The sequence below is a fragment of the Lepisma saccharinum genome, chromosome 1 (assembly GCF_977018435.1).
Source record: "Lepisma saccharinum chromosome 1, izLepSacc3.1, whole genome shotgun sequence".
Classification (NCBI taxonomy): domain Eukaryota; kingdom Metazoa; phylum Arthropoda; class Insecta; order Zygentoma; family Lepismatidae; genus Lepisma; species Lepisma saccharinum.
Window position 1 is genome coordinate 216,163,878 of NC_139229.1, and position 144,179 is coordinate 216,308,056.

A 144,179-nucleotide genomic window follows, 5' to 3' on the forward strand; every position below is an offset into this window, starting at 1 on the left:
AGGTAGTACTTTTGTTCATTGCGTTAAGAAATTACATTTTGATGTGAAAATATAAACGAACAATTTCCATGATTTGTGAAGAATGATAACACACATTGGCTGCATTGTATTGTTTTAAGGAAACTTTTACACTATTCACTATTTGCAATACGAGCGAAGTGTTCAAGTTTCCTGTTTAATTTAAACACTGCCTATTTGTATGAGTGTGTGTGATTAAATCAGAAGTGTCCGAATTATTATTGTGTTATGTTTTTTGTTTTCGAGGGGATGCCAAATCTGTTGCGGGATTAAGGAGTAACTTATGTTAAAAGGACATGTATATGTGTTCAAAGAAGTTCTCGCACTTTGTAGGGGAAATAGGCACACGTTATTATTATTAGTATTATTAACAATAACTATAACAAAACAAATGCAAAAGCTACACAGTCAATTATTCATTTCCTCACCAAAAATTCACTGCTTTATTATTGGTCTCTACTTATTGTATTTTGGAACACACACACTAATTTGTTATTTTCTTCTTCATGAAAATTCCATTAATTTTTTGGGAAGTAAAATTAAAATGTGTTGGATATATATATACGAGTATATCACGAACAGCTCGTAAGGTGCGTCATCTTGCACAAGTATTTTACTGTGATAATGAGGAAATAATAAATTTTGCAATAGTGTAAATGCTCCCACGTTGAAACTTATTGCATTACATTGAACAATTTTTTGCATTTCTTTTAGCCAATAATGATAACAATGTGCACTTTTTCTAAATCACAACTGTGTAGATACTGTAAGTTTTGCACTATTCAGATATATTACCAGCGATTTTACTGATGTCATGAGATTGCTTGCACGTGAAATTTAAGGGTTACCAACGGGAGCGGTGAGTTAAAACAAACTCCGACAGGGTTGAGAATTTAACGTTATTACCAGGAATACATGGCCATTTTTGAAGGGGTAGGGGCTGGCATATTCCATTAAAACGCAACGGGGCATATGCACTTTAGTAAGCCAGAATTGAGATAATATATTTAATCGTGGGATTCTGGCGTGGAAAAAGCACTATCTTGTGTATCTGTGTTCTTGATATTTCTCCTGCTCACGCAAATGATTAGCTCATTTCTCCTTTGGTGGTAGCAATCTCAAGGTTGATCTCAGGTGGGAGCTCCAAAGGTTCGGTGTTGATCGAACATAATATGGTCATTGGGCATTTAAAGCCAAATTAGTAGATTGCGGTTTCGAAATCTAAAAAAAAAACGTCGATGGGACTCGAGAAGCTCAACCCGCCAGCCAAACAAGAGCCGCGTAGTAAGTCATGGTGCTCAACGGGCCGTTGTATCATGGTATTATATGTATATAATATGTGTAGAACATATATATTTACATATTAATATATACATGGTATATTATAAGTAATAGCGCAAACTGACACAGTTGAAAGTACACGATAATATTAGAACCAAAAAAATGTTTCAGTAAACATGGGTCTGCCACTGACTCCATAGTTTGTAAACGTCGTCCTAATTGGTAAAATGTTAATAATGTGTGCGAATGTGTGGTTAGAAGCCGTCACTGATTGCATTTTGTAAACACCGAGTGCTTTACTCCTTGCGCGTTTCGAGTCTTGCTCTGTGTATACAAAACAAAAACATTTCTGAGAGGTGACGTTGTAATCAAACAGGATGGATACAAACAGTACACAGTCTAATAGTACTGTGGGACTCACATCAGCTGTACTGTACTGCGTAGTGAAAATGGAACCTTACAGCAACGAAGAGTACATTTTACCAACCAGGACGACGTTTTCAAACAATGAAGTCAGTGGCGGCTTTTAACCATACATTTGCAATTATCTCGAAAACGACTCGTTTGCAGACCCATGTTTACTGAGACTTTTTTTGCTTCTATTATTGTGTACTTTCAACTGTGTCAGTTTGCGCTATTACTTAAGATATACCCTGTATATTTCTGCTAAGCCTGTTAATTTCTGACAGTTTTTCATTCACCAGTTCTAATCAGATGATGACCATTGATGTTAGGAAACATGTAAATAATGCACTCCTTACTGTCTTCATATTATATTATTTTCAGCGAGCAGTAACATCAACTTTTTTTAGTGTGTAGTTTTTAAAAAAGTAAGCAATAGTCATGAACGTTTTAGTACTGTTCATATTCAGAGGTCATGCTAACTAAAATAGATTAAAAATTTGTTTGATTTCCAGATCTTGTTTCTGCTATGTGCTGTAGTGGCTTCGTCTCTGGGTATTGGTGCCATCGACTTTTATGTAAGTTTCTTTCATTGATAAGTATAATCAATTTATATATTTTTAAATTTCTCTATAGAATAAACTTACAATTTTAACTATTTAGACAGGAAGAGCAATATTTACACCTCTTAGTTTACTCGTTAATTGGAAATTAATTTTTATATTTTCCTGGTGCTTTTTACAATATGTGTGTTTCAGAAAACAATTATACATTCTTTATGTTCAGCTTTACTAAATACACCGAACAATAGAAATAATGACGCAATAAATTTGATTGATATATCTACCTGAGTTTCATATTGTTATAAATTTTACTCTTGAAATAATTTTACTATACTATCAAAACATACTACGAAATATTCTATGCGTTATTTAGAATACTTTTACGTATTCAGTTTTAGTCAATTTTTGTAAGGATATTCTTATGACTTTCATTATTACCCCGGTGCATCTTTACTTAAAAGGCATACCCTAAGTACCAGTTTGGATACGCAGTGAGCGATCACCTCACAGGAGACAACAAACAACAGACTGAAGTTCGTGATGGTCACGTTGTGAAGGGTCAGTACAGCCTTGTGGAGCCAGATGGCAGTGTCAGAGTAGTCACTTACGGAGCTGATGATGTCAATGGGTTCAACGCTGTGGTGAAGAGATTGGGACCAAACCTTCATGCTGGATATGGACTCCACGGTTATGGAGGCTATGGCTTGCTTGGTTAAATTATCTGTATAACTTATGACCACTCACATTGTACAGAAGAGAAGTATGTAAAAATGTTAATAAATCCATAACATTTTAAACTTTACCATTTCTTATTTGTGTCCCAATTCGATGATTTTTCCATGTACAGTCACAGATAGTTCTGAATTTTATCGATACAATTGAAAGTAAATGGAGTTGTTACTACATATAATTGGCCATAGCTCTACTTGTATACATGTTATATTGAATATTTACTCAATCGTTTCTTTAGCATTCTATTTGTCTATTTATGCACACAGTTTAAACGATTAACTGGTATCAAGTTTGGTACGTAACCATACCTGCTATGAGATATAGAATTAAATTGCGCCTGCATTTAATAAGACTTGATGATTCGTTCAAAAGAAATGGCCAAATTGTCCTCAATATGGCAACAAATTGTCAAGTCGTGCATGAAAATATATTATTTACTAATTCTGGCACTGATATTTAAGAATTCTAACATGTCACTTCACCTACTATTTTTACTAGAACTATTAGAATTTCAATTGACACAAATTTTATTTACATTTGAAAATTGTAATTTGTTGTTTTGAAAGGCACTAGTCATGCTAAGATATTCGCTTCTGTGAGATGACACATTAAATCTTTCCGGTTTTACACAGTAATATTTAATATCCATGAAAGGAATCTTGATTTGTATAGGAGGAAACTGGGGCACATTTGAACATGGGGTATGTGTGAACACCGTGAACTTCCCGGCAAAGCGAGGAAATTTTGCGGAGTTAACACCAGTGTCAGTAGATGACAGTAATGCAGATGTTCGCAGCCGGTAGTCGAACCATTCATCAGTTCGTAAACATTTATGGTGGGATCGTGTGTCAAACTCCTCGAAAAGTAAATTTACTCTTCAAAAGTTGTAAGAAGATAACAGCCACGTAGAAGGCCAAGAGATGTGTTTGGCTATACAATATTATTACTTATGAATAGGTTTGTGCGAAATGTATATATCTATTAGCTTTATCCCATGATGAAGGTTCGTGTATTTGTCTACCATTGCCCTATAAGTAGATTTGAACGGCACTGTTAGAGCACATTTGAAAAACACCTTTGGAGAAATTTGAACAGTGATCGAAATTTCCCCTAAATTCATCATAAAATAAAGTGAAGCATTTCACGCGACTTTAAATGGTGAAAATAATAATTCTGCAACACATCTTTACACTCCAGAGATGGTTAGAACGTACACAAAGAAACGGAACAGCAATTCGCATACGATTGCGCTCTAAAATTAGGCTGAAAATTTCCCGAAGCATAGGAAAAAAAAAAAAAAAAAAAAACCTGGCACGACGATGGCAGTGGTCAGGGATTCGAATGCCGATATGGGTATGTGGGTGTTCATTGTGATGGTTCGTGCAAGTTTGTATTTCCAGAGAAATATGTTATTAAAAATTTCGGAACAAGCAACGTAATTTTGAAATTATTACAGCCCTTTGGTGCAGGGGCTCAAGCACTAAAGCACTGAAACGCTTAGATTTCGATTCTAGCTATTTGAAAGCTAAGATTATGTATACGCATGACATGATAAACATTTCGTTTCCAATAAAACGAATAAAAACAAGACATTGTTAAAACGTGCCCAATGCATTGTGCAGATTTGAACATATTACCGATGTTTTGTTTAACGCATTTCATTTTCAAAATGACTTTTATTTTTGTGTGAAGAATATGTTTAAATGTATTAAAAAACGGTTTGTTTATTTTTCTATGCAAATGCAATATAACAATTTTGATTATGAAATAAAGTCATAAAATCGGTGCCCCAGTTTACCCTGATATTCGATCATTTCAATTGCCTTTCGTTAGTGACTTTGGAGTGAAATCTTGTGACATCCGCGAATGATTACCATCATTCCTTCAATTTGGATTAAACTTTTGAATTAATTTTGTTCATGAAAATAGACGAGATAGCGTATTTTTCGTTTCACGTGAATGACTTCCAGCAGTCAATTATTAAACTATTGGTTACAATACTGTACACTTCAGGTTCTGCAAAAATCTCACGTCCAGAGAATTTTCACACCGTTTGCAGATTTTACATCCATCGCATGCGGAGCAAATTTTGACTTTTTAAGATTCATCACATTAAACATGGCTATCAAACCGTATCATGATATTGTATTGTTAAGGAGATATGTGGTTTACCACTTGACTGGTTCACGTTTTATATGCAGTAGTAATAGTAAGATCTTGAGTTAATGAATTCTGATTTCTGAAGACTTGTCTATAATATGAGCGTTTATAAGGTACCGGATTAAACAAAATCATGTTCACGGTTGTGTCTTTATATACGATTCTTACAAACGTAGATCCTCCCAGTTAACACTATATATTGTCAACCAAAGTGCGTTCACTAGGAGAAGTGGAGGAGCCTATCCTCCTTCGAGGCGTCTGGAAGTAACCCCTAATTAACATAAGAATTATTATGGTTTTCCCTTCTCCCTTGACGTCAAAATTTGAGCGAATGTCCCTTCCCTGATGTCTAAAACCTAGCAAATTAATCCACGACAACTCGGGTAACCCCCACTGCTACACAGTCGATTAGTCATTATCCGACCCCGTGCCGGAGTGGTTATCACAGGGGTTCCGGGGTCTAATTCCTGCCTGCGCATGGGTGTTCTTTGTGAGTGGCCCTTCAATTTCATCATATCATCACTCATTCGTGTCGTCGTCACGATTAGCCAAAAGTAGCAGAAAGGCAACGTAAAATATCCTAATCCAACAATTCAATCAATCGATTGGTTATCAGAAAGTCTAAAACTATATTCAAAGAAGCAACTCACTTTACAAGTACGTTCGGTGAATTATACTTGAATCTGATGCTAATATTGCAAGAAAGAATAATAAAATCTGATAAAAGCGAGAACAAAATACAATAAAATGCGCATTCTTTTCAGACAACCCATATTTCGAGTTTGCGGTGGAGAAACAAACCAACAAAATACCATTTTTTTCCAAGAAAGGTTGACTGTGGAGCTGTTGAATGAATTTTCTGGAGCGTTTTATGTTAGGTGTTCAAAGTTTTGCCACGTTTTCTTCCTTGTTGGTGTCATGCACGTTTATTAATTGTTCAATACATAGTAACGTAATTGCAATGCACTAGTGGCCTTAGAAATTATCGTTTTAATTATTACGCCTAAACTACGAGGGATATTTTAAAAGTAAGGTCCGTTTGCCAAAAAGTTGTTATATCCACGGGCTCCCGGCATCCCTTGCACAGAAGCAGACACCATTTGCGTGATTGCAAAGTTTAAGACGATCGAGCGGCCCACTGACTGTGAAATACGGTCAGTGATTCAGTTCACATGGCAGCATCAGAAATTCAGCACCAGATTTGTGAAGTGTACGGCCCGAAAGCAATGAGCGATTGCAAATGCGGAAATGGATGAGAATGTTCAAGGACGGCCGGGAATGTGTATGATGAGCCGCGCATCTGTAATCAGCGACTATTTGGTACGTGGTGTAAACGCTAAAATCCATGAAAACAGAAGAAAGAAGTTTCTCGGTCGCAAGCGTTTCGGCAGCAACGAAGAAGTGTAAACCGGAGTTGAGGAATGGGTTTGCTTCGCAAATGGCTGAGTTTAAATAACCAGGGAAATGATGTGGAATAATAGATCAAGGCATGTAGAATCTGAAACAAAATGAATTTTTATTATCAATTTGGCAGTGCAGTCTTTTGTGGGGCCAAACGGACCTTACTTGAAAAATATCTCTCGCATATATGTATTATATAGCCTGTCCTGCTTTAGCAGAAGGACACCTAAACGGCGCTCTAGTAAATCTAGCATTGAAAGGAATTCAGCAGATGACAGAAATTGATTTCTCGCTGTCCAACTATCTGTAGCTTTGCCTTCATTCAATTGTCGAATGAAAGTGCACTACTATGGGGACACTCTAGGTGAGTTCTGAATTTGAAACCGTATTTTATGCATCAACCTCGAGGTGTGGGAGAACGAATAGCAGGCATATAAATGGATTGTGATGCACAAAATCTTCGCCATTTTTGGCATTTACAAAACTCAGAGCAGGTTACACTCTTCGAAATAATGCATCGAAACTCGTATGAGTGTTATGATATAACGTGAACTACAATGAGGCAATAAATCTTTTGGAATGTAGTGCGTAATTTAGGAGGGCTGGGAGGGAAGGGGAGCAAGGAGGGTAAAGTTATCAATTTTGTTTATCAAGAAAATTATCGTGCATTAGAATCATTTAGATAAAATACATTTCAATACTTAGGTAGTTTACACTGTTGCGTTTGAGCGAATTCAGACGAGGAAATGGTTTTCGCTGTTCCTCTACAATTATCTTCAAAATCTGTCTAGAATACATTGTCCTAGCATAAGTAACTACATAACATTATGTTTACTGCATTTATTGGACCATACCTTTGTATTAAAATTTAGCCAATGTGATACCGTGTCTAAGAGGGAAAGGCGAGTGGCTAATTCACAAATATTGTAACTATGAAATCTCATTGAAAAAAAGGTAAAACTCTTACCAGGTAGATACGTAGAAGTCTACTTTATGCACAGATAGGGTAATGGGCACTGGATCTACGGTTTAAATTGGAGTCGGAACTACTGTGTGTTGCCAACGGGGATCAAACCCGGGACGCTTAGATTAAAAGGTGACAGCATTATCACTACGAGAACGCCTTTGGTAGACAAATACGTTTGAGAATTTCCCTCCTTTTACAGCCGTTAACGCATTTCAAGATTACAGATGAAAACACGTTTTGTTTTACTCACTTTGTGGTCTAGACTATATTCTCATAGGAAAATACGAAATTGTCTCCAATTTTAGGCCTTGTTGAACTTTTAAAATAACGTTTTAAAACATACTGTTACTAAATTTACAAGGGACCGGTGTTGTCCGGTAACCAATACTGGACCACATTAACTGCACCAAATTTAAAGGTTTTTTCGAAAATTCACTAAATAACCAAGTACAGTACGTTGAATGACGGTTCTAATATCGAATTTTAGTAAAACGGAGTGATGCCAGTGTAATTGGAAACCACTTGCTAATATATCAACCATAAATTCGCAGGTTTTGAGCCAACGTCTTCATGTTATCTAGATACCTCATAGGACTGGTATCTTATTGTACCAATACGTAAAGTATTTCACTGTACACGTGAATAGATATTGTCTCATGAAACTTTAATGTTAGAACAAAGAAACAAAGACAGCGTCTAGCGTCCAGTTACTACTGTACATGCTGGACAAAATCTGGAATAAATTCACAGTACATAATGATGTAATTTTAATAAAATAAAAATACCTTAAAAATTATTCGTAAATAATTTATTGGAACGTTCTGTACATTAGAAACAGGAACCTCTTTCTTTGATCTTGGAAATATTTAACCTAGATAGCCCAAGCCAGCGCCGTAGCCCAGACCGAGACCATAGCCTCCGATCCCAGCGCCGATGCCGTAGCCTCCGTGGGCAATCACAGGGAGGCTCAGGAGAGACAGCTGGTTGTGGTTCTGGTGGCTGACGCCGGTAATTCCAATGGAAACAGCTGGAAGTAAGATTTAGAAGTTGAGGTTAGTGTAAATAGTTACATATGTTTATTAAAATTTGTAACTGTGGTAGATTTCTTTCTCATTTCGTTGTATATTTCTTTCATATAGCCTTGTTGCTAAGATTAGTACTCGTATTCATATAGGAACAAGAAGTGCTCAAAATATAAAATATGAAAACACGATTGTGGTGAATAGGACAGAGAACCAACGTTTTATTAACATATAAATCTATAAGTAGGACTTGAAGCTTTCCTGCCGACAAATGATGAACAGATGAACAGATCTATACAAATGATGAACGCACACGTAGCAGACGCGCCACTCGATTGGTCCGCCATCTTCACCGGGATCTCCCTTCCACGAAAGTATATACACCGGGTTGACGCTCAGAACTGCACGGACTCGATGAGCTTGTGACTGCACGCGCCGGGTCTGCACATGCTCCCTATCTTCAGGAAGGAACGAAATGTTTGACCGGGTGTTTTTCTCAGAATACTTGGTCCGTCCGGGTGTTCTTTTCGGAACGCCTGGCTTTTCGAGAAGCGGCTACTTGGACTTCTTCACGGGGGGAATTCCCGAGAAGGACCTTGGAATGACTCTCGAGATTCGTTCCCGAGATTCGGACTGAGGAAATTGGATGGAGCCCCGCAGCCTGCAAGGGGACGGTACGGCGTTGGAGAAGCGGAGAAACATGCAGGTGGATACCATGTGGTGTTAGATCAAGTCTGCATGCCAGCGACTAAACCCCCGCATTCCGTCTGCGCGCCATACCGGAACTCTCGGCTGAATGACCACTCCTGACTAGGGATGCTGACGAGTGGGGGAACCGTCCAAGGCTGGCCCTTGGGTTTCTGTATGACCCACTCGGAAGCTGAACACCAGGAAGATGGGGATCGGCGGGGGTGCTGGCTGTCGTTCTGGTGGAGAGCGTTGGTGGTCCTTAGAAGGGCCGCTTTTGGTCCAACTGAAAGCCACACGGAGGGAGATCGGACGAAGTCTCTGCCTAGGAGAGACGAAAGGGCGGAGGACCCGACGTTCGCGATTCCCCTGAGTCCATACTGAAGAGCCGGTTTTTGACCACGATCGGGCTGTCGTAAGTCGTGAGCACTAGGAGGTTTTCTGGGGGGTTAGCCGACTAGGTGCAATACAGCAAACAGCTCGTAAGCCATGAGAGGTTTCCAGCTCTAAGGTTGGACAATGCGGAGTAACGGACGTTGGACTTTTACTTCTCTAACTCCAACTCAGACGTCTATCTCAAATACCTACACCTATCCCAACTAATTATACCTACCAAACTCAATAATTATACCATGTGTTCTTTTACAGGTGAGTCTACAAGCATGTGGAAAACTCTCTCCACGAACACGCCCAAATTAGCTTGCGATAATTATAATCTTTCTACATAAGATACCTCAAATACCAAAACCTACCTCAACCCATCCAGACCAGAGGAAACCAGCAGTGGTAAACAATCTGGTATCAACAACCACACCCAACCTCAAAATGAACCACCATAATTAAATCCACTGTAACTGTAATTTCCAGGTTTCCCCCTCCCCCTTCTTCGGTTTTTTTTACTGGGATAAATAATCTAATAGTATACCCCGCACACGAAATTTTGCGATTAGTTAAACGTGGAGGTTTTTAATGCCAATTTATGCATGCGGCAGGTTTTTCCTCTGTCACGCTAAAAATCTTTGTATCATTCCTATCTTCTACTTTCATCTTGTTCTTCGCCTAATGGTCATACTTCCGATAAGTGCCACTTAGGCAGAAGCCGGTTGAACCACACACACTAGGTGTGCTTGTAGGTATTCCATAACAAGCATGTTATGGAGGGCCCCGAAAGGGAAGGGTACTCATACGCACTGAGAACCCCAAACCTAAGGGAGACGCTTACAAGACGAGGCGTTGCTGCAGATCTTTGCTGGGCCCCACTCATCCAGGGGGGCCGGGATTACTTAACCTTTATGATTTCTGTTTTCAGAACTGCACTTCTACCCTGAAGATGAGAGTGGTGTTACCTCTCGAAAGCTTGGAATCATTTCCACAACTCACCTGGTCGATAGCCCGAGAGAATCTGTTCATATAAATCTTTAGTTTTCAAACCATATTGAAAATTTGAAATACTTTGGCACTATATTTCAAGCTTTCATTTATAGTTAAATATTCTTTTATCTTTTATTTGATTTTATTGTTTTATTTTTCTTAGTTTGTCTGCCAGTTTTGGCTAATCTCAAGTAAGAAGATGAACGGTGATAAAATGAAATTGATGCATGGACTATCACAAACACTTATGGACAGGGTACAGCGCAAGTGTGCTGTGGTTTATACTGGCTGTGGGTCGAGGTGCCAAAACCTCGTTAATCTGCAAGAAATAATATACTGCGTAGAAGAGAGGTTGATATTTAACTGCTTTCGAAAAGCTCCTTAAACCTCCATTATCTTTAATGTTTGCGTGTTTTTTTTAAAATTTCCACTCCCATATTTTGATATCTGACAACTGAAGAGCAGAAGTTGCAAATTGTAGGTGTGAAAATATTACAGAAATTATACTCCACTGAACAGATGGTTACCTAATGTTATATTTATATTGATCCATGTAATATATATATATATATATATATATATATATATATATATACAGGGTGTCATTTTAATGGCGCCCACGGACCACAGATTCGTATAGAGGACATCAAACCAAACAACTTTTCCCAGTAACATTTTTCCCGTTGGTGCGTCGATTCGACGCTACAGCCGTTCAAAAAAGACCGTTTTGCCGCCTGGATGCTGGCAACCCAACACAACATTTGATCGTACCTGTGACGACATATCCTGTGGCGGAACAGCGCACGGCAGGGTTGCAAGGATCACACAAATTTTGTAAAAAATGACAAACTACCAACCACATTATTAGCTGTAAAACGAAGCGAGAAACGCGTCCAGCAGACCGAACACCATAGCCTACCAGCCAGAAGATCAGCAGTCATCTCAGGGGAAGGGGGAAGTGAACCAACGATATGAGAAATGGTAAAAAACTTATTCAAAATGAAATTTCAATGTCGGATTTTGTCTCAGCCTACAGCTAAAATATCAACAACAATAAATTTTATTGGACTTACAGCTTACACGTGGCTGTTTACGCCCAACTACATGTAAAATATTTGCAAATCTCGTGGCAAGGTTGATATCTACAGGTTTGTGTCCAGATGCCTTATGGTACTTTTGTGCTGATAACGGAAGTATCCGAGGTTCACGTTGTTACCATAGGCGTAGCTACGGGTTGTGCCGGCTGTGCCTAGGCACACCCTAATGGTCTGCTTTATCAAAGAGAATTAAAGACAGATATTTCAATAAGAGAGAAAATAAGCGGCAGTTTGTACAAACGTGTGCACTATCGCTGATGAAACGAGTGTGTATAGATTTTCGATTTTTTTATGTCATTGGAGAAAGATATTTACTGCATTCTACTCTGTACTGCAGCGTCTTTCTTCTATACCTGTCACAAGCTGCACGTGTGAGAGAGCTTTCTCCAAGCTTTCCCAAGTTAAAACTAAATTAAGAGCAACTCAGAAGCAGGATACATTGGAAGCCCTGCTCTTGCTATTTGTGGAACAGGAAAAAGCTTAGTCTATTGATGTAAATGAAGTTATTGATGAGTTTAAGAACATTGTACCTTTTGACAGACGTCTCTTGTTATAGATGACGTGTATTTTGATGTATTTCTTTGTGTCATTTATGAACATTTTGTGTGTGTGTGTGTGTGTGTGTGTAATTTCTATGCAATTTGATTTTTTCTACTACATATATTCAGAAATTTTCAACACTGTCATTTAGCGAATTTATATTTCTTTACAAACATCAGTGCAGTTAAAGAGCCAAGTGATTGTGTTGCAAAATATGCTATTATAAAGGTACAAGACCTCATTTTTTTTCTTTGTGCACACCCAAATATAAAGTTCTAGCTACGCCTATGGTTGTTACATTACGACTAAAACACGTACAACCACAGTAACAATCTAATGATGAATCAGTACCGAATATACTGCCCTGTTCACAGATGCAAACTATTACATGTGTATCCGGTGCATAGATAAACACATAGTCGTCTTAGAGCTTGTATTACTACTACTTATATCCCTGTATTTTCAATCATTTTTGCCACTTGGCTCATAATGCCCTGAATATACATTATATTATGTGTTGCTTACCTTTGGAATTTTGAGTTCTTTCATTTCTATTTTGTCATCTGTTAAGTGTGTTACCCCCACACCCCCTATACGCCTTCATGGTGTTGTGCTAAGCACAGGGGAGCACTTTACCTTTTTTTTTTTACCTTTTTTCATCTGTTAAGTGTGTCACAGACAACTAGTATCAGAAGGACGAAGTGGATAGACTAAATTGTAGATGCCAACTTGGTAACTAGATTTGCAAATATTTGACATGTAAGCTGAGACAAAATTCGATATGACCACTTCCACTTGAATTCTATTTTCTTTCTAGCATTTTTCGTATCGTTTGTTTACTTCCTGTTAAGTTACAGAACGTGTTTTCTTGTTTTGTGTTACGGTACATAATGTGGCTGATTGTAGCTATGTCATTTTTCACAGAGTATGTGTGTTCCTGGCAACCCTGGAACGCATCGCTTCACGATGGGATATGACGTCACAAATGCAATCGAATGTTGTGTGTGGTTGCCAGCATTCAGGCGGCAAAACGGGCTTTTTTGAACGACTGTAGCGCCGAAACGACGCACCAACGAGAAAAATGTTACTGAGAAAAGTTGTTTGTTTTGATGTCCTCTATACGTTTCCGTGGTCCGTGGGCGCCATTAAAATAAAACCCTGTATATATATTTCCTTCATTCTATGCGGTAGAACTCATTGGGTATAGACCCATCCAAGCGACTGTGATTTTGTAATAAAAAGACGATGAAGATTATAAGGATTTTTTACAATATTTAATAAAATGGATATTGAGAACTATTCAACTGACCGATGATAGGTTGGTGCTGGACTTGTACCCAATAGTGTTCAGAAAGAAAGACGATATTAGTTTCTTGAAAGAAAAATTTCGATATACTACATAACCATAGCATGAAGTATGAAGATCAAGCAAATATAAGGGTGTCGCTGGTTCGATATCCGGTGGAGGCACTTATTGGTTCGGGTCCCACTTTAAACTGTAGGTCCAATTCCGATTAGTCTATCTGTGTATAATGTGGACTTCATACAAAGCTCAAACTCAATGAAGCAAATATACAAAAACAAATAATAAATTTATTTTAAATTCATTATTTCTTGTTATTCTATGAAGGATTTCAGATTACATGAAATTTGTGCAGAAGATGTTTGTTTTCCATGTAAGGAATTTCGACAGTAATGTGTTTTCCAAAACCATTGTTAATATTAAAATATTAATAACGAGAATAATTGAAAATTGGATGTTGACCTTTCTGGCTTAGTATAATTCGACTGTTTGGTATTAAGTTTTTCTATTTGTATTGAAATGTTTAACACGTACACCGAATCCTACATGCACCCCCCAAGAAATGTATATTGTATGTATATTGTAACAAATTTACAAGAAATGCATTCTTCAAAGTTAGTCAACAATTTTTAAAAACTAAAATTTCATTCCTCTACTCACCAAAGCTGCTATGGACTGCAAGGATCACAGCCAATAAAATTATCGAAATCTGTCACAGAAAGAATGCAAAAAGATACTTAAAACTTACACCATTTGATGTGAACAATGAAAACACATAACTATAAATCTTTTCAAGCTCTTGTAAATTGATTACTGGGTAGTTACATTCCATAACTCATCGCATCATAATTTCTGATTTGAAGAAAACATCAAAATTAATTCCCTACTCTTATAAGCAATTCTGAATTTTTGAAATTGATCTCTGAGATGGCTTATACCGTCCAAATTCATACAATCATAAATATAATTAGTTTTTTATACATATTGTAATACACGTACTATTTGCACTAAATGGTTCTACTCACCATGTTGTTTTAAAAAAAATACCTTCTGCAAGTGGATGTTTGAGCAAACAGAATGCAGAAACACCTGCTTTGGCTGCCTTTATACTAACTTCACAGGATGTAAGTTTTACTTCAGCAAATTGGCAGGTATGAAGGTTTTATTTATTACAGTCACTTTTCTGCTGTTGGTTGATTTCTACGCATTTCCTGGGTAAAATTTAATAATTTGCAAGTGGAAATTGTTATCCGCAGTTTCCTACGGGAATTCTTCTCCCTCCAGAAGTCACGCAAAGAGAACATTGGATCATTACTTTCTGATGGAATAAACCATTTTCAAACCTTTAATTAGTGTTTAGTTAAATACATGATTCACAAGAGTGATAATATTTATTTTTTGGTTGCATCACTAGGTTCTTAAGTTTATTTATATTGTCTTACTTTACTCCACTTCCCTGCCACGTTTTTCTAATTGCGACTATGAGGATGTGTCTGAATTTCTATACATGATGCTACGCCCCTTGTGGGTACGTACTTACATGTTATTTACCACGGCTACAGATATCTTAATCTCAGGGGATAGGTTCTTTGTTTGAGAATTCCAAATAAGAAAGCGTTTTATAGCCAAGAGGATATAGTAAAATGCGGATCTATATTCTGGGAACTTATTTATTTATTTATTTCCCTTCAACAGAGACAAATCTCCAATTACAGAAAGGTAATATAAAATATTACATTTTCATTTACAAGTTGTATGTACACACGTACACATTCTCCCTCCTTCCTCCTTTACACACACACACACACACACATATTCACAAACATAGACAGATAATACATAATATATATATATATATATATATATATATATATAGACATCTTGGTGACAGATCAGGTTTACTGCTTAACTGTGACAACAGAAATTATCATATATTTACACATTTCATCTGAATTACACAAAAGAATACAGAGAAAATATATGTATATGTATACTCGAAAAGGCTTCTTCTTCTTTTAAAAGGCTTCTTCTTCTTTTAAAAGGCTTCTTCTTCTTCTAAAAGGCTTCTTCTTCTTTTTCTTTGAATTTCTTCTTCTTTTATTAAAGCGTAATCTTATTTATGTGCTCGCTTTCCCCCCGCTTCTTTGTCAAACAATACAAGCTATACTTGTAGAAAGAGTAGGGTCGACTAAACTGACAATAGCGCCACCTCCTATTTGACGACCAAAGGGGAATAACCAGGATCGCTAATAACGAGCGCTGCCAATTGCCCAGTGCGACTAATAAAAAGCGCAACCGAAAAGTGCTTCGGGGCGTCTAATTTGACACAGCGCCACCGGGGAACGGACAAATGCAAAAGCTGACGATGTTCTCCTCGTCAGAGAATCAAAAAGAAATCGAGATGAGATACATTTCTGAATTCATTTGCTCGCTTAATGACTTTCGTAAACGTTTCATCTGCGGCCATATTCTTAATTCTTTTAATTTACTATATACATCATTCTATTTACTTCTTTTATAGTATTTGAACTCTTCTTTTATATATTTCTCAATTTACTATAATATATATAATTCCTCTTCTCCGCTCCTAGTTTGTACAATGAGCTCTACTCTTCTTTATATGGCGTGCTGCCACCTATCGTCGCTTCCGAGAAACCATTCCTCCTTGCAACATTCATTGTGTCGTGTGAAACTGGCACGTGACACAATATCCCCTTCCTTGAGGATAAAAATTTATATATTGGAAAAAATCTTTTGGAAATAGATAAATTTTTCCACTTTCTCTACATCTCGTTTGACTTTTCTCATTGGTTCTCATTTCTACAGCTTACATTGCTTTTCACTTTCACTGTGAAATTATATCTCCTGGCATGCAGCATTTTTCCCATCTCTCGATTTATCTCTTCTTTCTATTTTCGTTTCTAGATATATTTTCACAGTTCCGGAAATATTCGTGACATCTTAAGTTATTTTTAAATACAAAATATAATTCTTCAATAGTTCATCTCCTGCAAGTCTGCTCGTCTAATTTCTCCAAGATAGTTTTTACCTGACGATGTCCTGCCAAAATAATAATTTTCGTTTCACCCTTTTCTTCTTTCAGCAATCTCTCTACAGATTATCAGTTAGCTCAGATTTTTCAGTTTCAAGAACTCTCTCTCTTTTCTAAGTTGACCATCTAAGTGTTTCTATCAGCTACAATAATTCTTCACATCAGCCTTAATTTCATATCAGCATGTATCTAGATATATTTATTTTCTGGGATTACAACCCATTCTCGGAATACAACCGATTCTTTAACTTCTGGGATTACAACCCATTCTCGGAATACCACCGAATTTTCTTTATCTTCTGGGATTACAACCCATTTCATTTGCACTTTTCTAAATACACGATGACTTTTAATCGTCTAAGCTTACAAAGAATTCATTTTACTGATACTATTCGATCTTCTTTCATATTGTTTTCTCCTTTTTCCTGAGAGTTTTCTTCATAATTAACTTCCTTCTGTGCCTAACTGTTCTCTTCTTTCTCTTCTGTTCGTACAATTGAAAAGTTTACATCCATTTTCCATATTACTTTCTTTGGCATCTTTCCTTTTACAGGTTTGATCTTTCACTATCAGTCTCATTGTTCAATGGAGTGGTGACATAAATTAGCATTCATTATTCTTTTTTAGATATAACTTGCAGAATAGATTTTCCTCCAACGATGACTATCATATCTATATATCTTCTTACAGGAACTAACATTAAAGAACTAAAATTTTCTTCCTTCAAATAGATCATCAATATTTGTCGAAACTAATAATTCCACGAATTTTTCTTCTGGTGAGCTGGAACTTTTTCAGAGAACTTTATTAATTCTAGAAACGTCTGCTTGCCAGTCTAAATAAGTCATAACATCTCCTTCCTTTGCACTATTCGGTCATATTTGTTTCTTCCGATTCTTTCAGATACTCGTTGCTTGTTATTATCTTGTTTCTTTTTTCCTTCCTCTTCTTTTCTTCTCTTTCTTCTATTTTCTTTTCTATTCTTTTCAAGATTCTTCTTCCTCCTCTTCCAACTTTCTTCCAGTAAAGAAATTACTTTCATTTCTCTCTTCTTCCAATCTGGTTTTTGCCAAGTCTTCTTCTTATGTTCTACATCTTCATCGAATGCATGCTCTCCTTGTCTTTTCCGTCTCGTCTTCTTCTTCCTTCTCTTTGGCGAAGTAGCATCAGAATCCATTTGATCTATGTCGACTCTTTTTAGCATATTCTTAACTTTCTTCAGGTTCCTTTCTATTTTAAATTTCTTTGTCTTCCTCTTCTTCCATGTCTTTACGTGAATATATCTAAATCTCATTTTACTTTTCTTTCTTCTTTGTTTACATCTTCTGCTAGGCTTATACTTATTTTCTTCTTCCTTCAGAGACTCGTCACTGGAACTTTCTTCTTTCATCTTCATTTCGACATTGATCTCTTCATCATTACATTCACAACTAAATTTTTCGTCCTTTTCTGTTCCTCTTTCTTCTTCTTCTATTTTCTTACCTTCATCTTCTTTGACCTCTTTAAGTTCCTGGGTGGTTTCTTCTCTTAACTTTATAGCTACTTCTTCTATCTTGCCGTCATGCTTGTCATTGGAACTTTCTTCTTTTATCTTCATTTTGACATGGATTTCTTCATCGTTACATTGACAACTAAATTTTTCTTCACTTTCTATTCCTCTTTCATCTTCTATTTTCTTATCTTCCTCTTCTTTGTTTACTTCGCTTAACTTTATAACTTCTTCTTCTATCTTGCTGTCATGCTCGTCATTGGAGCTTTCCTTTTTCATCTTCCAACTTCTATCTTCTATAAGGACCTTCGCTTCTTCTATCTTGTCTTCGTTTTCTGTTATTCTGGAAACATCTACTTCTGTCTTGCTGTCATCTTCTTCTGTTCTTGAAACCGATACTTCTATCTTGTTTTCGTTTTCTTCTATTCTGGAAACATCTACTTCTGTCTTGCTGTCATCTTCTCCTGTTCTTGAAACGGCTAATTCTATCTTGTTTTCATTTTGTTCTGTTCTTGAAACCGATACTTCTATCTAGTTTTCGTTTTCTTCTATTCTGGAAACATCTACTTCTGTCTTGCTGTCATTTTCTTCTGTTCTTGAAACAGCTACTTTTATCTTGTCTTCGTTTTCTTCTATTCTGGAAACATCTTCTTCTTCTATCTTGCCGTCAAGCAACTCCATCATCCTTCTATATAACTTCCGGCACGTCTCCATCACGGTCATTTCTTCTATTTTATCTTGTTTTTCCTTCACTGTATTTTCTCCGTTCTCGTCCTCGATTTTATTTTCTTCCTCCATTTTGGCTTTCTCTCTTTGCTTTCTTATTCACAAATCTGCTAGCCGCAACGTTGGTCGCCACTAATGCTACCAACTTATGTATGCCCACGTTAGGAGCGCCACTAATGCTACGCCCCTTGTGGGTACGTACTTACATGTTATTTACCACGGCTACAGATATCTTAATCTCAGGGGATAGGTTCTTTGTTTGAGAATTCCAAATAAGAAAGCGTTTCATAGCCAAGAGGATATAGTAAAATGCGGATCTATATTCTGGGAACTTGACAAAATACAGAGAAAATATATGTATATGTATACTCGAAAAGGCTTCTTCTTCTTTTAAAAGGCTTCTTCTTCTTTTAATATGGAAAAAGCTTCTTCTTTTCTTATGGAAACGGCTTCTTCTTCTTTTAAAAGGCTTCTTCTTCTTTTAAAAGGCTTCTTCTTCTTCTAAAAGGCTTCTTCTTCTTTTAATATGGAAAAAGCTTCTTCTTCTTTTTCTTTGAATTTCTTCTTTTATTAAAGCGTAATCTTATTTATGTGCTCGCTTTCCCCCCGCTTCTTTGTCAAACAATACAAGCTATACTTGTAGAAAGAGTAGGGTCGACTAAACTGACAATAGCGCCACCTCCTATTTGACGACCAAAGGGGAATAACCAGGATCGCTAATAACGAGCGCTGCCAATGGCCCAGTGCGACTAATAAAAAGCGCAACCGAAAAGTGCTTCGGGGCGTCTAATTTGACACAGCGCCACCGGGGAACGGACAAATGCAAAAGCTGACGATGTTCTCCTCGTCAGAGAATCAAAAAGAAATTGAGATGAGATACATTTCTGAATTCATTTGCTCGCTTAATGACTTTCGTAAACGTTTCATCTGCGGCCATATTCTTAATTCTTTTAATTTACTATATACATCATTCTATTTACTTCTTTTATAGTATTTGAACTCTTCTTTTATATATTTCTCAATTTACTATAATATATATAATTCCTCTTCTCCGCTCCTAGTTTGTACAATGAGCTCTACTCTTCTTTATATGGCGTGCTGCCACCTATCGTCGCTTCCGAGAAACCATTCATCCTTGCAACATTCATTGTGTCGTGTGAAACTGGCACGTGACAATGATTACATGTTAAATTTTTACTGTCAGTGTTGCGTCAAATATTAGTAATCCAATGGTAATGGAGAATCCAACTTATAATTCCTAACATTGTTCTCTATTTACTCTGTCTTCAGTTCTCAAGGTATCCTCCGTGGGCTAATATAATTAGATCAACATTTAAAGCAGATTTTAAACGTAAATAAAGTAATAATTTGAAAATGAAGAAGATGAGGAGATTATAAATCTAGATACATTTTCAGTCCAAATAATGTACTTACCAGATTATAATATTCTAACTCGGGTTCGAACCAGGAACTACTACAATGCAATAGAGCATCCCGTTGAGAGAGCCCTCGCTGGACGTGCGAGATACAATAGCGGAAGAGCGAGCCTAATCTCTGCACGAGGGGCTGCTAGCAGAGGTCAAGGAACGACATTAGCACAGACCAGGATAGGAGGACAACGGTCAAAGCACCATGTTTGAGTATAGCCAGGACAGTTTGCCAAGAATCGACTCCGGAGTGTGAGCTACGCGCGACCTAGCTCCGAATCGCGATCAGACCCGTGATCTGAACTTGTCTTTTTAAAACGAGTAGCCATGGAGTAGAGCAGAGTAGACCCAGGGGGTCGTTTACTCTCGCCGTCAACGCATTCGTGTACATACGTGTGGTTATGTGAGAATAACACCAGACACGTCCTCCTGTGTCAATTGTCCGGGACAAAGCCCTAAGTTAGTAGAAGTTAATAACAATTAATAGCAAAGTTAATACCGAAGTGCATAACAGTCAATACTAAAGTTAATAACATTTAATATCCATGTGTGTCCATGTGAAACCGCGAATGACTCATTACGTATGTTCGTCTCAACGCCTAAGCCATGTATCTCTACGTACGAGAGACAGCGAACCTACAACTGCGCTGGTTTTCGTATGGAGCCGACAGTGTACTAGTACCGTCGTGGACCTGCCAACGAAGTGAACGTGTGATGCCGATGATGTCATATGGAACTGCCGAGTTATCCACTTTCGCCGAAAAGGATAACCGCGAAGTACAACACCGGAGTGTGGACACCATCTAAAACTGAAGGACCACTTTCAATCTACCCAGGTCAGCGAAGGTAAGAACAACCATGTGTGTGTGTGTGAGATGACACCAATCTACCGCGAATCTGCGTAAATCATTGCATAACTTAACTCAGTGCTATAGCATAACTAGACATCCTTACAAAATCAACGTAATAGAACAAAGTATATGTTAACAGCCAAACAATAGTTCATTGAAATATATTTGTACCTCCAGAAACGTTAAAAGGGTTCGCACAAAGAACAATTAATCGCATTACACTTAAAACCCTAAACAGTAAATTGTAAAAGGCAAATTAGCGAAGAAATAGCATGAGTATCGTCAAAGTATTAATTAATTTAACATTTGTAATTATAATATTGTCCCAATATGTCATGGAATGTGTGTATGAATGAACAAGAGAGTGAGAGAGGGCATGATGTACTGTTTATTTATCTGTGTTTTAATATATGTGAATATTCTGAATCACCGTAGTACTATGTCACGTCATTTCAGGTGCTTGAAAACAAATCCTCCTAGGTTTATTCTTAGTAGCTCCGACTCTAGGTACTTATCCTGACCGTTTTATAATTCAGGTAATGGTTTAATTAAAGTGACAGGTGTGTCACGGTGAGCGATTCTGTGTTGTTTTGTTGTTTAATTTTGCCTTGAAAAGAGTCGTCTCACAATGTTGGATGCCAGAATTCCCTTATAAATGGTTTAAAGAAATGCGACAAAAAAATTCAATCAATGTGGCTCTCCTAGCTGTAATACTAACTATAAACAAAAATTGAAGGCTACAATTTTCGTCTGAGTACCATGCGAGAGACCCGGTTCGATCCCCGGTGGTTAGAACTGGGATTTTTTTTAACCTGTTCAATCTGCTCCGGCACCCACCGTCGTATAAAGTGCGTACCTGGATGGGTAAAGGTGGCCAGAGCGTGGTGCTGAACACATCACCCTTACCTTCGGCGGTGATGAAGAAAGTGTGCGGCCTAACTCCACAACCCATATATGCCTTCATGGCGTAGTGCAAAACACATGCGAGCACTTTACTTTTTTACAGTTTTTTTTTTAAAAAAATAAGGAAACTTAATATGCTGTAAGGCAAAAAGACATGAATAGTTTTTGATTTTTATTATTGCTATTCAGTTAGTGTAAATTGTCGCAGTTTCATTGCAACTGCATGTAATCATTCATCGAGTTAAAGCTAATACGAGCAATTTCTTATTGCAGAGCCTCCATAATATGCATAAACAATTTAAAAAATCAAATAATCATAACGAATTTCACTTGTACTTTTAAGATGATAGGTTTGTTTGATCGGTTGAATAAAACTGTTAGTATATCAATTCAATTTGTGTATCTGAACATACAAAGTACTTTCAGAACGTGAGCTGAACTACGCGTAGCTATTGAGCCTGGTTATCATAATAGTAAACAATAATTTTAATGTGATAAAAGTAATACAAATACATGATAACAGTAACGACGCCAGGATACAAAGGGGTTCGGGATAATTTTCAAGGTGAGGTATACACTCCTCAGTACCACACAAAATTGCGTTTTTATCAATTGTTGTTTACTTTTTTGCTATTGGTCGGACGAACTGATACGAGCCCACTATCCTTTTCTGGAGTTGTCTCCTTCTCTGCAATTGTTGCACTCATTTTTATCCGATTTCAAGGCCTTTCGATTCGTTTTTCTTGTGACCAGGCGCCAGGCGGGCAGTTGAAGTGACCGAAAGTGAGTTATTCGATAATTTTCCTGCCTCCACAGTCTGTTCCTTAAATAATATACATTTTCATATTACATCTATCCTGCATATCTAAAAATAAATTATTCTCTTCTGCTTTTACAAAAAAGCGTATATATTCGTTTCTCATCTTCTCAAATTCAGGAAATAAATAGAAAAGAAAATTACAAGTTTAATATTCCATCTGAATATTAAATATTGACAAAAAAATTACTTCAAAGAAATTTAATTTTCTATCATATTAGTATTACATACATTGAATTGTGGCTTCGATCGGCCATGATTGAGACCAGTTCTTGTAAGTGTACGGTATTCAAGCAAGCGGGCTTGAGATACTAACGCAGACATTCGTGATTTAAAACAAACGTCAGTTTTTGCAGATGTAACGAACGCTAGCTACGTGATGGATATTTCTTTGCAAACGACAAATACAATTGGCCGCGAACATGGCGGCTGTGCGCATCCTGACATCATAGGAAACCCACCTTTTAGGTATTGAACAATTGGAAAAATATTACGGAGAATGCATAATGCAATAGACTTTCAATGCTTCTTCATGCGTTCCTGTATTAATTCTGCTCGTTGATAACCAACATCGGAAGCTGATATCTAGCTAAAAGCCTAATATGCAAAGAATTTCGATACGTTTTCATCAGCTTTCATGAGTTTTCTCTTCCGTTCAGCTCAGTATATAACCTACAAGCTCAACCTCTTTCCATCGTACTTTGACGGAATCATTCTTAGGGTCAAATTCAACAACAATGAACACCATTGCCGTAAGTGCCACAGTAACTAACTGTGTACTCAATTCACGTAGAACTTATTTATGCTTTGTGTTGTAATAATGCATTCTGACATGAAATGGTTGAGCCGTTACCAAATAATGTTATTGCATTGTGAAGTCTAAATATTTTAAAACTTTGGCAGCTGAATGATACTCTTATAACGAAATTTTACATTCTTTATATAGCTCTCTTACAAGACACGCGATGAATACAGTACCAATTATGCTTGATCTCTAAAGTTTCCTGTGAAAATTAAGCACCAACACACACACACACACACACACACACACACACACACAACCACAGAATTATGTGCGTGTGATGCTTAGTGCGCTAAAATAGAGATAACGTATGCAATCGTGAAATTCGGAAGTGATAAATTAATACCCTGATCTTATCATACAATGCAGCTTCATAATGTACATTTTAATATACTTACAAGCGTTCCACTAATATTGGGCAGACAATATTAGAGTGAGGTCCTTAAGATTTAGTATACTTTCAATGGGTACATTGATACCCTTATCACACATTCAAAGGCGTACTATTTTATTTTAATATTGAACATTCCTTTAATTTTCAGATTTTATTTCTGCTTTGCGCCGTTGTAGCTTCATCTCTAGCTATTGGTGCCATCGACTATTACGTAAGTATTTTTATTTTCATGTATATATTTTAGTTGTGTATATTCAGTGTTCAATAAATTCGTTAGATAGGAAGAGCTATGGTTAGATCAAACAGTTCACTCCTAAATAGCAAACGCATTCCTACTTTCCATTTGGAAACTACAGTTTACCTTTAACTACGTAAAACTTCCTACGTTGTTTTTGTAGCATGAATTATTAATCAAACTATTAAATAGAATTATTAAAGAAATAGGAAGAAATATGATTGATCCCTCTTTGCAAGTTTGACTTAATTTCAAATATACCACATTAAATCCGATAAGTGGGAGCTTAACTATATTACTATTCCATCAAAGCATACTAAGAAATCCCTCCTCGCATTATTTATAGTATTTATGAATTCAATTTTAGTCACTTTCTGTAAGGTTGTTTGCATGAGATGTATTACCTTCTGCATCTTTATTCAAAAGGCCTACCCTAAGTACCAGTTTGGATACGCAGTGAGCGATCACCTCACAGGAGACAACAAACAACAGACTGAAGTTCGTGATGGTCACGTTGTGAAGGGTCAGTACAGCCTTGTGGAGCCAGATGGCAGTGTCAGAGTAGTCACTTACGGAGCTGATGATGTCAATGGGTTCAACGCTGTTGTGAAGAGGTTGGGTCCAAACCTTCATGCTGGATATGGACTCCACGGTTATGGAGGCTATGGCTTGCTTGGTTAAATTATCTGTATAACTTATGACCACTCACATTGTACAGAAGAGAAGTATGTAAAAATGTTAATAAATCTATAACATTGAAACACTGTTTCTATTTTTCCCAATAGGATGACCATGAAATTGGCTATTTACCCTTATGTTTCCTTGTTAGAATAGTTGCTCATATGGCATACAGATAAAACAATCGAATCTTACCAAATTATTTAATTATAATTAATCGTACAGATTATGTGATAGTTACAAAACTTGATCCTTGATATATGAAAAACGTTAAGTTGTGAACATAAAATATATAAACATGTAAATAGTATCTGTACTCATTTTGACACTAACTGATTGGTTGATTGAGATTTTGTTTTATGTCCGCTTAATTCACAGTAAGGCTAATTGGAACTGGACCTACAGTTTAAAGTGGGATCCGAACAACTATGTTCTTCCACTGGGTATTCTGACACTAATTATATCATTTCACATCAACTAATCGTTTTAATGGAATTATCAGTTTTCTGCTGAAACAAGTTAAATTTTTAGTTTCAACAGGCAGTATTGGTACAAAGAATTAGTTTTCTGTTTGCTTTTTAGAAAAAAAACTTTCCCCCAGGAAATATACACAGTATTATTAAATATTATACAATATATATTTGTTTCTGATATTATTACTCGTGTCAATTGCTTTTAGTGAGTGACTTTGAGGAAATGCCATCTCCTGACATGTGTAAATTACTCCAATCCATTTTCATTTCAAATTTCACTTTTGAATTCTATTCATTAAGAACTTTGACGTGAATGTTTTCAACAAGCTAAAATTGCAATATCGGTGATGTTGTTCACTTTTACAAACACCTCCCATTCTGAGTAATTCAAGATCGTTTACAGATTTGAAATCAATCGCATTCGCAGCAATTTACGTAGCTTTTATATTTGTTTAAATTGTCTATTTGATTCTATTAAAACCCCTTCCTTATGCCACACTACACATAACTATGTGACTTATCCAATGAGAAAGAACATTCAAAGTGGCTTCTTGCCTGAAGCAAATTGAATAAGTTCTATTGGCATTGCTATTGACAGGGAAGGAAAGTATAATCTGTTTTGCAGCTAAAAGTTGGACGTTGCTTACGTCTCATCGTAAGACATCGGACTCTTGCAGAAATGGCTGTGCAAGATTTTGCTTTCAGTTTGCCCAAACAAAATACAATTGATTTCGGCCTTTTTGTTGCTCTATCCTTTTACATTCGTTGGATTTACTGAACTAGTCCACGATCTACATGTTATTCTGAATAAATTAATTCGAAATGTATGAAAACTTGAGTTTGTTTGTATGGTAGTCACTTAAAAAGCTTCGAAGAAGGTCTACAAGCTGCCCGATTAAATTACTTTTAAGGGCCTACCGGTGGCACAGTGGTATAGTCGTCACTTTGTAATCAAGGGATTCCGGTTCTCGGATGGAGGCACATATTGGATCGGATCCCACTTTAAACTCTAGGGCCAGTCCCAATTAGCCTTACTGTACATCAAGTGAGTGGACTTAAAGCACCAAATCAAGATCAAGTAAATCAAATTATATTAACTTCATGGTGTGCTTCTGCGTACATTTGTTACGTTGTTACAAACCTGCAGGCTTCCACTTGGCATTATTTCTTTTCATGTCCATTCACAAGCACTGTCAATGATCAGAGTACGAGTTGGTGTAGTAGGGACCTTTGAAAGGAATATTAAAAGGTCAGTTAAAGTAATAATCAGCTTACTCTCCTCTTGACATCTAAATTTAAGCGAGTGTAATCTTCGAGATATTGGTTAATTCCTACTAAAGCACAGGGGTTTAACCAGAATTTTCCCTGTGGGAGGCGTAAGTTCGTATTTAAGGGGGTGTAGTAAAAGAATGACCACAAAGTGAGCCTTTGTAAAAAAAATGGTTGCTGCTACTGATATTTGTGGCATGTTAGAGCAGTGTTGGGTGTGTGTGGATAGACAATTTGTCACCAGTAAGTTAAAACTGTCTTCATGTTGATGAATGCGCCGGTGTTTAGGGTAATAATTTTATGATAAAAATGGAAATTAGTTCTCATAGATATTAAATTTTTTACTTCATGTTATATATTTTATCTTAGAGGTCCGTGTGCAAATGGAGATTGATTTTATACTTTATTTGAGCGAAGGTAGCTCCTACAAAGTTGAGGTAGACCTTTCTCGTCTTTAAATTTTAAATTCTTAATGCCAACAATATCTCTTACTTTTGTTCAGTCTGAGAAATTTCAGGACAAGTATATTTACTATTTCTATTCCATTACTCCTTATTATTTTCCTAAGTAGTGTTATTGGGGTTTTCATACTTATACGTATATAATTACATCAGTTTTGATGTAAATTTGTAATCTTGAATATTAGTATAATTTTGCTTTCCTCGTTTATTTCATTTTTCTCTACAAAAGACACAGTAGGGAAGCTAAAAACTTTGCTTTAAGTTCGCTTTGTTATCAGGCTAATCATGGCTGGACCTATAGTTTAAAGTGACATCTAAACCACACAATTGTTTCCTCCTTCCCTTATTTCATTATTTTATTACCGGGGTGTAAGTAAGAAAAGGTACTAGCGAGAGGTTTAGTAACAAGGCTCAGACCATTCTATGTTCGGAGAGACGCCTCCGTCCTCCAGGTACATACCTGCGCTGTCTTCCTCGATGTACACACACCTAAACAACCAAATCCAATACTGATCCCGAAATTCCCTTCCGATCTTCTCAGATCGGTTCGGTTGCTTCGCTATACAAATTCCAATACCTGTCGATTCATATCCGTCTGTCAGGCTGGTACCTTTCCACGGACGAGGCAAGTAACGGAATTTGTAAGGTCTGCATTCCAAACCGACGAGAACATCCTGTCTCCGTAATGTTTCGTTTCAAGTACACCTTCTAATTTTTACCTACAAGTCAACATACCTCCCTGTCAAGAAGCGTCATCTCCGATGGTCGCTTGTCTGAGTGTATCATTTATTGGTTCATACATGTTAGCAATTCCTGTGAAACGATATAGAAGTACATCAAGAAACTATCAAGCCTGGTAAGCAAAAAATTACCAGTACCCATCCATAATACTTACTAGTATGCATAAATAATGCATAAACAACTAAATACCCATTAAGAACCAAAAAGCAGTAAGTTAATTAATTAAACCTATGAGTATAGTTCATTATAATACATAACCATAACCATTACCAGCACAATAGTTTTTTTTTGTTTTTTTGTTTTACGATGTTTTTGTCCCTTAAATTGATTATTTTAATATTACGTTATCACTGGTGTTCTTGGCATCGACAATGAAAACTTAAATCATGATGCACTATACACTATAATACTCAAATAGTCAACTCCTTGAACCAAAGTTTATAATCATTCACAAACCTGAATGAAATAATATTCACTTTTGATAAGGCATAGTTTACACTGCATGCCATAATTACACTATGTATGTAATCACTTAGATAATATTCACTGTTTAAACACATTGTGTTCAAACCTTAAGGATTCAATACGACATTATTTCGTATCATTGTGTTTATTTTCACTTAATCACATTGTTTTATCATCTTGAGGGTACCAGTTTCTTCTAAAAGAATTCACGCAATGATCGCAGATCAGTATCATTTCGATTTCCCGTGTTCTGAACTGTTCACGTTTGTCCATGCATAGAAATGTATCTGACTTCGTAGCACAATTGGGACGAACCTAGTTCCTGTACTTTATGTAGTCTATTGGGACTTCACTAGGGATTGAAGTGGTGAACTTGGCGTTTCCAGTTCTTCGAACTTCTTCATTTTCACACCTTGGTGCAACTTGTAATGATTGATGACAACCTGGGCAGCTGGGATGCTCTGGTGAATTGACGTTTGGAACATGTAATGCTACTAATTGGGCCTGCTGGGAAGGATTTCCAAGTTCGTGAAATACTTGCCTGCTATACTAAGGTGTTGTAAGCTGGGAATCAGATCACAGTGGAAGAATCACATGTTGTCCTAGGTGAGAAACGTCTTACACTTCTTTTCCAACTTCCGCAACTGGGACAGAAGGTTCGTCTTGGATGCATTGTCCTGTCTTAGCAGTATCAATTTGAATGTAATAGACACACATTCAATGAATGCTGTTCCTTCTTTGTCCTGTCCAAACAAAGTGTAGCCTCCGGGAACATTCTTCTTGACTTGTCGTTCTTCTTTCTATTCTCCAATACGGCAAGTCCATCGTCCATCAAAATCGGGGGGGGGGGGGGATGCTCCGAAATTGGATTTAATCTGGAGGTGTATTCTGTAGAAGGTGGAAGACAATTTGGCGGCGTTGGTCCTCGAGTTTTCCTCTGTCGATCTTCGACGATGCTCTGGTGTTGTAGGTACCTGTTAGAGGTGGTCTGAGCCATTGAAATGAAGGAGAAAGAGAAAATAAGGATAGGAATGTAGTAGATATTGGACATACACCAATCGACATGTACTCAGCCAATTGTAGGGCGGCTTTAGAAGTTCACTGTCTGCCTGCTGGACAGGGTGTCTAATCCATTGGCTAAGTGCAAGTCGGTGGTGATGTGCCTTAACAGATACTGTCAAAGTGATGTGATGGGATATCGATACAAGATTGTTTAGCCAGCGCTTTGGAAGAAGAAGGAATAGGGGGTGGTGCCGTTGATGGTCTGATATGTCTATTTTGTGCTATTCTTACAGGACTTATTTGTTCTTCATTTGTGACATTTATACCGCGAGCTTGAGGTTTAGGTTTTTGTCGACTGGTTGTTTGTTGTGCAAGGGGACGACAACAAAAACAGGATTTAATTTTACGAACAAAACATGCCGTAATTAATAAAAATAAGATAGTCCCTACAATTATTAAATATATCGCTGTTGCTGTATGAGACGCAGTTGTGAAGGGCAGTGCTTTATTATTATTATGATTATTATTACAATGAAACACAAGAATTATCAATCTTTATGAAAATTAATTCATTTTCTATTCTCACTCATATGTATTATGAGGAATTCGTTATATATATGGAATCACCAGAATTGCAGAAATTGTGTACTAAGGGAAATCAGATACGCTCAAGTGCGCACTATACTTAAATGGCTATCTATGAAGATATAACCTGTCCCTAGCATCATTAAACTTCACATAAGTGAAATATTATTATCACGAGCGTAAATTCATACATACTGTACATAAATATAACTTGTGCACTATTTCATTTAAATTATAACAGGAGTGTATATTCTTCAATATACGTATGTACATTGTCGTAGAGAATTTACACTAAATATCCTAATGCTCGTTAGTCTCGTAATGTTCTAATGGCTCTATTATATAAGTTTCTTGCATAATCGTGTTTCACTGTAATCTTCGAATGCAGATGATGTGAGTTTTGGAGAAACTGCTTACATGCGAAACTTCTGTCACTTCTGCTAGTTGCTTGTTGTTCATTTGATGTCACTTTCAGGATGACGTCACGCTACTTCGTTCCTTGGTCGCTGTAATAGGAGATGTACGTGTTTTGTTGATATCGCTCTCTTCCAAGTCGAGGAGGCGAGTGTTGCAATCTTCATGAAAAGAAACCAGTTTATTCAACGAATGACAGTTTGGCGTGGTTATCACGAAACTCTATTTTTGAAGAGGATATTCAAATTTCCTGTATATTTTGATAAGATTTAACAAAATAAATGTATTTAGGTTTTAATTAAACATGGATGCTTCGAGTGGACTGCTTGTTTTGTAGCGTCGCTTTTCTTCCCCTTTGACTAATCGCGACGATGACGATGAAATGATGGAATGACAACGTTCTTTCCCATTTGGCTTTCTGTGGAATGATGTCCCTTTGACTTCTGTCTCTTCGGTTTCTGACTGTTCTGCAGACATTTCGTCGATGTTATAATTTTCTTCTTGTATTTTCTCCTTTTCTTCGAAGAAGGGTTTGATTCTTGTTATGGAAAATGTGTCGATTTTATCCTTTCCTCGGCCGTCCTTGTACCTTATTCGTACGCTGTTGGCATTTTCCATTTCCAGAACTGTACCATGTATTTTGAAGTAATTTGCGAAGTGCTTAGGTACATTTCGTTTCGGAACTGTGTCTAAAATTAGCACTTTTTGTCCAGGTTGAAATTCAATATGCCGTGTGTGTTGGTCTGAGTACTTTTTCTGTGTTTTGAATTTCTTCTGGAGATTTTCCTGTGCTTGTTCACGCATCGCTTGCAATATGTCTAGGCGTTCCTTGTTCGAGTGCTGCAACGAATTTGGATCTATTCCTAGCAATGAATCCATCGCATTCTTTGGTTCGTAACCGTACATAAGGTAATGTGGAGAATATCTTGTTCCTGTGTGTACTTCTGAATTTATCGCAAACGTTATGGCCGAGAGATACAGATACCACTGTGCACATTTTTTCATTACATACGGTCTCAGCCTTTGCTTTAATTTCTGAATGTGTCTTTCGGCGAGTCCGACTGTTTCGTGGAAGTCTGTGTTTGCGAATCTGAGTCTGACGTTCAATATTTGACTCAATTGTTCCATGATTTTTGAAGTGTGCGCTGGTGCACGATCAAGCGTGATGTTGTCTGGTACACCAAATCGCAAAATGATCTGTTCCATTAATGCATTGGCGATCGTTTCGGCGTCAACTGAAGGTATAGATGTCGTTACCATGTACCTGGTCGCTTGATCAACGCAGATGAGAACGTAGCGATGTCCGTGGTTGGCTGTGGCCTGCAGTGGACCGCACGTGTCGATGACCCACTTCCTGGCTGGGGTGGCGATCGGTTCGAACGTCTGAAGGGTGAGCTTCTTTGGTCCGAAATCTCTCTTCGACATCTGGCATGCGAGGCAACTTTTTGATTTCATGTACACCCATCGTTTTAATCCTGGGAAGTAAAATCTTTTCCTGAAATTTTCATACGTGGAAGATGGTGAAGCGTGAGCTGCATTGTATTCACTGCAATGAATCTTCTCGAAAATTTCATCTTTTAATTTGTGTGGAATGCACAAGAGAAGTTCCTCTGTCTTGTTGTATCGATGACGTCTGTACAGTTTGTTGTCTTTGATGACGTAATACTGTGCTGCTCGTACTACTCCTGGATCTTGCATCGGATCGTTGTTGATGACTTTAATGATAGGGCCGAATAATGGATCGTCTTCTTGATGTTGTCGAATGCTGAAGTGTTCGTCCTCTAGGTGGAAAATTAGTTCAGGGTTGTCTTCACTGTCGGCGGGAGCTTCATCTGCTGGATAGCGGCTTAAAGTGTCTACAAGGGCATTTTCTGATGACTTGACATGTTTCACATCGAAGGAAAACTGCTGTAGTTCCAGAGCTCTTCGTGCCAATGGACCTGTCAAATTTGATGCTTGTCGTAAATATGATATGGAGTGATTATCAGTTATTAAAGTAAAATGGCTGTTTAGCAAATAATATCTAAACGCTTTTACTCCATAGCCACTGCGAGAAATTTTAGTTCAAATATCGATTTCTTCTTCTCTGTGTCGGTTAATCTGCGGCTCGCGAAGGCAACTGGGTGGCGTGAGCTTCCGTCTTCCGAATCTTGCCAAATGCTGGCTGCGAGGCCAACTGTAGACGCATCGGTGATGAGGTAGGTCTTCTTGTTTTGAGAATACGGTTTGAGAACGGGAGAACTGAGAATTTTATCCTTTAGTTCATCGAACTCTTTCTGGTGCTGCTCTGTCCACGTGAACGGAACGTTCTTTTTCAAAAGTTTATATATGTTATCCGCTAAAAATGAGAATCCGAACACATATTTTCTAATGTAAGAACAAAGTGCTAAGAAGCTCTTCACGTGTTTCTTATTGCTAGGTGTTGGAAAATTCTTGATTGAATTAATGATTTTGTCGGAAATTTTCATCCCTTTCGCAGAAAGAAGATGTCCCAAAACTATGGTTTCTGAAAATGCGAACTTACATTTCTTTATTCCAACTGTCATGTTTGCTTTCCTAATCCTATCAAATATTTGTTGAATTAGGGAGAAATTCTCTTGAAAAGTGGAAGTTTCTATGCACAAATCATCTAAATAGGTGGCTACTTGATTGTCGGGAAGACCACTAAATACTATGTCCATTAGTCTATTCATAAAACTACTGGATGTCTTCATGCCCATAGGTAAGCATTTATAACGGAATGAACCACAACCTGGAATTGCGATGCTCGTAACTGGACGTGATTCTTCTGATATTGGAATTTGAAAATAAGCTTGAGCCATGTCCAATGTAGTGTAAAAAAATTTACCCGCAAGACGTGCTAAAATGTCATTGGGATATGAAACATTGTATATTACTTTATTAATTTCTGAAAAGTCTGAAACTAGTCTGTAGGTTCCATTTGGTTTCTTAACTAAGAATATGCGATGATGAAATGGTGAGTTTTCACAAGGTTCAATGATCTGTTGTTCTTGAAGTCTTGTTATTTCATTTTTCATTTTTTCCCTTAAATTTATGGGTATGGGAATTTGCCTAGCAAATGGAGGAACACATTCAGCAACATCTATGTGTGCTTCCATTTCGTTTGTTTTAGAAAAGCACTCAGGATTCCAATACATGATATCCGCATAATTGTAAACTAAATTTTGAATTTTGAGCTTTTGGTCTTCTGTTAGTTCTGGATTTATATCAATTTGTTTAACGTCATAAAATTTCCTATGTTTAGTGAGTCGTTTTAAGGTTTCCTGGTCTAAATTTTCGTCACCTTGCTCGAATAAATGATGTACTTTATGACCACTATTTGCATTCGCATTGACGTTCGTGTCATAAATTTCAGAAATTATTTGGTTACTTCCTGCTGAACCAATTGGAGTGTTTTTCTGTATTACTAACGGATGATTTTTTGTGTTTGTTAGCAAAATGTGGGGTTCTTCTTCATTAACTAATGCATAAGGTGCTAAAATATCTAATGAGTCCAACAATTCTTTATTCGGTTCAAATGTGTTATATTTAGCCCCAATCTGGATGTTTTCTAGCCGTAATTTTACATAAGTTGAAGATTTCGGTTTTAATGTTATTTTATGTTTTGCTACAAATGTTGAACTTTGATTTAAATCTAACATTTGAAATATTTGATCAGGAATGGTGTGTACTTTGCTTTCGTCACTGGAAAATTGCCATTTTGGTGAATACCCTAATCTCTGCAATGAGATCGTATTATCTCCTAACGATATGTTCGCTTTATGTAGATTTAAAAAATCTGTGCCCAAAATTGCATACTGGAATTTTTTATTAGCTATTCTGAACGGGTGACAGTAAAATTTCCCACCGATTCGGAATCGTATGAAGGCAATTTGTCTGACAGTTATGGAATTTCCACTTATTCCTGCTATGGTTGAATTTATGTCTATTCTTTTTGCATTTGTTGGAACCAAGGTGTCATTTATTATACTACAATTTGCACCTATGTCTACAAGTACTTTACAAGGTTTCCTATTTACTGTTGCTTCTAGAAAACTAAGATTATTCTGTTTAATTATGGGAACTATATGTGAACTTTTCCCCTGACGACCGTTCCCACGTTCATAGGGTTTCAATAGTTTAAAGAGGCATTAGGTGATTGTTGTTACGATGAACCTGTCTGATTGTAATATACTTGTTGATTATATTGCTGGGCTGTATTTTGTTCACGTTGAGGGCAACAGTTTTGACAGGGTTGCCATCTCTGAGCTTGTTGAGGGTGTTGTCTCTGGAATGGCCTACAACCTCCTCTACGGTAATTTGAACGTCCCCTGTTCCCACGTTGGTAACCATTGTTTGAATTATTTGATCTATAAAAATTGTTACTTCTTTGGGAATGTGAACTATTCCTACCGTTATATCTTTGGCGTGCAGGAAATCTATTATTAGTTCTAGTAGGCTGTGATCGATTTCTGAACGTTTGTGCACTATTCTGAAAATGATTAATTTGGAGTTTATTCATTTTAATTTCCAAATCTTTTAATTGATCTTGTGTTACAAAGTTTTTTTCTGTTTGCAGTTGACTGTTTATTTCCTGTTGATTATTTGAGCTAGTTTGAGGTTCTTTTATGGGAGGTTGGGTTACTATGTTTTGCAATCCTATCTGATTTGTTGATGCAACTAGACCTTGGGTGTATTTAAGCGCCGCTAATTCCCTAGCTTCTCTGTACGCTTGCTCTTCCAAAAGGGTTTGTTTTCTTTGCAAGTTGTTGATGAACCGTAGAAGTTCATTCACCGAATTAAAATTCTTGTCGGAAGCTACCTGAAGGTACTGGGTACGTAGTCCCCTCACAATGTAATAAATTACCTGATCCACGGATGCTTGGGGGAGATATTTCTGAATCAAGGCATGCTTACGCAAGATGTAAGCTTGCGGGGTTTCCTGAATTTGTTGGACTTGTTCCTTTAAGAAATCTTCAACCAGGAGACGTTGACCAATGTCCCTAAAAGTGTTGGTAATTTCTGTTTTGAGCGTTTGATACTCCTTATTTGCATAATCTGGTTGAGATTTTATTCCCGTTATTAAATCTAAAGCGATTCCAGTGAGGAATAAAGGCAAGAAATATTTTCTTTTTGCAGGGGTCCAAGTTAATGCATCCGCCATATTTTCAAAAGTTGTGAAAAATTGATCAACTTCTAAGGGTTTTGCCCCTGAAAACTTTTCCGGTTGAATAAAATTTGGTATGTTCAATGCCATGACTTCAGTATTCTTGACAACGGTGGAAGGAATAATGGCAACACAGTCCGTGGAATGTGCAGTGTTGGTGGAAAACTGCTGTATGTATCGCGACCTTGCCCTGGTGACTGGACGAGACGGTGAAATCGGAACCGTTTGTTCCGCCAGCTGTTGAATCCTCGTTTACCTGTCGATTCATATCCGTCTGTCAGGCTGGTACCTTTCCACGGACGAGGCAAGTAATGGAATTTGTAAGGTCTGCATTCCAAACCGAAAAGAACATCCTGTCTCCGTAATGTTTCGTTTCAAGTACACCTTCTAATTTTTACCTACAAGTCAACACAATGTACCTTCTCCGTGAATTGAACCCGGGACCCCTTGATTAGAAGATACACCGTTACCCACTACGCCATCGGGGAGATCTAATTTTAGCAGGTTTATTTACATTTCTTCAGGTTCGTGTACATGACTTTATTAATTGCCATGCTTTACTTGAGGCTATGTAAGGTATCGGCCTTCAGAACGATAATTAGTATCCGCATTTAATCTCATCTGAACAATTGTGATTTTGTGCCTAAGGACTCACAAACATCCAGAGCCGACACTTTTATGATGAATCGAAGCTCTGAAATTACTAACACATCTGATGCACTGCAATAAACCCATTGCTGTGACGATTTTAGATTATATCGAATATCAGGAATGGCTACTACGTTTCACCTAACAATGGCCAATTATCAGTGCCTAAATATGTGGAACTATTTTTCAGCAGGTTTCTATCCTTTAAAATGGAGTGGAAATAAGTTTGATTTAATTTGATTTAATTTGTTATTTAACGTCTCTTTTTGCCCCTTTTGGCTAATCCCGACTAAGAGGATGAGTGATGATGTTATGGTGAAATTGATTAAGGGACACTCACAAAAAACGCATCTGCCCGGCCGTCATTTGAACACGGCACCCCTAGCGTCTTAGGAGTGTGTAATGGAAAGAAGTTTAAAATAAAAATCGAAATGCGTAAAAATTAAATAAGACTAAGATTGTTATAAAATAATGTATTGATGTAACTATGTTTCTAGTTATCTGGAAAGAACAACTCGTAAGCAGATCACAAGCAATTTCAACACCATCTTCTTTGCAAACGGATGGGGGTCCACTTCAAGACTTATGTTCTGAATTTTCTCGTTGAACAGGAAAATTCCGCCTAGTGTTTTAATTGTCTATTGCTGTACTATTGCAGCATTAAAGCATTAATGTTCCTAGACAACTAATCTATGACTTGTTACTCATCCAGTTGTCTAGGAACATTAATGCTTTAATGCTGCAATAGTACAGCGATAGACAATTAAAACACTACAACACTACACGGAAAATGAATAATTATTCATAGGTTAGATCTCTACCACCAGTCCATAAAAATAATTCACTGGAGACGTAAGAAGAAGTACTATACGGAATTTAATGTTAGTATTAACTTAAAAACAACGTACAGTTTCTAATTAGTGTGCATGATAGAACAACTACGAAAAAATAACTCTATATATAAGGCTACGACTTTAATTAAATAATTGCACTAGAAAGTTGGATATTATATGATAATAATTTTATTGGAACATTCTATACATTAGAAACGACAACCTTTTCCTTTGACCATGAAAAGATTTAACCTAGATAGCCCAAGCCAGCGCCGTAGCCCAGACCGAGACCATAGCCTCCGATCCCAGCGCCGATGCCGTAGCCTCCGTGGGCAACCACAGGGTGGCTCAGAAGAGACAGCTGGTTGTGGTTCTGGTGGCTGACGCCGGTAATTCCAATGGGAACAGCTGGAATGAAGATTTAGAAATTACAATATGCAAAATTTCTTATTTATGATAAAATTAGCAAATATGTATTTTCTTCGCCTAAGTTTTGATTCTAATGTATAAGATTTGAAACATTTTGTACATTTTAAACGCTTTTCTCTTCGACTCTTGTCAAGAACATTGGATTCTAGAGTAATTAAATTACACTGCTGAACGTATCTTTGGTAATTTTCTTTGTGTGCTTCAAATAGGCAAGAAATATTGCAGTTGGAAATAGCCATATTTTTATTAAGGAACTTTCTTTCATCTTTCATCTGTTATCTGATATGCTCAAGCAGATAATTTTGAGTGTGCTAAGTTAGACGGATTAAATTGCACTTACAAATGATTACTTGAATTTACGCATTCAGTTTCTAATATTACATTTTACTTTTAAAGCATAAATATGGCAAAGAATTGAAGGAATTTACACAGTGATATATAATAGAGAAATAGGACCACAGTGAACTCTGGATCATCATGTAGCCAAATTGTTAAAAGCAGTGACATGTCATGAGATATTAATTCATTGAAGCTGATGTTACTGTATCCCACAGTTATACTACACTGTCTAAATATTTACGACAAATGAATTATAAACAATGCATGTACCACTCGCTAGGCCTGGAACTAATGATAATGTTCTGCCCTTTCTTATGACTGACTACAGTAGTTAAACACGTGGTATTGTTATGCTGATATATTAAAATATATCCAAATTCAAAGGAATAATATAAGTCGACCATCCACATATTGATTCTTCTCTCTATCGACACATTGCAATATTATCTACACCCGAAGGATTCGATATTTTTGAAAGTTTTGAGTTTATATTTACAATATATGAAAGCTCAATGTTAATATGCTACTCGAGAAGCTAAGGTTAATGATAAAATGTATTATTCGAAAAATCTCAAAGTTTACGTTGGGCTTTCTATCTTAGTTTATTGGATTCCTGCTTGAGAAATGAAATTAAATTTTCTGTTTGTCTATACAACAAAAAAATTACTACGAAATGTTCAGGAATTACTTCGTAATGTCCACCCGTTCAAGAATAATTAACAATTATTGAAAACTGAAATTGCAGTACTCACCATAACTGCTATGGACAGCAAGGATGACAGCTAAGACAATGATCGCGATCTGTAACAGAAAGTAAAGAAAAATTATTGGAACTTATATTGTTTGATGTCATCTGAAACAACTTTAAAAAATAATAGTATTTTTATTCTTTAACCTATTTGCTAATCACATTTGAATTTTGAATTCAATGAAAACTACCGTGGAATCCAGGTATTTAAAATACTGTACTGGCCGAGATGTACAGTCAGTATTATTATTTGGTCACTATAATATTTCACTTCTCTTACATACTTCAATACTTCGTCCATTGTTCCATTTACTCACCATGTTGTTTGGAGGAATATATTCTGCAAGTGTGGATGTATGATTTGAGCACACAAACTGCAGAAACGTGTGCTATAGGTGGTTTTATACCAATTCAACCGGATGCAAATGTTGCCCGTTGTGAAGATATCATTTATTATAAACTGTTTCCTGCTCATGTAGGCTTTCAACTTATTTCCTGAGAAAAATTCAATAATTTGCACTTGGATGGAGAAAGGAAAAATGGCAAATTGTCATTTCCTATTGAAATCATAACAATATACTTTTTACAGGAGACATGCAATGAGCACCTTGCTTCATATGTTCTGATGTTCTGAATATTAGGATCAGGACTTAGAATAAACAACTTTCACTCTGCAACAACTTGGATTAGAAGTTATGAGTGCGTAATGGTTTGCATGATTTAATTACTGAATATATTCACGTGATGGTAACACCATTAGGTTTCTAAATGAAATACAAATTACAGATACAGAACATATGCTTTTGTTTGTTACGAGTTTTGCTTCGCATGTTAATAACTGAAGTAAGAAAGATAGATGATAACCATGAAATTGATGAACGGGAAGTTGCAAATATTCACCTTGCATGGGAAGAAACCGATATCTTCGGACATTACCGTTCAATTATCGAGATCAGACCCTTCAAGACTTTCTTTTTCTTTTAAGAGATATGAGTTAGAATATTCAACCAAAGGTATATTCCGGTAACAGACGGCTGGAATTTGCTGTTTCTCAAAGTAAAGTAATACTCAGAAATTGAAATCATGAATCCGTAAATAAAACCTATTAATACATTATGTTTAATAAATTTTTCTGTGTTTCCTCATTTCAAAATGTGTATGATGAAAATATCACAAACCAAGGAATTAGAAGAGAATATTGAAGCACGCACATAAAATGTTGGTGCTTGGTAGTGCGGAGGATGGGGGAGAGGACGGCATACCATATAAGCTGCCTAGGGCGCCAAAATAGATTTAGGTGTGGGGCTGAAACAGATGCGACAACAATGAATCTAATTTTCGAGCCTCCCCAATGGCGTAGTCTTGCAATCAACTGATTGCATTTTAAAATTAATGCCCAGTCCCAATTAGTCTATCTGTGCATAAGAGGGTTTAAAACAAAAATTCAAGATTTTACAAACCGAGATAAGATATGGAACGGTACTTGTACTTGCGATTGAAACGATATCGATGAATGTAACATGAAGTTTGTGGAAGCTAAATATATTTAACTAATGACCAGATATTGAATTTTAGCTAAATTCGCCATAGAGTTTCGAAATGACGGACTTTTACAAGCTGTGGAAAATTGGCGAGGTTGATGTTTAGAAGAGATATTTTATGTCATGCATCTAACATACTATATAAATATAAAGCTATATTTTACTTCTAATTTTTCAAGGAGAGTATTTCATCATGCTCCAACGCAAAACGTTTCGTATGTTCTCTACAAATTCAGAAAATATCAAATTTGGATAGAGAAAGCGAGCAATACATATGTATTTTAATATTTTTGCACATATCATTAGAATATTAAATAATATTTACATAGTTATGTAGCAGAACTATAAATTCAAATACTTTTATATTTAAATTGTTGTTATTGTGTCGCTATTCTTCCACTTTTGGCTAATCACGACAATAGAGGTGAGTGATGATAAGATGGAATTGAGGAAGGGACACTCACATAGAGCACGATGTCTAGGCCTGGATTCGAACTCAGGACGATATGTTTTGTGTGCATTGAAGTAAATCATAGATATTTGTTCACTTTTCGGCTGGATAAGAAAATAAAATATTTTGTTATAAAGTTTAATCAGAACAAAATGTTACAACAATTCATTCATAAAATAATTGCACTGGTAGAAAAACATTAAAAATAACACCGGCTGCAATATTGCAGTACAAAATAAATTGTATTGTGTAAGACCTGACACTCTGTAGGCTACTGCATTTTTCATTTGCTCAGTGTAATCCTGCTGTCCATATGTGCTTGAGGTCGTCCATTCATTTACTTCATCTTATCACTATTCATCCTCATCTTCGCAATTAGACAGAAGTGGCAGAAACACGAAGTAAAATAAATGAAATCAATCAATCTATTAGACTTGAAGAATTGCAAAGATGCTGCAACTTTTCTTGGCCACTTCGTCAGATATCGCTTCATCAGTATTGTTCGCTGATTACTAAAATCGGAAACCGATATTTAGTCTAAAAATCCCATATTCAAAGAATTTGTTGCGTTCCTATCAGCTTTCGTAAAGAGTTTGAATTTTCTCTTCCGTTTTGTTCAGTCTTTCTATCGCACTCTGACGGTAGCTTTCTCAATAATGAATACCTTAGCTGTAAGTGCCATTGGAACTAATTTTACACGTACAGAGAATACTTTGTGCATTGTTTTAAAAGTTCTGTTCGAATTTAAAATGATGAAGCTCAAAGTTCAAAATCAATTTTCATGTATTCTTAAGCAGATTAATACTGATTTAAGGAAAGTTTTTCGTTCCTTACATAACGTTCGTATACATTTCAAGACTAGAGGAGAATTAATGCCGCTTTTGCTATAAGGTTTCCCTTGTAATTTAAGAATACATAATATGCTATTCACATGTACTTTGGCGCGTTAAAATAACCATAATGTTTACAGATGACAAATTGAATTCAATTGAGTTGTCTTTATTGCTGGGCGAAGTTCAGATGTTGTTGGTATACCAACTAACCTCAAAAAGTACAGATTAAAATAAAAATAAAAATAATTTTAAAATCATAGTTATTCATGGGCATGAGAAATTAACAAACTCTCGACATAAAACTCTCTCTTACATTCTATCTCCTGGCATTTGTAGTTGATAATTGTAAGCCAAATTAAATATTACAGTAAGGAACACTCAGATAAATGCATTAATATATTTTCCTTTATTATTACGTTGCTTACAATTATTAATAAAATGAAGCTTCATGATGTAGTTTTAAAAAAATAAACTTATGCGAATTATGACAATAGTAGAGTCTCTGAGATTCTCTTTTGGTACCTATTCAACGAACATAGTAATGAAAAATATATTTTAAAAAAATCTTGCATTCTAGATCTTGTTGCTGTTCAGCGCCGTTGTAGCCTCATCTTTAGCTATTGGTGCCATCGACTATTATGTAAGTATTTTTTGTTTCATCAGTAAAATTCACTTGATTATACGGTATTCTTCAATTTTTGTAGATAATAAAATTAAGAATATTTCCAAATGCTACCTGCATTTTATTTTTCAACATGTTAAATTTTCTACATTATAATAGTAGTCTCACTTACAGTTTATTTTTACAAATCTTACTTTCCAACACAAATAATAACGAAAGATTCACCAGATTATCATTGTATGAAAACATGCTAAAATTATTCTCTGTATTACTTACTCATAATACCGTGCGTTCATTTCGATCTTCAGCCGAGAGATCGGGAGAAGCGTGGCGGGCGGCGCTGACGGAGATGCCGACATTTGCAGCCTGTAATGCCAGCTTATTTTTATGGACATATGCATACATTCATATAAATATTGCAAAACGAGCACTAAACTGTGTTATAAGGGTACGGTTTTAATTTTAGTAGCTTAGTAGCTGTATGTGCTGATGATTTTGACACGTCCATCTCACGGCGTAGAGGTTTGTTTGGAGAACGTTCTAACGCTGCACCAATTTCATCGAGTTTTGCTTCGGTTAGAATCCGTCGTTTTTGCTTAGGTGTTTCAAAATTTAACGATCCAGTTTCTCGTAATTTAAGGACAAGATGTCTAACCGTATCTCTATGTGGAGGTTAAACGCCTAGGAATTTCTGTACAAATTGCCTACACACGTCTCGACACGAGACTGTTTTCACGTAAAGTGTCATACATAAGAATTCTTTGTTCTAACGTGAACCTTGCGGCTGGCATTCCAATCGTCTCACTGACACAACACACATACACACTGCAATAACACAAACAAGTAACTGCAAGTAACCAAGAATAACACTCTTGCGCACAGTACAAAATTAACACGCTCTTGGTTTACATCTGCTCGCCACTATATTCACAGTTCTGTCTTCATCTAGTCACGAAGGAACAAAAAACTCGAGCTCGGAGATTTCGGATTGCAAGGAAGCTCACGAAAACCATTGACTTTTAACGGTTTTGTCTGCAGCGTAATCTTGATACAGTGTTGCACATTCGAAACCTCCAAACGATTCCTATCGACACAAAACTCTTTCAAGGATATAAACTTAAGCAGGACGTTACTGGTCAAAACTACGATTAAAATGTTTTATTATCTGTGACTCTTAACATCGTTTCTAAAGCGTATTTTTTTGTGTATATAAGGGCAGAACTTGGATGAATTACAGATGATGAATTATAACACAGGTTAGCGCTCGTTTTGCAATATTTATATGAATATATGCGTATGTTCATAAAAATAAGCGGTCATTACAGGACGCAAATATCGGCATCTCCGTCAGTGCCGCCCGCCACGCTTCTCCCGATCTCTCGGCTGAAGATCGAAATGGACGCACGGTACTTCTCGTTTCTATTGCTGTTAATTATGTTGATATGATTTATCATTGTGTGTATCCTTAATTGACAGGCCTATCCTAAGTACCAATTCGGGTACGCAGTGAGCGATCACCTCACAGGAGACAACAAACAACAGACTGAAGTTCGTGATGGCCACGTTGTGAAGGGTCAGTACAGCCTTGTGGAGCCAGATGGCAGTGTAAGAGTAGTCACTTACGGAGCTGATGATGTCAATGGGTTCAACGCTGTGGTGAAGAGGTTGGGTCCAAACCTTCATGCTGGATATGGACTCCACGGTTATGGAGGAGGCTATGGATATGGAGGTTATGGCCTGCTTGGGTAAATTATATATGTAACTTTAAACACTTGCATTGTAAAGAAGATTCACTGTATAAATGTTATTAAATCTTTGAGAATTTAAATATTACTCTTTCTAATTTATTTTCCATTAACCATGGTTATTTATTCTCTCTTTTTAGTTTTTCGAATATTTAGTGTTTTGGTTTTACGAATTCCTTCGGGACTTATTAACTCTTTATATAGTGCAAACGATGAACGTATAAATTTACTAGAGCTATTGGAGGCAAGAGTTTTTTCTGTTAAACCAAAATTGATTTACTCAGGGCTGTTAAAGGTCCAGGAATTTTAAATAAATTGAATTCCGGTCCAGGAGAAGAAAATCAGCAAGGATAAATGAGTTCCGGACTTTAAAGAACCTTTTTATCTGTGAACTATTTCAATTCGTTCCAGGAACTTTTTTCCGGATGAATTTAAATACCGTCCACGAACCTTTCTTTCGGATGAATTTAAGTACAATCCAGGAACCTTTTTTCTGGATGAATTTAAATACGGTCCAGGAGCTTTTTTTCCGGATCAATTTGAATGCTGCCCAGGAATCTCTTTTCCAGGATTTATTCAAATACGGTCTAGGTACCTTTTCTCCGAATCAATTTAAATAGGATCCAAGTTCCGTATTGTGATGGAACAACACCAAATAGAATATGGGTTCTTGGATCTTCGACAACCCTGCTTCTCATTACGAACCTGACGAGAAACAATTATCTACTTGTGAGCATGGAAGACTAATCCAGGTCATGGCTGTCTCAAGAATCTAAGGAACATGGCCGTTCATAACGGTAAAAATGGGCGAAACGCAAACGTTCACTGTTAAAAATGGTTTAGTCAATAGTGACTAAATCGATATATTCGCGGGGATTTTAGTCAAAATTGAAGATGCCGTTTTCTGAAGTGAGTAATATAGCATACTCAGTCATTATCACGTCGATTTAATCATTTGTGTAGAATATTTTATTTTAGGTTTTGCAATCTGATTGAATTCGAAATCACCCAGATAAAATGTTTTCATCCATTCTTCAGTTGAAGCAGATATTTTTTGTGCGTACTGTCAATAGAAAGAGAGAACTATTTTTTTCTCTCGCTGCAGCTTTGTTTCTGTGCGCCCTTCATTGCGCGAAAGGATACTACCACCATGGACGTGATGTTGTGCAGGCTTCCTTGGTGCATGCTAAAGTTGACGGAAAATGTTTGTCGCGTCGTGCCTTTCTTACAATTTTACAACCAAACCGTATACAAGGAACTTCGAGAGAAATTCCATTGAAGAAGATGAGATTGCCTTCTGTGGAAATTTTTTCAGGATCGTCTCTGAATTTAGAACGTAAGTACTTTTCGATTTTGAAATCTTGGTTTGTTGTGTACTCGAATATGGCGACCACATTTCTCGGCCAGTGAAGCGTATTTTAATCACTGCCTTGTAAAACTCGAGAGAAATCAAACTCCATTTTTTTTAGAAAGTACATTTGTACATTTTTTGCTGGTTTGCTGCAGAAGAAAAATGAACTTGTTCAAACGTAGCAACAAGGAGCATTACCGTCATGCTCAAAAATATTCTCCGACTTACCTCTAGTTTTTATCACGAAGATTGCCGTGTTTAAGCAGATTGCATATATATATATTTCGTTTTCAATAAGTTCAGCTGTAAAGTAATGATATCCTAGACCAAAGTATTTTACGAATGTTTGTGTATTAATAATTTTTCACTACATTTAAGCACTACATAATGTTTCCACACAGGTACTACCGGTATACATTCTATACAATTTGTGTGTGTGTGTAGTGGTAAAAGTGTTAAGAATGTTTTGTGTGTGAACTGTTTGTGTATTCATAACATTTCACTACCTTTAAGCACTACATAATTTTCTCACACAGATACTACATAACATTATTCATAAAATGTGTTTTAGTGAGAAAAGTCACCAAAAGCATTTGATTCCTTGTAATCGTGTAGCAAACCAGCACAAACTTGTAAAAAAATATTTAACACAGAGACTTTAACCTGATCACTTTGATGGTCATGTATCATACACACTTTTCTATGTATTTTGAACAATTTTCTCTGTAAAATACTGATTTTATTACCACTTAGAACAATATTGGAGCTCTCCATTTTAACAGGATTATGGGTTGAGAAGTATGAGGGTGTATGGAGAATATGCATGTTTAGCATAACATTCTATGAAGCTAGAATCCCAGGTTCGAACACTGTGTTAGACATGTATATACCAACTTTTCATGCTATACCTATTACAAAGAGCTTTCATCAGTATAGTTTTTCCACTGAATGTTTTGCTATGCAAAAGGAGGGAGATATATCTAACCTGGAATATGCATGTTTATAGTATGAGGAGCTGCATGCATGCATGTATGTTATGTGACATCCACACTACACAAATTTATATAACACTAGCTGACATAACTGTGTTTTGATATCTACATCATAAAAATGTGTTTACATCTAAGTTTTTATTTTTTCTTAAAATTTGAGGTCATTACAACAATGAGAAGAAGACACATTCACAACGTTAATTTTTCTTAGCAAGCAGCAAATATTTTTCATACATTGATTGTTTTATTTTACTGCATGTTGTTACTGCTAATCAAGGTGTTGATCTGCCTGCAAATAATAACCATTTATAACCATTTGGAGTAGTATTGGAGCTCTTCCTTTTAAAGGGTATATTGGCTGGGGAGTATGAGAGTGTATAGTCTTAATGTGTTGCTTATTATGAGAATTGTTGCCTAACCTGGAATATACATGTTTAGTAAATGAGGGACTACATGTCTGTATGTTATATGCCATCCGCACAGTACAAATTTAAACAACGCTGGTTGACAACTGCATTTGAATCTACATACTGAAATATGGGTTTACTTCAGTTTTATTGATTTAGTTTTGAAATTTGACACCATTGCAATAAAGAGAGAGCACTTTGTTCACAGTACAAGAAATGTTATGTTTCACAATTTTAATTTTTCTCAACAAGGGGCAATTTTTTTTCATGTACTGTACAATTCATACATTCTTTATTTCACAACATATTGTTCTAAACAAGGTGTTGATCTGTATGGATAGTTTGTCTATTTGTGAAGAAAATGTTCTACATTTTCCCCTTCATTTTATTTCATGCTTTGATGCATGAAGTTGACTTTAAATTTAATTTAAAAGGAATGTTGCTCATGTTTAGAATATAATATCTCCCTTCTTCCACTTGCATAGCAAGACACACAGGGGAAAAACTGTACTGATGGAAACTTTGTAACAGATATACTTAGAATCAGAATCATGTTCTTTAAAAATTTTGAATGTTCAAAATGCTATGGAAAGTTGGTATATATATGTCTTAACCAGTGTTCAAACCTGGGATTCATGGCTTCCCACCACATTATGCTAACCACTCCCACAAACAGGCTAATTTCACAGATATAATGAGGTATAATTTTCTTCTCTCCTGTACTATAACAAGCTGAGAAGTAAAATCATTATCACAAACACTCATGTAATGGTAGTTATGTATAATGTAAATAATATATATTTACACTTTTAACTCACAATAGAACTCAACTGGGAACAAAGTAGGTTTATGGTAAGTATAAAAAAGTATGCATCTTAACTAAGGCTGAGCCGATACCACTTTGAACCGATGCCGATACTCTCACCGATTCCCACCGATACTTGAAAATTGTAATAATTAAAAGTTACTTAGAAATTTCATTAACAATAGTGTATAAGTATTCCACTCTAATTATATACATCAATTGATAAATATATTTGCCTTAAAATACACAAAAATTATATTAGAATATTGATTTTAGATGTTATGTCATAAAAAAAATTAAGTTTTTCACACAAAGCTGCTGAAAACTAAAGAGAAACTTCTAATTTTGCATAATATCTAGACAGGCCCCACAACATAGGTATGTTGGATATATTTGCTGGCGCTATGTTTAAAAAAGTGAGCTAATTGCTGTCATAAATACATAGTAAACTCAACACTAATGATGTAACTCACAGTTGTAACATTTGTATGCCTTTACATGATATCTTTTGAAAATGGCATGAATGTATCCTCGTATCGAAACAGAGGGGGCCAAATACCTACCAATCAGTGGGATCATATCACTTGCCACAGAACAATTTGAAGTTTGCATTGCTAGTAGTAAGTGTCTTGTTGCCAGGAATATGATGCATATTTTAAATCCCAGTGACTGGTATGTTGTGTCATATGATTATAAGAGCTATCCAGGGCTGGTGACCTTTGATATAGTCCAGAATAAAATAGAAGTCTCCATTATGAATAGAGCTGGCTTATACTTTCAGTGGCCTCTGCCAAAGGACCAGATTTTTTTTTGGTGGGGGGGGGGGCTTATCTTGTGTAATGGTCAATAGCACAGGACATTTTACATTGAATGAAGATATTTAAACAGTTGACGTGTGGTGCAAGTTTGCTTATTCAGATTTGTAATATGTGTTTCCATGTTACAAAAGTCACATAATTTGTGTGTGTGTGTAAATTAACTACAATAATTTGCTGAATTTGTAGGATCTGATATTTTGTCATTTCAGTCTTCAGTTGTTCAGTGCACAGCAAAAAAAATATTTATTAGATTTATAAAATAGGCACCATTGTTTTTCTCACATTGACGTTTTTTTGTTTCACTATGTGTGGCAAATATGTTACATTTACAAAAGGAGTGAGCATTATATTTTACTTAAACATCTCACACCAAGCACTATGTCCAATACTTACAATGAGCTATCTAGGTGTCTGTACTTTTCATATCCATGCTGTGCATATGCCATAATATACTGGTCGGGTACCTTAGTTCACTACCTTAGTCACTTTGGAATGACCCTGAATGGATTGATGAAGAAAGAGATGCAACAAATATTCTTACGAAAATTATTTAATTGTATGATGAAGAAACATTCTTGTAGAAACGTTCAATTTATACCTTCAGTTTGGTTCCTACATTTTAACACAATCTCTTTGGAACATTATGATTTGATTTGGTGTTTTAAGTCCACTTTATGCACAGTAAGGCTAATCGGGACTGGACCTACAATTTAAAGTGGGATCAGAACCACTATGTGCCTCCACCAGGTATAGGACTCTGGGCCCCTTGATTACAAGGTGACGACGCTACCACTGCACCATTGGGAAGACACTCTTTGGAATATAACTAGTGGGATGGAATATTGACAATTTTTTTAATTCTACATCAGTTTTGAATAAGAAATACATGTAATTAGGATTTTTTTTGTTATCATCCAAGTAATGGTTCAGTTTGGGTTTCTGCATAGCCAAATCGTTATGGCTCATAAATGATTTTAGTACAAACAGAAGTTCAATTTCCATTAGAGCCCCCCCAGATAGTTTGTGAGTGCCAGCATTGTGAAAAGAAATAGCTGAATCCAATTGGAAGCTACATAACAATGTCACTGGAAATATACGTGCACACTACATGTCACGCAATGGAAGTCCACTGACAGGCTCTTTCATAGCTCCGACATACCATGTCGTGCATGTTTGTGAATCTCTAAGATTATTTAGTTTTGTATTTCTTCGTTTTCTGTTAATTTATGTTTCTTTTACTTCTTTATCAGATGGATCAGATGTGTGCAATAACATTTTTACTTTCAGTATCAAACTACAAATGCCATTATTTTTGTCTTTTTCTATGTTGACAAACGTTCAATCAACAATGATTTTAAGCACACCTTATGCAGAGATAGGATAATTGGGACTGGTCAAGCCGTTTAAATTACAATTCAATTTACAGCACTGTGTCCTGCTGGGAATCAAATTCAGAGATAACGGGAATCAGAACAATTATGTGGCTCCATGGGGGAGTTACAATAGGTGAATTGAATAATACTCAATATGATTGATTTGTGAATCATTTAGTTGTGAATTATGCTTTTATAGGGTCAAATAAAACTGAGTATTTATGTCCTTTAAAATGAGACAGCAATGCAAGTTATGTTGATTATTGTGTTGCAAATTGAATTGCATCGGAAGCATGTTGAAACGTTTCACTTTACTAGTGAAGAATAGTTCAAATACGATTGTGTTTCATGGTTTTCAAAAGTCTGCCAAACAGTATTGCACCTTTTAAAACTGACAGTGTCAAAAATCATTATATTTATATATTGTGAGTAAAAAGGGTTTGAAAAACTTGTTTTTCTGAATTGAAGTACCATATACAGTATATCTACTGCAGTGTATAACCGGGGATTATAAAAAAAAAATTGTACACTGTCTTATATTCAAAAATTGTGGGTTTCTTATTTAGGGTACTGTATTCTTCAAAATTAGGTATAAACACATTTTTGTTTTGTGTCAATTATTATACATGTTAGATGTTAATGAAAGTATTATTTTTATAAGCAATAGAAATCAGCTTCATGTGGTACACTGTAGATCATGTTTTGCTCTTTGTGGTAAATAGCAGCAAAGTTGAGAAAATGTCTCATTTACAGCAATATATTTGTATAGACATGTTTTTCCATTTTAATATTCACTAAATGTTTCTTCATGTGGTATGTTTTTCTTTTTCAGGATAAAATTGCCTTATCCAGTCACCTGAAGAGGACATGTGTTGGGATGAAACTGAATGAATAATAAGAATGAACTTAAGGTGATTGCCAGCTGCTTTTTTGTTTGAAATATTGACATGACGTAAGTGGCTAGGCTTTGCTGCATCTTTTGTGGAGGTGAATCTTTGAACAAGTGATTACAGGTGTGGCTTAGATTTTCTTTTGCTATGGAACATATATTAGGGTGTGGTAGTGTATGTGGATCACCATCTTACATGTATTTTCTTCAGTTTTTAACATCTGAAAAATGTAGCATGGTAAGGTAATAATATACTTTGGATAGGCATTCATATAGAAACCAGTGTGTAGCATCAATAAATGGTTATTCATAGTCATAAAATTCCTTTCACACAGCTTGCATCTAGCTTACCTGAGGGTGGGGGGAAGTCTGCCAGGCCCACCCAGTGGCGGAGAAGTTACAGTTCGAGGGGCAAATTTCAGTCGAGTACCTCATCTGACCGAGAATAAGTTCTAACAACACTTGCACTGTTTTACATAAATAATATAGACTACTGTGGACAGGAACCAAGCAGACTTCCATGGTCTAGTGATTAGCATATTGTTTTGCAAAAATAAGAGTCCATGGCGGGGAAAAATTATTATTGAGATTGCTATTTGCTTTAAGTCCACTTTCTGCACAAATATGCTTATAGGGACTGGAGTTGAATTTTAAACTATTGTAGAATCCAAATCAAAATATTCCTCCACCAGGTATCGAACCTAGGACCCTTTTATAATTCTTTCCATTGCCATTGTAAACTGAATGATCAGACATGAGAAGTAATGTGAATAACCATTGAAAACAAAAACTTATTTTCTCAAGGGGTCACCTTTTAAGGCACATTCCACAATGGTTTGGATCCAAATTTAAACTGCGGATCCAGTTTCGATTAGTCTGTCATGAGCATACAGTAGGTTTAAACTTTGTGATGAAGCACAGAACATTTTGGTCTTCAAAAAATATTAGGAATAATAATATACAAGAACTGGCAATTGGGAGGGGTGAATGCCCCAATCGCTCTCCCTGTGGGTGTGTGCCTAGACCCACCATTTCTTGTTTTTCTATTTTTATAATGCGAGTATTTTTAGTAAAAGTTGAAAATAAATCATACTGTTCCCTAGGGTGTTCCCAATGTTTATGTATTATTTTTGTTCATAATGTCATAAAGTAACTCGTATTGGAGGAAAAATTCAACGGGTGGACCTGTGAATGCCCCCACCCTCTTGCACATGGCAGTGACAGTGTACAAGTGGTTGGTAATTTTTGTAATTATTATAGTTACTATATAGACATTAATATGATTTTTTGAAGTTTAGTGAATGATAAAATATGTGTACATTCATTAAATGATTGGTTCTTGTTTTTTTATTAATGATAATAATTCTTTAATTGTTATAGTATAACAGCATCTATGTAAACAACAATGAACTCAGTGATTCAATAATATAATGGCTTGGAGTTTAGAGCTAAGAAAAGTGTAGGCCTCTGAGTCTACCGCTGGGGTGTACGGAAAGAATATCTGATAAGAATTTTAAAAAATCTAAATACAGTAAACACCTGATATAACCTGACCTGCTGAAGGGTGCAAATCAAATTGAGTATAAGGAAGTATCATAATGATGTTCACAGCAGGGAGTAGGCTTATAAGTCCAGGTCAGCACTACAGCAGGACCAGTGAAAGTCACAAAAAAAATGTTAACATTTTCATAAAATAATATATTCAAAATATTTGCTTGTTTGAACTAGTTGCAGGCCAATATTTTTTTTCATTTTCTTTCATAGTATAAAAAAATATTGATTTTCTTGACCTAGTTTTACAATGCTATTTTAGTGTGGTTTTTCCATTTTAATGATTTGGTTTTATTTTTATTTATCTTTATACTTTAGCCTACATAGACATTTTAACACAAGCAACTTCTTGGGTTATTTAAATGTAGCCTACGTATTAGTAAGAAAACATACTTTTTATCCATAAGGTCATTTTCAACTTCCTTCATGTCACAGTGTTGTTTTTAATGTTTGAACCATGTTGCAACTATAAAATGAAACACATTGTGGCTGGGTATAGAGCATATTAACAATAACATATATTTTTTGGTCAGTCTCATGTTTGAATTGAGAATTTGTGGTCTGCTATTGTTACTTATTGAGCAGTTTGTTATGTGAGAGTTCCAATAAATAAATTTCAAAATGAATTGTCCATTTGTTTTGATTCACAGTTTTTTCTTCCAATCCTTCAGTTATTTACGTAATGATTTTAATATAATTTTTAATTCCAAGAATAATTCCAAAATACACCTAGTTTGTTATTTTTAAGTCATAAGCAGTGATTCTCTTCTTTGTGTGTGTGGTGGATAATTTACTTCCCTTATTGAGAATGATTTTGGTCATTTTTCTAAGGTATGTGCTTCAAGAACATGTATTTGTTCTACCTAACCTACCTAACAAATGCCTCTTGGGTTAAGCTGGATGAGAATGAATGTCGGATTGATGTATGAGGCATGTACCATGCATCCATGTCTTATACAGGGTCCAAATAAACTTGAGACCTCATAGCTCTTTTGGCACATATCACTGACCAGTTAGCCAATTTGAAGCCAACCTATTTTCTTTTCTGAATTAAATTTTCAGAATATTTATGCAGAATTTTTACTGTCATAGAATGTAGTTCGTATAAGGAAATTGAGACACTTGACTTTTTTTTTTTTTACAAATGCATATATTTCCAATTGATGGTGTAATGCTTGTTAATTCTAACAACATTTGTACTTGGTGCAGAGTCTGAAGGAAACCTTGCTAGAAGGTTGAAACGTTACGTTTAGTTTATGTTTTATAATAAAATAAATTACTGCCTTGGGCAGCATATTGAGTTTTTGTTAATTCTGTGTTAAATTGAGGAAACTACTATATATTCTCTGCACATGCTTCTTCTAGATGTATATCTATCTATCTATCTATCTATCTGAGGTAAGATGATTTTTTTCAATTACTGCAAAGTTGTCCAGGAACCCTTTTTTTCAGCGTGAAAAAATATTATTACTACAGAATTTTAGTGTCATGCTCAGGGATCGATACTTTTTTCATGTTCCATTGTTTAGTCTCAATCTTGAAATAAACTTGTCATTTTTCAAGCAAATGGTCACAAATACAGGTAACTTGATAAATGACAAATTTATTTTTATCTTGGAAAGTAGTTTCTCTTAAATTTTGACTAAGTTCTACCTCAAGCTAGAGAAGCAATACTTATTCAATTTTGACCAAATTTAAATAAAAAATGAATAAACTGACCTCAGCCTTGAGAAGCAGTAATTATTCAATTTTGACTAAATTTTAGTCAAAAAATGAATAAACTGACCTCAGCCTTGAGAAGCAGTAATTATTCCATGTTGACTAAATTTTAGTCAAAAAATGAATAAATCCACTTCAGCCTTGAGAAGCAGTAATTATTCCATTTTGACTAAATTTTGGTCAAAAAATGAATAAATTTACCTCAGTCTTGAGAAACAGTAATTATTCCATTTTGACTAAATTTTAGTCAAAAAATGAATAAATCCACTTCAGCCTTGAGAAGCAGTAATTATTCAGTTTTGACGAAATTTTAGTCAAAAAATGAATAACTTGATTTCTCACTTGAGTAAATTATCTTTGAACTTGAGAAGTAGTGCTTCTTCAATTTTGACTAAATGTTATTCAAAACACGAGTAAATTATCTTTGAACTTGAGAAGTAGTTCTTCTCGAAAAATGACTAAATGTTCTTCAAGTTTCGACTAAGAAATACAGTCAAATCAATTGACTAAATGCTAGTATTCACTTTTGACGCAAATTGAGTCGGTGCTAGTTTCAGTACTGGATTTAGTCAAAAGTGACTAAATTTTACTCGTTTTTGACTAAGTCGTTTTCACAGTGTTGCAGTCCAGTTACCCCCTCTCCACGTAGACCCATTCTCTCGCGGGTGTTCCTTCCCTTGGTTGAGACCTCTCGAGTCACTACTTGCGCACAAACTTATTTTCGTTCGCATGCTTGTTACCTTCGTTGAAAAGAACATTTAAATAGCCATCCCATCGCTCTGCAATGTAAATCTTAGGACAACCAAGTGCAGAACGAAATTCTTTAGGGACACGACAGGGGTGGTGGGTGTCGGCACCGGAAAAGTTTGGCAATCAACAGCCCCATTTACTACGAATTTCCTTGCATAAAGGACAATTTCCCTTGATGTAGCAATACTGCCCGTCGTTGTTGTGATAGCTGTTGGGAGACCACAGCAGTCTCACGTTACCGAATCCACAGTTCCTATTGACTGCTGTTCCTGGATCGGATGCCGGAGCAACACGTGACGGGATTGTTTGAACTCAATGTGAAGTCATGCTAATACTGCCCATTGCGTTATGTAACATTTCGACAAGGGAGGTTTCTGAACATGGCCCACAAGAGAATAACAGCGTTACGATTTATTTACTGCAGTTTCTACAACAGCAGTGTGACATTCCAATGTAAAACGTACTCGCGGCTATTTTTAGAAGGCATCTTTTAATCGGTCAACTTTGGTCCAGGAATTGTATATAAATTCAGTCCCTGTCTGGGGGAGAAAAGCACTAAACGCAAATGAGTTCTAGACAGTGTAAAAGTTTTTCATATTTAAAGCATTTTAATTAGGTCCAGGAACCTTTTAAGTACGGTCCGGGAACTTCTTTTACGGATGAATTTGCTACGTCCCCGGCTAGGAATGAGAGAACTCTTCTACACCCAGGGCTTGCTGGGTTTAAGTAATAGTCTTAATATAGCATAATTAACGATTTGTTAACGGTAATAGTAATTTGTGGTAATAGCTTTAACTAGCAACTAGTTAACAACACACGTGACTCAACATGTTTAAAATACACTTCCACTGAGATACTTACTTTATTTATACGAGCCTTACACAGGCCAATATTTAAATATAATTCCAGCTCTGCTATTTCCAACAGATTATAAGCAGTAAAATAGTCATAATATTATCACAAAAGGACTTGCAATAACACAAATGTAGACTTACATTAAAGTCATCTTTCATTTTCTTCTCATAACCCAACCTGTGACCCTGACCCAACCGCAAGAAAAAAAATCTCAATCATTTTTCATAGTTACCAACTCGCTTATTTTTGCGGAGTTGCAAACATATGTGATAACACTAGACATATTCAAAGACCAAACAGGCCCTCCTATACGAATAATAACACTGATTCAAACGAAGATGTACATAAATTAATTAAACAACAAAATAATAATCTTTTGCTACGACATAACTTGGGTCGTTGCAAATTGCCCCTCCTCCGCTTAAATTTTTTTTAAGGAAGTTTATTTATAAGTTGCTGAAAAAAATCACAACACCTTAGTTCATTGCATCACTTCCCAGTTCGTTTCTTCTTTCTGAGGAGCAACTGTAGATCTTGAGGTTGTCAAAGTTCACACGATCCATTGGTTGCTTTGTTTTGGGATACAGTAACTGTGTGTTGTTTCTCTCACGCTCTCTTGTTCTAGGCTGGAATAACTTTAATTCCCATTTGGTCTGGGCAAAAAGGGGATTTATCACTTGACCAATCAAAATGATATAATAGGTTATCTGGTGATATCCGGATGTTAGATCTAGGCTGGGTAAGTAAATAAATCCCAGGGGGTGCTCGTTGCTATGTGAAGTACGTATGCATTACGTCATCTGGGAGGATCGGGTTTGACGGTGCTCTTTGCTATGTGCAGTAAGTTTGGTGCGGGGTACATTTAGCTACTAACACGTCGCAAAAATCGGAACAAGCAGGTTATTGATTTTGTCGCATTCGATATATTTTTATTGTATTATTTCTCTTAAAATGAGATTGTTTTGTTCATTCCACCTATAATCATGCCTAATTGTGCAGTAACAACCAAAAAAGTAAAGGATGTGATATAAAATATCATAGATTTCCAGCTGATAATCGTGTAAGTAAACAGTGGATTCGTGCTTGTGATCGAGAACATAATATTAATATTAAAAATGCGAGAGTGTGCAGTGCCCATTTTTGTAAAGAAGACTATGTGCGAGATCTAAGAGCAGAACTTCTGTGTTTGCCAACAAAGAAAGTACTGGAACCAACTGCAGTGCCATCACTAAAATTACACCATATTACTTCAGTGCAAAATAATAGAGAATGTGGTGTAGCAAATTCTCCTGAACCTTCCTCTTCAAAACATGAATCATTTTTAGGATGTGCTGATAAAGACTGTGGAGATGTACGCTACGAAAGGTGTAAAATAAGGAAACGTTCCTTAAATAAGCTAAATACTATGTCGCCGAAAAAAGAAAAATAGACGTAGGTACAAAAACTGCTAGCAATGTTTCGTTGTTGGAAAACAGTATTCATCGCTTACAGAACAACACACGTTTACATAAAGAAATTAATAAGTTAAAGATTAGGAACAAGCTCTTGCAACTTGCTTTAACCAAAAAAATTAAACAAGTTCAAAATCTTCAACATAACCTAACCGACAATGTAACAAGAAAACTCACGAATATCTTGGGGAAAGTGTTCAGTGACACTCAAATACAATACTTAGGCTCGGAAATGGCAGGCTTCACACGTTATGGCAACCGATTTAAAATAAATATGTGTGAACTCTCTCTAATTGTAAATCACATTACACTAATAATTTGTTTAAAAGTTTGTTTTATTTAATTTCGTATTAATTATGTTCGTTTTTTTGTTTTCAATTCCATATACCAGGGTTGGATAAAAAGTAATGGCAACACTGGTATAATTGCTACTTGACTGTATTGGCAGAGGAGCACGTGTTACATTCCTTCAATGTAATCGCCCCCCCCCCCCATCTCTACGACCTTCTGCCACACGTATGGAAGGCGTCGTACACCGTCAGCGCGTCCATCTCTGTCGATGCCCCGCAGTGACCGCCCTATAGCACGTTATGATGGCTTCGCGCGTGTCGTAGTGCTTCCCGAACAGTGGTTCCTTCATTTTGGCAAAAAGGTCGTAATCACACGATCTCATACCGGTGAATACGGCGGATGTTCCAGTACCTCCCACTACCAGTTATGCAGGAGCGCCGTCACAGTGTTCGCAGTGTGACACTTTGCATTGTCAAGCAGGATGATGGGACACCGTGCCAGAACGTGCCGTCGCTTCCTTCTTAATGCGAGACGAAGGTGGTGTTGCAAGAAGGTGCAGTAGTAGGCTGCGTTGACCGTCTGCCTAAGAGACGTTGTTCTTCTTGCCTAAACATATTGTTAGGGCGCTTGCACTCTCGTCCTCTGCTTCAGAGCACTGCTGTTTTTGACTAACATACAATCGCACCCCAGTCACTATACTTCCTCGTCTGACATTCATTTATCAACCACGAAACGGTTGTGGCGCTGTGACTCGCCCCTTTCACGGGACAGCAGTGTTGCCATTACTTTTTATCCAACCCTTGTAATTTATATTCCTTTGCGGTGGACAAGCCAGGTAATGGTAAAAATCAAACCGTTATAATGCCTTTGAGGATAGGGGGTGAGATGTAGAAATTTCATGAAGTCCCTATCATGACAACGGCAATCTACTTCTGGCATACATACAGTCATATAGTACACATGTACCGAAATCTTGTCATGCGATTTTGTGTGTAATGGAGAGATTATGACCCTGCAATCTAAACTTGGGCCAAATTACGAATTCAAAGGACATAATTAATTCTTCAGAGAATAGTTTTTCTATTAACTCTGTCCATTTAATTGATAATCATTAATTAGATTTAACTTGATGTTCACTGACATTAGGTTAATAATGTTGATAATTATATTTCTCCCTTGTACATGTGACATTTAGAACAGGTTAAGATAATATATCTGAAGCATAAATGAAAATATAGCAAATAAGTTACAAGAAATCACAATGAAGTACTGTACAAGGGTATGAATCGTTAAATAGTAAAATTTCATTTTTGGACTTTGTCTTGGATTTTCCTATTACATTTCCAAATACATTTTAGTCGTCTGTAACCAGGAAAAACTATTCTATATGACCAGCTCGTGGCACAAGTATATAGTTCGTCAACTACACCACAAAGAGCTTACTGTTTTAAAGAAAATTTTCCACGAAAGGAGAGTATGACATCCATTGTTTACACTTAGTAGAAAGGTACAAAATCATCCACATTAAATTTGTGAAATATTAAATTGAACGAAGTAGTAAAACTTCATTAATGGGCATTATATTTATTTCATACAATGCTCAATATCGTGTACATAATGTTATAAAACCGGAATATACATTTTATTCAAGAAGTGTAATTTCCTTTACTGTCGTTAGAACGCAATTACGTGACATTTTACTATCTTGTCTTCGCGATTAGCCCAAAGTTGCAGAAAAGCGGAGTGAAACAAATAAACAAAATAAATCTATGAAACGATCATTTCCTTTTTAACTCTTTCATTCATGCAATTCTTCTTTAGCATGTTAAAATTTTAGTATACTATGATTATAGAATGAAGACATGGTAAATGAGAACATGCGCAACTATCTTTGAAACATATCGATCAGAAAGTTTGAAAAGTATGGATTTTCACAATACGTTTGCGAGTTTTCAATTATGTTACTACTAGTACCTCCCCGATGGCGCAATGGTAGCGTCGTTGCCTTGTAATCAAGGAATCCCGAGTTCCATACCCGGTGGAGGGACATAGTAGTTCGGATCCCACTTTAAACTGTAGATCCAGTCCCGATTAGCCTTTCTGTGCATAAAGTAGACTTGTTGAAACACCAACTCAATCAATCCAGTCATGTTACTAGTCATTAAAGGAATGCCTCAATACCATCCCCAAGTTTCGATAATTAATAATTACCCCTCCTCAAAGTAATAGAACACTTTCCCTCTCTGAACCTCACATAGAAATTATAGCGGCCGTTTGCTTCGGCCAAGCCCCGAACGAACATAACCGAAGGGGCACCGAGCATAACCGATCCTCCCATAAGACGTCACGCGCTCGTGCATGATCGGCAATTTTCGGAAGGCGCTACCTTATATATTAAATTACCTTGAATAAATCCTTCGAATAGCTGGAGAGACTCGTTTACAGATTGAACAGAACTCCGTGGTACTACTAGCATAAAAGCGTTTAACTGATGAAAATCTATGCAGGGCCGGAGACTGCCATCAGGTTTGTCTACAACTTTAAGGGCTAATTCCTCTCTTTTTGTTATAGGAACAGGGTATGGTGCTCGGTATGTAGATTCCGTAGTTAAGATGATATCATATTCTACATCTTTCATGGTACCTGGTGTCTCAGAAAATGCCTGCTGATAGTTCCTTAACACGGATAACAACTCCACTCGTTGAGAATCAGATATGTCAACTGCAGCGACCTTCTCTTTAAGGTCCAATTGGGTACACATCCATTCAGAATCTTCTTCTTTTTCTTGGATTCTCTGCATGTATCGGACAATGTGAACACATAAAGGATTCCCTTCATTAGCATTTGGAGTCTTACCAAAGTGTAAGTTTACTACATTCTTCCGGAAACTAATATCGGCTTCGTGCTGCTGTAAAAATGGTATTCTTAATAAAAGATTGGCACCAAAGCCTTTTAATATAAAACTTCAGTGTGTTGAAGTTCATTCCTCCTAACTCTATCTCAACAGAATGGCTACCACACACCCTCTTCTTTAGATTGCCCGAGATGTCAAAAAGTCTTACTTCTGGAACATTCTGTAGCTGCATTCCAGGTAGACTGTTTACTAATTTGGTCCAGATGGCATAGCTTAATACTGAACATTCGCTTAATGCAAGCCACGGGAATATCCATCAGCTTAGCCGTACTACCGCTGACTTATATCTTTTCCTTCTTTCGCAAGCCGTTCTCATTTCTTGCATCATTCTTTCCGCTTCTGTCTCTGTTATTTGAAAGTTTACCTGTATTTCCTGGATATTGAGTTTGAGTTGCTGTTTTAAGTCCACTTTATGCACAGTAAGGCTAATCGGGACTGGACCTACAGTTTTAAAGTGGGATCCGAACCACTTGTGCCTCCACCGGGTATCGAACCCGGGATCCCTTGATTACAAGGCAATGACGCTACCACTGCGCCATGGGGGAGGCCTATTTCCTGGATATCTCTAACTTTATGGTAGTGTCGCTCCTCTAAAGTATCTTGCCCAAACCGGAACTAAGCGTCCAGACAAGCCTCTCGTTTGTCTGAGATGACTGTGACTTTTGGCTCTGATGAAATTTTCGAGCCTCAGACACAGCTTGTTCTTGTTCAGAATTTAAATCGGTCACTTGGGTTTCAGGAGGCTCTTCTAATCTCAATCTCTTTGGAGGCGAGTATCTTCTATATGAACTCGGGCTACTCCTTCTGGAATCTCCATCACTTTTATTTCGGGTTTCTCTGTTCCGATATATGTTCCTATTGAAATTTCTCCTATCTTCTTCATCCCTAGTTCGTTCAAACATTTGATCTTGTCTAGTATTATTAAATCTAGTTCGTCTAGGAAACCGACCACCAGATCTAGGGTTTTGGTTCTGAACATTTCTCACCTTGAAGTTCTTCTGATCATTGGCATCTTTCCTTTTAATTTTTTATCTTTCCTTCCAAGCGTCTGGATCATCACAGATATCAAAATCCTTCAGAAAGTGAGCCAACTCGTCAATGGCTTTAGGAGCATGAACTATACATAGGCTTCTATTTCTGCATTGTTAATGTCCTATTATCAGGTTTATGACTTCATCTTCACTGATGTTGTTAGACAGATTTCAATATGCAGCATATACACTCGAGGCGTAACTTTCCATGTTCTCATGCACTTGCCGATAGTATCGTCTATTTCTGACTGCAGCTAACTGTCTTTGCTTTGCCTTTGTTGACGCAAATTCCGTACGGGATTTGTCACAAAAGTCTGCGTAATCTATAAAATTGTCAATTTTTCATGACAGCCAATGTTCAGCTTTGCCTGTCGAAAGGCGTGGAAATAACTCTAAGCGATAGTTCTGACGGTCTTGCAACAATTCAAAATTAACATTCAATTCCCGAAGTTATTTTTCCGCAGACTGGGCTTCAATATCCCCGTTGAATTTTGGAATGTGAGCTATGTCGGCTAGGCGGGGAATCTTAAATCCATGGCTTCTTCTAGGTGGTGATTCATCATTGCTTCCTCCCTCACAGCTTCTCTTTCTTCCCTCAATAATAACTGGATCTTTATGACCAGAATGTTTTCTAGTGGAAGAAGGTAATTTGAAAAATATCCGCTTCTGGATTCAAAACTTGTAATTCTGGAGAAACTCTTGTAGAACTCTCAGGTATGACAACTTCGGTTAGAATTTGTAACTATAAAATTAACTCTTTGGACGAACAAGTCTGTTTCTTGATTTCTTGTCTTAGAGAAACCACTAACTTTCTAGCGTCACTTAGAGTCTTTTCTACTATTTCTTTCTGATGCTGCACTGCTTTCTTGTTGCCTTCTGTTTGTTCCATCAAAGTCTGAACAGCAGAACTGTAACTGTAACAGTTGCTGTAACTGTTCTTGGACAGCCTGTCCAACTTTCTCATTGACTCTCTCTGTTACCTTCTCTAATTCTTGCTGGCTACTTACTTTAATTTTTTGAAGAGCTTCTCTCCGTCCTTCAACTTGGTCTTCCTTAAATTGTAAAAAGAGAGTTCTAAGTTCATTCATATCCGCCTGACGTTTCTCTTCATCTTCTTCTTTCTGTTTCATTCTCTTTTGATCTTGCTTCTCTATCAAAGACTCAAGTTCTCGCATTCTCTGAGCTTCTTCTTCAGCTTTCTCCTTCCTTCTCTGAGCTTCTTCTTTACCTTTCGCCTTTACCTTTTTCCTCCTTCGTTCTTGTTTTTATCTTTTTTGTTCTTTTTTCTCCCTTTTGAGCCACTCAAGGATCAACCGTTCAGGAGGGGAAAGCGTAGGCAGGATTACCTCTGGCTCAATATCTTTGGAAACAGTAGTCTGACAGTTACTACAAATCAGGTCACCTTCTGAACGTGCCACCTCTTGTCCATCACAGTTAAAATATTTGTATTTCAAACACTGGGAACACTGGAAGTATTCCTTGTTGTCAGCCAAATCTTCACAGCAACCAAATTCCAATTCGGGACCCATGGTCTTCCTGGACTTGCTCCTCAGACTCGTGCGACTACTCATACTAGCACTCCACCTTTACACCTTCGTGATTCTTGTAAGGACGAATTATCTTCACTCGAAGCATCAACACTGTATCCTTGATACTAACACTATCTGTTATGTCCTAATTTTTTATGTCAAACAGAATTATACATCTCATTTTCTCTAAGACTCGTGTCTAATTCGTCTGTTATAAATCACAAGTTATTGCAGCAACTTTCAAGCAAATGTTTGCTTGAAACCTGCATTTGCATAAAAGCAAATCGTTGAATCCATTTATTGACTTGTGGTATACATATTTTTCTTAGTGTAGTAAGGAGATCCTCCAAGGTGCAATCTTGTGGATCCTTTGGACTTAATCTGCGTTCCAGCTCTTGATATGTTAAGCTACCGATTACAGATATGAGAGAAATACTTGTTTCCTTTCTTGTATAGCTTTGGCCTCAATAACAGCCTTGAATCTTTTAATATACGAATTTATATCCTGACTTGGGCCATATGCTGCAAATGCAGGTATAAAACTTAAGTGTTTTTCCATACTGGTTCACTTGGACTTAGTTACTGTAATTCTGCTTACAGTAGTAATTATTTAGCTTCTTTAATCCTCGTCGCCATTTTGTTATGTTCTATTTTTTTTATTACAAACAGAATTATACATCTCAAGAGTGGAACTTTATAAATAAGTGCATTGAAACTTATAACAAGGTGGAATTTTTAAAAAAACTTAAAATCATACATCAAGACACATAAACAAGGTGCATAATCTTTACTATGCACAGACATTGGCCATAGCTGCCAGTTTACCATGCACAATAATGCATTTTATAGTATATATCACTATCGCAATCACTTGGGCCTTAATCCTACTACGTTCCTTTTCCGTTTCAAGTCTTATTATTATCGGGCTCTCACGTTTCGGAGCCAAAATTTTTGCTACGTCACCGGCTAGGAGTACGAGAACTCTTCTACACCCAGGGCTTGCTGGGTTTAAGTAATAGTCTTAATATCCCATAATTAACGATTTATTAACAGTAATAGATTTAACTAGCAACTGGTCAACAATACACATGACTCACCACGTTTTAAAATACACTTCCACTGAGATAGTTACTTTACACAAGCTTTACAGAGACAAATCTTTTAATTAAATTCCAGTTCTGCTATCTCCAACAGATTATAAGCAGTAAAATAGTCACAATATTATCACATAAGGATTTACATCAAAATTATGCTACATAATACTTGCAGAATATATTAAAAATCTGTTGCAATTCCGAGAAATATGTTTCTAGTCCATTTTCATACAAATTTAAGAGTTCTGTCCATGTATTATATTTATATTATTAAATGTGCACTCTTCTCTCATAATTTTCAGTTTTGACAATTCAGTTGCACTCTGTACAGGAAGCTAATTTGAGATAACGTAATGTTGTGATAACTTTGAACGACTCCATTTTTTCATTTTTAATTGCAGTTTTCATTTCTGTTCACTAAGAGCTTTAGAACAAGGAAAATACATTTTTTTAACGGTCTAATGTTGACCAGAATGACCTTAAACCTTCAAATATGAAACAACATGGGGTGTAGTGTAGTACTTTTAAACTTCTTTGGAAGTTTCTCATTTAGAGTAATACGAAAATGTTTTCTGGTTGCAAATCTACCTCATGTGGATTAATTAATGATTTAAAATTTCAATACCTTTTCTATACCACTAATTCATAGATTTGGTTATCATTCATTGTGATACTGAGGTAATAAAGAAAATAATGTTTATCACTTGCCTGACACTGATGTTCCTGAGTTCGTGAGTTTCCCTCAATCAATTTTGCAGATAAAAGTCGGAAGTTGCCTGCTTCTCGTCGTAAGACACCGGCATCTGGCAGAAATAGTTATGCAAGATTTGGCATTCAATTTGCCTACACCAAAGGCAATCGATCTCAGCCTATCCGTTGCTCTGTCCTTCTACACTTGTAGCATATACCACTTCACTAGTACACGATTTACGTACATGCTATTCTGAATAAATTTATTTGTAATGTGCGAAAAATCGAGTTTGTATATATACAGGGTTAGTCAAATGTATCGGGACAGGCCAGTAATAACGAGACCCGTGGACGGAGGAAAATCACATGTTGCAAGTGGGTATTGGTGCGGAAACTGAAATGAATGGGAGTGTGGCCATCATGACAGCCATCTTGGATTCCGCCATATTGGATATCACACAATATTTTCAAATGGAAAGGGGTATGTATGACACATCAATTTAGGCTAGAATCGTCCCACAAATGACAATCCGAACTCATTTTGGACCTATCGCCATTCCTGGAAGAGATAGGGTGTACTACGTTAGACTGCAAAAAATGAGATTTGTCTGAAAGAATTGTTTACTGTATTCTTGTGGGTAACTGTACACTGCAACTAAACAGAGCACATGAACAGGAAAACATGATATTCGCTTACACAATGCCTCAAAGCAAGTGCTCACACTGCTTCCCGTCGACTGTCTGACAATACTATGTCAACCGATCATAAAAACTGCAAGGTGCACGTTGTAGCATATCCCGAGAAAGTCCTCTTGTTTCGTCCACAATGCGATTCTGTTGATCATTCAGGTAGTGTGGTTTGGTGCGATACACTTTGTCCTTCATGTGCCCCCATAGGAAGTAATCCAGGGGTGATAGATCGGGAGATCTTGCAGGCCATCGATCATACGTCGTCTTCCAATACATCGTTGTGCAAAGGTTTCATGTAAGTATTGTCGAACACCCCGTCCATAGTGTGGCGGCGCTCCGTCCTGTTGGAACTAAACAAGATTAAAGTCCCATGTCGACGCTTGGATGGCAGGGACAAACTGCCCACGAAGCATTGTCAAATACTTCTCACCTGTCAGATTGCCGTCAATGAAGAAAGGGCCAAGAATGATGCCTCTTATCATTCGTACCCAAACATTCAGTTTCTTTGGATACTGGGTATGGTGTACCATCATCCAATGCGGGTTTTCATCGCTCCAAGAGTGGCAGTTATTTTTTGATTTGATTTGATTTAGTTTATTTTACTTCGCGTTGTGTGCCTCTTGGCTAATTTGCGAAGATGGGGATGAGTGATGAAATGATGAAATTGATGAATGGACATCACAAACAACCAAGCCCGACCGGGATTCGAACCCGGGACCCTTGGCGTCGCAGCGCGATGTGCTAACCGAGAGTGGCAGTTATGTCGGTTCACATGCCCGTTTAACATAAATGTCGCTTCATCAGAGAATGCAATGTCATTGAGGTGAATACTATCGTTATCGATATTTCGTATCATTACTTCGCAAAATTTAATACGGCGATCAAAGTCATCTTAAGTCAGTTCCTGCCTAAACTCACTTTGTAGGGTTTAAACTTACTGCGCACTTATATTCGTTGCACTGAACTCTGGGAAATGTCCAGCATGTTGGCAACGCTGGTTGTCCATGTATGCGGATTTTCCACAGAAGATTGTAACACATCCAAAGAAACTGCCTCGTTGCTATACGATTTCGGCCTTCCTGATCGCACGGTCTTTAACACTTCCACTTGCTGCAAAACGTCGAATGGTTCTTTCGACGGTTTACTTCGATATTGGGTTACGTTCATGGAATGTAGCATTAAATAACTGTCGCACCTCGGTATACGATCGCTTGCGATCTCCATAGCCACGCATCATTAATAACGTAATACGTTCTCGTTCACTGAGCTCCATTTCGACCACTGACACGGACGCAAATCTTCTTCCTTTGGCACAACAGTCACCAACATGAGCCACATGCAGAACGTTCGCAAGGACGATAACAAATGCAACTGACCTTCGAGGAAGTTCACTACAATCTACAAGGGATGTGTACAGGTAGAGTCCATATCCAGACAAACACTGTTATTGCTGTCCGTAGAAGGGAAAGTAAAACAAATACGTACCTGATGCTCTTAATTCGTCAAATAGGATTATTAGCTACAAAAGAGTATGTTACTCTGTTCTAAGGAAGGATTGTTTAGACTGGCATTCTTTAATTCGGTAATTTGCGATATTATGTTGTTTTCAACAAACTATCAAAGCAACCCGGGGAAAGGAATAAAGGCAGGAAAGGAAGAAAAGAAGATAAGTAGCAGTCACATCCTCGAAGTAAGGTACCATCCCGGCATTCGCCTGGGGGAACTGAGGAAAACCGATCTCCCTATCTATCACCCCTGGATTACTTTATGGGTGCACATAAAGGACAAAGTGAATCGCACCAAACCACACTACCTGAATGATCTACAGAATCGCATTGTGGACGAAACAAGAGGACTTTCTCGGGATATGCTACAACGTGCACCTTGCAGTTTTTATGATCGGTTGACATAATATTGTCAGACAGTCCACGGGAAGCAGTGTGAGCACTTGCTTTGAGGCATTGTGTAAGCGAATATCATGTTTTCCTGTTCATGCTCTCTGTTTAGTTGCAGTGTACAGTTACCCACAAGAATACAGTAAACAATTCTTTCAGACAAATCTCATTTTTTGCAGTCTAACGTAGTACACCCTATCTCTTCCAGGAATGGCGATAGGTCCAAAATGAGTTCGGATTGTCATTTGTGGGACGATTCTAGCCTAAATTGATGTGTCATTTTCCATTTGAAAATATTGTGTGATATACAATATGGCGGAATCCAATATGGCTGCCATGATGGCCACACCACCATTCATTTCAGTTTCCCCACCAATACCCACTTGCAACATGTGATTTTCCTCCGTCCACGGGTCTCGTTATTACTGGCCTGTCCCGATACTTTTGACTAACCCTGTATAAGTCATATTAAAAGCTTCGAAGAACATCTACAATTTGCCCAATTAAATTACATGAACTTCTTTGTTGTGCTTCTATGTACGTTTGTTACGTTGCTAGAAACCTACATGTCACTTGGCATTATTTCTTTTTCATGTCCATTCACAATCCCTATCCATGAGCGGATTAGGAGTTGGTGTGGTGTGGAGTGGATCTTTGAAAGTAAGAATGAAAAATTATTGTTAACTTAAGAATTGGCCTACTTCCCTCTTGACATCTGAATTTAAGCGACTGTTATTGAGATGGCAAAAACAGCAATACACACACACACACACACACAATGAATCCTCAAGAAATTGATTAACTCCTACCACAACAGAGGAGCTTTTCTAGAATTTTCATCTGTAGGGTGTAAGTTTGTATTTAAGAAGGTGTAGGAAGGATGTGAAACATTTAATGGGCTGTTGAAGATATATGTGGTGTAATTAGAGAGGTGTTGGTGGTTTGAGGATAAATCACTGCTACAATATAGACGATTTGTCATCAGTCAGTTTAAAACTATATTGATGAATGCACAGATGTTTAGAGTATTAATTTTATGATCAAAATGAGATAATAATATTTAGTACTTGCTGTTATTTCTTTTATCTTAGAAGTTCGTATGCTAATGGAGACTAATTTGACTTTATTTGAGCGAAGGCAACTACAATAAGCTTGAGGTACTTTCTACGAAATCTACTTCTTCCATTTAATTTTTGAGAATTCTTAAAGCCAACAGTATCTCTTACTTTTTTCAGTTTGAACAACTTCAGAGGGAATATATTTATTATTTCTATTCCTTTACCTCTTAGTATGTTTTTAAGGCTGTTTTTATTTATATTTAATTACGTCACTTTTGATGTTACTTTTTTTTAGTTTGATATATTAGTATAATGTTTGCTTTCCTCATTTATTTCATCATTCATTAACAAAGACACATGTAGGGCCTCTACTTGGAAGTTCAGTAATTAGTAATAGAAAAAGACAAACTATGCTTTAAGTTCACTTTATTCCAATGCTAATCATAACTGAACCTACAGTTTAATACATGTGGTTTTATAAATTACCATGTTTAATTTGCGGCTCTTCAGAACCCTAATTAATATCACCTTTATATCATATCTGAACAATTGTGATTTTGTGACCAAGAACCCACAGACATCCAGGGTCGGCAATTGTGTGATGAATGAATGTTCGGAAATTATTAAGTTATATAATTATTAAATTATATGATGCAGTTCAATAAACCAATTGCTGTAACTTTTTAAACTCTATCGAATATCAAGAGTCCTTAGTGTTTAATTGCTACTACTGTTCAACTAACAATGCCCAGTTGGCAACCCCTAAATATGTGACTATTTTCCAGCAGATTTTTACCCTTTAAAACGGAATGGAAACAAGTGTATTTAATTTAATTTAACTTGCAATTTAGCGTCGCTCTTCTTCCACTTTTGGCTAATCGCGAAGATGAGTATGAGTGATGATATGATGAAATTGATGAAGGGACACACACAAAAAACGCCCATGCCCGGAACACCTATCGTCGTATGCGTCTCGAATGGAAGTAAGTGTAAAACAAAAAACTAAATTCGTAAAATTTAATTAAGACTAATATTGTTACAAAACAATGCATTAATGCAACTACATAGGTCTCCAGTTTTATGGAAATAAAACTCTTAAACAAGTTACAAGCATTTTCTCAACATTTCTTTGCAAATGGATGGCGGTCTGCTTTAATACTTACCCTGAATTTTCTCGTTGAACAGGAAAATTCAGTGTTAAAGTCCTTAGTGTTTAATCTCATGTTCGTATACTTCCACAGCATTATTATAGGCAACTAGATGAAAAACAAGTCATAGATTCGTCATGAGTTAGACCCTACCAAGAGTCCACAAAAAACACTAGAGACGTAAGAAGAGGTACTATACGATACTTAAGGTTAGTATAAAGTGATATACCAAAGTAGAGTTTCTAATTAGTGTTCATGCTAGACCAAATACGAAAATAATTAACTAAATATGAGACCATGGCTTTAATTAAATAAATGTATTAGAAAGTTCGTAAAATAGGATGATCATTTTATTGGAATATTCTACACATTAGAAACGGGATCCTTATTTATTTAACCGAGGTAGCCCAAGCCAGCGCCGTAGCCCAGACCGAGACCATAGCCTCCGATCCCAGCGCCGATGCCGTAGCCTCCGTGGGCAATCACAGGGTGGCTCAGGAGAGACAGCTGGTTGTGGTTCTGGTGGCTGACGCCGGTAATGCCAATGGGAACAGCTAGAAGAAAGATATAGAAATTAAAATATGCAAAATTCGTTACTAATGTTAAAATTAACAACTATGTATTTTCTTCGCATAGGTTTTGTTGCTAATATTCAACATTTGAAATATTTTGTACATGGAATACAGAAATCAAGTTTTCTTGGAGATAAAGCTTCGCTATTAGGCTCAAGAATATTGATTCTAGTGAAAATGTGCTCCAACTTTTTTTTAAATTTCTATCTAAATGTTTCTTTGGGCTTTTTCTTTATATTCTTGAAATAAACAACAAATATTGCAGTAGGAAATAGCCATATCTTTATTAAGGAACTTTTATCATATTATCAAACCACATTCATATTATTGAATCTGTGATCCGGTATGCGGAAGCAGATAATTTTGAGTGTGTTACGTTGCAAGGATTAAATTGTACTTAATAAATGATTACTTGAATTTATGTATTCAGTTTCTAATATTATGTACAGTAGAAATTTTACTTTTAAAGATAAATGGGGCAACGAAATGAAGGAATTTATACAGCAATGTATAATAGAGAATTAGGAGCACAGTCAACCGAATCTCGATTGGTGGGAGGCCTGTATTAAGACGACACCCAGGAGGCGAGGTAAACCCCAAAGCCCCTAGAAATTACAAGAAACTCCAACCCAAACTCCTTCCTTCCCAAAACCAAACAAACATCAAATTTTCCTCACTCTCTTTTGTTTCTTGCACGTCTCCCTCAGTAGCTCTGGGAGCACAGACTGGAGGGCTACAGTTTTAAGGGAAATCCTATTCGCAGACCTTTACATAAACAATATCCACCCCTTGAAGCACTAAATCATTTGTATCAAATGAACTTTAAAATTCAAAAGCGACCCACAATTTTGGTAACACCCTGTTTATCTCAATCTGCTATTAAATGGAGGGAGTAGTCCTCCCCACTTCCCACTCTTTGGATAATTAAGAACAAAAAAGAAATATTTCCTGGTACTGGAAGGATATCAAATTTTTGAGAGACTGCCCCTTGTAGGTTATGCGACAGGTGAGACTTCCCTGCCTTTATACATAATTATTACTAACACCCAGGATAAGCATGATAATTTCCTGTTGTAAAAGAACTCACAATATTAACATATAAACAACAACATCTGGGTAACACCATAGGTTGATCATACAAATTATGATCTTGGCTGTACAAAGTACTAGTATTTATTATAAGCCAACAAAAAATAATGATAATAATATAATAAAAAACATAAACAGGTGAAAAACTTTGATGGAAAGTATAGAAGTATACTTTAACGAAACAAACTAACCTGTTTGTTCCTTGTCATGTTTATTGAAACGTTTATTTTCCTAAGGGTACAATGTACCAACCGTCACGTTGCGCATTACCCTAATGTTATATTATTACAGTTCAAATGATCTTGAAATAAGAGACTACGATCAAGTGCAATTGCTATTTGTAGACAACAGATTGACTTTATGGTGCACCACTGGAATTCTTACTTTAATTACAGTGTGATACTAAATAGGCTATTACAACAACAACTAGATTGGTGTTAAACAGCATACATTAGTTTGAGAAATCTTCTCTTTCATATGCCAATAAGGTCAAATTCTCAAAGCATTATTACACCTGCTTTGTCAAACCATAAATCATGTACATATCATGATACACATAAATATACGACTGCATGAATATTTATATGACCCATCCGTTTCATTTCATAGACTGAACGGTAATTTGGTAGGTTTTCGTTTTGCAAAAGTGTTACTGCCCTGCAACAATTCACTTGCCAATGCTAGGTTGCATGGTTAAAATAGATCAAACTGGGTCGTGATAACATTCACGTGTACAAAGCAGCCTTTTATTCAAAATGTAACTATTTATCCTCAAAATTGACCGATAAATTTCTTGAAACACATTTTGAGCTACATACACCCTCGTGTCACTCGGGAACTATAGTTACTTTGCGCAGAAGATAAAAATTAACTTGATTTTAAAGATGGCGGCGTCGCCCATTTTGTTCTTTGTGATGTACTATCTGCAACTTTACGTCAACTGATTACTACGAAATTTGCTCCAAACTCACTCGTAAGTTCCGTACTATGTAGCGAAATGAAATTGTGAGTTACCGCGTTTCACAAAGGTGCATTCCAGCAACCTTATCCCTGAAGGAACACTCTTACCTCCATGGTGGGTTATCATGCATGGCAACCGGATTCTCAGGTTCACCTATTCACTCAGAACACGGCGGCGAAATCCTGCTTTTTCAATTCTAGGTGGCCGATACCTCTCACACGAAGTATCCGTCAGGTTGAATAACTATTTTCCACCGGACGATGCAAAGTTCCCGTAAAACATGCAGCATTATTGTCTGCATTTGTTATGCCACGTCAAACCTCCATTAACCTACTCCTGACCCGAACAGCTTCCCTCCTTTGTTCCCACTCCATCAGCTGTCTCGCTCCCCAGCCACCAAGTGTTGGTTTCGCGAAACTATCAGCCCTTTCAGATAGCAACCCGCACGCTGAGGGCATCTACCAATGATCGTGCAAACTACATGAACATAAAAGCTCTTGAAAGATTTACGCCACCAATTGAACATCCTAATTACGTTAACATTGTTATTTAATTTTAAAAATGCATTATGACGAATTATCGTCATAGTATTCTGTAGTTTAGTTGTTGGAATGAATGACATATAAAGAGATTTAATTTAAATTTATTGCAACTGATGATACTGTATCCCACAGTTATACTAAACTGTCTAAATGTTTTCGGCAAATGCATTATAAACAATCCATGTACGACTCGCTAGGCCTGGAACTAATGATTTTGTTCTAACCTTTCTTAGGACCGACTATGGTTGTTAACCATGCACTATCGTTATGATTGTTATTAAAATGTATTCAAATTATAAACTAATAATATTGTTAGGCCATCTACATGTTGAATCTTCTCTCTACCGACAATTTGCAATATTATTTATACTCGTGCGGATTCGAATTTGTGGTGCCTTTTGCTTTTATATTTACCATATAAAGATTCAAAGTTCAATGTTAATATGTCGCAGGAGAAGATAAGGTTAATGATAAAATGCATTATGTCCAATTTTTCTGAATGATTTACTGGGGATGAAATTTAGTTTTATCTTTATCTATAAAACGTCGTAAAATTACTACTAAATGTTCAGGAATTATTTTGTAATGTCCACCCGTTTATAGATATTTAACAATTATTGGAAACTGAAATTACTTTCCAGTACTCACCATAGCTGCTATTAACAGCAAGGATGACACCTAAGACAATGATCGCGATCTGCAACAGAAAGTAAAGAAAAATTATTGGAACTTATATTCTTTGATATGAAGAATGAATGGAAGGGAGGAAATCTATATTGCTGAAACAACTTAATAAACAACAATAACATTTTCATTCTGTAACCTATTAATTATTCACATTTCAATTCTGATTTCAATGAAAATTGCTGTGAAATCCAGGTATTTAAAATGCTGTACTGGACGAGTTCTACAGTCAGTATCATTATTTGGTCATGAAAACATTTTACTTCTCTTATGGACTTCAATACTTTGTCCTTTGTTTCATTCACTCACCATGTTGTTTGGAGGAATATCTTATACAAGTGTGGATGTACAGTTTGAGAATGAAGAAACGTGTGCGTTAGGTGGTTTTATACCAATTCAACCGGATGCAAATGTTGCCCGGTGTGAAGATATAATTTATTATACATAAAGTGTTTCCTGCAGATGTAGGCTTTCAACTTATTTCCTGAGAAAAATTCAATAATTTGCACTTTGATGGAGCAAAGAGAAATGGCAGATTGTCATTTCCTATTGAAATTTAATAACAAGAACATACTTTTTAATGGAGACACGCTATGAGCACGTTGCTTCACATGTTCTGATGTACTGAATTTTAGAATCAGGGCTCAGAATAATAAAAAAAAACTTTCACTCTACAACAACTGGGATCAGAAGTTCAGTCGTGGAACGAGTGTGTAATGGTGTGCATATTTTATACTATTATGTTTCCAAAAGGAATTGAATAACTTGGCTTCACTGGTTGAATTTAATAAAGTTAGTGTGAACCTAAATAAGTGCAAACCTTTATTACTCACCCACGACATACACTGTATTCAGTTTTGAGAGAATTTTTCTAATGTGGAAGTGCTAAGAGAAAAAACTGAAATGGACACGTTAACTTTTGACCCACCCATTGCTCGTATTCTGGCGAAGCTTACAGAAATCTAAGATTTATAATGAGGATGTGTAATTAATTCAGAACTGTACTCTACAGTCGTCAGATCCAAACTCGAGCATGCTTCTGTTATTTGGGACCCACATCACGAAAGAGTTTGAAATGTCAGACAATTTTCATAATAAATTTCTTAGTTATCAACAATTTAAACTTGATGCTATATAACCGATGTTCACTCTCAGTAACATATTAAGATAAATTTTGAGTGTTTCGTTACTCGAGAAGAGGTGGAAAATACCATTAACTTTCCTCTCTAAATTTGATAATGGAGAAAGAAATTCTCATATTCTTCTCATCTGCTTTCGCATTTATTTTTTAAAGTTCCAACCTGTAGTTCCAGAAATGGATCACACCCCCTATACGCCTTCATGGCGGAATGCTAAGCACACTTTTTTTTACCTTTAGTTCCAGAAATGGGTTCTATTCAATCCCCCTCGGAAGAAGTAAGTTAAACCCATGAGGAAAATGTGCGAGTTATTTCAGACAGTTTCTGAAAACAACCCAAGTATAGACCTGTTCAGATGTTATCTGTAACTTTAGTTCTATTAATTGATTTTTTGTGTGCAATTAGCTTGCAAGGTTACATCTCAAGCTTGAGTTTAATTTCGACTACATTCCTCTGTGTTTATTATAAGTCCTTTCACTGTTGTTTTTAAATGTAAATTGTTGTTTATATTTTTATACTCCTAGTGTATTTTGCAACACTCGTATTTCTCATTAATTATCTTAAGTATGTACGTCCTGTCAATGCAATTGTGTAATTCAAGGTTGAACACTGTAATTGGACATGCGCCTGTTATGTTCCAAATAAATTAACAAGCTACAATTTTTATGATAAATGACTATATGTGTAAAAACGTATTGTGGGAGGGATTTATAACACGTAGCCTATATAAAATTCAATCAATATTTTCTCCGCCAAACTCAAAAATAAATAACCAGAACGCCAAATTTATTTCTGTAAAAATATTCTGTAAATAAATTGTGTTCATAGATAATGATATTATTCACCTAAAATTTTATGTTTTGTGTGCAATAAAGTAAATCATAGATATTTATTTGTTAACCACCTCCGGAATAAGATAAACATTTTTTTGCTATAAACTTTTGTTCTGTATAAATTGTATAACACTATGTTTATGAGAATTTGCACTAGTAGATAAATATTAAGATATCACCGGCAGCAATATTGCAGTAGAAAATACATTTTGAGAGATGAGTGAAACTATGTGTTTGCGTCTGTATCTACAAGACCTGCAGACTAAAGAGGCTCTGGCGTCTAGACCCACGGCCAGTATAATCCTCTATGGGACTTGTGTTGTATCGATATTTGTGGTTGTTCCGTCACCTACTTCATCTTATCAACATTCATCCTCATCTTTGCAACTAGCCAAAAGTGGCTAAAACGCGAGGTGAAATATAATTGAAATCAATAAAACCTAAAGACCTAAAATATTAATAATCCTGGGAAATATTTCTTGCGACAACGTAAGGAAAACACACAAAATCTGCAACTTTACTTGGCCACTTCGTCAGATATTGCTTTATCAGAATTTCTCACTGATTACTAAAATCGGAAGTCGATATTTAGCCTAAAAATCCGATATGAAAAGAATTTGTTGCGTTTCTATCAGCTTTCATAAAGAGTTTGAATTTTCTCTTCCGTTTTGTTCAGCATATAACTTCAAAGCTCAACGTCTTTCCATCGCACTCTGACGGTAGATTCTCAGAGCTTAAACAACAACGATGAATACCTTTGCTGTAAGTGCCATAGAAAATAACTTTTTACACGTACATAGATTACTTTGTGCATTGTTTTAAAGTTCTGTTTGAATTTAAAATGATGAAGCTCATAAAGTCCAAAATCAATTTTCATGCATTAATACTGATTTAATACTGGTTTAAAGAAACCTTTTCTATCTTTGCATAACATTCTTATAAGTTACAAGACTAGCAGAAGATTAAAGCTGTATTAGCTAGAAAATTGTCCATATGATTTAAAAAATGATTTTTTTAAAACTCATGGTTTTCTTTGTTGTGTAAAATTTGTAAATGAAGTATTATTTCCATGCGGTTTGTGGCAAATGAATAAGGAAGGATGGGAGATTTATTGGAGTATGTTTACCGGTTTATATGCATCCCGGGTAATATCGCCCACGCCTCAACAAAAACAGCAAATATTCACCAGTGTACCCTACAATAACATTGAAGTATTGGATTTTTGCTAAACTGAATTAATGAAAATGAAAATGAGTTCTTTATTTTTTGTATTCACTCAAACATACATAAAACATAAAAATTATGGCACAGACATATGACATAACATCTCACCTTTAAAGAAGGTGCTGAAAGTGTCGACCTCCTTCCTGTAAACAAAGTCAAACACGCCGTTCCATGTTAAGGGCTGTCTGACATAGTGTTTCTGCGCTAATGTTCGCAATTTCAGTGATAATGTTCTGCTTCAACATTTCCAGGGATGTAGGGTTGTTTGTGTACACACGTCCCTTTAGGAAGCCCCACAGAAAGAAGTCAAGTGAAGTTAAGTCTGGAGACCTCGGAGGCCACAATCCCTTTGAAATAACTATATTCGCAAAGAAACTTTCAATCAGTGCCATACTGTCATGCGATGTATGGCATGTATCACCATCCTGTTGAAAATAACCCTGTGTGAGTTCAATGTCGTCCAAACTTTCAACAAATTCCATGAATATTGCCCTGTACCGCTCTGTGTTCACTGTTTCATTGAAGAAGATTGGACCCACTACACGTGATGCTGAGACAGCGCACCATGCCCCAAATTTCTGTGAGTGCAACGAAATTTCGATTGCACTATGTGGATTTTCAGCTGCCCATATCCGTGTATTCTGAGAATTAACATACCCAGAGAGATGAAACCAGGCTTCATCAGTAAACCACGTTATTTTCAGAATATCAGGATTACGCACAATAAACATTAAAAACCAATTACAGTAATCTACACGTTTAACTTTATCTGGATCCTTCAATTCTTGAACAGCTGTAATTTTGTACGCCCTTAGTTTCGCACTTTTCGCTGCCTTTTGTCACGTTGAATAGCTATAGCCGGTTTCTTGTGACAAACGACGGAGAGATTTTTGGGCGACCTCAAGAGTCGAGCACTGACATCTTCCACAACACCTGCCCGCGGGGTCCGATGCTTCCTTATCTCACTCAGAAGCTATCCTGTTTCTTCCCATTTCTTCACTAGAGACAATATTGTGTTCCTGTCTGGGGCAGAACGTGAGGCAAATTTGTTTCTAAATGCCCTTTGCGTAGCAACAACAGAATCAGTTTTCCAAAAACTTTTCACGATAAACACACGTTCCTGCAAGGAGTACACCATTCTTACTGTGTGTCCGCAAAAGCACACAACTTTCCAGCACAACAATATAACAGCTCAGTTTCCTGGTTATTGGTGACAATGACAACGGTGCTATCTACAGGAGGAAACTTAAACCTCCGCACTGCATCCAAACCCCAGACCATATAGACGCGAAAGGTACACTGGTGAATATTTGCTGTTTTTGTTGAGGCGTGGGCGATATTACCCGGGATGCATATAAACCGGTAAACATACTCCAATAAATCTCCCATCCTTCCTTATTCATTTGCCACAAACCGCATGGAAATAATACTTCATTTACAAATTTTACACAGCAAAGAAAACCATGAGTTTTAAAAAAAATCACCCGTTACATTCACATGTACTTTAGCGCCATAAATTAAATATCATGTTTACAGATAACAAATCACCGTTATTCTCAAGCAGGGGAAATTAACTAACTATTGATATAAATATATCTCTTGTGTATTCTATCTTCTGGCATTTGTAATGCATATTTCTAAACGGTATTAAATACTGCAAGTATGGAGGAATCAGATAAATGTACTAATATTTTTTTTATTATTACGTTGCATGCAATTATTAATATAAAGAAGATTCATGTTGTAGTTTTTTTTTAAAATAAGAAACTTAAGCGAATTATGACAATAATAGAGTCACTGAGATTATTGTTTGTTTCCTATTCACAGAACATAGTAACTGAAAAATAAATTAAAAAATTTCATTGATTTCTAGATTTTGTTCCTGTTGAGCACCGTTGTTGCCTCATCTTTAGCTATTGGTGCCATCGACTATTATGTAAGTATCTTTAGTTTCATCAATAAAATACACTTAGTTGTATCTTTCAATGTTTATAGATAATAAACTTAAGAACGTTTCCAAATGCTACCTGCATTTCACTTTTCAAAATGTAAAATTTTCTACATTATTTTAGTTGTCTCATTTACAGTATATTTTAATAACCTTACTTTTCAACAGAATTAACGAAATATTAACCACAGTATCATTGCTCGAAAATAAGCTAAACGTCCATCTCTGTAGTACTTACGAATAATACTTGTGGTTTCTATTGCTGTTAATTATGTTGATACGATTTATTAGAGTATGTTTCCTTCATTCACAGGCCTATCCTAAGTACCAATTCGGATACGCAGTGAGCGATCACCTCACAGGAGACAACAAACAACAGACTGAAGTTCGTGATGGCCACGTTGTGAAGGGTCAGTACAGCCTTGTGGAGCCAGATGGCAGTGTAAGAGTAGTCACTTACGGAGCTGATGATGTCAATGGGTTCAACGCTGTGGTGAAGAGATTGGGACCAAACCTTCATGCTGGATATGGAGCAGGCTACGGTTATGGAGGCTATGGTCTGCTTGGATAAATTATCTATGTAACTTTAAACACTTACATTATAAAGAAGATTGATTGTAAAAATGTTATTAAATCTTTAAGATTTTAAGTCATACAATTTCTAATTTACTTTCCAATAACCATGTAGGAATTTACTCGTTGTATTTAGTTTTTCGAATATTTACTGAATTTGTCTTACGCAATCTCTCGGAACTTACTATTCATATAGTTAAACGGTCAACTATTTGAATTTAGATATTGTCGATGAGGACAGAATTGACTTTTGGAAGGAGAGTCAACAACTGGATCAATACGGTTCTGAAATTATACGGCATTTAAAGGAAGGATCTACTCCGGAAGAATCCAAAGAGATTTACACATTTCATGACGGTCCTGTGTTTCTGAACCACTTTCCAGACGATAAGTGGAAACTAGTAGTTACAAGGGAGTTGGTACATAAAATTCTACATAGCTTTCACGATAAGCAAGGACATTTTGGATATTTTAAAATTAATAATAAATGCAATGGTTGTTTTTATTGGCTAAAAATGAACGATACTATTAAGGAATATCTCAGAAACTGTTTGACATGTGCAAAGACTAAGCAGGCAGTCTTAAATATTGATAAAACACCCTTGCACGTACATACTGCAACCCCTCACAGTATGCTTTCTATTGACCTTATTGGACCTTTACGAAAATCACAAGGTCACAGCTTTATTTTAACAATTGTGGACGTTAGGTCGAAATTTATAATGGCTTACCCTTTGAGAACCAAAGAAATTACAAAGAAGTTCCAACTGCAATATTTTTATCACTATCCACTTTCTAAAGTAATTTTGTCTGACAATGGATCTCAATTTCGACCAGTTGAATAGAAGAGTTTTGTAGAATCGAATGGAATACAAGATGTTACAACATCAGTGTATTCGCCTTTCGTCAACCCAATCGAGCGATACAATAAGGAAATAATCAGGCTACTAAGACTATACACTAGGGACTCTTCAATCTTAGTTTTTTGTGTATCTTGAGCGATGAAATGTTATTTTCTGTTTATATATAAAACATCTTAAAATTACTGTTAAATGTTGAGAAATTACTTCGTAATGTCCACACATTCATAAATAATTAGCAATTACTGAAAACTGAAATTACATTCCAGTACTCACCATAGCTGCTATGGACAGCAAGGATGATGACAGCAGAGACAATTATCGCGAACTGTAAGAGAAAGTAAGTAAAATTATTAGAACTTATATTGCTTGATAGAACAAACGGAAATACAGGGAAATTTATATTGCCATCTGAAACAACTTAAATAAACAACAATAGTAGTTTCATATAAATGATAATCTGAGACAGATAGAAGAAGAATTTAAGGCAAATAATATAAAACAAGATTTTAGAAAAGTTAGATCCTTCAAAGAAGGATACAAACCAAGAACAGATCCTATCCGCAAAAGCAAGGGAGAAATAGTAAGTGAAAGAGAGGAGATTATGCAAGTATGGAAATACTATTTTGAGCAGCTATTAAACCCACCCCTGAACGAGAAGATAATGTAATAGAGATACAGACGAACCACCAACAGAAGAAGAACTTAAAAAAGTAATGGACAGACAGAAAAGGAATAAGGCAACGGGAAGAGATGGCATACCCAATAAGCTACTCAAAAAGTAGGACCGGAATTAATAACGGCAAATACCAGTTGATATATACCATCTGGGAAGAAGAACATATGCCGGAAGAATGGAAGAATACTATTATATGCCCTATTTATAAAAAAGGCTTCTTAAAGAGAGATTGGAACCCTTGGCGGAAAAATGCATAGGAGAATACCAAGCAGGTTTTCGAATAGGAAGATCAACAACAGACCATATTTACACATCAAGACAGATTACTGAGAGATGCTGGGAATACAATGTGGATCTATATATGATTTTTATAGATTTTAAACAGGCATATGATAGTGTACTGAGAGGGCAATTGGAAAACATACTACGGACATTTAAAATACCAGAAAAACTGATTAAACTGATTAGTCAGACAATGACAGGAACCAAAAGCCAAATTAAAATACAGAACGAAGTCACAGAAGACATACTAGTGAACCAGGGATTGAAACAAGGTGACGTACTTGCTCCTTTACTTTTCAATATGGTTTTTAGAATATATAATAACACAAACTAACATAGACAGAAATGGCACTATAGTATATAAGACCACTCAGATAATGGTTTACGCAGACGATGTAATTATAATTTCAAGAACAATGGCTGCAGCAGAAGAAACATATACTCAATTTAAAAAAGCATCTAAAACAGTTAGCCTACAAATAAACTTAAATAAAACAAAAATGATGATCCAGAGTCGAAAGACCAAGGCATATGATGCAAGAAAAACAATATCAGTAGGTAATGATGATATTGACCTAGTAGAAGAATTTCTATATTTGGGAGCAAAAATACATAAAGATGGAAATGAAAGCTATGAAATCAAAAGAAGAATAAATCAGGGAAACAAAGTTTATTTTTTACTATTGCCGATATTCAAAACCAAGGAAGTACACAGAGTAACTAATGTTAAACTGTATAAATATATAATCAGACCAACATTGTACTATGGAAGCGAGAGCTGGACGTTCAATAAGAAATCCGAGATTGACCTGGATGCTTTTGAAAGGAAAATTATGAGAAGAGTATGGGGACCAGTAAGAGACAGGGGTGGATAGAGACTAAGATATAACTAACTAACTAACTAACTAACTCTCTAGCCTTCTTAAACCCGAAGGTTCATGGCTGCAGCAACGCAGGCTTCCATGTTTCCCTATCTTGAGCAAGATCTATATACTCTTTTCCATCCCTACCGATTTCCCTTAGGTCCATCTCAACGTTGTCCCTCCATCTTCGTCTTGGCCTTCCTACAGGTCTCTTACCATCAGGTTTCCCAACAAGAATCATGTAAACTCCTCTTTCCTCCCCCATTCGTGCCACATGTCCTGCCCACCTAAGTCTTCTTGATTTAATTATTCTAATAATATCTGGACACGAATATAAGATATAACAATGAATTGTACCATCTATACAAAGAATTATGTATATCCCACTTTATTAAATTTAAAAGACTAGAGTGGGCAGCACATGTCCAAGAATGGATGCATATCGCATACCAAAGATAGTGGCTTATAGTAAAATAGGAGGTAGAACATCTGTAGGGAAACCCAGGAGAAGATGGATGGAGGCGGTGGAGGAAGATGTGAAAGGAATGTTAGGAATGCGAAATTGGAGGAGGAAAGCTTTGGACAGAGAAGCGTGGAGGGGCTCTATTATGGAGGCCAGGACTCGATATCGGGCTGCAGCGCCATAGGAGAAGAAGAAGTTGCATTCTCAAACCTATTAAGACCTCTTAGATGGAGCAGTAGTAGCGTCATCGCCTTGTAATCAAGGGATTCCGGGTTCGATACCCGGTTGGAGGCACATAGTGGTTCGAATCCCACTTTAAACTGTAGGTCTAGTCCCGATTAGCCTTACTGTGCATAAAGTGGACTTAAAACAGCAACTCAATTCAATCAATCTAACCTATTAACTAATCACATTTCCATTTTGATAATCAAAGAAAACTGCCGTCAAATCCAGATATTTAAAATACTGTACTTAACGAGTTGTACAGTCAACATCATTATTTGGCCATGAAAATATTTCACTTCTCTTACATACTGCAATACTTTGTCCGTTGTTTCATATACCCACCATGCTATTTGGAGGAACATCTTCCGCAAGTATAGATGTACAGTTTGAGCATACAGAACGCAGAGACGTGTGCGTTAGGTGTTATTATACCAATTCAATCGGATGCAAATATTGCCCGGTGTGAAATTATCGTTTATTATAAACTGTTATAGGAGGAATTGAATAAGTTTTAACCAACAGAATGTAAACTTGTATCACTCATCCGCGACAGACACTCTATACAGATATCTGACACTATTTCTAATGTGGAAGTGCTAAGAGAGAAAACTGTAACGGACCTCCAAGTCACTTTTAACGAAAGGCTAAATTTCCACTTATTGCTCATTCCACTTATTCCATACATTGCGAAGCTCAGAAATATAGTATTTATTATGAGGATGTGTAATCAATTTAGAAAAAGAGAACTGTACTATACCCTCGTCAGATCCAAACTTGAGCATTCGTCTGTTGCTTTGGACCAAGAAGTCACGAGTGAGATTGAAATATCAGAAAATCTTCAAAATAAATTTCTGAGATATAAACTATTTAAAGTTTATATACGAGTATATCCGAAGTTCATTCTCCGTAAAACATTAGGCGAAATCTCGAGTGTTTCGTTAATCGACAAAAGGTGGCAAATATATCCATTAATTTTCCTCTCAAATCATGATAATGGAAAAATAGATTCTTAGATTCTTCTTATCTGCTCTGGCATTTAATTCTTTATGTTCCAAACTGTAGGTCCAAAAATGACCCCTTTCAAATACACATAGGAAGAACTAAGGAACCATGTGGAAAAGGTGCAAGATATTTGAAACAGTTTCTAAAAATCAGCCTAAGCATAGACCTGATTTGATGTAACTGTAACTTTATCTCTATTCATTGAATTTTTGTGTGCAAATAGCATTCAAGGTTACATCTTGTGGTTTGAGTTTCATTTTGACTGTAATACCTCTGTGTTAATTCTGTCTCTTTTCACTATTGTTATCAAATGTAATTATCTTAAATATGTTTCTTAATGGAACAGTGTAATTCAAGATTGAACACAATAAATGGATATGCGCCTGTTGTGTTCCAAACAAATAAATAAACTATAATATGTATTGTGAGTGGGAGTTATCAACGTAGCCTATGCACAGATTCAATCAATATTATCTCCGCGGAACTGAAAATCAATAACTAGAACACCAAATTTCATTCTATGAAAATATTCTGTCAAAAAATTGTGTTCAAGGGATTGCATGATATTATTCACATAACAATATATTTTGTGCTCATTGAAGTAAATTATATATATATATATATATATATATATATAATATCTTTGTTTTATGTAATGTTCAGTTCCTTCCAGGATAAATCAAACATTATTTTCTTATAAAATGTTGTTCTGTATAAAAGGTAAAGGTAAAGTGCTCCCCTGTGCATAGCACCACGCCATGAAGGCGTATAGGGGGTGTGGGGGTAACGCCCCACACTTTCTTGATCCGGTCGTGACTGGGGGTGATGTGATCAGCATCACGCCCCTGACCGCCTTTACCCCCTAGGGTTTCCCCCAGGTACCCATGTTATTCGACGCTGGGTGGGCGCCGGTGCCGCTTCCATCGTTAGAAAAGTGTAAACTTTATAACAATTTATTTATGTAATTTGGTACTGACATATGACTATTAAAATAATACCGCCGGCAATATTGCAGTGCAAAATAGATATTGAGAGAAAAATGAAACTAAGAGTTTGCGTCTGTATCTACAAGACCTGACAACCTGAACAGCATTTTGCAGACTAACTAGGTTCTGGCGTCTGGACAAATGGCCATTATAATCGTCTATGGGACTTGTGTGCTCGATATGTTGTGGTTGTTTTTTTTATAGACTTCATCTTATCACCATTCATCATCATCTTCACAATTAGCCAAAAGTGGCAGAAACACGAAGAAAAATCCATGAATCAATTAGAATTGAACAACTGAGAATCCTGAGATATATTTCTTGTGACAACGTAAATGACTTAATCAGTAGTACTCGCTGATTACTGATACCGGAAGCCGATATTTAACCTGAAAATCCGATATGCAGAGAATTTGCGAATTTGCAATATGCGTTCCTATCAGCTTTCATAAAGAGTTTCAAATTGTCTTTTCCGTCTGGTTCCATATATAACTTGCAAGCTCAACGTATTTCCATCGCACTCTGACTGTAGCCTTCTCAGAGCCTAGAGAACCAACAATGAATACCTTTGCTGTAAGTGTAATAGAAACTAACTCTTTACAAGTATATAGAATACTTTGTGCATTGTCTTAGATGTTCTGTTCGAATTTGAAATGATGAAATTCACAAGTACAAAATATATTTTTAAGTATTCTTAAGTAGAGCAGATTAATAACGATACTTTTTCGTTCTTTGCATAACATTCTCACAAACTGTAAGACGAACAGAGAATTAAAGCTGTTTTAGTCATAAAGTTTCCCCGTGTAAATTCAGAATATATAATGTGCTATTCACAAGTACTTTAGCGGGTTTAAATAACGATTATGAATTCAGATGACAAATCATAGTTATTCATAGGCATTTGAAATTAACCAACTCTCGATATAACTCTGTATTGTGCATTCTATATTCTGGAATTTGCAGTTGCTAATTGTAAACGATATTAAACATTACAAGTACGGAAAAACAGATATATGCACTAATAGACTTTCTTATTATTACGCTGCATGCAATTAATAATAAAATGAAACTTCATGTTGTATTTTTCTTACAAAAAAAAACTTTTGTAAATTGTGACAATAGTAGAATCACTGAGATTCTCTTTTGGAAAATAGTAATTCAAAGATAAATTAATAAATTTCTGTATTTTCTAGGTTTTGTTCCTGTTGAGCGCCGTTGTAGCCTCATTTTTAGCTATTGGTGCCATCGACTATTATGTAAGTATCTCTTGTTTCATCAATAACATTCATTTGATTATATTTTTCAGTTCTTCTAGACAACAAAATTTAGAACATTTCCTGCATTTAACTTTTCAAAATGTACTGTTTTCTACATATTTTAGTGCTCTAATTTTCAACAGAATTAACGAAGTATTAACCACATAATCGTTTCATGAAAATATTCTAGAAATCCTTCTCTGTACTGATTACGATAATACTTGTGGTTTCTATTGCTGTTAATTATGTTGATATGATTTATCATCGTGTGTTTCCGTAATTGACAGGCCTATCCTAAGTACCAGTTCGGGTACGCAGTGAGCGATCACCTCACAGGAGACAACAAACAACAGACTGAAGTCCGTGATGGCCACGTTGTGAAGGGTCAGTACAGCCTTGTGGAGCCAGATGGCAGTGTCAGAGTAGTTACTTACGGAGCTGATGATGTCAATTGGTTTAACGCTGTAGTGAAGAGGTTGGGTCCAAACCTTCATGCTGGATATGGACTCCACGGTTATGGAGCAGGCTACGGATCACTGGTCAACAATGAAAAATTTTCAAGAATTGAAATGGGTGTTTCTTATGTATTTTGACCCCCTAAGCACGAAAATATTATTAGTTTATGTGTAGCACCCACAGTTTTAAAAATATTTCATTAAATAAAAATTGTTATAATAAGCAATGCTATACATACATATTACGCTTGACAGGAAGATTGTGTCGTTTGTTCCCGCATGTTAAGTTCCCCCAACTGGTACTGTTTAATACTGCGGGCTCGAAACGAATGCACTGGAGTCTTAGGCTCACAGGATCAGCCAACCCCCCCCCTCTTTTTCCTTTACTCGACAAATGTTTAACTTACATGAGAAATGTGATATGAGCCGGAGAATTGGTACAGAGTACCTTGAAAGAGCTTCGTGCAAGGCGTATCGATTGTACACAACATGGCAACAGTGCATCTGACTCATTGTCTATTGTTTCTGAACACCATGTTCTCAGTCGTGAGGAAATGCTTCCTTTGTTTGACTGTTCATTGACGAGTGTGATTAGTGCGATGTAAATATACCTTGTGCTGAGTGTTTCGTTGTCTATTTTTTTATTGGTTCAGTCGTGTTAGTGTTTGTACAATGTCACGGGAATGTTTAAATCATCCAAATAACTTTTGCTACATCTGTGGGGAGTACACTATTAAATCATGCAGACGACATGTGACACCCGTACTTAAGAAATTGTATGATCTTTATTTCGGGTGCAAGTTAGGTGATCAGGATCGAAAATGGGCACCACATATTGTCTGTGTGAACTGTTCGTCTCGTCTGAATGGTTGGATGAAGAACAAAGGTAAAGTTGCAATGCCTTTTGCTATCCCGATGGTATGGAGGGAGCCGACTAATCACGTAGATGATTGCTATTTCTGCATGATTAAAATAGCAGGGATGAAGGGCAAGGATAGAAAGAAGATCAAGTATCCCAACATCAAGTCAGCTATTCGACCCGTAGTGCACAGTTCCTCCTTACCTGTCCCCGTTCCTCCAGAGACATGGTCATTGGAATATGAAACCCAGGTCGATGCTAATACAGACACGGAGAATGAAAGCTCTGATTTCGATTACGAAGAAATGACGCCACATCTCCTGACACAAAACGATTTGAATGATCTTGTTAGGGACCTGAATCTTTCTAAGGCACAAGCTGAACTTCTGGGTTCGCGTCTGAAACAGTGGAATTTACTACAGAAAGATGCTAGGGTTTGTTTCTTTCGAAATCGTCAGGCTGCCTTCACACCATTCTTTGTCATGGAAGACTCACTCTGTTACTGCAATGGTGTGAATGGTCTATTTAATGCTATGGGACTGAAACATATACCAGTGGAATGGCGACTATTCGTTGATGCCTCCAAAACTAGCCTCAAAGCGGTACTCCTGCACAATAGCAATGTTTATCCTCCTATTCCCGTAGCTTATGCCACTAAAATGAAGGAAACATACAGCAGTATGGAACTTTTGTTGAATAAAGTTCAATGTAACATCCACAAGTGGCAAATCTGTGCTGACTTTAAAGTAATTGGGATACTTACAGGATTACAATCTGGGTATACAAAGCATTGCTGTTTCCTTTGTGAGTGGGATAGCCGTGATCGAAAAAGTCACTACGACACAAGGATTTGGCCTGCCCGTACACAAATGGAACCTGGTTGAAAGAACGTAGCAAACGTTCCATTGGTGAACTTGAAAGACATTTTGTTACCACCACTTCGCATAAAACTTGGACTTATGAAGTCATTCGTTGTTGCAATGGACAAAGATGGACCTGGTTTTATGTACTTACGTCAGAAATTCCCTGCGTTGAGTGAAGCCAAAGTGAAAGCTGGTGTGTTCGTTGGCCCTCAAATTAGACGGCTTCTTCACGATCCTGATTTTGTCACAGCTTTGAGCCCTCTTGAACTGGACTGCTGGAATTCTTTCAAAAAACTGTGTTCTGATTTTTTTGGAAACAAGAGAGCAGACAATAGTGATGTGTTTGTCAACGAACTACTACAGTCTTACCTTAATCTCGGTTGTAACATGTCTTTAAAAATGCACTTGAATTCTTTTCCTGCTGGTGCTCTTGGACAAGTCTCCGATGAACATGGGGAACGATTTCATCAGACCATATCTACATTGGAGCAACGCTATCAGGGGCAATGTGCAACAAGTATGATGGCTGACTACTGTTGGACACTACTGCAGGATAGTAGTGGCACCCATAAGAGGCACAGAAAACGTCCAAAAGTAATCTAGGTATGTATGAAAAATATTTCACTAGCATTTTATGGACTTTTGTGTTGATATATTAGTATTTAGAGACAAAACCATATTGTTTGAGCATCATAGAAACCTAAGAGCATTACATAGCGAATAGTACACTTTACACAAAAACTGAGGGTGCTGTGGAAAAACCAATGCCAGATTCGTGTTCAGCAGGTCGAAATACATGGGGATAACCCATTTTGGTGCTCGAAAATTTTACAAAGTTGAATTTTGTAGACCAGTGTTATCTATGTAACTTTAAATTGTAAAGAATATTTATTGTGAAAATGTTATTAAATCTTATTTATCTTACTATTTGTAATATATGTTCCAATAACCAGGTACTTATTTACTCCTTCTATTTATGAACTGATGATTAACATGTCATTTTATAATACTACCTAAACCCTACGTTGTTTTATATTTAAATTTTCGAACATTTACTGAATTTGACTCACTTCTTTTCCGGACGTATTATTAATAATAATAATTTTGGAACAAAATTGGTTCATCTTTTTATTGAAGTTTCATCAATGGGCTAATCTTTCCCCGCCCTTGTTTACAGAAAATCCTATGACGTCCATGATCTAAAGTACACAGCGTTCAGGTGTAGTGATGTTGTTGAATAAGAATATTGTTTTTCACAAGAATGTACAACTGGTATAAATTGGGTATTACATCTGGAAAATATATTAATGAACTTTATGCTTTCGAGATTACATAAACTGAAAATTTATTCTCAAAATTTAAATTGTTTCAACTCAATCAACCCAAACCTTCGGTATGTCCTTGTGCACTGTATGTAGCAAGTAGGCTGAATGTGTACAATCAAAGCAAATGAAAATACTCGTAGATATAAAAACTTTTCCTACTACCATCTTTGCACACAACCGTACAGCACCTAAAAAGAAAATGTTTGTTAAGTGTAGCTGAGAAGAAATATTTTTACTACTTGCATTATTATTGTTGCTACAGTTTCTACTAAAGCGTTGCAGAAAATCTACAAGAAGGCTAGTTTGATAAAAGAGAGACAGAGAGAAAGAGAGAGAGAGAGAGAGAGAGAGAGAGAGAGAGAGGAAGGGAGGGAGGGAATAAAATGGAGAAAAATGGAAAAAGATTCTCGATATAAAATCCGATGTAATTTACTGATAGATTTTCTTTATTTCATGTCACGTTTCTTCTACTTTTGGATAATCTTGACGAAAGGGATGAATGATGATGTGAATAAAGAGACAATCGCAAACACATATGTTCGACCCAACACGAAACCCACAGAGGATTATACTGGCTGTTGGTAGACACGCTGGATCCTCGCTAGTCTGCAAAATTCAGTTCAAGGTGTACTACGCAGAAGGGAGATTGACATTTTGGATTCTTCGCATGAAGTCAAGCCAAAAAACACTCCAGAAATACAAGTCCTTTTCTGGTTCAGAGAGTCTTTACATCTTAACATGGTTTTGTACATCAGATTCAAAACAATTACACATAATTTATTCATTTGCAACAGTGACGGCAATTATGTGGGCGTGGGGGACAGTTGTCCCCCCCTCACAATTTTTACGGTCTGTAATGCTAAGCCTTGTCTTCCGAAAAACGAAAACTGTCCTTGCTTCCTCTCCCCGTTTTTTACACCCAATCGCCGCTTTTTATTTCGAATGCATAGGCAACTTATTCTGCAAACACATAGAGGTAACACAACCAACGAATAAAGTATGTGGAAGTGTTCATAACAAGATTTTTTTGTTAGAGAATGAATTTGGATAGTTCAATTTCATGGGAAATAATTCAACTTCTCCCCCTTCAGTAGTTGCTTTGAACTCTCGTCGGCTGGAAAATACTTAATTTGCTTAAGAACATAATATTTTTTATTAATGGTGATAAGATTCCTCTACACTAAATTTCTAAGGGAGAGTATTAGGGCGATACCCCCCCCCCCCAGTGCACACGCCTAAGGTCATAAGCTGCAAGTAGGAAACGATAAGACTAGAACTAGAATTACTTTGTAAACAAGTTGTATCTACGTTTCTAGTTTGCAATACGCTCTCTGTTTAATTACTTCTTCACCAATAATGATGTGGTAATATATTGTAATCACAGCTTGTACGTATGTCAAATTATTTGCGAGAAAATTGGTCTTTATTGTCTCCATTGAAATGCTATGATATAGACAAAAATGATTATACAGTGGTTTTTAAAGTCCTGCAGGATTCTAAAAAGCTATAATTATTAAAGTAATAGGTTTAATACAACGAAATATTGTTTTTTACACAGAGGAAACTTTAAAATTAATGTTTGACATGGTTTTGTTCATCGCCAGATCTCCAGCATGGCACCATTCACGTCCAAACACTCTTGCAATTTTCGTTTGAATCCGAGAATTGCGTTCTGAATGCGGAATGTGTGAATCATATCACGTATCTTGATCGAAGCTCTAAAAACCTCTGCTGCTATTCTAAAATTGGTGTTTTTGCCTTTGGGAGGGCATTTAGAGACAAGTCATCCAAGGACGCAGGAAACTTTCAAGTAAGGAGAAGCGAAATGAGTGGTGTAACGCCAGGCAGATCACTATCAACACATAGTGCTGACGGGGTTTCGTCTGCGCGAACACCAAATGGTTTAGTGTTACGATGGTGTTGCTGGTACAGAGAGCCAGCCTTCTTTCGCCTGAGACGGTGTCATATGACGGATGGGAGTGCATCTAGCGAACATGGAGGAAATAATTCAGGATAAGCAACTGTCTTCGCGCAGAGACGTATATTATAGTTTGATTCTATTCTTTCACTGCATATTGAAAATGGTAAGATTTTTAAACCATTATTATGCTTTTTGTGTTTGAAATCACAGAAAACTATGGTAGATACTGGTAAATATGACACGCCAAGAGTTCCCGATTTTTTAACGTCACTCTTAACAAATGAAAAAAAATGACAATAACAAAGATAATCATTGCAGTGTTTAAGAATCCTATTGCATTCACCTACAAAAAAATACACCAGGTTTTAAAGAGTACTGAAAACTGGTTACAAATTCTTAAAATATAATAAGAAAATCTTCATTCAATTGCGTGCGTAAGATAAGAAACGAGAGCTTTCCCGATGGCGCAGTGGTATCGTCGTTGTCTTGTAATCAAGGCGTCCAGGGTTCAACTCCCGGTGGAGGCACATAATGGTTCCGATCCCAATTTAAACTGTAGGCCAGTCTCGATTAGCCGTACTGTGGATAAATTGGACTTAAAACATCAACTCAACCAAAAGATAAGAAACGAAATCGAAATGTGGAAACTATATAATAAAAGTTGCTATAAAACAAAATTTAGAAATTTTAACCCCAGAAGAGGAGAATTACAAAACTTTGAAGACAGCAATAATCCATTTCATTAATTGAAAAAATGAGGTGAAAGAAAGATTAATTTCTTACCTTTTAATGCTCTTAAAATATCAGATTGTAGTTATAAACATATTCTTAATTTTTTTCAATCAGTATAAATGAATACAGGAAATTACACCACAGTTGACTTATTTACCTGCTCTGCATTCATATTTCCTTCAAGATTCATTATTGACTTAGCTTAAGTTAAACATAATGTCCAGTATACATTACAGTGACGTCGATTTCAGATCCTGGGAGAAGGACATCCAGTTTAGTCTATGACGTCGTTTTGAGATCCTTGGAGAAGGGCTTCCAGTTTAATCTATGACGTCGCTTTCAGATATTTTGAGAATGACTACCATATTAGTCTATGACGTCGTTTTCAGATCCTTGGAGAATGACTCCCATTTTAGTCTATGACATCGCTTTGAGATCCTTCGAGAAGGACTTCCAGTTCAGTCTATGTCGTCACTTTGAAATTCTTCGAGAAGGATTTCAGATTAGTTTATGACGTCGCTTTGAGATTTTTTGGAGAAGAACATCCAGTTTAGTCTATGACGTTGCTTCGAGATGCTTTGAGAAGAACTTCCAGTTTAGTCTATGACGTCGTTTTGAATCCTTGGAGAAGGACTTCCAGTTTAGTCTATGATGTCGCTTTGAGATCCTTGTAGAAGGATTTCCAGTTCAGTCTATGACGTCGCTTTGAGATATTTTGGAGAAGGACATCCAATTTAGTCTATGACGTCGCGTTGAGATTTTTGAAGAAGGACATCCAGTTAACCTATGTCGTCGCTTTGATGTTCTTTGAGAATTACTTCCAGTTTAGTATATGACGTTGCTTTGAAATCCTTGGAGACTGACTCCCAGTTTTTTCTACGACGTCACTTTGAGATCCTTCGTGAAGAACTTCCAGTTTAGTCAATGTCGTCGCTTTGAGATCCTTCGTGAAGAACTTCCAGTTTAGTCAATGTCGTCGCTTTGAGATCCTTCGAGAAGGACTTCCAGTTTAGTCTATGACGTCGCTTTGAGATCTTTTGGAGAAGGACACCCAGTTTTGCTATGACGTCTCTTTGAGATGCTTTGAGAAGAACTTCCAGTTTAATCTGTAACGTCGCTTTGAGAACCTTGGAGAATGACATCCAGTTTAGTCTATGACGTCGCTTTTAGATCCTTCGAGAAGGACATCCAGTTTAGTCTATGACGTCGCTTTGAGATTTTTGAAGAAAGATATACAGATAAAATATGACGTCGCTTTGAGATTCTTCGAGAAGGACTTCCAATTTAGTCTATGATGTTGCTTTGAGATCTTTGTACAATGACTTCGAGTTTAGTCTATGACGTCGCTTTGAGATACTTTGAGAAGAACTTCCACTTTAGTCCGTGACGTAGCTTTGAGATCTTTGAAGAAGGATGCATCATCAGAACCCTGAAAGTACTTCGCTGCTACCGAAAACCAAGATGACTTAAAAATGTTTTCGATATAGAAGTTTATTGAAATACAAACTGAAAGGACATAAAACATAAGAGCAGAGCTACTGAGGCAAATAAAAAAACAAACAAAAAAAAAAACAGGAGAGTACGAATGAAAATTTGACAATTAGAGGTCAGGTACAAAATATTAGAGAAAAATGTAGGCACCGTGAAGTTCTTTCTACCGCATTAAAGATCCATGAAAAATATGCTTCAAACGTTAAAGCCTCCATATTGTTTAATTTGGTAGGAAATTTTCATAAGAAATATCACAACACTGAATAACTGAAATTCCCTTCACAAGCAAATAGCTTAGCATAGACGTGCAAACTGGGGGTGCCTGCGTGTTTATTGTGATCTTTTCACTATTGTTATTAAATGAAAATTGTTGATTAAAATTCCATACTCAAAGTTTATTTTACAAAACTCGTATTTCTTATTAATCATCTTAAATACTATGTTTGCTTATTTTTATAAAATTGTGTAATTCAAGATTAAACACAATAATGCGTATGTGCGTGCGAGTTATCAACGTAGCCAATGCACAGATTTAATCAATATTATCTCCGCGGAACTGAAAATTAATAACTAGAGCACCAAATTTTATTCTGTGAAAATAGTCTGTAAATAAATTGTGTTCAAAGGATTGCATGATATTATTCACATAACCTTTTATGTTTTGTGCTCATTGAAGTTATTTTTATTAGATTTTATGTTCAGTTCCTTCCAGGATAAGGCAAAAATTATTTTGTTATAAAATTCTGTTCTGTATAAACTTTATAACAATTTATTCATTAAATTTTAAATTGGCAGAGAAAAATTAAAATATCACTGTCTGCAATATTGCAGTACAAATAGATATTGAGAGAAAAATGAAACTAAGAGTTTACGTCTGTATCTACAAGACCTGACAACTTGAACAGCACTTTGCAGACTAATTAGTCTCTAGCGTCTGGACAAATGGCCATTATAATCTATGGGATTTGTGTGCTGTCGATATGTGTTTGTGGTTGTTCCTTGATAGACTTCATCTTATCACCATTTATCCTCACCTTCATAATTAAGCAAAAGTGGCAGAAACACGAAGAAAAACCATACAATCTATGAGTCGTGAACAATTGAAAAACCGGGAAAATATTTCTTGAGACAATATAATTTTTTTATCAGTGGTGCTCGATGATTACTAAAATCGAAAGCCGAGATTTAACCTAATAATCAGATATGCAAGGAATTTCGTTGCGTTCCTATCAGCTTTCATAAAGAGTTTGAATTTTCTCTTCCGTTCTGTTCAGTATATAACTTGCAGGCTCAACGTATTTCCATCGCACTCTGACGGTAGCTTTCTCAGAGCATAAAGAACCAACAATGAATACCTTTGCTGTAAGTACCATTGAAACTAACTCTTTACACGTACATATAATACTTTGTGTATTGTTTTAAAAATTCTGCTGTAATTTGAAATGAAGAAGCTCAAAAGTACAAAATCAATTTTCATGCATTTTTAAGCAGACCACATTAATAAGGATACTTTTTGTTCTTTGCATAACATTCTCACAGACCGTAAGAGGAACGAAGAATTACAGCTGCTTTTGCTATAAAGTTTCCCGAGTAATTTAAGAAAATATAATATGCTATGTGCTAATAGCTTTAGCGCGTTAAAATAACGATGATGTTTACAAATATCAAATCATATTTATTCAGAGGTATGAGAAATCAACTAACTCTAGATATAACTCTGTCTGGTGCATTCTATTTTCTGACATCTGTAGTTAATAATTGTAAACGATATTAAATGCAACAAGTTAGGAAGAATCAGATAAATGTACTAATATAATTTCTTGTCATTACGTTGTTACAATTACTAATAAAATGAAGCTTCATGCTGTAGATTATTTTAGAAAATAAACTTAAGCAAATTATGACAATAGCAGAGTCACTGAGATTCTCGTTTAGTTCCTATTCAACGATCATAGTATTGAAAAGTATATAAAAAATTTAATTTAATTTCTAGATATTGTTCCTGTTGAGCGCCGTTGTTGCCTCATCTTTAGCTATTGGTGCCATTGACTATTACGTAAGTATATTTTATTCCATCAATAAAATTCACTTTATGATATTTTTCAATATCTGTAGATAATAAAATTGAGAACATTTTCTAATGCTACCTGCATTTAACTTTTCAATATGTAAGATTTTCTTCATATTTTAGTGGTCTAATTTACAGTATATTTTACAAATCTTACTTTTCAACAGAAATAACGAAAGATTAACCACATAATCGTTTTATGAAAATATTCTAAAAATCCTTCTCTGTAGTGCTTACGTATAATACTTGTGGTTTCTATTGCTATTAATTATGTTGATATTAGAGTATGTTTCCTTAATTGTCAGGCCTATCCTAAGTACCAGTTCGGGTACGCAGTGAGCGATCACCTCACAGGAGACAACAAACAACAGACTGAAGTCCGTGATGGTCACGTTGTGAAGGGTCAGTATAGCCTTGTGGAGCCAGACGGCAGTGTCAGAGTAGTTACTTACGGAGCTGATGATGTCAATGGGTTTAACGCTGTGGTGAAGAGGTTGGGTCCAAACCTTCATGCTGGATATGGAGGCTATGGCCTGCTTGGTTAAATTATCTATGTAACTTTAAACACTTAAATTGTAAAGAAGATTTATTGTGAAAATGTTATTAAATATTTATGAGTTTAAATCTTAGTATTTGTAATTATGTTCCAATAACCAGGTACTTATTTACTCCTTCTATTTATGAACTGATGATTAACATGTCATTTTATAATACTACGTACGCCTTACTTTGTTTTAAATTTAATTTTTCGAACATTTACTGAATACACACTTCTTTTCCGGACGTATTAACCATGTAAGCAATGGACGCGTAACTTTGCTACAGCTATTGGAAGCAAGATGTTTTTCTATGGAACTAAAATTAATTTAGTTTTGTGGATTTTCACTTTATTGTTTCGAAAAACATGCTGCTCATCACACAACTGTGCATTTTTATTTCTCTGCTTAGTTAATTAACAGTTTCAAATTACAAGAGAGTTATGTAGTTGATTTAATCATTTTTAGCAGCAAACAAAAATATTTAACTTTCTTTTTATTTAGCGTGACTAGTACTGCACAATACTTGTTACATATCTTTATATTCCGTTCTATCAACTCGTAGCACATAAGCCAAATTACATGTCACCAATTACTTATTTTCCGAACAGGTGTTCTCGGGTTACCAACCAGGTTAGATTGGAGTTAGCTTAGGAAGTTTCGAGCGTATATATTGCTCTCATCATCAGGGAATATAGAAATGGAGACCAATGTGGGGTTAAATATGTGACAGTTATGGTGCGGAATTTGGGTTCTGTCTTCTTATTGGCTCGCTCTGGATCCTGTTGTTCTTATTGGCTGCAGCATTGTTTTTACGGAGGAGCGAATTCCATGCGTGACTGAGCTGGAGTCCCACGTCTCTGTTGAGATTGGTGCTTTCCCGTGATATGGCTATGGCTTCTTTTACTCGTCGGTCCCAGTACCCGGCACATTTGGCTATTATTGTTATGTCAGAAAATAAAACCCTGTATCCCTCTGTGATGCTCTGTTCTGCAAGTCCTGAATTTTCAGGTTGGAATAATCAGATGTTGTTCTAATTTTCATTGCTTCGTACACTCGCAAGGAATACTGTATACTCCTGGAATTCGTAGCTCCAGATTATCCTTGACTGAGCGGAGAAGAGCCTTAGTCTTGAGTGGTGGTCTATGGATGGTCTTCACTCCTTATCTTGCGAGAATTCTACTTAATTTCCCAGATGTGTGCCCAATAAAAGGTAAAACTGTTGTAGTGGGACGTTCTCCTGTGTTGCTGCTAGCAGGGGGGCTATGTGGTGAGGCGACCACATCCCCATGTTCGGCTGGTCCGGGAGGTGAAGTATCGGCCTTCTTTTAGGACCACACTGTTGTCCAGGGTTGGTTCCGCTAAGATGTCACTGCCTTGTTGATTGCCCTGTTGATGTCCCTGATGTTGTATGCATTCTGTTGTAGCGTGGTTCTAGGATGATTGAGTTCTGATTGTAGGTTATCTTCGTCCGAAACGGTTACTGCTCTGTGGGCTAGTGTGTTGAGAACCGCAAGACATTGAGCCTTGTGGTGAAAACTATGGGATTTCTGTATACACCTTGCCCGAGTGTCCCATCTGGTTTGCGGCGGATTAGGATGTCCAGGAACGGGAGGCAGCCATTTTCTTCTGTCTCCATAGTAACTTGATGTATGAATGGCGGGTGTTCAGGAATTCAAGGAAACTATGTAATGCCGGTCGTCCATGTGGCCAAACGACGAATGTGTCATCCACATATCTGTAGAAGCAGGATGGCGGATGCAGTGCGTCCTTCAGGGTTTCGTGTTCAAAATGCTGCATGTAGAAATTCGCTATGGCCGGTGAAAGTGGTAAACCCATGGCCACTCCGTCGGTTTGTTCATAATATTTACCGTTGTAAAGGAAATATGTTGAAGTGAGTGTGTGGCGAAAGAGGTCTACTATGGCCGGTGGAAAGTGGCTCCCCAGAAGTTCAATGTGTCTTTCACCGGAACTCTTGTGAACAAGGACACAACGTCGAAGCTGACGAGGATGTCGTTTTCGGAAACCTTGAGTTTCTTCAGTTCCTGGATGAATTCAGTTGAGTTCTTTACATGATGTCCACATTGTCCGACTAGAGGTTGAAGCAGGGATGTGAGGTATTTAGCAAGGCTGTAGGTAGGACTGGCTGTAGCACTTACAATGGGCCTCAAGGGGACCCCTGCTTTGTGTATTTTTGATAGGCCATATAATCTGGGAGGCTGGCTGCCATGGGCTTTCAGGTGTATGCTGATGTCTTCAGTTAAGCCGGATTTCTTGAGAAGGCGGCTTGTTTTCAGCTCCACCTATGCGGTGGAGTCCCTGGTTAGTTTTCTGTAAGCGTGGTCACTTAGAAGTTCAGTGATCTTCTCCTGGTAGGCTGCCGTAGGTAGTAGCACTGTCGCGTTCCCTTTGTCCGCCGGTAGAATCGTGATGTCAGGGTCTGAACGGAGTGATTTCAGGGCTGTTCTTTCAGTTCTGGTAATGTTGGATTTGGTAGTACCGCTCTCCTGAGGGTCCGGCTGACTTCATGGCGGACTTCTTCTTTGGTATCTAAAGGCAGGCCAATAACAGCTAGCTCTATACCGGAAATTATATCCTCGGTGGGTAAGGCTTTTGGTGTCGGAGCAAAATTCAGTCCCTTGTTCAATATTTATTTATTTTCTTCCTCAAGCAAGAATTAATATTAAAATCATGCTACACAATACTTGCACAAAATGTTAAAAATCTGTTACAATACCGATAAATATGTTTCTATTCGATTTGCAAACATACTTACCATTTCTGTCCATGCATTATATTATTTAACATTCAGTCTTCTGTCATAATTTTTAGTTATGGTAATTCAGTTTTACTCCGTATCTAATTTGAGAAAAAATTATGTGATAAATTTGAACGACTCCACTTTTTAAAATTTTGAATTCCAGTTTTGAACTTTGTTCACTAAGAGCTTTAGAACAAGGATGAGAAACTTATCAACGCTCTAATGTTGACTTGAATGACCTCAAACAATCAAATGTGAAACATGTGCCACATGTGAATATAATGTGTAAATATAAATGAAACAATTCTGTAACTATGTATGAGTGACTGTAGATGAACTTCAGAGGTATCACTTACAAGATGAATGTGTAGCATACTCGGATAATAGATATTATTTATATTATTTGTTGCATAAAATACGTAAATAATAATATTGAATAAAATGACTCCTTGTATGAAGACTAGGGTTTATGTGTACGTTAGGTATCCTGAACCGGTCGTCGAGATTATTTAGTCGGGAACTACCAGTAGCGTCTGTGCCGGGGTAAATGAAAATAAAGTTCATCGTTGCGCTTCTAGGTGTAAGTTTCCTTGGAACTTGGTTCCTTCCACTTGACAGTATTACTTATCAACAATTGCCTATAAACTATTCCACTGTTCATAGTGTATTATGAAGGCTCGGAGAAAGTCAATTAATGAATGAGTAAATTATTTTAAACTCTATTGACGCCTAAATGAAGCGATCAGCCTCCAGATGTCTTATACTAATAATACATCTTCACGTAATGTACCAGATAAGTATGGTAACCCTCCCTCCTACACTCTTTGCCCCAATTATGTATAGACATATGATAGCCGGTAAGTCTCAAACTGTCCTGAAACTTTCAAACTCAACGAAAGTGTGCGTTTCAACAATTCTCCTATGTAAACTTAATGTCTAGTCTTGTAACAAGGGAAACTGAAGCCAAGAAAATCCTTACAGTAAAATATTCTTAATATTTTTAGACTATACGTATATATTTGTAACGACAGATTCTCTTTTTTCGTCACTTGAGGCCCTGCTAATGGTACTACAGTTGAGGATGGGATGGACAGCTGGTTTGAGGTAAGTATTGTCTTCTTTCTTCATTAACTTTTCTGGAGCACTGTTTAATGAATGTAAGACGTTTTACCTTGTTTTCTTCATTACAGGTTAGGGTGTATCGAAAAAAACTTTTTTTCGAAATGTTAAGGTGGCTAGTGCGGAAAAGTGGCCATTTGTGACCAAAAACACGTCTGATTTTTTAAAAGATTTTTTGGAGGTCGTTTAGGTGGCGCGCATCGACCTTGAAGTTTTGATAGTGATTTGGTTATGCAACACGCACAACAATTTCACAAAAATGTTATTATTTGGCTAATTCATGTCTTTTTTTCTGCATTATGGTCGTTTATTGTTTTGTTTATGGCAAATATGTTACATTCGTGCCTTAGGGGTGGTTTCCTATGCTGTTTACGTATGCTTTTGGTCAAAAATTGTCAATTTGAGGCTAAAAATTCCATTTTTTCTATTGATGGTTTCCAATTGGTTTCGACTTTGTGTTTTATTCGAAAGTTTTCCGATATAAAAGACTAAATAAAATATTTTGGCTTTTTAATTGCTAACAGTTCCTCAATTACTGTCCAGCGCTTCGCTTATTTTCATAGCTTATTATGCTTTGAAAATAACCCAGAGCTCACCACGAGGAGGTGGCTTGACTGCGAGCTCCACCCACCCAAATTATGTTGGCAAACATAATGTTACTGAGGGGCAGGCCAAGATTTTCTTCTAGTTTTCTTCTTGAACTTTATAGTCACTTTTTGTTCGAAATGCCGGCATATGTTCTCTAGATTCCAATTTCGCTTTGATGTGGCCACCGAAAACGGAAGAAGCAGCCTCTGTGATAATTTTCACAAGTCGCTCCACTCCTAGCGTGTGGCAGGGGAAGTCTTGAATTTCCGCTATTATTTTGTTTTTAATGTAGTCATCTACTTCTTCATTTGTAATATTATTGGTCAACGGAGGCTCGTGGAGGGAGCATGAAGCCCAATCAACCATGTCATAGTATTGGTCTGCATTAAAATTGATGGTTGGGAAAACAAAAGTGCGAATTCTTTTGCCTTTTTTCAATCCTCTTGCTTTCTTAATTCTTTGCCAACCAAGACTTCTTATTTCTGGGTTTTGGTCGGTTATTAAAGCCAGCAGGAGATTTTCAGGATGGGCGAAGAATGCGTTTCGTTGAATGACCCTATTAATCAGATCTCTCAAGTGGTGTGGGAGAACTCGGGACAACTGGATCAAATTCCAGAGGTGTCGGGCTCCGTCAGTTATCGATGGTTCCTTCTTGATCCTAAACCACACCGGTTCGTACACCTTCATTATGTAGTATGTGTGGTTTGGGATCAAGAAGGAACCATCAAGTCAGGATTCCAGGCAGTTTGAGGCGAGTGCTGTTCTTCCTTTATTCTAATTTTGAATATGGAGGCTTCAGAAGGCTTAATTCGGGTTCTGCATGTGTTCGATGGGACAGCGTTGTTTTGGCCTAGAGGACAAATTCCCTATCACATGCCAGCCACTCTTTTCCCGTTCCTGTAATAGTAGTTTCGTTTCAAAATATCCCTTACCTGAAAAAAATCCGATGCTGGTTAGCGAATTGGCATCGCTGTAAGGTTTTACCTCAGTTATAAAACGAAGACTTCCCTGTCCACGCTTGGGTTTGGAAGCTACTCTAAATACGTCACCGATTTCCTTCAGGCCCTGGTCAGGGAAGATTTTAACCGATGAAGCCTGGTGGTAGCTTTAAAGGAAAGGAGCCCATTCCCATGTACTATCGTTTTCTCCCGCGGTCGTTATTTGAGAGTGAAGCATCAGTCACATTTGCTAGTCGATAATTTCCTGTATTTAATCTGGGCTTCGGAGATAGACTAGCTAGCCTAGAATATACGCGCCTGGTTCCATGTTTACAGATATTCGTCGAAAACGTATATACTTGCACAAAATATTCAGTCATCAACCTATTGCAATGAGTAACTGTGAATTGAACTCCATCTAGTAATCAAGTTTTATATTTTCCTTGATCCATACGTTCGTTGACATATTTTACAATAACCCGAAACGATCACACCGACATTCTTCAGGCTTTCTCTCTTTAGTATATCATGTATCAGGAAGTTTGATTCGTGTTTCCAGTGGCCCAACCACAAGGGGGGGTGATTGCCCCCCAACCTTGGACTGAAATGAATTCTAGGGGGGGCAAGGGGGGGAAACATTTTCGGCCAAGTGTACATGCAGGGGGCAATTACCTCCCAACAACTTCAAATTTTATGCAAATAAAAATACTTTCCGTAAATTTTTCTTCCTCTCTTCGCTGGCAATCCCTGCTTTTCTTAGTCTTATCAAGTTCAGGGCCGTAGCTAGGGTGTGGCAGGAGTCGGCCCTGGGCACCGAACGATCTAAATGAAAATAAGTTGTAAGATTGATTGATTGATTTTTGGTTTAAAGTCCACTTTACGCACATAGAGTCTACCTACAGTTTAAAGTGGGATCCGAACCACTGTGCCATGTGCCTACACCTGGTATCGAACCTGGGACCCCTTGATCACAAGGCGACAATGTTACCACTACACAATCTGGGAGGCACAAAAGATGTAAAAGAGAGAATGCATTGCCGTCCTGTGAAATTATTTGCACCCTATTAAATCAATGTTGATTACAGCCTGCAAAAAAAAAAAAAAAGAAAATTGGATCCAAAAATAATTCATATCTTTTGTTAGAAAACAAATGCTTTAGCACAAACTTCTACCCCCTCTTTGCATAATGTATTTATAAGGGTAATAACAACTTTGATACTATCACTACCACCACCACCACCACCACCACCACCACTACTACTACTACTACTACTACTACTACTACTAATAATAATAATAATAATAATAATAATAATAATGTTGGTCCCGGGTTTGAATCCCGGCTTGGGCATGGATGTTTGTGAGTGTCCATTCATGAATGTCATCCCCATTTTCGCAAATTAGCCAAAAGTGGCACAAGAAGCGAAGTATAATAAACATTATTATTATTATTGGAATTATTATTAATAAAATTATTATTATTGCTATTATTATTATTGTTGGTACGTTTATCTTGGTACTTGCCTCCCCAGACAAAAAATCGTGGTTGCGCCTCTGCGTGTTTCCACTTGCGTATTTGATTTAAACGATGTTTACACACATATTGACTACTCTACATATATATTCTATTGTGTTAGAAATGTATAAATTTCGGCTTGCTTTCCTCTCAGTATTTGCCATGATTTTTCGTCTAATCAATGTATTGAAAGATATGCATCATCTTCGGTTAGTGGTTCTTGTCTACCATGTGACTGAACTAGTATCTAGTCACATGTTCACCGTTGATGGCATAGATCTCAGTTCGATTTTATCGAATACGAGAAATAGACATTTTGTTTCACCAGCAAGGTGAAAGTATTCCAAAGTATTTTTGCTTTGAAATGAAACGGAATCATATGTGAAACAAATTATGTGAATACTCATTAAGTTTATTAAGTAGTCGATTGTGGAAATGAACCACATTAAGGTAAGATGGGATTCTAGTTTACCTTGATGTACAGATGCATGAAAATTCAATATCCTGCTTAATTCTGTTCGAAATGTTGCGATTTTCCCTTTCTCTCCAATAAATATTTAACCCCGATTTTCTCTTCCAATAAACGTGTAACTGTCGCAACATATAAAAGTTTGTTGTTCTATACTACTAAACCACTAGATCAGTAACAAGTCAAATGTTCGTCATCGAACCTTACCACTACTCCAGAGAAATATTTCACAGAAGACAAAGGTAGAAGTGAACTCAGGAAATTTCGTATTTCAGAAAGGAGATAAAAAGGATAACGTATAGATAAAATGCTTGATTGGAACACGAAAACTTAGTTACCATCAAAAGTGTTTAATGTGACAGTTACGGGCCATTTCATGATTTTGTGACACTTGCACTGATTTCTCATATCTATTACATGTTTTACATATCGCTGTAAAGCTTTAATTCTGCAGTGTTTGAATATGGAAACAGTTTTTCATTCAAGATTTCGACTTTGATGTACAATGTCGTTGAAATAAGCTCATCTCAATATCAAGGATGTTTCTGACTTTAGATTTAAAAAATGATAAGGAAAAAGAAAAATAATAATTGCAATGTATTACTGGTCAAATAATATGACATGTATGAACTCTGTAAATGCCCTAATGGAAGAAATCTTGCGCTGCTAGCTGTTAGTTTGAGGGTCTTGAATGTGCATCTTATCGATGTTACGTTAATCACGAAAAAATCATATCTTAAAGCTTGTTAGAAAAAATAAACAAGGAATCAGCAAAACTCTTATACCAAAGTTCCAAAGTTAGAGCCTAAATATAACCAACAAATGACCTCATAAACTATATTTGGAAATATTGATCCAAAGCACCAATTAAAGCTGTGACTAACGTAACCAGATCAAAGTAACTAACACGACCTAAGTAGACAGCCTTTACAACATTGTTATGTTAGTCACATTTGCTGGCACTATGCGTAAAAGAATGGGCTAACTGTTGCCATAAGTATTGAATTATATGAATTGATGTTTTAAGTCCACTTTATGCACAGGACTGGACCTACAGTTTTTAAAGTAGGATTCGATCCACCGTGCAATGTGCCTCCAACAGGCAGCGAACCCGGGTCCCCGTTGATTAATAGGCGACGACATTACCACTACAGCATTAACTAATAGGGAAGCCTTAGTGTCATAGGTACATAGTAAACACAATGCTAAAGTGTAGCTCACAGTTGCTACCAAAGCTGGGACATTAGAAGATTTTTTATTAAAATATTCCACATGTTAGTGCCATTCAATAAGTCTGCTAAGTAAGGGCAGTGGGGCGTGTGAGGGTATTCTTGTATCGGAAAACAAGGGACCAAATACCAATCACTGGAACCATATGAGGCGTGGCGATACGAAGGGCGAACTCAACAAACGTGCATTGTGAGGGAAATGCATTTCAAGTTGTCAGGCACAGTGTGAACTCCACAAAGAAATTTGGAAATCACGCATGAAACATTCCGATCTACTGTTACCGAATTTTTGTGAAGTTCACACTGTGCCTGACAACTTGAAACGCATTTCCCTCACAATGCACGTTTTTTGAGTTCGCCCTTCGTATCCGCAATACCTGATATCACTTGCCACAGAACAGTTAGAAGTGGACAATGCAAGTAAGCCAAGCGTCAGGTTAACCTTGCAGCAGGTTTTATGTATCAATCCGCGCGGGAACTGAGCACAGAATCTTCCGTGCCAGTCTTGCCTCAACCGCCGAGCTGCTTACATCGCAGACACTGAGAAAATCTACAGTATTGCCAACCGCACAACACATCAAAACCCGCATGCATGTCAAGCGGAATATATTTGTGTTTCTTTTTGTCTCCTGAAACATAACATTTTAGAAGTACTTTCGGCGCATAAATTATTTTAAAAAATGTGTCATTACTTAATATAAATGCGAAATATCTTCGAAACATGAGAGTATTTTTCCCAGGGGGGCAAACAAGTCACATTTCCCCCTAAAGAGTGTAGTTCCCTAATAACATTGCTTAAATTTGAATTTATTGTGTTAATGCAATATAATTAACATATTATTGTGGCTAAAATGAAATTATATGTGTGAAATACATAATTTTTGGTTGACTTTCATTTTCCAGGGAGGGAACGGCCCCCTTGCCCCTCCTTCCGGACGCCCATGAGCATGTGTGTATATTTAGAGCACGCAAAAATAAAAAATAAACAAAAATATAAGTAAACAACGACAGGCCCTCTTGAATTTAATGACAAATTATTGTTTTTGGTTTATAAAAAAATACGTTTATGAAAACCTTTGTTACTGTAAAACACACCCACTTCAAGTTATACCAGCCAAAAAAAAGTATGATTTGTTATTGTGGATATATACAATCAGGTGCATTGTCTGCTGCTATTATTCTGGTTACAATTTATGAATCACTTCACTAAACCAGGATTCAAATCTTGGTCTGTCCATTTCTTGCTAATCATCCATCCCTTTCCTTGCACGGAACAGTAAATATATGCGCCTTCAACAAAGACGTCATTGCCGTCAGTAGGTGAAACAATAAGCCTCCCCCTTCCCCTCTCCCTTTCTCGTCGGTTTCTTCAGCCCTGGCGGTGGTTTTGCATGGTGATATATATATAATAAAAAAAATCAATATAACGCCCACGCCCCTCCCAGAGTTAAAGCACGTCTGGTCCAAATAATAAACATGTTTCTTCTCACGGTGATATCTTTTAATACCGGGGACATTCTTTTGTAGTCAAACAACAAACAATCGTTTCCTCTTCCTAAACTCAAACCGCAAATCATTCAACACCCGGGATACAGTTCGTGCGCCCATTGACGGCAAATCACCTCACGGCCTGTTTTACTTTGATCTTGTTTCCGTAAGGAGGATTATGCATTTTAAACAACTTGCTTGATTTGAAGAGCTTTTCCCTTTGGATGAAGCCCACAATAACACTCGCTGAACAGGAAACCTTGCTTGATTCAGCTATTCTCGCCGCTGTATAGCACGATTATTAATCACAATAAACATAGGGTTAAAATAGTGGGATGTGCAACACTGGTTTCACGGATTCGACGCGCTCTGCAACGTATTCAGTCTTGCTCGACTCGCACTTGGGCTTCAGGGATTCCTGAGCTCAATACAAACTCCAGTTGGCGAATCTGCGGATCCAAGTTCGTCTGCACAGTGATTGCAACCGATCAAGTCCACACCTGCTAATGGATGTATTATTTTGTCTGTATTTTACAAATCAAATAACTGTGTTCTTGCAAGTATGCAGTTGTGTCGGAATAGAACCCGTCTCAGTGGAACTATATTCTTGCGCGCACGTTTGGATCTACATATGCGAAAACCTGCTGCAAGGTTAACCTGACGCTTGGCTTAGTAAGGGTTCTATTGCCAGAAAACTGATGCATACTTTAAGTCCCGGTGACTGATGTGTTGTGTCATGTGATGATTACCAAGGTAGGTGGTTATCCCTGATATAGTCAGTCCAGAATAAAATACGAGCGTAAATACGTTATGAGCAGAGCTGGCTGATACTTAAAGTGGGCATAAATTTGTTACAGTGATTTGCTGAATTTCTAGAATCTGATATTTTGTGATTTCAGTCTTCATTTGTTCAGTACACTGCAGAAAAATATTCATTAGATTTGGAGAATAGTCACATTTGTTTCTCTTGCAATGCCGTTTTTGTTTCACTATGTGTGACAAGATATGTTACGTTAGTCACAATGAATAAACAAAGGAATTACAAAGTGAGTAAGCGTTATATTTTACTGTACTTACGATACACCTCACACCAAGCACTATATCCAATACTTTCCATGAGCTATCTAGGTGTCTGTACTTATAATATACTGTGCATATGCCCTAACATGCTGATAGTTACGTTAGTCACAATGGAATGACCCTTACTTGTTTCGAAGTTCACTTCATATTAGGATATGGTTTTGATGACGTAATTCACCTATATATATATATAATTGCTAGGATTATCGGAATAACAGGTAAGATATGTATATTAATATATTTATTGAAAGACTCGGTACATTAGAACTTATCTTTTAAACTTCAACCGAGGTAGCCCAAGCCAGCGCCGTAGCCCAGACCGAGACCATAGCCTCCGATCCCAGCGCCGATGCCGTAGCCTCCGTGGGCAATCACAGGGTGGCTCAGGAGAGACAGCTGGTTGTGGTTCTGGTGGCTGACGCCGGTAATGCCAATGGGAACAGCTAGAAGAAAGATATAGAGATTAAAATATTATTTGTTATATGTATGAAACTTGATAATATTGATACGATAATTGTAATAAATTAATTTTACTTCAATTACTTTGATTTTTGTAGGTTGTGACTATAATAAGTATGTGTGTGAGTGGTGTCGCACTAGTTCCTCATTCTTGCTTAATTGGATAGAGAAAATTAGAGTTAAGGGGAGGGGTGCAAAATACAATGCAACACAGCATGATCAATCATGCCACAATTGCGATTAAATTATTTAAATCATTCATGTAGTGAGAGAATAATCACATCGTCTCATAGATTCACCTAGAAATATATTTTTGGTCATGCTGCGTTGTAAAGTTGTTGCTTCTATTAAATTTACATCTGTGCATGTATGTGCAGAAGACATATCCCGAGGAAGAGGAGGTGCAATTTATTTTTGTGACGATTTGTAGTTGTATTGAAATAAAGAGGGATATCTTTTTATTATAGAGGGAAGCTTTAGTATAAAGAGTTGGTGGGTATAATATGATTTGTTTATTGAAAATAGCATGATAGCGGAGGAGGTTATAAGGATGTACAGGAGTAAGTATGTTAATCAGGTGTTAACTTGATTTAAATTCTCTCCATGTTAATGTGGTAGTAAGTAAAAGCATAATATTTGGCATACATATTCATAACAGCTATATAATTAGTATTGACTTTGCCAAGAATATTATGCAAAGAAAACAGAAGTTGTCCTCGCTATTTTCAGTTTAAAAAATATAGCAAAGTTATTTAAGGACCACTTGCTGTAAATCCTTCAGATTGAGGGCAACCAGAGTGTGTTAGTAGCCACATCACTTCCAGTATGAATGATATCGACACCCCTTAAGTGCCTTCACGGAATGGTGCAACGCTCAAGGGATAACTTTACTTTGAGCTTTACCGTCGCCTTGTAATTTCGGGGTTCGATATCCGATGGAAGCACATAGCGGTTCGGATCTCACTTTAAACTGTAGGTCCCGTCCCGGTTAGCTTGTCCGTGCATAAAGTAGACTTAAAGAAACAAACAAAATTTTGAGCTTCGTTATACTTATGTAAAGGCTTTTCGTAGTGGCGTGTCGGATGTCATATAAAAGTGAATCTTCATGTTCATGTTAAAACATGCGAGGTAACTTATAAGTTGTGTCATGTTGAAAATACAGTAAACAATGTAGGTAATGGACTCACCGTAACTGCCGTGGACTGCAAGGATCACTGCTAAAGCGATGATGGCGATCTGATGAACAAAAGCAATTTTGTTTTTTAAAAAAGGGTATTTAATTTTTATTATTTTTTTATATATACAAAACATAAGAAAATGACATTACTATCGATCTTAAGACAGATTCTAATATAAACCTCGTTTGATTCTTATCTATTTAGTCAGTTTTAATGTGTTGACCACATTTAATAAAAAAATTATTACAGGTAGGTGTTACATTTTGAACGCATATATACACATATTCCTTGTTAACTCGCACACTTATTTGCACTTTTTTTTAGTGAATTTGTTTTCGTAAGTGAATGTTGAATATAGTAGTCCGGGACAGCGTTGATATTTGGCCAAAGTTCAAACCAAAGTACATATCTTACTCACGTTAGTTGTAGCAATATTATTAACCTGCCAATATCCCACATTATTCAAAATTTGAAAACTTTTATAGTCTTTTGCAAATACGTTGTAATTTATCCAGTGCTATTAGTTCTATTAAAATAATTCTCCGGCATTCCTAAACTCGGAGGTTTATTATCGCAGCGACTTGTGCTCTCAGATTACCACTATATGTCGAATTATATTTTTCAATATTTAAAAGAGTATGCAAACATTTAACAGTCACCTATAATTTTCATATATTTGATAATCTCATTATCAATCGACCAACCTTAAGTTAAAGTCAATTGCAATTTAAAAAGGAAATGCTTCATACGAGGTCGTAAGATAATACTATCCTAGATTCTTACAGCGAAATTTTATGATTCATGCTCAAGTTGACATGTAAATAATTACATTTTATGAAGAGATTTTTCAGTATAATTCTTACCATGTTGATTCAAGGCAGGATTTGTGAAGTGAACAAATGATTCCTCAAAACAAGAATATACAGAGAATGTGCTTGTCAAATGTTTTATACCAATTCTACAGGATACAAAATTTACGCAAGTAAAGGACACGGGTGTATGCATCATTTACTAGAAGAGTTTCTCTCCGGATATATTTCCATACAAGCAACCAGTAATTTGCAGAGGCTGTGAAGAAATACGTCTGGCTTTCACTTCTCAATAATATGAATAATTGATGATCATGTAATGAGGAGATGGGCTTCAGATTAACATAGCATCAGAAAAAACAAAATTAGTAACGATACGAGCAAAATACAGTAATAAACAAACGTGTTCTTGTCTTCAAATTGGAGATGTAAATGAATATTAGTCGTTTGCAGTAAATTAACATTGGGGCTCCACACCCTTATGTGAACCCCCGAAACACCTAAAACAATTTTTAATTTAATGAAACGTTGATTGATTGATTGAGTTTGTATTTTAAGTCCACTTTATGCACAGTAAGGCTAATCGGGACTGGACCTCCAGTTTAAAGTGGGGTCCGAACCACTATGGGCCTCCACCGGGTATCGAACCCGGGACCCTTTGATTATAGGCGACGGCGCTACCACTGCGCCATCGATTTAATGAAAGAAATGGAGGAGTTGCGTTCAGATAAGAAGTTAATTAACTAACTCCAGAGAGATCCTAAATTTACTACTGAAGCAGGCGTGTTGAGCGACTTTCATAAAGCTTGCACCTTAACTTACAAAAATAGAACGAAAATAACACAACGGAAATAATTGAACTCATTGTCAAGTTTGAATATTTGTTTTAAGTTTACTTTATGTATAACTAGGCTAATCAGGAATGAACCCACAGTTTAAAGTGGGCTCCGAACTACTATGTGGTTGTGTGATAATGTGCCACCGCCGGATATCATACCTAAAACCCATTGATTACAAGGCGACTACGATTCTACTACATCATCGGGGAGATCCTCACATCTCAATTAGTGAATGTAATTGATAATATTATTTCTTTTATGTATTGATTGATAGATTGAATTGGTGTTTAAGTCCACTTTATGGACAGAAAGCCTAATTGGGACTGGACCTACAGTTTAAAGTGGAGTGCCTTAACCGGGTACCGAACCCGGGACCCCTTGATTTTTTTATGTATGTAGTATTTACGTACGTTGATAGACACATGACAGGAAGAAGAATAATAATTTGTATTTATGGCATGATATTTATTAGTTGTCATGGTAACCGTGTGGAAGATGTTTGTGAATGGCTTCCAGCATTAAAGTTATGTTCTTATAATTGGAACCTACGTGTTTTGTATGTCTTGTGCAAGTATAGAAATAAATCACACACACAACAAGGTGATAATTTGTGAGAAGAAGTATGGATGAAGACGTCACGCAGAGTACGCGATGGTCATCATTCCAGCATAGGTTTATTCAAAGATAAATTGTGTCGGCTTGATCAAGTTCTACGGTAAGAGACCAAGATTGAACGGGTTGTGTATTGTTTACAATAATTGTACAAGGTCAAGGTTCAAATCAGTGTGATACAAATTGTGAAAACGGCGTAGATTACAATAATTGTAAAATAACAACATTTAAATCAACGTAGACCACTTTTTCTTCGGAGGAAAGAAATTTCTCATTCTAGTCGACGCATTCAGTAAATGGGTTGACATAAGAAAATCTCAGCGTACTTATATATTTAATTGTTTATTAACTTACGGGTCCGAGTTCCGTATGCAAGATAATTTCCAAAAGTTTGATGTACATGAGGATAAGGTTTGATTTTGATTTGATTTAGTTTATTTTACTTCACGTTTTGTGCCTCTTGGCTAATTTGCGAAGATGGGGATGAGTGATGAAATGATGAAATTGATGAATGGACATTCACAAACAACCAAGCCCGACCGGGATTCGAACCCGGGACCCTTGGCGTCGCAGCGCGATGTGCTAACCACTCGGCCACAGGGTCGGGCACATGAGGATAAGGGAAAATCGTTTTACGTATTAAAGGCTTCGAATACACACACTTGCAGGCGAAGAACGAGTTGTATAAATACTAATGCGCAAACTTAGTTAGCCTAACCTACCTGAAACACTTGGATGCTAAGTACACCAAACCTAATAAATATAATCTACTAGTTCAAGCCTTTATGAAAGCTTTACGATCACACGGCAAATGAAATTCTTTGATAATATTAATGAAAGTAACTTACGTCAATTAAGCAATACCAAAGCGAAAAATAAGATACCACTATAAAGTACAGTCAGAATGCGTTTATCTGTGGTATAGTCATGATGATTTTGCCCAAAACTGTATAAGTCATCCTAGTGTAGAATGCAAGCAAATATGGATAACTATGCTCAGAAAATAGAAACAGTAGAATAAGTGAAGCAAAAAGATTTCCTGGGAGGGATGAGTAATTACTTAATAATATATCGCTCTGTTTCATACGGAGCATGAATGAAGTTAAAGTAAATAGCTTACATGAAATCACAAAGCGACTGTGCAAGGCTACGAATCCTTATTGAATAAATAGTAAACGAACTAATGGATTAAAATTATTAATTATTTAACATGCTAAGGAAACAAAAAAACAAACTTTCTTTGGCGTGCAAAATAGCACACATAACTTATCCACAAATGTTCGGGTACTTAACATTTTAATTTAAAGTCTCTCGGACTCTTTGGACTCGGACTCTCGTGCTTGCTGACGTATTTCTCGTACCTTATAATTAAGAACGTGTCTGTGCATCACATCTCTTAAGCCATTTCTCAAATCGGAAACTGGCACTTGCCATGAAAATTTTCTACAATTAAAAAAAAATATATTTACATATTTGCCAGCTTTCTTAAACAGTTCGAGTTTTCTCTTCCGCTAGTAAAAGTATAAAGCACAAAGGATCAATGTCTGTTCACCACACTCTGACGGTTGCTCCAGCTGAAAACAAGAATGAACACCTTTGCTGTAAGTCATGTTGCGTAAAGCAAATGAACCTACATTTCTTATCTGAGGTATTGAAATTATGGTAATTAGTTTACATAAGCAATTTTCATGCTTCCCTAAGCGCAAGTCAGTGAGCGCAGCGAAGCATTGCTGTGAGTAGAAACATTGTTCCGTGCGATACATGTTGTTTTACTAGATGCAGGTTTTTCAGTCGTGGATATATTTAGTGTGTTGTTATGTAATAATGTAAACAGAAACACTATCTTGTCCCTTTGTTTATTGTATTTACTAATGTATTCTCTTAAAATTATGATGTGACATTTTTACTGAATAGACGATATATGTAGCCTATTATTTCAAGTAACAAGCTAATTCGTAATTAATGTTAACGTTATTTGGCTACTCTACAAAATTAAATACGAATTTTGTTTCTAAACACACATAATTCTAACATTTCTTGCGGACTCGTGTAATTCCAAAATTGATTCTTGCTGATACAAATGTATCAATGACTAAACTAAAGCAAATTAGAAAGAAAGAACAGAAAGATCTAAATGTAATTGCATATTACTGACTGTGGAAAGAAACTAGATTCCGTATATTGTGTAAGTGAGATAAATTAAATATTCTATACGGACCTTACATGTACATCCAGGTTCTTCATTCAGGTTACGAGTGCTTAAGTGAATTTGTAAGAGTTATTAAATTACTCAAAGGAGTTCAGAGCTTTCTTACTTCCCTAATAATAAAAATAATATTTAGAGTTATTTTCAATATTCGATATGTTTGAATAATATTATTACTATTTACATAAATAATAAAACCAAATAAGTAGTTATTGTTTATATAAATATAAAGCTAAAGTTCAATTAAATTATTTTATCAATTTTCATCCTTACGCAGCTATATAAACTATTTATATTAACTATATCAAATACCTGCTTAAAATCTCTAAGCAAATTGATTATGTATTATTGTAATATATTATGATTGATATAAAATGCCGGTATATTATTTTCTCCAACAGATTTTCTTCTTTCTTTGTGCAGTTGTGGCTTCAACTCTAGCCATTGGCGCCATCGACTATTATGTAAGTTGATATCTTTGTTGCATTATCTCCTGTAAAATATGTATGAATTTTGTGCTTAATTTATTTTACCAGTATTGATTAAAATGTGGACAACGTCACACACAAAAAAATACTCACACATCTGCAACTTTTGTTCAAATTTTTAACCTAATTTATTCGGAAAGTGTGTGGCACTTCTTAGGAAAATTTTACTTCAAATTTGTGCATCTATTTTATTTCATTTGGCATCATGTTTTGAGATGTTACATGGCAAACTGGTATTATGTAAAATTTGATATTTCTTTCGATTGCATGGTAATAATGTTCCTTACAATAGATTCTCATTTATTGGAATTTTGAGTTATATATTATAACGATATGTAATATTATCTACTTTTATATAATTTTGAAATATTGAAAATATAATACTGAAAAAAAATTTCATAAACATGAATGAAGCAATGGTATATTGTATATATTGGTATGTAGTATATTGCATATATGTAGATGAATATATTATAATTTACTTTAGTCGCACACTATTGAGACACCGAAGCAGTATAAACGTCGGCCGTAACACATTAACATAAGAAGAAAAGTTCAATTTTGACTGTTTCATTGTCCTTGTGCCTATCATATAAATAACTTAATAAGCTTTAGGCATATTCGAGTCACAAATTTGAACCAATAAGTTGTAATCTATGAATTAAAAACAAACGTTTATGCTTCTTTGTCATTTGAAGGCTTATCCAAAGTACCAGTTTGGCTATGCAGTGAGCGATCATCTCACAGGAGACAACAAACAACAGACCGAAGTCCGTGATGGCCCCGTTGTAAAGGGTCAGTACAGCCTTGTGGAGCCAGATGGCAGTGTCAGAGTAGTCACTTACGGAGCTGATGATGTCAATGGGTTCAACGCTGTTGTGAAGAGATTGGGTCCAAACCTTCATGCTGGATATGGAGGTATCGGCTACCTGGGATAAATATTACATGGTATGAATTATGTAAATTGTAAATATATATTGTAAAACAGTTGAAATAACATTTTATTCTTTTTTTTCGTCAAAAGTACCCATGATCTTGAATCAATCTTTCAATAATGCGGTTTATAGAATTCTGCTATTATTAGAATATGGATAATTCTTCACATATAATTATAATTTTGAATCAATATGACGTCGTTCTTGGAGGAACATCGTGCAGGTTCCGAGATAGACGGAAACTGTTCTAGAAACAACAGTATATTGATTTACAGTTTTGATTTTCTTCTCTTCCAAAACAAAGGTAATTTATTATATATTGTTTCTAAATTAAATATATGGTAAAAATAGAACAAGACGTGAAATTACAAGCGTCATATTCAACTATAAATCTCAATAGCGTTAATTAAAGAACATGTTGAAGTCATAATTGACGGGATAATAATTGTTTCATTTTTAATGAATAAATGATTCAAAATGAAATATTCCATATTCTGTATTAAATAAAAGGTGGTTATAATTAAAGTGACGGTGTTCAGAGTAGTACAACACGGGCTGTAATGAGAGTAGCAGTCTGAAACTTCGTAGATATGCTAATGAAGCAATGCGCTCGCGAAATATATATATAATATATATATATATATATATATATATATATATATATATATATATAAGTTAGAATTCTCGCCACCAGGGTAAAAATGGCGCTGTAAGCAGTCAAAACGTGTCATAGTTACAGGAAAGATCAAACACATGAGAACAATGGTTCTGGAATGTTTATTAGGAAGTATGGTTACAAGAACTGTCAATATGGCCTCCCAATTCAGCAGCATGCTGCATTCGTAACACGGCATGGTTGAGGTTGCTCGCAGCATGTCTGGTGAAATCTGAGCGACATGTCGTTGTATGCTAGCCTTCAGATCAGGCAGAGACCGGACATGTCCCTGATAGACACGATCTTTTAAATATCCCCACAGTCAGAAGTCACGTGGATTAAGGTCGGGGGATCTGGAAGGCCATGCATCTGGAAACTGCCTAGAGATGATGCGGTCATTAGTGAAGATTTCTCGCAGCAAATCTTTCACGTGGCGAGCGACATGTGGTGTTGCCCCATCTTGCATGAAAATGGTGGTGTATTCACAGTTCCGTTCTTGCAAAGCTGGAATCACGTGTTGCACAAGGAGGTCCCTATAAAGTGCAGATGTCACTGTACACCTAAGAGGCCCTCGAGGTGTCATCTCCTCAAAGAAAAACGGATCAAGAATGATGGATCAAGTGAACTCACATCAAGCAGTCACGTAAACTGAGTGTAATGGTTGTTCCTGCACAACATGTGGACGAGTGGAACCACATATGCGACAGTTCTGAGTATTCACTGCACCGTCCTGAGTAAAATGCGCCTCGTCAGTCCACAGAATATTTCCCGGCCACATATCATCCACTTCCATGCGTGCCAAAAACCGATGGGCAAACTCACGGCGTTGTGGAATATCTTGGGGTTTCAATTGGTGCACAGTTTGAATCTTGTAGGGATACCAGTATAAAATGCACCGCAAAACCTTGCGAACTGTTCACCAGGGGAGTGACAATTCACGTTCCACAGCTCTAGCACTGGTTGCAGAAGTTGAGGCATGTGCTGCACGGTCAGCTACAGCTACAGCAACTTCGTCCACAACTTCCACGGGGATGGGCCGCCTTCCTCTCCCTGGTGCAACACCCAATTCACCTGATTCCTCGAATTTCTTCATCATCTTCTTTAGCCCATTAATTGATATGGGCCCTCTTCTCAGCCCTTTCTGTTGGCGATATTTCCGCAGTGCAGCGTTACTATTGCTCCCATTCTGGTAAAACAACTTCACTAGCAGTGCAATGTCTTTCTTTGCAATAGACATTGCTTTTTACACGGAAAAATTCAAACTTTTAATGTTCGGCGAACATTTACATCAGAAAAGGAAAAAAAGCAACAAGCGTCACCAACAACAACCAGGGAGCTCACACAATGGTTAGGCAATGTCACCGACTTTGACGTTAGAGTTACGGAAAATTCTACGTTTTGACTGCTTACAGCGCCATTTTGTACTCTGGTGGCGAGAATTGGAACAATTATTATTATTATTATTTTGCATAATTCGCGAGCGCATTGCTTCATAAGCATATCTACGAGTACGAAGTTTCAGACTGCTACTCTCATTACAGCCCGTGCTGTACCACTCTGAACACCGTCACTTTAATTATAACCACCTGGTATATCTAAGTATGCCACATTTTATCCCCATTCACACGCATACCTTAGGAAGAATTAACATACACGTTGAAAAGTATATTTATTTATTATTTTTAATGGAAGGGGTCAGTGGGAGATAGTCATAAGCCACACGCAAACAGTTTTTCAGATACAGCCGATTGAATGTTTCCCGCTCACCCATTGTAATTTATGGACGCGGGATTCAGATGAATGTTTTGCTAATCATATGTAAAATCAGTAAACCTGAATGTCCATGCCTTCCTGTAGTTTTTAATCTAATAAGTTGGATAAAAACGTGAATGTGGCTTGTGAGTATATGCGACGTAAAAGTTTGGGATGAGTTAAGAACGTGAAAGAGAGGTACATTAAAAGCATCATGAATTTTCTCGAAAGACAGCATGTTGGTACCGTGTATTATTTACATGGTGTTTAAGGGTTAATATGTAGAATGTTGCACGATACATGAAGCATTTCACTAACATTACACATAGATATAGCATGTTGCAAACCTTTTCAAAACAGTTCTACGACAGTCAATCCACAGTCATGGATGTCGCAGTTTTAGGTTAGATTTTTCTTTTGTAAATTGAAGGAGCAGCAGTAGATTTTGAAGTGAGATATGAGTGATGAATATCTGTTGATATTATGTGATACTTTTGTGGAAAATAGGCCTCCCAGATGGCACAGTGGTAGGATCGTTGCCTTGTAATCAAGAGGTCCCGGTTCGATACCAGGTGGAGGCACATAGTGGTTCCGATCCCACTTTAAAATGTAGGTCCAGTCCCGATTAGCCTTACTGGGCATAAAGTAAACTTAAAACAAGAAATCAACCAAATCAAAATCAAACTTGTGGATTTTCCTTTGCCAAAGTGGTCGAATTCGCAATTAACCTTAGCCCAATGTCAGCCTTTCCCAAATGTAATTCGTGTACACGTTTCTTTTCAGCAATTTCCTCTGGAGACACGTAGATTGTACGTTGTTATATGATACATACGTATATGATTATCATGTTTACCTCTCCCTTCTTGTTTTGCTATTGGCTGTTGATAATTTCTCACTCTTCCAGCATGGTTCTGCAAGCCATGGAAAATTTAAAAAGTTTCTTGCAGATTGAAATTTCAACTCCATGAACATGAACTGACCTTGCTCACTGCTCTCCATCTTTTTCCTTTCGCGCCATTTTCATGCCAGCCATGAGTTTAGTATTCTGGGCATTAACATCTCCCAGATCCGAATCTGATTGAAATATATTGTCTTCCTCCCGAGCAATCTGTCGTAACCTTTTCCCTCGACAAGCGCAGGAAGGTCCTAAGGTGGCAGCCTAGACCGTCTTCTTTCTTTTATCCTATAGTTAATGGCGTCCGGCATTACGTAGCAATTTTGTTGTGTCTCTGTTCTACTGTGGGCAATTCAGCTGCCATTTCCTTAAATGTTGGGGATTTTGTGGCGATATTTCATCTGGTTGGCCGAATTTAGGATACAAGGGTGAGGAAACGCAGCATGAACAGCTGACATGAGATATAGTCACAAACCACAAGCCACAAGAAATAAATATTACAACACTATCACCTGCTTAACGGCACATTAACTATCGACGGATATAGTCAAAAGCCACAGCGAAAATAATCGCAATTGTTGTCCGTTCTTACAATTAACGAAGGATGTTCCGACCCTGAACTGCTAGTTTACGGGTGCCAGGAATATTCACTATCCCTATAAAAAAAGATCTGACTTATACTTTCCGGGACTATTATCACCAAATCACCTTTTCCAACGGCGGATGTTGCGAGTGCGTCCATCTCCGGTGTACACAGATTATCACCTGGTGGGAGGGCCAAGAACTTCAGTCATGAATTGAAATATTGCAATGCCTTGCACTGCCAAGACAGAGAGTTGTATATAGTATGTAGTATGCTAAACTAAAAAAAAAAACTCAAACTTGTGGCTGACCCCTTCAATTTTGGGGGAAAAAAATGAAAGTGAAAATTGTCTCAGCAGCAAATTTTAGCGTAAATTCAGAATGTGATAAATCTGAGAAATTTACTACAAAATGCAAAATTTTTGTTGTGTACTGCAACTCAGTACTTAAAGTGTAAAAGATGACAAAAAGTGAACTTTTTTACTTGTACTAACATATGCAATGAACATGTGATAGATACTGTAACGTTAATTTATAATTTGAATTTCTCTTGGTAGTTTATAAATTTATTTTACAATTCTTTTAGAATTTTTAGGTCATTTTTCTGAGTTTATAGGGCATTTTCTTACATGTATTAGGTCTTAAATACATTTTTAAGGATCATTTTTTGTCAATTTTAAGGTCATCAAAATCCTAGCCCTCGTTATTATGCAATTGTTGTATGACTGACATTCTAAATGCCTGTAAGTTTAGAAATTTGCAACCAAGATACTAATTTACAGACAACAGACGTAAAATTTCATCTGCCAACGGTAATTTCATCCGAGTGGTTAGCACATTGCGCTGCCACGCTAAGGGTCCCGGGTTCGAAACCGCTCGGGCTTGGTTGTTTGTGAATGTTCATTCATCAATTTCATCATTTCATCACTCATCCCCATCTTCGCAAATTAGCCACGAGGCACAAAACGCGAAGTAAAATAAACTAAATCAACCAATCAATCAATTTCATCCTTCCACCATATAAGACAATAACATACTTAGTACGGTGAAACAAATGATTCCATTAGATTTATAAAAGTGAACTTGTTCATGGTAAAAGTATCGTTTTATGGTTTCAAATATCATCAGTGCAATTTCAAATAATTTTCCAAACAACTTTGCAGTGTTTAAAAGTTAATTAAACTCCGTATGTGAAAGCATTGGCTCCCAGTTGCAAGAAATATCACATATTAAAGTATTTACTTTTTATTAATCAATACCTGTTGCATCAAACGTGTTACAATTATGTTGAAAATCATATTTATTGCAATCAGAACGGTTATATCTACTCTTACCTGACTTGTCAGGATTTTTTAATATTTATCTGAAATTTTCCTAAATTTCACAGTCATCTCTCCTCTCCGCGATGGTGTAGAGGTAACGTTTTTGCCTTTTAATCAAAGGGAGTCGGATTCGATTCCCAGTGAAGCCATATTGCTAAGCGGTTCAGATTCCACCTTAAACTGTGGATGCAGTCTCGGTACTGAATATAAACTGGACTGAAATACGTTAATTTCCCCGACTTTAGCTAGTAATGAAACCGTATATTCTTGGAAATTTTTCTTGTGTGATGAAACAACAATTAAAATTTTTCGTAATTGTTAATAGTAATAATTATAATAATTATTATTATTTCTGTGTACAAATACAAAGATACGGTAATGAATGACATTTTCGTGGCATTCCCTCGCAAAAACAAAGGTATAATTTGCACTCAGGTTGCAACTTTGTCAATCAATAATGGATGGAGAGTGGAAAGGTGATGTCGAATAGGTTAATTGAGATCTTTCATTGAGAACTTTCGACACCGAAAATACCCATGAAGGGCATTGGTGCATGTACATTACAGATTATGTGTTGACAAGGTACTCGTACAATATACATTAAATTGACACTATGTTTTTATAGTACTGTAACAATGATATGATATGAACAAATGCATATTATACAGAACAAATTTTGTCTTTTAGTATTGTAGAAATGCAATATTACATAATGTACACAAATATAAATTTATATTATAAAAGTACGTAATTCCTGAAATTCTTCGATTGTGTATACTGTATACTCAAACACTAATATTTTTACTCTACTTTTGAAGACCTTGGTTCCCTGTTATTGTACCTAATTGTGAGTGTCTAAGTTTCTTGGATACTTTGATTTCGTTTCAAGCATATGTAGACTTTCAAGTGTTAGTATGTGGATTTTTTCAAAGAGAGCATTGCATGTTTTGAGTTTTCTATGCATTTGCCATGATACGCAATGTTCTTCTTTTTTTTAATTTTACAGATCTTCCGTGATTGTGACGATTTTCTCCAAAATTGGATGCCATATCTCAAAATACTTTAGAAGTTTGAAAAATTCATATTCAGCAAACATGCCTTATTGTAACTATTTTTTAAAGTACTTAATTGATAACATATGATGTTAAATCTCTTGAATATATGGTTTATGTGAACTTTCCAGTTAAGACAAATGTCTATCCAAGGAATTTTGTATTGCAAGTAACTCATATTATGATATGCCTTAATTTGAAATTGGCTCTAGTTGTAGCAAAATTTATTATTTTAGTTTTTTTTTCATTATTCATAGAAAGTTTATTTTCGGCAAACCTACTCTGTAGTTGTGAAAGATTTTTTCCGTTTTTTGAATCAGAGTTTCATCGTTAACAGAATCTGCTAAAGCTGTTGAGTCATCTGCAAAAGAGTAACTTCGGCGCAGTAGCGTATCGTAGTTTTCTGTGCCCCCTTCTCCCCGCAAATAAAATATTGGGGTCCCGTTAGTGAAAATAAATATCGAAAATATTACCAGAAGGCGAAGGACGTACAACAGTAAGCTAGCCTCCCCAGTGAAAGGTGCCTTCCTTGTCTTTTCAACTATCATATATTCATATCAACAGGTGAATAACTAGGAAGAGCGACGCATAGCGTTACGCAAAATTAGGAAGGAAAACATAACAACTTGAGGGATGCAGATGAGGGAAAACGCTCAAAATCAAAATAAAACAAATGCCATCCCTTTAAAATCATCAGAGCTTAGCTGCATGACTGGGGAGAGATCTGCGCTCGATCGCCAGCTCTAAACTTCGAAGGAGACGAAGAAAGTGAGCGGAAACATCCATCGCGACACTTTAGGCTGCTCTCATACTGAACTAGGCTTCGTGGCGGTTCCTCTCTCGAACCTTTAGGCCACCCTCTGTCGTCAGCGTCCTCGAGCATAAATCGCCTTCGAAAAATTATACAATCGCAGCCATAACATAAAAAAAATCACGAAGACAAAGCGTCCATCTTCATCTTAACCTTCCTATTTCCTTCGATCACCTTTGATATTCAATTTCATCTGTTTCTTCACCTCAGCTAAATTCAGTGGGCTAATGGGATGCTCTGACCCCTCTCAGGAACGGGTATAATAAGAGAAGTGCATGAGGTATGAGGCTTCAACTATACTAAATCATTTTTGACGTAGGCTATGGGAAAGGAGACTAGATAAATGAACAACATCTGATTCTGAAGAAAGGTCTGAGTCTTCAGTAGGCTTCTTTAGGGACAATTCTTTTCCTGAATATGGTTTATTTTTAAGATATCATACTTCCATAAATTTACATCTTCGTTACAGATCTTCATAAACAAAGGACTGAAGAGATTTCCTTCTTATAATCAAATCTATGCAACTCTTGCAGTTCATATTTCATTTACTGAACATGGATCAAGCTGTCATATCCGTTATATAAAGACGACCAGGCGCTTGCTTGGAACTTTCTGAACGCTCTCTGATATAATGAAGTATAATTTTGACATGACTGGCGAAGGTTTTGAGTATTGATTCCGATTTAATATAAATTGGACATTATGGTCTGGCTTCAAGATATGTGAAGAAGTACAAAACTGCTATAATTCGTAAAATATTAGAGACATCGAATTGATATCGGGTATGGCAACATGTTAGCATGTTCACAGGGCGAAACCTAACCATGCCAGATATCAGTAATGAATAACCTGATAAATAATTCATAATTAAGAAGACGAAATAGTCTGAACTTATTCTTCCGTATGATGGCATGTTAGCATGCCTACAGGGCGAACCTACTCATACGGCAGAATAACATTAAGTCCTGTGCTTTAGCAAAACTGGAAATATATTACGTTTAAGTTTCGAAGAATTCAAACTGAATTATCACAAAGTTGAAAGCAATCGTAAATTAACTTATTCTCATGCAGGGTGACATGTTATCATGTCCATAGGGCGAACCTACCCATACGACAAAATAACTAACTATGTCTCTAAGTTAATTTGAGAACGAAGAATAAGTTCTTGAACCCTCCCATAAAGGGAGCTGAGAATTAAGATGTTAACTCATCGGAGTCGGTGATGAAAATGCCCCAGAATTAGGTTTCGAGGCTGTATTTATAACCCCGCATGTCAAGCAGAGGGGCTCCCGTGACATAGAAGATAAACATACAGCTGTGATATGTAGAACTAATTTCTGTGCAATGGTAATATTTTAAAGATTAAACAGTATGTTTCAAAAGGTTCATATTTCTATGTCTAAAACAACAATTATGACCCTTGAAGTTTCTATAATATTCTCCATTACAAACTTTGTCACATTCTTAAAGAACTGCTTTCCCATGTCCTAAGGCTTTAACTGAAATTTATCTCTTATGGCTTTCATAATAGTTTAATTCTAAAACTAAGAAGTACATATTTTTAATTAATTGTCAACAGTGAAGGATATTTGCTTTCATGAAGCTTGCAAATAACAAACACAACACTTTTCAATGAAAACATTATGTAATTAGGTCGATAATTAAATACCGTAACTCGCATAACGTTTATTATGAATATAAAAAGCAAAAATTAAAAAGAATGACATTAAATATGGCCGAATCTTTGATAGGATTCGGGAGGATCATATCACCAGTATTCAAGTAATTCACTTTTACATCAAATACTCTGCCTTCCTAATTATTCTTTGTCATCGACTTATGTATCATTGTAGTAGCTAAATGAGATTGGTCAGAACCTGTAATAAATAACAAAAAGAAGGAACTGGAAATATATATTTTTTTTACTTCAAGGCAGTGGCACAGTCAGGATTCTTTCTTAGAGGGGGGGGAAACTTCATGTAGCCAGAATATGTAGTCCATGATCTTTTATTTTTTTTTTAAAAAAAAAATGCTCCCATGAAGGCGTATAGGGGGCGTGGGGGTAACGCCCCACACTTTCTTGATCCGGTCGTGAGTGAGGTGATGTGATCAGCATCACGCCCCTGACCGCCTTGACCCCACAGGGTTTCCCCCAGGTACCCATGTCATTCGACGCTGGGTGGGCACCGGGGCCGCTTGCAACGTTAGAAAAGTTTCCGGATTTGAACCGGCCGGGGATCGAACGTAGTAGACGCGTTACCGACTGAGCCATGGCTTATTCCATTTTTTAAAACAAAAGTAGATTACATATAATACACAGATATATTATTAAAAAAAATGTTTTGCGAAATTGTTTAAAGGATAGTAAACAGTCCTCTTTTGGACTTTAATGTGTGGGTGCCTTCAACCCCAAAAGCTATTCTGTGGTTGCTCCAGGCGAAGGCTCAATGGAAGAGTAGCTCACAATCGCCTTCTAATAGTAATATAAACAAACGTACCATTTCAGTTTTGGTAGGTTGAACTAAATTGTAGGTGTTAACCCAGCATTATAAGGTCAATTGGAATCTACTAGAAGGAACAATGCTGACTCAAGTCTTAAACTACAGGTAACAGAGCGACGATGGAACTCTATTTCACTGAAAATACCCCACTAAATGAAAGGCCGATCGGAAGGACTTGACTCGCCAAAAGGCTGTTGCCACACGCACACTGGGTTTAATTTTAATGCTAGCGGACTTGGATATTATTGATCATAATTTTAGCAATACATTTCCTTTTTGATATGTCACCAAGCATACATATCCAGATTTTTTAAGAAACAAATAGCTTTTATTAATAGGTCATCATCATCAGTGCTTGAAGTGTGCTGGAAGGAAGGGACGTAGTTCTTCCGCAGTTAAAATAAATTCTTAAAGCGTCCCCTCCAGCTAGGATAACTTGCATAAGCACATACTCCCCAAGCTTCATTGCCTCCATGTTAATCTATGCAAGGATCCTCGCTTCTATCCCCAAACTAGACTAGGCATACTCCTAGCTAGGAATTTCCACTACGCGCACTGTAGATCATGAGATCATAACACACTGAGAAAGAAGACCTGGTTCGACAAAAATGCCCACAAAATTTCAAGTTCAAAAATCCCCCATTTAACTCATACACTTTATACCCTACACGACAGAATAGGGCTCGTTATTGTATGCGTAAATTTCTTTTCTTTTAGCATACTGATCGGAACCGAATCCAGTCTCGTTGACTTTGTGTTTCTCATTATGTGTATATTATTCGAAATTTATTCGTGTGTTGTAGAGGAAATATATAATGAACGTGTGAAAGATCTTTTCATTCTTTTAACTTATCTTTGTATGTGGCAGTTACATTGATTTTTTGTTCCAGTTTAATACTAGATTAACAAAATAATTATTAAAAGTATTTGCTATTTTTGTGGATCTGCCTCTAATACATTTTCTGATTGTAGTAAAATATTAATTTGATTATTCGTATTTTCTGTTAACTGATATACATTATATGGTTAACTACATGCCTGGGTTCTTCAGTTTTATTTTCTTAATTTTCTACTTTTTATAACATATAATTTTTTTGAACTACTTGTAATAATCTTTAAGGGTAGAGTAATGATCGTTTGAGTTTACTAAGGTTTTTAATTTCTTTAGTTATCCTTAGGCAATTCGTTTTGTTGTGGACTCGTGCTTTCTAATCGGAAATAATTTATTGCAATGGCATTGTATAATATCAATATATATATATTTTTTAATTTCTCGTTTACGAGTAAATAGATATCCCTAGAAATGTACATCCTTTATCTACTGTAAATGGAAGAAAAAACATTTATGTTTATGATAATTGTTGCAAAAAACAATTTGCAAATAGTTGGTGTTAAAATATTAAAGATATTAATGATAACAACTAGAAATTTGTTTTCTAGGTATATATGTGAAGCATCTTACTATGGTTATATCTGTCTTTTAAGATTTGCAACAACTTTGAATGCCGAAGACACCATGTTCATCTATCTGAACCTCCGACGTCACCGTTTAAACCGGTTGCGTATAAGTGAATTCGCGAAAGTTGGAGCCATGAGTTCCGAAATGCTGCACCTGAAAAACACTCAGCGTCTGATAATAATTATTTTAACGAGAATTACCAATGCTGACGATTCAGCCTGATATAATTAAGCTTGTACATGTAGCAGTAACATCGAAGAAAGAAAGGCCTGTCTCGCAATCAAAAATTCTTTATTGAAGCATATTCACATACGAACTTTGTATTTTATCCCAGCAATCCATAACCTCCATATCCATAGCCTCCATATCCAGCGTGGAGGTTTGGTCCAACCCTCTTCACAACAGCGTTAAAACCATTGATACCATCAGCTCCGTAAGTGACTACTCTGACACTGCCATCCGGCTCCACAAGGCTGTACTGGCCTTTCACAACATCGCCATCTCGGACTTCAGTCTGTTGTTTGTTGTCGCCTGTGAGGTGATCACTCACTGAGTATCCAAATTGGTATTTAGGGTAGGCCTGTAAACAAATCATTGTAATTTACTTAGAAATTAAGATTGTATGACTATGCATACTTATCTCTATTCTTGTTTGGAATTACAAGTGATGAACAACAATATAACCAAACCTGGTTAAAAAACTGTAACACAAAGTGCATATTTTTTTAACTATAGTAAGCATTTTCTAGTTCAATATAAATAATGAATGTAAAGGAATCATATTTATATAAACTTTAGACTGAAAACAGTAAATCCACCTCTAAAATGAACTGTATGTGCCATGATGTTGGATTCCAAAGATTTTCTTCATAATTAGGACAAATGTAACTTACGTAATAGTCAATAGCACCAATTGCTGTGGTTGCAGCTACCAAGGCGCAGAAAGCAAGTATTGCCTGAAATTGAAATTATTGTTAAAATTTAATGTATATTTAATTACAATTTATATAGTACTAATTGATACACTCATGGGAGCGATATTTGATCGCTTAAATTTTCTGAAGTTATTGGCAATGGCAATTTAACACAAGACAAACCTTTGAATAATATTACTACATGACAGTAATATTAGTGAAATAATAATTATTAATTTGGGTTTGAACTTTTCAACATCAATATTTACAATTACCACTAGTAAAATCACAATGTAAGAGCATAGACGTAGTAAGGTAGGTGCTAGCCCTCCCAGAACCAGACATTAGCCCCGCCAAACACATGCGATATATGCACAAAATAATTAAGGAATGAGAAACTTCACAATAATTTAAGAAATTAGTAATGAAACTTTAAAGAGTCGCGGTGCTCTAGTCGATTAAACATCGGCCTTGCTCGTGGGAGACTCAGGTTGAACAACCAGGGTGGATGATCTAAGGTCGGAATTTTTCCGACCTTGTCCCCGCATAAAGCGACTCTGGGGCTCAACCAGCCTCAAATCAATGGGTGCATGTTGGCAACCCGGGAGGCTAAAGGCGGCCGGAGCGTGGTGCTGATCATCTCTAAAATGGCCGAGTTCGAGAATATGTGGGGCCCTCCCCCCCTTATCCCCTAAATGTGCCTTCATGACACAATGAGTGCTATATGCACAGGAAACTTTACCTTTACCTATAATGAAACTGAGAATTAACAATTTCATGTCAATTCTTGCGGAGTGACAGTAACACTAAAGGAGGGAAGTTCAAATTATGTTTTGATGCAAAATACAATAGGTTGAGGGTGCGATTTGTAGAGGAGACCCCCCCTCCTCAATTATTCCACTTTCTGGTTATGAATGACATCCCAACCAGGGATACTCATTTTCCACTTAGTACCTCCCCGATGGTGTAGTGGTAACATCAGCGCCTTGTAACCGGTGGAGGTACATAGTGGTTCGGATACCACTTTAACCTGTAGGTCCAGTCCCAATTAGCCTACCTGTGCATAAAAGTAGACTTTTTTCTTTTTTATATTTTGTTTAATTAAACCTTCTTCTTACGTCTGTATGACACTTCTTTTAATAAAAAGTTGCATTTAACCTTAAGTCTACATATAGATAGAATAACACACCTCTTGCGAATAATGCAATAACTTACGAGGTTTTTCGGAATAGTCCATAATTCTTCGTTTCATTAATTCATTTCTTCATTGAACGGTTTCTTAAGATCCGAAAACGTCATAATACTTACAGATCTCCAATAGAATTCAGTTAAATTTGGCACTCTATACCTATACATAAAATACACATTATATCGTTAAGCATTTTTTCTTAGATTCAACGCTGCTCATTAAATGTTTGCAAAACTGATAGGTTCCTGTTCATTCATATTATGTTTCTGATTTATCAATAGGCAGTACTGGACTATACAATCTGAATAAACGAAACTAAAGATGGTGTTGATTTCTGTTTCATTTGATAGAGATTAGATATTAAGCAATAACGTTCAATTGTAAGCGTGCATAGGTAAAAAATAAGATCTGAATGCGAGGTTTAAATTAGTGGACACCAATTACTGAATAATATCCTGGGGAGCTCTTGGCAAACATCTATAAGATTATTGAGACAGTAAACCCCTCTGACAAAATTTCAAATCTGGCCCTGAGTTGGTATTTATTTTCAGTTGACGGAGAGACCTACGCAAGACAATATTCCCTATCCTGCACAAAATGCTGAACATTGTACAGTGTGTACAATGAGACGTATCAAAACATGCCTAAGGTCAACCATGGGGCAAGGCAGATTTTCTTCCTTGGCACTGTTGAACATATAAAAGAAAATAGTAGTTGACGGACAAGAATGTTTCAAGAATTTACATAGAGGAGCTAAAAAGAGCACTTCCATGAACGTCCAGAAGTGGGTGGGGCAAGGGGGGCCGTGCCCACATGGAAAATGAAAGTAAATAAAAATTATGTATTTGACACATATAATTTGATTTCAGCCACATGTTAATTTTTGCATGGACATGATAACTTCAAATTAAACCATATGGGGAAAAATGTGCCTCGCTTGCCTCCTCCCCCCTAAAAAATACCTTGTTTGCCCCTCCCTGGAAAAATGCTGCGGATGCTCATGAGCACTTCTACTGAAGTTTTGATTAAGACAATTTGTCAACTGGTTCTCAGTTGTAGTAAAATTAGGAAAATGTAATGTTTTGTTGTAGTGAAATGAAAGAAATTTAAATTTATACTATTACATTATCTATGTAGATAGGGCTATTAAATGATTGATTGATTGATTGATTTAATTTATTTTACTTCGCGTTTTGTGCCTCTTGGCTAATTTGCGAAGATGGAGATGAGTGATGAAATTGATGAATGGACATTCACAAACAACCAAGCCCGACCGGGACCCTTGGCGTCGCAGCGCGATGTGCTAACCACTCGGCCACAGGGTCGGGCGGCTATTAAATGTTTTGCATCATAATTTGTTCATTTCCATTAACACAGGATTACCCATTAATATGTATGTAATTAATATTATAACATATTAAAATTATACCTTCTTCATTCTAAATAATGCGTTCATTAATAAATTTGCTATCATCTATAATAGTGTATTTATTCCTTTCATAAAATTGACACTCGGAAATCAGCATGCGCTACGAAGCCAGTGGGAATTCCCTGGCATGGGAATGGAGGTTCTTTGTGAGTACCCCTTCATCAATTTCATCGTATCGTTACTCATTCTTATTGTCGCGATTAGTCAAAAGTGGTAGAAAAGCGAACCTAAATAGCAAGAATTAAATCAACATGAACGCAATTCCATTTCATTTGAATGTGATGATGTGGAATCACTCATTTCCCTAGGAGAATGTCCATGATGATTTCCGTGATGGATAAAAGCATGAATTATGTTATTCTCCAATTACACGGATGAAACTCCGCCTATGTTTAGGAGACTCTATGTTCCAGGAATCTGTAAAGCAAGGCCGAGCATAACTGTAGGGAAGGGGAGTCGCGTTTCCCGCTCCGCCATCCTCTCACGTGTTCATTGGTCTGCTCCTCTCAACTCGCTATTTGGGCAGGTGACTTTTTTCTTCACTTGCTCCAGATATTTTCGGGTTAGGCAATCCTCGTTTTTTCGCACTGCGATTTGGATCACTCACGTGATTAACCGAATGAAGTAGAAAAGAAGGTGACGTACTGAAAACAATAAATAAAACAACAACAATAAGACGTTGATCAAACAAGTCGCTTGTCTGAGAATAATTACTGGTATAAACACAAGCCTCTGGCTGTTCAGATTGTAATATTGAAATCAATCCATTGTGCAGTTCAGACACCATTTCAAAGAAATCAAAAGTGAATATTTAACGATGCCAATCGATGCACTAAAATTCCATTTCAGGTAACCATGAAAGTTTTTGAAATCCAGCGATGTTTATATTAGCAGAGTTTGGCTCGGAAGTCGAAGCAACAACCCCACAGGTATAGCAAAATTATGAAAACAATAACTAGTTCTTCTTTTGTTGCGCATTAAATGAAATTGTACCATTATCTGTTATATTATCGATATTTACGCTATTAAAATAGAGTGCTACTTACCACGTAAGCCTTCATGTTTGATTGATGTTCTGAGCTGTCGTTCGAATGCGCAGTTACTTTTTTCAGGCTGTTTTATATCGAACATTGAGAGGAAGTGAAACAGACAATTGCTTAAAGGGAAAGTTAAAATAATTCTCTGGTAATTAGTAAGGGCGATTTTTATCTTCACATCCTGACCAGAAAAGCGAATTGCAATACATCACAGGAATTTTGCAAAAATTACGTTCACGTTCGATTCATCTGCCACGTGCCATATTGGCAGTACGTACTATACGTATATTCTCTTCAAACCGCACAGATTTCTTATTTTTGTGAAACGTAAAAATGTATTATTTTTTCAATTTTTCTATCATATCTACTCTTAGTTGACAATATCGAATAAAGGATAGTTTCGTTTTGCGATCAGCTGTGATTTGTTTCTTGTAAATTTCGAATAAGAAGTTCAAAACGTATAGGTTTGAATAGCAACATCAAAATATGTATACATCAGTTTTTGCGGTAAGAAATAATGGATCTACGTAATTTATTTCCAATAGGGAGAAAGACGTTAGAAAATAACGAAAACACGAAAACATTATTTGTAAAATTGATCTGGATGAAGAGAACCTCATAATTGTTAAAACAAAACTACGAAGAGAAATTTCATATTGGGAAGATTTCAGGTTCATATCCAATAACTGGTCGTTACGACCGGTATTTCCCTTTGTTCTCTCAAGTCTAGCTCTGGGATAATATTTAACACGAAGGCCATGTACGCTTCCTCGCATTAGCTGCTTAATTACGGTAAGGGAGAGAGAGCTGTTTGAATTCAAATAATGTATCTAAGTTCGATCAAAATATCTGTTACTCAGCCTCTAACTCGACAATATTCTCCTCGAAATAGGATACATTGGCATATAATATTAAATGGCCGAAATAGAAAGCTTAGAGTAGAGTGTAAATATTTCACGGCTAATTTACAGTAGTTATCAGATATATATTGAGAGTTACGGAAGGTATATGCTAAGAAATTACCTGATTTGAAACCTTTTTGAATAGTTATTTGAATCACTATCTTTGGTTGTATAATTTTTATTTCTGGCTCGGTAGCCGAGTAACCACCGAAGTTCTAGACTTCTCGGGTTCGGTTCCTGGCCTGCGCATGGTTGTTCTTTCTGAGTGTGCTTTCATCAGTTTTATATAATCACCACTCATCCACGTAGTGGTGATTTGTAAAAAGTGGCAGAAAAGATACGTAAAATAATAAAAATACAATATAATTTTTATTTTAATTTTCCTCGTAATTGTGTGTGTGTGTGTATGTATCTGTGTTTGTGAGTGTGTGTGTGTGAATTTATCAATTACAAACGGTAAAATTTTGATGTTGAGAATTGAAATATTGTAATAATTTATTAGTTGCCTACCGTACATTAACGTGACTTTCAACTATATGATCAAACCATCTCCGAAAGGGTTATATGGCCGACTGTCAATCTCGACATCAAAGTTTCTAGGTTCAAATCCTGGCTTGGACATGGCTGTTCTTCTTTGTGAATGGCCCTCATCATTTTCATCATATCATCACTCACAATCATCTACGCGATTAGCCAAAGTGACAGAAAAGCGACGTTGAATAACAAAAACTAATATACCACCAAGAAACAAAACTTAGTAGCATTCGGTTTGCTATCTGCCACTGCTAGAGTATCTAAAACGTACAAGGAGTAAAATAAACTAAGATTCTCAAAGAGAACAGTAACGAATAGTTAAGTAGGCCTATGCCAGAAACTCCAATGAGGAAAATTATGCCTAGTTCTTGCTGAGATTCATCAGACCAAGAATATATTGCCGAGGAGGGATTTCTGTAAGGTCAAATATGTTGATAAAAAAATCAGTGCTTGCAAACCTACTATCTGCTCGAAATATTCTTGGAAGCAAATTTTACACAATCAATGATAATAAATTGTAATAAGATAACTATATGAAGACCTACATGTATTTGTTATGCTTCTGGTACATATCATTTATATTATTATGGTGATGGAACAAGCAGTTAGCTTTTTTGAACGATTTTCAATCGAAAAAATCATTCGTATGTGAGCCACAGTACGTTGCATATGGTGGCTTCAATTTCACTTCATTTCCTTCTCTCCCATTCCAAGCTCAACATCATTTCGGCAATAACTTCTATCTAGTTCGAATAAAAATGTTTCAAATGAATGCAGCAATCCACACAAAACGCTGAAATGTTCGAATCAGAAATGACGAATTGCAATATAGCGTGGTTGTTCTAAGTTGATATGCAACGATCAGCGGCGGCGCGTGACTTTTCACAGATGCGTGCTACAGGTAGATGTTGTTTCTTGCATTTACAATTATCCCCCCCCCCAAAAAAAAAACACATACACATTTACACACACACTTGGAGCTGCTAACGTACTCAGGGTTTTTTTCTCGAGGGATCAGAAATTGTAAAGGTCTGTATCACACAGCTGCTTTCTATGTATGGCCGGAATAAAGTAAAAATATTTTGCAATCACCGATTTAAACCTTCATTTTAAAAAGTTATTCAAAGACAAAAATGGTAATCGGAGATCATTTTGAGGGGTGTTTGCATTTAACACTGTTTTTTTTTGTTTCCGAGTTCTTTGCTGCTTTCATCCGAAACTCAAAATTTGGAGATGGGATGTAGCGCCCATCAATTTCCTAGCCCCAATCTCTCGTACGCCACTGATTGGAACAACAGAGCACAACTGTCCATTACAATGACTGCTCCATATGCCACGCGCGTGACCATGAACAGCGCGAAAAAAATTGTGTCTGATTCTGTAAAGCTATCCGCAAACTTTCTTCTTATACGGAGATGACAAAACTTACCGTGCTGTGGATCTGTGTAGCACGCTATAGTGGAACCACGAGCAAAGCAACTTGCGCAGATCCCCGACTCCTGTGCACCGTACCCCCGCGAGTAGGGGAGGGGGACAGTAGACCATGCTTCCTTATGGCCCGAGGTGGAGGGAAGAAGGGAAAGCTGCGCGGGGACTTTTCGTTACAAGGTTTTTTCCTTGTGGTCGATCCATAGCAGACGGATTTCGCGAGCTGATTGGCTCAAACCCTACATCCCCGTAGAACCGAGGGGCATTCGGCCAGATTCAGAACGCCGCGAGGTGGTGAAAACGTGCTATGAAGCCAATTGCACGGTATTCGTTGTAGCTTAACAGCGTGCGGAAAATACATAGCGCGCTGCAAATTTTTGAGCCTCTTAACGTGAGAAGTTTAATTTCACTACAGTGTTTTATTAAACTTCTTCAATCTATGAAATGTGTCCCTTTCTTTCTTTTCATTTTAGTAAATTGAGTAACGTGCTATAGCACGGTAGCACGTATTAAGCAGCCGCCACTGAACGAAATTCAGCTTCGTCGCCTTAGGCGATTCCGCGAAAATCCATTCACCTTATCATTCAGAGTTGGAAACAGTGGAGGCTATTAGAGGGGGGCGTGGGGAGCAGTTGTCCCTCACTTTTTACCACTTTTGCCCCGCACTATGCTCTATGCTAAACTCTATCTACCAAGGGAAACCAAACTGTCTTTGCTCCCCCAGTTTTCGCACCTTCCCCCTAGTTTTGGAATCCAATCGCTACCACTGGTTACAGCTATTAGTTTAAAAAGTAGCTAGCTGTAGTTAGAATTCCAAAAAAAGTAGGGCTAACTGTTAATTATAACCAGTTATTTCCAAACTCTGTAAGAAACACTTTATCCGGATATCTCTGGAGCAAGCAAACGAAAACATGTCTCTGCTCAAGTAGAGACTCTAGAGGACTCGACCAATGAACATGTGAGATTGGAAGTTGGATGTGAGTGTATGAGGAGAAAAATGGAGCTGCAACTAACAGCTGTTAGAAGTAGCGTGTACTGCTTCGCTCCTCACACTCGCTTTCTCTCATTCGCTACCGTTATGCGCGGCCGTGCTCCATAGATTACCGGGACAGAGTATACAACTAACGTAACTGTATACGAAATTACTAATGTAATGTGTGGTTCCATGAGGTATATGTAAAAACAAGCATTTTTCCTGTACGAAAGTTGTTTAAGAAAAAACAACAAAGAGAAGATGACAAAAATGTTCTCCAATTTTGATTTCGTGTGTAACCATAAGTAAGAAATCCAGTTATCTAAATCAATATTTTAATTCTCACATTTCTCCTTTCCTTCGGATAATGATTTCTTCTGCTCTAACGGGAACAGATAAATTAAAATGTTAACCACTATATTAAAACTAAAAGTGGGATAAATATGTTCTCGGAGAGTTAATGATACAAATAGACCCGCAAATTTGGACATTTTGTCAGAAAACATCGAATTTTACACGTTAACAGGAAAAAATGCGAAATTGCAATAAAATAAGTTGAATAACGTAATTACAGCGAGGATTGATTGATAGGTTGAGTTAAAAGTTTTTGGTGCCTCGGCAAGTATGGCCAGCCAGCATACGAGAAAAAATCCCCTCCTAAAACTTACCTTAAAGTTAAAAAGATGGTGTAAAGAGACCCTTGTGAAAGGTTAAGAGTGCAAGTTGTAAAAAGACCTGCACAAGACAAACACAACGCATTAAAAAAATGTAAGGATGGACTAGAAACATCCTCAGAAACAGTGTAAAAGTTCGCATTTCTCAAAAAGTTAAAAGCATTTACTAAAAAACTGTCATCATCTAGACAATCTTTTCGAAGACAGCCAGAACAGCCTCAAAGATATGACAATGTTTAGTACCTAAATTGCTCAAGTTGAAAACTGTAACTTATTAAAGAATGAATGATAGAGATCTATGTTTACCAACAAGAATAATGCTGCATATCATCATTTATCAATTCAAATTCATAAATTGTTTATTTACTGTAGAGTTGAGATACAATTTTCAGAAGGAAAAGTATGTAATTATTATACTTTGCTTATTAAAAATCCATCTTATATAACTATTGGTAACAAAACACAGTTCAATTGAGTCAGATGACTCCTATTTTTTTCTGTTTATTTTTTACCACATAATTTTTCAGTTCAATGCACTGTTACTCACAATCGCTTGAACTAGTATAATACTTGTACATTAGTTAAGAGAAAGCAAAAATTGTGCAATTTGGAACATTATAAGGAATATATTAATGAATTGTTAAAAGCAAAAAATAATTTATTAACTGCGGATCAATTTTCTTTATTAGAAATTACCCTCAATTAAAAATAAAATTAAATACTTTAACTTACCTGTTACAAATATAAGTTAAAAACTATGTAAAAACTTTGTGTTTGATGGAAGGAATTTCAAAAGGTTAGATACACATTATAAAATCTACTTGTAGAGCCAGAAGTAAATTTGTTGGTATTAAGAACTTAATAAAAACACGCAGAATTTTTTTCCAACTTATACTATATCTTGAAAATAACTTAGTATCTTGTATAGCCTTTCTATATTTTTACTAATATCTGACCTTTCTACCCACTTCTGTACCTACCTGTTAAAATTATCAATGATTACAAGATAACAAGACGATGCAGAATATTTGAATTTGAAGGTAGTAGATGGATATGAAATATACAGGGTGTCCCAAAAGTCCCTTAACAGCCGTCCTAGAGACGTGTAGTGCAGAGATTGACATGATTTGAGTATATGGTAATACTGTATGAGTAAGGGGGAACATCATTGCTGTGGGTGAGCATGGCGGCGGCCATCTTGGTATCCGCCATATTGGATGGAGGTCAATTTTTTAAATGGGAATGTATATGTGTGGCACATAATTTTAGGCTAGAATTGCACCAGAAACAAGAATATGAAGTCAGTTTTCAGATATCTTTAATCTGTGAAAAGTTATTGCGCTACAAAATGTGCTCAATGTGCTCGCCATGCTCCCGTAAACACATCCGTAAGCGAGTCTCCCATGAACGGCGAACATTCAAAAGAGTTTCGGGAGTGATAGCGGCACAGGCCTCAGTTATTCATTGACGAAGGTGACGCATATCACGTATTGGAACTGCATAAACCATGGCCTTAAGATAGGCCCATAAGTAAAAATCAAGGGGAGTAAGGTCTGGAAACCTGGCTGGCCACTCCCTTGGTCCTCGTCTGCCATTCCAGCTACCAGGAAATTGGACATCAAGGTACTGCTGAACAATGTTTCCATAATGATGTGGTGCACCATCCTGTTGAAAAAATCTGGGAAAGACACATCCGGCATACACACTGAAGGTAAGACAAGATCGCGTAGCAACTGCAGGTAGGTCTCTGCATTCAATGTCCCCTCAATGAAAACATGGACCTATGATTTGGCCCAAACACGTTCCCTGGGTTTACCCAGTGCGGGTTCTCAGAGGACCAATACCGCATGTTTTGACGGTTGACCTCACCATTGGTATCAAAAAATGCCTCATCGCTATGCAGAATGTTTCGCCAGAAGTCAGGGTCACGCTCAAGTTGCACGACCTCACTCCACCCTCCTACCAGGATCATCTTCACTGATATGTTGTTGCATTTGCATCTTGTAGGGATGCCACTTGTGTTCTTGCATAATCCTGCTAATCGAATACTTGCTAACACCACATTGAGCGGACAGTCGTCGAATACTTTTTTTGGGTGACTTCACGAATGATGTCAGAACTGCAGTTAGTTCTTCATCCGTGGCTGTTTGTGGTCTTCCCGATCGACGTCTGTCGTGCACCGTTTCTTTAAACCGCTTCATCACATTGGCCACACTAACATGCGACACAGGCGGCCTAAGCGGATGTCTTTGATTGAAGTCATTGGAAATGGGCCGTGAACTCCTTTCGGCGGAAATGAGGATGATCTCAATTCGTTCCTCATTGGATAACATCATGTTCTTTATCACTCACACCTGCAACAAATGAGATATGATATCAGTTATGACAATTTCCATCGTATATTCAACATTGCATCAATAACTTTCCACAGATTAAAGATATCTGAAAACTGACTTCATATTCTTGTTTCTGGTGCAATTCTAGCCTAAAATTATGTGCCACACATATACCTTCCCATTTAAAAAAATGACCTCCATCCAATATGGCGGATACCAAGATGGCCGCCGCCATGGTCACCCACAGCAATGATGTTCTCCCTACCCATACAGTATTATTATATAATCAAATCATGTCAATCTCTGCACTACACGTCTCTAAAATGGCTGTTAAGGGACTTTTGGGACACCCTGTATTTTTAAAGACAATAACCAAGCACTTGATAGAATATTTGAAATTAACGACCCATTGTGGTAAAGAAACCTACTTCCTCGCATGTAGAAAAATGGTAATATGTTATGTATCGGTTGTTCGATTCATAATTTGATAGCAAAAGTATAGGGAACATTTAGGGTCATCGATGCGTACTTTTGCCCATTTGAATGTATGTTATGTCTAAAAAACCTTAAGGGATAAATGCTATTTCAACCTGCTTATGTTATGTTATGTTAAACCAAACATTTAAGACTACCAACTTTTTTCATATAAATGAATCCTGACCAAAAAATTTTTGGTACAAATATGGAGTGAAATTGTATGGAAGTAATATAGTGTGTGAGGCATATATTGCCAAAAAAAAATATTGGTATACGTCTTGTAGTTCTTGAGATACGAAAGTGGAAAATCAAATTTCTTAACTGAAAAATCCAGCATTTTGAAGTACAGATGAATGTGTATACACGTAACCGACGTCGTTATGACAGTACTGAATTTTTCCAGTTGTGGAACATGAACGAAGATTTTGGCGCAAAAAAAGAAATTCAAAAATTTTTGTCGTGTTTCATTTTTTTTCTAAAATTCGCAAAATAAAAAAAAAATACAGCGAAAACTGAGAGATCTTCAGATAACAATATCTTCCTCAGCGACTGCGCTGGAGTGAACAAATTTTATCAGTCATTAGTTGAAATGTGTGTCAATAGATGGGGCGGAAAGACATATCTCGAGTAGCAGCATTGTGCAAGTCCAAACCTGTTTTCATTACGCTTGATAATAAACAGGCTGTTTGAATCGCAAGCTATGTGATAATGGGTTGGAATCTGTGCCCGTGGCCGTGAAATGGCAAATAATTGGTATGTACAGATGCTATAGGTCTCATAGAGAAAATGCAGTCTCATTGAATGTGAGTAAAACCTGCGTGGCGAACACAATAAACAAATTCAAGCAGCAAGGTGCAGTGGTTGACAAACTACGCTGCGGCCGCCCCCGTGTAACGTCTGTACTGACCGGATTATCGCGAGACTTGCCACACGTCAGCAACAACAATGGCTTGGATTCAAGCGAGGGAAATCCCATTGTTGCCTTGGGCAGCACGAAGTCCGGACCTGAATCCTATAGAAAAACCTATTGAATCCCATTGGTCTTCGTGTAGCCAGACGTCAGCCAAGGACTGTTCAGGAACTTCGTGAACAGGTCTCCGAAGTATGGAATGTGATTACGACCCAAGAATGCCAGAAATAGGACCCCAGCATGAGAAAACGTGTGCATATATGCTTGAAACTTAAAGGTGGACCTATTGACTATTAAAATTTCACACCTCATTCATCTAATTTCAGGAGAAATGTTTGTTTCCAAGTATATTTTCAAAGTTCAGATTTAATGATTTTACAAATTGCGCCTTTAGTTGCATCTATTAGTTATAAGTGCAATAATATGCCCTTACACTTTCTTGATCTTGATGTACCTTTCAATAATATTCCATAATAATTCCACTTTTGTATTAAAGTGTTTATTTCATTAAAAGCACTCACATATGTACTTTTTCTGTTTGTCTGAAAAACACATGACAAGGTGGTCTTAAAGTTTTGGTAGGAACTGTATATTAGAATATAAGAACCAATCATATGATGCACACTACCAACCAAACCACAGAAAAAATAAAGGATAAATAATTCGATGGCGTAAGAAAAACAACGCTATATCATATTCTCGTGCTTTAATTTATTATTATATATGTACAACTCGGTGCGAAACCTTGGCTATTTAGCCTAGAAGACCGTAACCTCCACGGAGTCCCAGACCACCATATCCAGCATGAAGGTTTGGTCCAACCCTCTTCACAACGGCGTTGAAACCATTGATTCCATCAGCTCCATAAGTGACTACTCTGACACTGCCGTCTGGCTCCACAAGGCTGTACTGACCCTTCACAACATCACCATCACGGACTTCAGTCTGTTGTTTGTTGTCGCCAGTCAAATGATCACTTACTGCATATCCATACTGGTACTTGGGGTAGGCCTGAAACATAGATTTCAATTTAAGTTAACTTAGAAAAACATTGTTAACTAGAATCGTATATTACGAGATTTTTATTTTTAAAATATAAAAACAAGAACATATTTTCCGAAAATGCTCTTGAAATTAATTAGAAGTACTGATTGCATTAAATAATCAGATACTAAAATATAAATTTCTGAACCATTTTCATCGAAGATGTTTTGTATCAGAGGAATTGTTTGGACGAAAGGAGCCACGGTTCCGCTTCTTCCCAAGGAAAGTGTTTCTATTTAGAAAAATTACACATGCAATTGCGTGTTGTTTATTTTTAAAAGGGACTGATAATTATATAATACAATTACAGGTTCAATGTAAGGACGTAATTTAGAGTGTGTTTGGAGTGGATGGCAGCACTGTAGTGAAAATAAATACAATGCGAAGCACTCCCAGTTGAAACTTTTGTGGATATCCATGATAAGAATACAAGGAAATTGTAAACAAATATTGAATTTTATTTAGTCTATTTAACACCGTTTATTTCTAGTTAGGTTAAACGTGACAGAGAAGATGAAAGTACGAGGAGTGAAAAACATACAATAAAATGAGGGACTCACATGTTTACTTATAAAACATGAGATGACTGAACAAATCACGGAGAGACCTAAGTAAAATTGGTCATCCTCAAACCCAAGAATGCTTGCTCAATTCTTATTAGATACCAAATTTCAGAGTTTTACGATGCCTCAAATAAGGCTACAGAAGGCTCTGAGTTGGATAACTTTAATTCTGCCCATCCGGTATATCTCCTCTATTTCTTTTCTATATTTTCATAAGAAAAGCTAATTTTTATGTTACCTTAATTCTGGAAAGAAATGCGAAAGAATCTGTGGACCTTTGAATTTTGAGCATTTTTAGAGAATATCTTCAATTAGTATGTCTTTCAGTTTCTGTGTCTCGTTCATAGAGATAATTTTAAAAGCACGGACACGTGTGTACTTACATAATAGTCAATAGCCCCGATAGCCAGCGTAGAAGCAGCAAATGCGCAAAGGGCGAATAATACCTGAAAGAGAGAAGAAATTGCAGTTAGATAAGAAGATATAACAGTTATAACATGCAAACATTTGGACGGGTTAAAGTTACAGTGGTGTAAGTCACTTTGTTAAAAAAAAAAAAAAAAAAAAAAAAAAAAAAAAAAAAAAAAAACAGTCTGACTCATAGCACCTCGCTGATCAACACAACAGCTGTTTCCTTTATTACAAGACCTTAAACTGTCGTCTGTTGACAGTTGAATGAATCTCTGACGTTCTCTGTTAACAGATTAACTTATCTCGATCTGGTTTCTATGTCTAAGTGGTTTTTTAAAAAAGTGACTTACACCACTGTAACTTTAACCCGTCGATTTGTTAATGCAAGTTGCAGAGTTGCGTTCGGTCATAATATAAAAGTCAGAAGAAATCTCTGACATTTGTCCCTTCCTTCAATACTAAATTTCTAAAATGATCAAATACGCTCTTAACGGACAGGACCCCCCTCAACTCAGGCTCTGTCAGGCAAGTACGAAAAAAGAATGTAACTAAAATACTTAGAGATATTTTAAACACAATACTTTTATTGATAAAAATGTCAGCAATATACGTGTTTGCTGATAAAACATCCCACCAATTACAATTATGGTTTTATTTCTGTTGGTTAATACTGGTTCACTCTTTTATACGTAAAAATGTATATTTCTAAGCTTTTGTTACTACGTACATTCCTAGTTAGTACCAACTCCTTTTTTGCAGGATTTATATGTTCTTCACTTCTAATTCCTCTTCTAAAAAGCACATGTTCCCATCTCAATGACTGTCCGACCCTGTGGCCGAGTGGTTAGCACATCGCGCTGCGACGCCAAGGGTCCCGGGTTCGAATCCCGGTCGGGCTTGGTTGTTTGTGAATGTCCATTCATCAATTTCATCATTTCATCACTCATCCACATCTTCGCAAATTAGCCAAGAGGCACAAAACGCGAAGTAAAATAAACTAAATCAATCAATCAAAACCATCTCAATGACTGTGGGCAATTTTATTACAATTGCAAATTAGAATGTTTTGTTGAAAAATATTTAATACACACGCGTACGCGAACATTGAACAATTTCACTTCCACGAAAATTTCATATCATTAATTATTTTGTGAAAAGAAACAACATAGCTGCTTATTGTATTTAAGTTTCTTAAGTAAATTAAATTCTAGTTTCGTGCTTGCTAAAATTAAACTTGGAACGATTTTGCCACGCAATAATTAGTGTTCCTTGTATATGTTTTCTACTAAATTAAACTTTTAAATATCTTACCAGAAAGAACTTCATATTTCTTCTATACCTCTTCACGTTAGTCAAAGGATACCTCGTCAATTTTCTCGTCTTCTTTTATATTAAAATCTAACCGGAAAAGAAACTCATCGTGTTGCGAAATCACTTGCAAGCAATTTAAATTCTTTAAAATTCCGATGAAAGTGAATTCCCACCCACCTTAGGAAATGCCAAATCAAAGAAAGAGTGATTATGTTATGGTTCATAAGTCAATTCGCTGAATGGTAAACTTCTCTGTAAAAAAGTTTCGTTGAAAATTTACGTCACCAAGATGTTTTCGGTTCGGCTTTGTCTTGTTTCACTTTCGTAATTATCTGTAGTATTTTATATAGCCAATAGCGTATAATGATTAACGTTTACAACTGAGCTCCATTAGAATTCCACTGGGTGTGGCGAATAACAAACCAAATAACCAATAGGCATGTATCTGTCAGCATAGCCCTAACAGCCATATATAAAAGGGGTCTGTTACATATTAGACCAAGTCCAAGCAAAACAGTTATGATGCAGAAAACATATGAACAGATTTTGTCATATTTATTAGTAAAAAAATGAATTTCTTGCAGGAATAAAATGCTCTATCATTTCTCCATTGGTAGCCATTTGGAAGCAAATGTAAATTGATATTGTTAGTTTTTCTATCTAGTGTCACATTGTTTTTGACTTTTTCGACTAGAGTTCGTTATTTACTAACATTTTAGTACTTTTCCAAGTTATCCGCACATTTTTAGTCAACAACGTAAATTAGACCCCCTGGAAATCAAATCCAGAACGACAATCAAGATCAAAAGGAATGCCTTCAAAGCAATCAAAATAATAAATTCATTCATATTACTTTATTCCATTAATTTTACATGAATTTTCTTATGTCGTCAAAACTAGTGATTATGTAACATCTATTAAACAGCCAAATCAAATTTTGAATGTTGTATATAATATGAAGAAAGTTATGTTCATTTTGATAATTTTAAAAAATTAAATTTGTATAATATATTCTTTTCTTACGCTTCATCATTTCGATGTATGTCCTAAATTGTCACTATACACCCCAAAAATATGCAATTAAATTGCCACCAAAAGTGGTGGAAACAGGACACACCTTTCAGCGTTAATGCGGAATTTGCGTTGTTTAGCACTGTCTTTGGTGTCTTGTCACACATTTTCCTGTCAAATAACACAAAAAACTTTGGAAATCACGCATGAAACATTCCGATCTACTGTTACCAAATTTTTGTAGAGTTCGCACTGTGTTTGAAAACTTGAAACGCATTTCCCTCACAATGCACGCTTGTTGAGTTCGCCCTTCGTATCCGCAACACCTCATATGAACAGTTGAATCGTTATTGACGTGTTAAGAATTATGTCATCTGTTGAGTTTCATCACCACAGATTAATTTTCTCTTTTCGCATTGCACTGGCTGGGTACATACTCGTATAATGATTCCAGCAATAAAGTAGGAATATAACAAACCTCCGTCGCAGAGTAGTTGGCACAGCGCGCTAAGATGCCAGGGGTCCCAGGTTCGAATCCCGACCTAGGCACGCGCGTTCTTTGTGTATGCTCCTTCATGAATTTCATCTTATTATTACTCATCCTTATCTTGATAAACCAATATCAAGCAAGCAAAACAACAATATAATCAGCGTCTCAAATATTCATTCAAGGTCAACAACAGTATAGCAAGGATACGCGTGACTTTCCAGCTTTATCGCCAATCTTCACGCCAAGTCCACAACCTACCTCACAAACGAAGGAAAGTAGGTCAGTAGAAGCAAGGCAACAGATGTTTCCGTACCAAGACTCCATGAAACCCTGTTGATATGTAGAAAAAAGGCTAATTCAAATACTTTCCTCGTCCATGTAGTTTGACTGGTGACGAATAAAACTTTTCGTGAACATCAATAAGGCCCCACAAGAACAATTAGTTAAGATACTCGAAGAATTTAATACTGCCGTAATTGAATATGTTGGAAAATTTCTGTAAATGTCAGGGCGCAATACATATCCAGCCAAAATAATTCATGAGACACATCCGTTTTCTTGAAAGAAGGCACAGATAAACTCGTGTAAAAGGACATTTCAGATCCTTTTCTAAGTTAATTTGCTACACTTGTTTTTCTTCATAAAAACAAAAACAAAGTACATTGCTGAGGAATTAATTTAATTATTAAACCGTTAGTAAGCAAGTTATTTTTTATGTGCATCACTTGAATTAGTGCAATAATCAGCAAAAGAATATACACTTTCTGCCTCTTATATAAAAAAATACTTTAAAAATTACCTTTATTTCTTTGACATAAATGAATAATAATTGCAGTAAGAGAGTAACTACTTGTGTTTTCGGATACCTGATTAGTGATGAAGGAGAACAAAGGCGCAACCACGAAATTTTGTTTGGGGGGCAAGTACAAGGATAAACGTACCAATAATAATAATAATGTTATTATTATTATTATTATTATCATCAATTTGCTTTATTTTACTTCGCTTCTTGTGCCACTTTTGGCTAATTATGAGTGATGATATGTTGAAATTGATGACTGGACACTCACGAACATCCATGCCTAAGTCGGGATTCGAACTCGGAACCAACATCATCATTATTATTAGTAGTAGTATCAAATACGTTATTACACTCGTAAATTTTGCAATAAGGGAGTAGAAGCTAGTGCTAAAGCATTTGCGTTCGAACAAACGATTTGAATTATTTTTTCAACAAGTTCAATTTGAGATTAATAATGGAAAACAAGTACACAAACTATTTTTGAAAGACAGAAAATTCTTGATAAATGCATTCCAAATATAAGTGTTTTCTACATTAACATGTATAACTTTCATGCACGATATATGTTTCACACATATGCAACAC

General features: G+C 36.5%; 7 protein-coding genes, 3 long non-coding RNA genes and 1 pseudogene across 13 annotated transcripts in view; 6 read left to right on the forward strand and 5 right to left on the reverse strand.

Annotated features, from left to right (window-relative positions):
• The window catches only part of LOC145991680 (cuticle protein 19-like), a 3,139-nt gene extending 78 nt beyond the window's left edge, over positions 1-3,061 (forward strand). Inside the window, exons 2-3 of the mRNA XM_083127744.1 lie at positions 2,217-2,279; positions 2,726-3,061. Coding sequence (XP_082983870.1) covers positions 2,217-2,279; positions 2,726-2,980 — 318 coding nt within the window. The 3' untranslated portion in view covers positions 2,981-3,061. The remainder of the gene's footprint in view (positions 1-2,216; positions 2,280-2,725) is intronic.
• A 20,453-nt stretch (positions 3,062-23,514) lies between these two features.
• Positions 23,515-24,995, forward strand: LOC145991689 (cuticle protein 19-like). Its single transcript, XM_083127750.1, has 3 exons — positions 23,515-23,561; positions 24,154-24,216; positions 24,667-24,995. Exons 1-3 carry the CDS (start codon positions 23,547-23,549, stop codon positions 24,919-24,921), a joined length of 333 nt encoding a protein of 110 aa, XP_082983876.1. The 5' UTR covers positions 23,515-23,546; the 3' UTR covers positions 24,922-24,995.
• Positions 24,996-37,221: 12,226 nt separating this feature from the next.
• LOC145991721 (uncharacterized) lies at positions 37,222-55,378 on the reverse strand. 3 transcript variants are annotated; one of them, XR_014442092.1, is made up of 3 exons: positions 55,335-55,378; positions 38,497-38,545; positions 37,222-37,384 (listed from the first exon to the last, which is right to left on the reverse strand). It is a non-coding gene; the product is annotated as an uncharacterized LOC145991721 (long non-coding RNA). The 3 variants fall into 3 exon arrangements; XR_014442094.1 differs by lacking the exon at positions 55,335-55,378 and adding an exon at positions 55,201-55,327; XR_014442093.1 differs by lacking the exon at positions 55,335-55,378 and adding an exon at positions 38,810-38,931.
• On the forward strand, positions 38,845-43,727 carry LOC145979553 (larval cuticle protein A2B pseudogene; annotated as a pseudogene). The gene is made up of 3 exons (XR_014440790.1): positions 38,845-38,967; positions 41,895-41,957; positions 43,416-43,727. The product of XR_014440790.1 is annotated as a larval cuticle protein A2B pseudogene (transcript).
• A 13,904-nt stretch (positions 55,379-69,282) lies between the features above and the next one.
• LOC145991696 (uncharacterized) lies at positions 69,283-73,185 on the reverse strand. The gene is made up of 3 exons (XR_014442091.1): positions 73,143-73,185; positions 72,798-72,846; positions 69,283-69,539 (listed from the first exon to the last, which is right to left on the reverse strand). It is a non-coding gene; the product is annotated as an uncharacterized LOC145991696 (long non-coding RNA).
• A 2,295-nt stretch (positions 73,186-75,480) lies between these two features.
• On the forward strand, positions 75,481-78,624 carry LOC145991704 (cuticle protein 19-like). The gene is made up of 3 exons (XM_083127762.1): positions 75,481-75,567; positions 77,903-77,965; positions 78,291-78,624. The coding sequence occupies exons 1-3, from the start codon at positions 75,553-75,555 to the stop codon at positions 78,546-78,548; spliced, it is 336 nt and encodes a 111-aa protein (XP_082983888.1). The 5' UTR covers positions 75,481-75,552; the 3' UTR covers positions 78,549-78,624.
• Positions 78,625-94,127: 15,503 nt separating this feature from the next.
• LOC145991711 (cuticle protein 19-like) lies at positions 94,128-95,522 on the forward strand. The gene is made up of 3 exons (XM_083127770.1): positions 94,128-94,174; positions 94,806-94,868; positions 95,186-95,522. Exons 1-3 carry the CDS (start codon positions 94,160-94,162, stop codon positions 95,423-95,425), a joined length of 318 nt encoding a protein of 105 aa, XP_082983896.1. The 5' UTR covers positions 94,128-94,159; the 3' UTR covers positions 95,426-95,522.
• An 11,308-nt stretch (positions 95,523-106,830) lies between these two features.
• Positions 106,831-109,169, reverse strand: LOC145991728 (uncharacterized). Its single transcript, XR_014442095.1, has 3 exons — positions 109,105-109,169; positions 108,251-108,299; positions 106,831-107,047 (listed from the first exon to the last, which is right to left on the reverse strand). It is a non-coding gene; the product is annotated as an uncharacterized LOC145991728 (long non-coding RNA).
• Positions 109,170-112,051: 2,882 nt separating this feature from the next.
• On the forward strand, positions 112,052-114,192 carry LOC145991716 (cuticle protein 19-like). The gene is made up of 3 exons (XM_083127774.1): positions 112,052-112,102; positions 113,109-113,171; positions 113,894-114,192. Exons 1-3 carry the CDS (start codon positions 112,088-112,090, stop codon positions 114,131-114,133), a joined length of 318 nt encoding a protein of 105 aa, XP_082983900.1. The 5' UTR covers positions 112,052-112,087; the 3' UTR covers positions 114,134-114,192.
• An 11,241-nt stretch (positions 114,193-125,433) lies between these two features.
• Positions 125,434-129,808, reverse strand: LOC145991734 (cuticle protein 19-like). Its single transcript, XM_083127790.1, has 3 exons — positions 129,738-129,808; positions 126,053-126,115; positions 125,434-125,739 (listed from the first exon to the last, which is right to left on the reverse strand). Exons 1-3 carry the CDS (start codon positions 129,750-129,752, stop codon positions 125,485-125,487), a joined length of 333 nt encoding a protein of 110 aa, XP_082983916.1. The 5' UTR covers positions 129,753-129,808; the 3' UTR covers positions 125,434-125,484.
• An 8,845-nt stretch (positions 129,809-138,653) lies between these two features.
• Positions 138,654-141,332, reverse strand: LOC145991742 (cuticle protein 19-like). The gene is made up of 3 exons (XM_083127796.1): positions 141,292-141,332; positions 139,953-140,015; positions 138,654-138,973 (listed from the first exon to the last, which is right to left on the reverse strand). The coding sequence occupies exons 1-3, from the start codon at positions 141,304-141,306 to the stop codon at positions 138,716-138,718; spliced, it is 336 nt and encodes a 111-aa protein (XP_082983922.1). The 5' UTR covers positions 141,307-141,332; the 3' UTR covers positions 138,654-138,715.
• Between the last annotated feature and the right edge of the window lie 2,847 nt (positions 141,333-144,179).

Excerpts from the sequence above, each read along its gene's own strand:
- LOC145991716 (XM_083127774.1), top strand. Across the intron at positions 113,172-113,893 it reads TTGGCGCCATCGACTATTAT|GCTTATCCAAAGTACCAGTT; the intron begins GTAAGTTGATAT and ends TGTCATTTGAAG.
- LOC145991689 (XM_083127750.1), top strand. Across the intron at positions 24,217-24,666 it reads TTGGTGCCATCGACTATTAC|GCCTACCCTAAGTACCAGTT; the intron begins GTAAGTATTTTT and ends TTTATTCAAAAG.
- LOC145991711 (XM_083127770.1), top strand. Across the intron at positions 94,869-95,185 it reads TTGGTGCCATTGACTATTAC|GCCTATCCTAAGTACCAGTT; the intron begins GTAAGTATATTT and ends CTTAATTGTCAG.
- LOC145991704 (XM_083127762.1), top strand. Across the intron at positions 77,966-78,290 it reads TTGGTGCCATCGACTATTAT|GCCTATCCTAAGTACCAATT; the intron begins GTAAGTATCTTT and ends CTTCATTCACAG.
- LOC145991742 (XM_083127796.1), bottom strand. Across the intron at positions 138,974-139,952 it reads TCGGGGCTATTGACTATTAT|GCCTACCCCAAGTACCAGTA; the intron begins GTAAGTACACAC and ends TCTATGTTTCAG.
- LOC145991734 (XM_083127790.1), bottom strand. Across the intron at positions 125,740-126,052 it reads TTGGTGCTATTGACTATTAC|GCCTACCCTAAATACCAATT; the intron begins GTAAGTTACATT and ends ATTTGTTTACAG.